The sequence below is a fragment of the Mustelus asterias genome, chromosome 1 (assembly GCF_964213995.1).
Source record: "Mustelus asterias chromosome 1, sMusAst1.hap1.1, whole genome shotgun sequence".
Classification (NCBI taxonomy): Eukaryota; Metazoa; Chordata; class Chondrichthyes; order Carcharhiniformes; family Triakidae; genus Mustelus; species Mustelus asterias.
In genome coordinates, this window is record NC_135801.1 from 68,363,098 (window position 1) to 68,507,276 (window position 144,179).

General features: G+C 44.0%; 1 protein-coding gene across 2 annotated transcripts; it reads left to right on the forward strand.

Annotated features, from left to right (window-relative positions):
* The first annotated feature begins 4,787 nt into the window (after window positions 1-4,787).
* On the forward strand, window positions 4,788-86,851 carry enpep (glutamyl aminopeptidase). 2 transcript variants are annotated; one of them, XM_078213336.1, is made up of 20 exons: window positions 4,788-5,042; window positions 48,395-48,536; window positions 50,116-50,247; window positions 51,478-51,598; window positions 53,234-53,388; window positions 56,637-56,750; window positions 57,541-57,675; window positions 62,777-62,842; window positions 63,193-63,258; window positions 63,372-63,523; window positions 73,616-73,692; window positions 76,828-76,958; window positions 77,082-77,137; window positions 78,682-78,832; window positions 78,941-79,014; window positions 79,106-79,207; window positions 79,854-80,024; window positions 81,562-81,702; window positions 82,531-82,612; window positions 86,315-86,851. In XM_078213336.1, the coding sequence occupies exons 1-20, from the start codon at window positions 4,822-4,824 to the stop codon at window positions 86,456-86,458; spliced, it is 2,433 nt and encodes an 810-aa protein (XP_078069462.1). In that variant the 5' UTR covers window positions 4,788-4,821; the 3' UTR covers window positions 86,459-86,851. The 2 variants fall into 2 exon arrangements, with proteins under 2 accessions (XP_078069462.1, XP_078069370.1); XM_078213244.1 differs by lacking the exon at window positions 4,788-5,042 and adding an exon at window positions 25,183-25,907.
* Window positions 86,852-144,179: the final 57,328 nt, after the last annotated feature.

A 144,179-nucleotide genomic window follows, 5' to 3' on the forward strand; every position in this document is an offset into this window, starting at 1 on the left:
TCTATCTGTACCTTCTATGGAATGTGCCTTTGCAAAGAAAGTCTGCAGAGAGATACAGTGATATTTGTTGAGGTTCATCCAAAGCAGCTCTGTGACAGAGGACTCTGCTCTATGGGCTGTTTCCAGGGATGCACACCCAGACAAACACCCACTACTGCTGGAGGATCATCGACTCTGAAAGATGTTCTTTGGTTTACCTGAAGCTTGTTGGTCTTCCAGTGCACAGAATTGCCCTTGACCAAGTGTTGCAATTTGGCACATTCCAAGGTCCTGGACTATGTGCTGAGAGCAGCCTCTGCCAAGGTGCAATGGGGAAAGGCTACTGTCTAAGACCTTTCAGTCAATGTACATTGAGGGGCTGGTAACTCTGCAAACTGCTTTGATTGTGTGCTTAATTCTAACTGTATTGAGGTGGGGAGTCAGTGGTGCAGTGTATTGTCACTAGACTAGTAATCCAGAGACCCAGGGCAAGTTCTGGGGACCTGGGTTTGAATACCGCCATAGCAGTTGGTGAAATTTGAATTCAATAAAAATCTGGAATTAAAAATCTGATGACTATTAGACCATTGTTAATTGTTGTAAAAACATATCTGGTTCACTAATGTCCTTTAGGGAAGGAAATCTGCCATCCTTACCTGTTCTGGTCTACATGTGACTCCAGATCCCCAGTAATGCTCAAATGCTTTCTGGAATGGAGGACAGTTAGAGATGGGGAATACATGCCTGTCTGGTGATGCTCATGCATGAAAGCACTTCAGAGTGCAAAACACCAATGTATAAAGGTTGAACAGAATTGTACTCTAATGAAAATATTGAAATGTTTGTAATGTTGATCTCTGGAGAAAATGGAAATATCACAATTTGAAATGTTTTGTCATGTTTCTTTCAGATACTTTATGAATAAAGTATATTTTTGCAACCAAAAAGACTTGAAGATAAAAGAAAAGCTTCTGTATTGTTCCTCCACCATAAGCTAGTACTGAACTTAACATGGAGATGCGTGGGTTGGTGCATGGGTTGAAACCTAAGTGTCAATCCCTATTGTTCCTGTGCTAAAAACAAAATTGGCACATAACAGAGCCCTTATGTAGGGTGTGGTGAGGAAAGGTGGAAATTTCGCTTTTGGTAATAGTGTAAAATGGATGAAACCAGATTGACCATCCATTCCCCAATATTCTTTCAGAAAAGATTGTGGCCCAAATGATGTAAAAAAAATGAAACAGCAATCTTTGGTAATGAATATTATTTTGTGCCATTGGAAATCCTCAGTAGACAATTAAAAGCTTGCTTGATTCATCTCGCTTTAAAATCAATGATGTCAAGATGATCTTTAGGGACCCTTGGTCTGACGCTGCAATGGATCAGTAATGGATGGCAGTGCGAATGTCAGTAGTATCCACTGCTTTGGAGAACCAAAGTCCATGAATCGGAGAGGTTCAGGTGAAGTAATGGACTGCTGGGCACATAAAATAATAACATTCGTACAAAGTACTTTAAAAGCACAGCTTTTTGTATTTCTATGTTGATCTATAGTATGCAAATTTTAACCATTCCATGTTGAATGTTGCAATGCTGCATTATTACTGTTGTTTAGTTGGCAGCTGGAGTCACATTAACCTTCAACTGTTAAAATAGTGTCACAGTGGAAAAAAGCCCAGGAACTACAGTCTTAAGCAGTCGATTGCATGTACAACAATAATAAGTGCCAAGATAATGAACATTTACGCATGGAAAAATCAAAGTCAACTAGTTATTTTGGTAGAAATGGAAAAAGAAAATACAATGTGTTGCTAGGCAGGGCTGAATAATATGTAATAAAAGCATCCTGAAGGTCCCCATGCACATTAACACATGACCACTTGCAAACATTGATGGAAATTGTTTAGATTAGTAACGTCAAACAGCCACTGCAGAACAAAATAAACACCAAATCAGCATCTTGTTCAGATCTGTGTAGATGAAGAAGGTTTAATGGTACTATTGGATTGAAAATATATACAAGAGAACTTGGGAAGAAAAAGCAAGATTTATATTGATAAAGCATTTCTCATGATCATCGTATGTCTCAAAGCACTTTCCAGCCAAAGGAGTACTTTTTGAAGTGTAGCCATTGCTGTAACATAGGAAATATGGCAACTAATTTGCATTCAACAAACACCCACAAGCAGCAATGTGATAATGACTGGATGGTTTTTGGGATGTTGTATGAAGGATAAATATTGGTCAGTACACTGGGGATAACTCCCCTGCTCTTCTTTTAAATAGTGCCCTGGGATCTTTCACTTCTCCAGCTTCCACCCTAAGCACGTTAATGAAGCCATCCCCTCCAACTTCACAATGCTCCACTTCTCCAGCTTCCACCCTAAACGCGTTGAAGAAGCCATCCCTTACGGACAAGCCCTCCGTATACACAGGATCTGCTCGGATGAGGAGGATCGCAACAGACACCTCCAGATGCTGAAAGATGCCCTCATAAGAACAGGATATGGCGCTCGACTCATCGATCGACAGTTCCGACGCGCCACAGCGAAAAACCACACCGACCTCCTCAGAAGACAAACACGGGACACGGTGGACAGAGTACCCTTCGTCATCCAGTACTTCCCCGGAGCGGAGAAGCTACGGCATCTCCTCCGGAGCCTTCAACATGTCATTGATGAAGACGAACATCTCGCCAAGGCCATCCCCACACCCCCACTTCTTGCCTTCAAACAACCGCACAACCTCAAACAGACCATTGTCCGCAGCAAACTACCCAGCCTTCAGGAGAACAGTGACCACAACACCACACAACCCTGCCACAGCAACCTCTGCAAGATGTGCCGGATCATCGACACAGATGCCATCATCTCACGTGAGAACACCATCCACCAGGTACATGGTACATACTCTTGCAACTCGGCCAACGTTGTCTACCTGATACGCTGCAGGAAAGGATGTTCCGAAGCAGGGTACACTGGGAAAACCATGCAGATGCTGCAACAATGAATGAATGAACACCGCTCGACAATCACCAGGCAAGACTGTTCTCTTCCTGTTGGGGAGCATTTCAGCGGTAACGGGCATTCGGCCTCTGATATTCGGGTAAGCGTTCTCCAAGATGGCCTTCACGACACACGACGGCGCAGAGTCGCTGAGCAGAAACTGATAGCCAAGTTCCGCACACATGAGGACGGCCTCAACCGGGATATTGGGTTCATGTCACACTATCTGCAATCCCCACAGCTTGCCTGGACTTGCAGAATTTCACTGGCTGGAGACAATACACACCTCTCTAACCTGTCTTAATGCTCTCTCCACTCACATTGTTTGTACCTTTAAGACTTGATTAGCTGTAAGTATTCGCATTCCAACCATTATTCTGTTATTTGAGTTTGTGTCTTTATATGCCCTGTTTGTGAACAGAATTCCCACTCACCTGAAGAAGGAGCTTAAGGCTCCGAAAGCTTGTGGCTTTTGCTACCAAATAAACCTGTTGGACTTTAACCTGGTGTTGTTAAACTTCTTACTGTGTTTACCCCAGTTCAACGCCGGCATCTCCACATCTTTCACAACCACCCTAGTAGGTTGATGGGGCCTTGGTTTAATGTATGATCTGAAACACGGCACTTCTGACAGTGTAGTGCTCCCTCAGTACTGCACTGTTACCAACTGAGCCATGGCTGACACTCGAACACTCGGGCTAGATTATCATTTCCACTGTGGTTGGTAATACGGTTGAGTGGATTACCCATCCCCTATAAGAGCTGATCAATTTTCACTCAATTTTAATCAATCAAGTCACATATACATTACAAAGTGCAATCTGCTCTGCCCAATTACCACACAGACAGTGAAGGTGAAAATGTACTCCCTTATTTCTTTACAAGTTACTTCATTTGCAATTAAGAGCTTTTGATGAAAAAAAGTATGCCATCCAAGCTTGCACTTGTCAGAGTCGCTCGCAAGAAATTACCAACAGTAACGGAGGAGCAACAATTTATACTGCATAAGAAGAGAATGTTGATTGGTTGGCAAGTGGACCCTGATTGGTGGTGGTGGAACAGTTATTTAAGTGCCCAGCTTTTTAAAAATTCAAATTGGGTAAGTTTACCCTGATTGGTCAAGGCCCTGGTAAAGAATCAAACACTTTCAATAATGCTTTTTATAAAGAGCTTTTCTTTAATGAGATACAGGTCACATTCTGACAATAACACATTAGCAACAATATTACCTGTGTATATATTGTCTTCAATGTAGAAAGGCTGCTCCTCTCAAAGAGGCAGCCAGTGTCCTTTGGCCACTCGCAGTGGATCCAAGTCACTGTAGCACCAAATCCTGCAGCAGGTGGCAGATGTGACCAACCAGTTCCCTGGACAGTCTTTGGCAATACTGGTTCTCGAACATCCACATGTATGTCAGGCGCTGTCTATAGACCCTGGGTCGAGTGAGATGCATATGAGCGACAGTCTCTGTGGGACATCCTCTGCGTGAGGAACAGACCTTGCCACTCCTTCCTCTTGACGGTTCTGCTCCTGCCTTTGGCAAGCCAGGTGCCGCCATTGGTGAGAAATGCTGGCCAGGGTTGTCGACTCCCATTCGTGTTGGACAGGTTTGGCAGCAAGAGCTGAAATATCGATGTGAAACGCAACTAAGGACTTCTCACGACATTTCCGCTCTCGCCGCCAAAGATGAACTTTATGAAGGATGGAAATTGGAAAACTCAAATTGAGAGGGTCAAAAATGTAAATAAATGTGGAAGAGTGCTGAGGCAGGAGCAGAGGTGAGCAATGTCACAATGAGGAAGTGTGCACTTTTGATGATGGAAAGTGTGCACTCTTGATGAGGGCAGCATGGTGGTTAGCACTGCTGCCTCACAACGCCACAGACCTGTGCTGCGATTCTCCCATTGCAACCCGCAACATTTCTGTCCGGTCGCGTTGGGAGACGCGTGCCTCCGGCCTTGAACAAGGATTCACGCATGTGCCGGGAATGCATGCGCATCTCCCAGAGCTGGTGAACTGTCGCCGGTCAGACCACGCTGGAAACCGGCAGGTAGGCAGGTAAGTAATTTAAATCTTTTTTGCATTTTTGAAATATGTTTATTAGCTCATTATCAGCACCTGAAATATCCCACCCCGCCAGGAGTACTTTATTCCGGTGGGGTTCAGACTAGTTCCCCATGTTCGGGGAACTAGCGGGAGATCCCACCGGAATGAAGGGGGGCAATTGGGGCCCCCCAGGGGGTCTGGTGGCGGGGGAGTGGTGCCCCCTGGGCATGGGCACCCTGGCAGTGCCAGCCTGTGCCCTCTGGCACTGCCCAAGGGACAAAGTGCCCATGCCCAGGGGGCACCTTGGCACTGCCCACCAGGCATCGGGCATTGCCAAGGGGATGGGGCCTACTGTGGGCGGGCCCAAGGGGCAATTGGTGGGGGTGGGAGGTCCCGCTACCACTCTGCAGACAGGATTGGTCTGGGATGGAAGGAGGGCAGTTATTGGGGTGGGCTGGGGGAGTGGGTGGTCTGCCGGGGTGGTTGCCTCCGGGGGGGGTCTGACCCCGGAGGGGGGGGTCAGCAGTGGGGGGGAGGGTTCTGCCAGGGTGAGGGGGCTGGGGGGATCACTACTGCTGTGGGGGGGGGTGGGGAGCGGTTGTGCATCGGGGTGCTCCAGGATTTCAGGTCTGGCCCGGGAATTGTTGTGGGGGCCACGATCGGGCCGTGGGGGGGTGGGGGGGGGGGAGTGCTGGAGGGGCAGCGCTGCGAGGGTCCCAAGCTGGCCAGCAAATGGGGAGTCTTACAGATCAGGGCCACTGCGCATGCGCAGAGTTCCGGAACTGTCAGATTCTGGCGTCAATAGGCCCCGCCCCCTTGGTTTTTAATGAGATTCACGATTGGGACCTCTGCACTGCACAGAGTGCAGAGATTCAGGTGAGAATCTGAACAGAGAAAACAGTCGGGATTTAGAACAGTTCTCCCACCAATTCAGCACTTTTGGAAGAATCGCGGCCCGGGTTCAATTCCTAGCTTGGGTCACTGTCTCTGCGGAGTTTACACGTTCTCCCCATATCTGAATGGGTTTCTTTTGGGTGCTCCAGTTTCCTCCCACAGTCCAAAGATGTGAGGGTTAGGTTCATTGGCCATGCTAAACTGACCCTTAGTGTCAGGGGATTAGGAGGATAAGTATGTGGGTTACGGGAATAGGGCCTGGGTGGGATTGTGGTTGGTGCAGATTCAATGGGCTGAATGGCCTCCTTCTGCACTGTAGGGATTCGATGAATTCTATGAAACAATGTGAAGTTGAGGCTCAGCCTGATCTAGAGCAAACCATGGTTTTGTACAGACTGCTTCAGCCTGAGTGAATGGGGAGGGAGACAATGTAATCGAGAACAGTTCTTTTTCAGTGGTATTTGGTGAGGATCAGCGTACTTTTACTATAATGTTTGTTGCATAAGATTCATGAGAAATAGTTTAGATTTTAACATGCGTACTCTAGTGAGAGATACATAATTCAATGATGTGTCTCAAATTCAACATTTATCTTGACATAAGACTCAGAAGTTGCGAACATGTTAGAGCTGAAATGTTTGGCCCTTCTGATGCACTTCCTGCCACATCCCTGAAGTAAGTGAGCTGGAAAGACAAGAAAGAAATCCAAGATGCATGGAGTCCTGAACTAAAACTGTAGTTTTTCTAACTGCTGATGCCTCTGGCTTATAATTTTGTGAACCTTAGGCACCAGTACATCACAAGCAGCAAACCCAATGCCCCATATACCTGCTGGAGGCAGTCCACTCAGCCTTCCTATTTCTGACCCTGTGGACTTTTCTGCCAGATTATCTCTTATTAGTCCTCTTCACATCTCCCTCCAGAATGCCCATTCAATTATGGACAGGATGCTTTCCATCCATGAAGGTATTACAGACAATTGCATTGACATCATGGCCTTAATGGAATCATGGCTGACAGCAATGACATCTTGGCCCGAGCCTGTACTCGTCTGGCACGTTCTCCTCCTTTGGGCATCTCACCTGTTCCATCCCTCTCACCTTCCTTTCAAAAGCTTCATTCCATACTGCCAACCCAAGTACAATAGATGCTTTCCTACTGAGATATCTTCACTGCTTTCCTCCTTCAGTCTCCGCACTGAACGACGTCTCATTCTTGGTGATTGCAAACTTCATCTCAAACTAATCATGTTCATTCTCCTCTGAGTTCACTGTCCTCTTATCCTCATTAAATTTCTCCCTCCATGTAAATGCCCCAACCCATTTTTAATGTTATGGCGTGCCAAGTATTCATCCAGGTACTTTTTAAAGGATGTGAGACATCCCGCCTCCACCACCCTCCCAGGCAGCGCATTCCAGACCGTCACCACCCTCTGGGTAAAAAGGTTTTTCCTCAAATCCCCCTAAACCTTCCACCTCTCACTTTTAACTTGTGTACTCTCGTAACTGACCCTTCAACTAAGGGGGACAGCTGCTCCCTATCCACCCTATCCATGCCCCTCATAATCTTGAACACTTCAAACAGGTCGCCCCTCAGTCTTCTCTGCTTCAGAGAAAACAACCTAAGCCTACCCAACCTCTTTTTATAACTTAAATGTTCCATCCCAGGCAATATCCTGGTGAATTTCCTCTGCACTCCCTCCAGTGCGTTCACATCCTTCCTATAATGTGACAACCAGAACTGCGCACAGCACTCCAGCTGTGGCCTCACCAAAGTTCTACACAACTCCATCACGACTTCTCTCTGCTTTTGTAATCTATACCCAACTGATAAAGGCAAGTGTGCCATCTGCCTTTTTCACCACCCTATTAACCTGCCTTTCCACTTTCAGAGATCTATGAACAAACATGTCAAGGTCCCTTTGTTCTTCAGAACTTCCCAGTGTCAGATCTTTCATAGTATACTTCCTTGTCAAATTACTGCTTCCAAAGTGTATCATCTCACACTTTTCAGGGTTAAATTCCATCTGCCACTTATCTGCCCATTTGACCATCTCGTCTATGTCTTCCTGTAACCCAAGACACTCAACCTCACTGTTAACCACCCGGCCAATCTTTGAGTCATCGGCAAACTTACTGATTCTACCCCCCACATAGTCATCAATGTCATTGATATAAATGATGAGCAAAAGGGCCCAGCACGGATCCCTGTGGTACACCACTGTTCACTGGTCTCCAGTCACTAAAGCAGCCACCTGTCACCACCCTCTGTCTCCTACCGCTAAGACAATTATGAATCCACCTTATCAGATCACCCTGTATCCCATGTGCATTCTTAATAAAGTCTCTCATGTGGGACTTTGTCAAAGGCTTTGCTGAAATCCATGGAAACTACATCAACTGCACTACCCTCATCCACACACTTCGTTACATGCTCAAAAAATTTAATCAAATTTGTTAAGCATGACCTCCCTCTGACAAGAACATGCTTTCCCTAATCAAACCTTGCCTCTCCAAATGGAGATAGATTGTCTCCTTCAGAATCTTCTCCAGTAGTTTCCCAACCACAGACGTGAGACTCATTGGTCTGTAGTTCCGAGGCTTGTTTCTACAACCTTTCTTAAATAGTGGGACCATGTTAGCTGTTCTCCAGTTCTCTTGCACCTCCCCGGTGACCAGGGAGGAATTAAAAATTTGGATCAGACCCCCTGCAATTTCCTCCCTTGCCTCCCACAACAGCCTGGGACACAATTCATCTGGACCTGGAGATTTGTCCACTTTTAAGTCTGCCAATAGCCCCAATACCTTGTCACTCTCTATAATAATTTTTTCTAGAGCCTTACAGTCTCTCTCCCTGAGTTCCCTAACTACCTCCTCATTCTCATGGGTGAAGATAGATGTGAAATATTTGTTTAACACCCTACCAATATCCTCTGCCTCCACCTACAGATTTCCCCCTTGGTCCCTAATGGACCCTACTCTTTCCCTGATTATCCTCTTCCCATTGGTAACCTATAGAATATCTTAGGATTTTCTCTACTTTTATCAGCCAGAGCTTTCTCACATCCCCTCTTTGCTTTCCTAATTGATTTCTTAAGCTCCATCCTGCACTTTCTGTACTCCACTAATGTCTCTGCAGACTTATTCCTCTTATATTTGTTAAAAGCCTCTCTTTTCCTTCCAGCTCTATCTTTCCAATTAAATGCATTTTTATATGGAGTATATACCTGTCTTTTTGTAGCTTCGACACTAACTCTTCTCCCCATCTAATTGTGTACTGCAATCTCCCAACGACTAACAAAATCTTCCTCATACCAGTGTAGTAACAGAGGAATATATATATATATATTATATATCAAGGGTCTGACAGAATTGCAATAAATGTCTACTCTCAGCTCCAACTAAGGTTCGATCCCATCACAGGACATGTGCCCTTGCTCCTGATTGGCTCAGTTTCCCATGTGGCCTTTTCATAGCGTCCGGCCCATTCACATGGCCCTTAAAGGATCACCCCCTTAAAGGGGTCACTTTACCACAGTAAGCTTTTCCTCCTCATCCTTCTTGACTTGTCTGCAGCTTTTAACATGGTTGATCACACCAACTTCCTCCAACATCCCTCCACAGCTGCCCAGCTGATTCAAATGGCTTAGCCCTTTGTTTCCTTTACTGATGGGAAGCCTTTAGTTTCAGAAATGTTTATTTTCTTCACTTCCCAGCTGTTAAGCTGCTGTTTTCAAGTTGTTTGTCTTTGACTAGATTTGTACATTAGCAACCATTCCAATTCTGATTTGCTGCTGGTCTCCTCAAAGTCAGGCAACAAAATGTGATGGGAAAAATGTGATGGAGGGGTTAGCACAAGAATTAAGTGTGACACTTGAATGAAGGGACTTAACAATGTTGAGACCACATCAAGGAAAAACTACCATAAAAACTAGACAGGAACTTTCCACTTGATTACGATTCACATCATCCTTCTATAAGTATTAAGTTACACAAATAAAATCTAACTTTGTTGATTTTTCCCCCTCATTATCGCAGATGCAAATGCATTCTATCCCTAAACCAGTACATTATACATAAACACATTGAAGTTTATCTCATGCCTAATGTATGTGACTGCTTATCTGCGTGATCCGTCCCTACTTGACTTGTCCCCATTGTGATATAAACAGATTATTCTCCATGATTATACAGTCATTTTCTCATAGCATCAAGCTTGCTAAACAAAAGAAAGGGCAAATCTGAACCAAAAACAAGAAGCATTAAATGTCGGAAGCCCACGGCAAAATGATTACAGAAAATTCAGCAGCTCCCTATCCCAGATTTCAAAGATACATTTCAGAAAAAGGAGAAATGGTGGAAAGAATGGGTCCACATTGCAAATCCAGCAAACAGATGGAATACACGGGGAAAGGAAAGAGCATGACATGGGGAATAACTTAGTCAGCGGTAGTAAAGACCCAAGCAAATCCTAGACATGCTTCATCGCAGAAAGTAAATCAATGTGCTTGGAAAAATTACGGCCGAAAATTTGCAGCCCAAATCAGGTAGATGTTTTGACAAATAAACAGAAGGATAAATGTAAAGGAAATTATTGAATAGGTCTGCATTTTCCCTGGACTGTTTCCTTCCAATGTGCACACCAACATTCAGACTGAACAGTTTTCATTTTATTTTTTCTTAAATCTTGAAGCTTCAGTCTGTTGGTTATCACTCACCCAACATCACTAAAACAGGGCAGCTGGCCATTGTCACATGCAGCACACTATTAAAAAGAAGTGGAATGAACCTCTATGATGCCGTATCATGGATAGAAACCACAAAATTCCAACTCTGGCTCAGACCATGTGTCAAAATAATTCTCCTAGCTATATTCTATATTTATCTTATATTCTGCTTCATTATATGTTTCTGCTTAAAACCACAGACTCTGCATCTGGCGTTATCTGTGAAGTTAAAAGGGAATTATTTCAATAGAAGAAAGTTCAACAAATATTTCTTTGTTTGAGCTGCACTCAAGAGTTCTGAGAACCAGTTTCTTTCAATTGTTGTTGAACATAAGCAACTCATGAATCCATGACAAAAACTATTTATGTGGGCCAACAGTGCCTTTCTTTGTTAAGTTTTAAAGCGACACTATCTTTATTAGAAAAAATGTCAAAACCCATACAATGTACTGATATAAATCATTTAGATGCACTACCATGTCACCTACATGTGATCCATTTGTGAAACGAATGCATGGTTTTCCTGCCTAGCTGATCTCCTCAAACGAAGGTCTGTAAAGCCTTACTTTAAGGATAACCCAAATGTAACAACAGAGCCTCCTGACCTAGAAAAGCATATTGGAAATTCAAGCTGTGCCTACTTTGCGAGGCTCCAGTTTTCTGTCCATTAACATTTGTCTTCACGTGCTAATTATATTTCAACAACTATACCAGTTCTTGACAACAAAGTCTAATTTCCTGATAGCGTGTTTTTAAAAATAATTTCTAAGAGAAAAATCTTTGATTGTAAAAATTTACAGCAGTGACTAAGATAAAAATGCACAGCAGAAAGAAGCAATATTTGCCAACTCAATCATCAGCCACTAGCTTCACTGCAATTAATGTTTCCAACTTTTTAATGTAGGTGATTTATTGAAAATCTGCATCACTAAGGTAAAGTTGACGGTGTTTTTACAGGCAATTAGAAATCAGATTGTTTAAGAAAATTCCGAATGTTACAGTTTCTAACAACCAGAATAAGGTATCATAGAAGGCGGCATCAGAATGGTTTCAGAAATAATGGTTAATGTCTTATCAATCTATTGGTACAGTTGAAGAGGAAACAAAGCCAATGATTGACAATAATCTAGAAAAATGTAGTTTATTTTCAAAATTTTCAAAAGGCACTAAAAAGATTCCACTGCCGCCAGTAAGAATAGTTGAAGATTATGGAATAAATGGCAAACTATTAATGTGGAATAAAGTCCCCAGAGTCCCAGATGACCATAGGCTGTTCTCCCCTTTGAGAGGAGAGCTGACTGGTGGTGATTTAACCTGAAGAACACCATACCTCAGGCGAGGGGCAAGGTTGAGAAGGCAGGCCTTAATGAATAACCTCAGCTGATACAGGAATTGAACCCACGCTGTTGCCATTGCTCTGCATCACTAACCAGCTGTCCAGGCAACTGAGCTCAACTGAGTTAACTAGGGAAAGAGTAGGGCTCATTAGAGACCAAGGGGGCAATCTGTGTGTGAAGCCGCAAGACATTGGAAGGGTGTAAAATGAACACTTCTCATCTGTCTTCACTCAGGAGGAGGACGTAGGTACAGAGTTCAGGAAACTGAGCTGTGAGGACCTTGAGCAGTTTGACACAGGAAGTGAGAAGGTATTGAAGGCATTGACAGGCTTAAAAATGGACAATTTCCCAGGCCTGGATGAATTGCATCCCAGGCTGCTCTGGGAGGCAAGGCAGGATATTGCAGGGTTTCTGATGCAAAATTTTAATTCCATTCTGTCCACAGGGAAAGTGTCAGAGGATTGGAGAATGGTTAATGTTGTTTCACCTTTCAGGAAGGGTGGTAGAGACGAACCAGGAAATTACAGACAAGTGTGTCTCACGTCAGTGGTAGGAAAACTACAGGAAATAGCAACAGGCATAGTAGTAACCCTAATCAGCACCCTAGAAGACAAAGATAGGGATGATCATCACTGAACCTAGAAAACAGGTGGAAAGATGGGTGGAGCATTATCTTAAACTCCATAAGATGGAGGATGTTCTCACTAAAGCAGCACTTTTCTAGACTTTCCCCTCATGGGGGAGCTGGTCACCGAGTTCACCATAGTATTTCACCATTATTGATGGTCTATGACCATCTTGTCAGAGATAAAGCTCCAGAAAATGATAACATTCCACCTAAAAACAGCTAAAATGCAAAATCAGCATTGATGCAGCATCTTCATGGACTTTAGTGTCTCTGGTAGAAGGAAAGATTCGTACCTCTAGACATGTGTGGTGCAAAAATAGTCATTTTGTACAAAAACAAAGGGGATCTCAACAATTACTGAGGCATCTCCTTGTTAAGTATTGTAGGGAAGTTCTTTGCTCGCATTGCTCTGATTAGATTGCAGACCTTAGCATCATGTATCTACCTGAGGCTCAGTGCACCTTCATGGCTGGCAGATTGACAGTTAACATGATTTTCTCACTTCAATTACAGAAGAAGTGATGTGAGCAGTGCAGCACATTCTACTTTGCCTTCATAGACCTCACCAATGTCTTTAATCTTGTTAACTGCGGAAAATAGTCTGCCTGCCTGGGCTTTTGGGCAACATTTCATCTTTCTGTGAGAACATGCACGGTCTTGTCAGTTAAAATGGAGCATCATTGGAGTCTTTCAACATCAGTAGTGAGGTGAAGCAGGATTGTGTCCTGGTGCCAACTCTCTTTGGCATAGTTTTCTCCATGCTGCTGCTTAGGTAGTGGAAACATTGATGTAAAAAATACATTGATGTTGTTGATGAAACCACAGAGTGAAGAAAAACTTGGTAACTCAGATTTGGGATTTAATGGAAGGAGGAGGCAAACTGGATAGTGGTGACAATGACTGAACTGCCCCTGACTGTCTCAGTGACTTGCTGAAAGGACAGAAGTGGGAGTTATGGAATATCAATTCCTTCAAGCAGCAGCAGCAAGCCTTCAGTCAAAAGAGTAAAAGCATCAATAAGGTCTCTGTAGGTCCAGCATCAGATGATATTCTCCTGAAACAGGGAGTAAAAGAGTCCATTGCAGACTTTGAGACTATTCTCAAAGCCTTTTTCATGCATTTAGCCCAAAATGAAACTGAGTAATGGAACAAACACATTTTAAATATGGGTCCCAATGACCTGGGAAATCAATTGAATTACTTCTCACTGACGTATATCACTTAGCTAATTCTTGTGGATATGATGTGTTGAAGGATAAGCTAATCCATGATTGCATAGCTGTTGGTGTCCAAGATGTCTGTCATTCTGAAGACCAAAGATGACCTTTCTATCAATTCTGAAAGTCGTGGCAGAAAGGGCCTTTGGCAGTGGCAGTGCACTAGAGCAAAGGTTGATGCAGCAACAAAGTGCCTCGCATTGATCCAAACAATCTTTTGACAATAAGAATGATCATCTGGTATCCCATCAGGAACATGTACCTGATGTGATTAACTATTTAGAAGATGACAATATGCACAAGATGAAGAGCAATGAACATATGTTTCACACCATCAAACCTTTAGTAAACCTAGGTACCATCACATTATCTGAAGTATTTGCCAGGATTCATATGATTTGCCTAAAGAATGTTGGTAACTATTCCATATTGGTTAAGATTGACACAGGGGCAAGTGCCAACATACTACCTCTGTAGATTCTAAAATACATGATTCCACAGACATGGTAAGTCATGGCAAAACTTATGACACATCAACATTCAGCATTCAAAAGTTTGCTTATTCCAAGTGGGGGCTTCATAATCCAGGAGTGCAAGTACATCAATCCTGGGTTTCACAGATGTTCTACATCATGCAGACTAAAGGCTCAGTGATTGTAGGTCTATCAGTATGCTGTGACCTCACATTAGTTACAATCCATGGAATCGGTCAAACCTCATATGGCAGATCAATCTCAAACTACTACTATCACCTCAGTTGGAGGTCATTGAGGTTTACAGCATGGAAACAGGCCCTTCGGTCCAACTTGTTCATGTTGCCCTTTTTTTTTAAACCTCTAAGCTAGTCCCAATTGCCTGCATTTGGCCCACATCCCTCTATACCCATTTTACCCATGTAACTGTCTAAATGCTTTTTAAAAAACAAAATTGTACCCACCTCTACTGCTACCTCTAGCAGCTTGTTACAGACACTCACCACCCTCTGTGAAATAATTGCCCCTCTAGACACTTTTGTATCTCTCCCCTCTCACCTTAAACCTATACCCTCTAGTTTTAGATTCCCTTACCTTTGGGAAAAGATATTGACTATCTGGCTCATCTATGCTCCTCATTATTTTATAGACCTCTATAAGATCACCCCTCAGCCTTTTGCACTCCAGAGGAAAAAGTCCCAGTCTATCCAGCCTTTCCTTATAACTCAAACCATCAAGTCCCGGTAGCATCCTAGTAAATCTTTTCTGCACTCTTTCTAGTTTAATAATATCCTTTCTATAATAGGGTGACCAGAACTGTACACAGTATTCCAAGTGTGGCCTTACCAATGTCTTGTACAACTTCAACAAGAGTCCCAACTCCTGTATTCAATGTTCTGAGCAATGAAACCAAGCATGCTAAATGCCTTCTTCACCACTCTGTCCACCTGTGACTCCACTTTCAAGGAGCAATGAACATGTACCCCTCGATCTTTTTGCTCTGTAACTCTCCCCAATGCTCTACCATTAACTGAGTAAGTCCTGCCCTAGTTCAATCTATCAAAATGTATCACCTCGCATTTATCTAAATTAAACTCCATCTGCCATTTGTCAACCCACAGGCCCAATTGGTCAAGATCCTGTTGCAATCTGAGATAACTTTCTTCACTGTCCAGTATGCCACCAATTTTGGTGTCATTTGCAAACTAACCATGCCTCCTATATTCTCATCCAAATCATTAATATAAATGACAAATAACAGTGGACCCAGCACCGATCCCTGAGGTATACCACTAGTCACAGGCCTCCAGTTTGAAAAACAACTCTCTCCAACCACCTTCTGTCATCAAGCCAATTTTATATCCATTTAGCTACCTCACCCTGGATCCCGTGAGATTTAACCTGATGCAACAACCTACCATGCAGTAACTTGTCAAAGGCCTTGCTAAAGTCCATGTAGATAACATCAACTGCACTGCCCTCATCTACCTTCTTAGTTACCCCTTCAAAAAACTCAATCAAATTTGTGAGACATGATTTTCCACTCACAAAGACATGCTGACTATCCCTAATCAGTCCTTGCGTCTCTAAATGCCTGTAGATCCTGTCTCTCAAAATACCTTCCAACAACTTACCCACCACAGATGTGAGGCTCACTGGCCTGCAGTTCCCAGGCTTTTCCCTGCAGCCCTTTTTAAACAAAGGCACAACATTTGCCACCCTCCAATCTTCAGGCACCTCACCTGTGACTATCGATGATTCAAATATCTCTGTTAGGGGACCCGCAATTTCCTCCCTAACCTCCCACAACGTCCTGGGATACACTTCATCAGGTCCCGGGGATTTATCTATCTTGATGCGCTTTAAGATTTCCAGCACCTCCTTCTCTGTAATATGTACACTCCTCAAGACATCACTATTTATTATTTCCCCAAGTTCCCTATTCATGCTTTTCTCAACAGTAAATACTGATGAGAAATATGTTCATGACCTAAAATTGAAATATCCAGAATGTGTAGATAAAATTAGCAGTTTCAAGTGGGCTGCAACATTATGCTTGCAGAAGAATGTGGTTCCGTCAACTGGCCTAGCACATTTTGCACAACACAATATCAGCAGCAATAAAAAGAAAAGGAGAAAGGTTCTACACTACAGAAACTGTGGGATACCATTATTGAAAGATGGCCTAATTCAATTCAGCTTGTCCATTTGTGAGACCATTTAGGCCTTCCCGGATGAGTTAGGCATTGAATTGACTTAATTTGATTTATTATTGTCACATTTATTGGTATACAGTGAAAAGCATTGTTTCTTGCATGCTCTACAGACAAAGGATACCGTACATAAAGAAGGAAAGAAGAGGGTGCAGAATGTAGTATTACAGTCATAGCTAGGGTGTAGAGAAAAATCAACTTAATATAAGGAAGGTTCATTCAAAAGTTTGATGGCTCTTTTTCGCGACAGAAGAAGGTGGAAGAGAGTATGTCCGGGGTACATGGGGCCCTTGATTATGCTGGCTGTTTTTCTGAGGCAGTGGGAAGTGTAGACGGAGCCAATGGATGGGAGGTTGGTTTGCATGATTGACTGGGCTTCATTCACGACTCTTTGTAGCATCTCCCAGGAAATCATTTTTAAAGGCAGCCTCATCATCATACCAAACTCTTTGTGACCTGATACTCTCCAATAACTTCATCACTCACACATGGGTATAGATTGGACAAGAAGACTTGCAAGAGAGACAGTCCATTGGCTGGCATGAACAATAACACTGAAGTCAGACAAAGACTCAAGGCAGAAACCAATGACCCTGAATAGATAGACATAATCCTTGAATTGAATGAAAGCTGCCACCGATGCTTTCGATGAAAGATTAAACAGGCTGGAACTTGCTTCTTTAGAAATAGAGACTTAGAGGTGACCTGACAGAGTTACGAATGGGTTAGACTGGGTAGATGTCATGGGAATGATTCCACTTGTAAGAGATTCCAAAACGAGGTACCAGGATAAATGGTAGTTGCTAAAAAATTAAATAGGAATTGAGGAGAAATGTTTTCATTCAGAGAATGGTTAGAACATGGAACTCAATCCTACAGGAAGTGGTGGAGGTAAAGCCCTTATATGCTTTCAAAAAGGAACTAGATTAGTAGAGTAAAGGGAATAGAAAGGTAAACTGAAAGGCTGAGATGAGATAAATGGAATCAGTGGTGCATGTGGACCATAAATACCATCATAGAGCAGTTGGGTGGAAGGACCTGTTTCCATGCTATATATTCTACAATTCCATGTACTAACTTTGGAGGCTTATAATATATTAGTTCTACTGGAGTTCAGACTTAGATTTGAAGAAGGCTGTGAACAATAGGATTAACAGTCAAACATTTGTGGGAGATTAAAAGAAAACAAAACTGGTGGGTGGTAGTGTTTGCAAAGAACTCAGTCACATTGTTAGCAAACACGCGTGTCCTTGGGATTGTGTCATGCATGCAATTAAAAAATAGGAAGAACAATGATACAATTTCATGTGCTTCAGAGCAGCAAACAGTGGAAATGAGACTTAATGGCCTGGATTTTATTGACACAGCTGCCCAAGGCTCCTAAGATCACACCTGAGGCCAATGGGCAATGCCGGTCTGCGGGCCTCATCTGCCCGTTTCGGGGTGGCCGTGCCGGTAAAATCAGGGCCAATGGGTGGAATTTTCTGATTTTTTTAACATGCCTCTGGCCTGTGGAGATGCTGGTGCTCCAAAGGTAGAGTAAGAAACATCAGTAAGGCATGTCTGCATCACTCCTTGGATTGCAAGGCTGACCGGAGGAGGCCCAATGTCTTCATTCTGAGGAGATTGTGCTGACCCTCTGAGGCAACCAGGTCAACATTGCGAGGGTGGCGGCTGCAGTGGAAACCTTGGTGCAAGATGTCTGCCCTGCACTGATGGAGGGCACAAACTGCATGCTGTAGGGCATGAACTCCATGGTGGAGAGTGTGAACTCCATGGTGCAGACACTTGTGTGCATCCACAAGTGTCAGCAGCGAAGGATGGTGGGGCTTCTGGATCTCACTCCAGCTGCCCCGCTATCCTAAGGAGGACTATCCTAAGAAGCCCTCTAGAACCCATCGGGAGGAGGAAAGGCTGGTCCATAGCCTGGAGCCTTTCACTTAGGAGACTCTGGGAATGTTCAGTCCATCTGACTCCCCTCCTTCTGTGACTGTTCCAGCTCCAGTTTCACACAGCAGGAGGGTGGCACTACCACACTGCAGCACCCTGAAAGCATGCTGAGGGCCTTCATTTCCCAGTGCTCCAGAGAATGCCAGCGAAGGTCATCACAGACAACAGGGCATTACAAAGAGAGGGATTCCTCCATCTCTGCTGTGGATTCTGGGAGGATACCAAGACGTAACGGTAAGGTTAGAAAGAAGAAAGTTTAGTTGTATGGAGTGAGCGCCACAGTTGTGATGAGAGGCAACCGCTGCTCTCCCATGATACAAGCTATGTCAGCTTTCAGTGAGCAGTGCCAGCAAACAACTCAGCAGGGGCCATCTCTTTTGATTGGCTCTAGTGGTCAACCTGATCCTGGGCATCTGTGAAATGTTAGACTATCAGGGCATCCCAAGTTCTCTTCCCCCCTTTAGCTCTCTCCACTGGATGATGGCCTTTCATTGCCTCCTCCAGGGCTACCTCATCAGAGGAGATATGCCGCTCATCCATCTCCTCCTAGGTCAGCTCACTGCCCCGTTGAAGCGCCAGATTGTGGAGGGAGCAGTATTCAAGGATGTGCACGACCCTTTGGGGACTATATTGCAGGGCCCCAACTGACCGGTCCAGGAACCAGAATTACACCATTAACATCCCAATAGCATGCTCAACCAACAGGGCGACAAACAATGTGTGCCCACCTAGTTTATGAGGTGGCAATTCCTGGAGCAGATGGCACAGATAAGTTACCATGCCCTTTATATGTGGAGTCTCCTCAAACACTGGTTCTAACTCAGCTCCAAGAAAGTTAGGCACCGTTTGTAAACTCTGGCCCAGGCAAATGCTCTCGGTCACTTCCATTCTTGCTGCAGAGTCCTGACGCTGTCGTTGGAAATCCAGATATCAATACCTTCATTGTCTTTGTTGCCTCATGTCAAGAAGGATCATAGCCAGTTCTACTGGCTCCATCTCTCTCTTGCTGTACTCACTGCTTGGGAAGAAAGAGAAAGAGTGAAAACTGTGCAATCTGACCCTTTGCCCAGCCAAACCCAGGAGAATCCTTCCCATGATTTACAACCTCAGGGTGGATGAGCTTCAGAGGTGGTTTCCCTCCCCTCTCAGATTCCTTCCACTCTTAGGGGGCAAAAACATTCCCTTTATGAGATAAGCCACTTTCCTGCCACCCATCCCTGCCCACCCACACTCTCACTGGTTCTCTCCCCCCCACCCCCTTCATTAATCCCAGTGCCAATCTGTCTTCCCCACCCTTCACTGACCCAGTGGTACCTGGTTTCTAAAGCCCCCTGCAATACACCTCCCTCCCCCTCCCCCCACCCACCCCATGGACCTGTGACACCCATCACCAGCGCCCTCACCAACAGAAGGCTGGCTCCCCCTCCCAATGCCCCCATGCTGCCAAGTATCCTCTCTCCCCTTGGAGTCTTTGGTTGTCAGTGCCAAGCTGCGGTTACCTCTGAAGTCCCTTTCTGAAGTGAGGTTGCCAGGTTCCTGTTTTTAACACATAAAACAGAAAATGCTGGAAAATCTCAGCAGATCTGACGGCATCTGTGGGGAAAGAATAGAGCCTCATTTCAAGTCTAGATGACCCTTCATCAGAACCCTAATGAACCATAGACTCCAAGTGAGGCTCTATACTCTCCCCATAAATGCTGTCAGACCGACTGTGATTTTCCAGCATTTTCTGTTTTTGTTTCAGATTCCAGCATCCGCAGTATTTTGCTTTTATCCTATTTTTAACAAACTGTTGTAAAACCTACCGGCGTGATGTCACGATGCTGGGGGCAGATTGTCGAGTATCAGAGAGGTTACAGCAGGACTGCCCACTAATGATATATAATAATGATTTCAAATATGTTTGTTGACCTATCTGAGTGGGAACCTCATTCTGTCAATGGCAGGGGGTGGGGGACAATCATTATGGGAAATCTCACATTCCTAAATCTCTTTTTTTTGACTGCGCCAATAGTTTGCGTCCCCGACTCCATTTCCGCCCACAGCCAACGGAAGGGTAAAATCCCAGCCATTGAGATGTGCAGACAGTTACATCAGAAAAACAATGCAATAGGACGCTATAAGTAATGTCAACTTTCTCTCTTGGCATACTGGAATCATGGTCAGAGTAGAGAACACTTTTTAGAATTCATGAACGTCTCTGGCTCAAAAAGGAAAGAAATATTGCATGAATTAATTCTAATAACTAAAGTGAGAGTTCTGAAACAATGGAGGGATAGTGATTACCATTACAGACAGGAGCGACGGGCAAACAGAACTTCTTTCCTCTCATCAACTATCCATGAGCAGAAGGTGTTTTGAATTATTTTTATAGCATGTTGTGGTGTGTTTTCCCAAACTCTCAAGTTAGTGTGATCCAAGTTACTAATAACCTGCAGCAAACACATGTTCTGCTCAACTCAAAATGTTAGTGCGTTCACATTCAAAACATTGCAGACTGGGTGGGGGGGGGGGGGGGGGGGGGCGAGTGTGGCTGGGGGCTAGTATTTGCAATGTCCCATTTCACTATACATACACACTGTAAGGGGGATTAGAAAAAAAAAAGTTTTACAATTTGGGATACTAACCATACAAAATCACAGGATTGTATAATAGAATCATAGAATACCTACAGAAGGAGGCCATTTGGCCCATTGAGTCTGCACCAACTGTCCGACAGAGCATTTTACCCAGGGCCTATCCCCGTAATCCCATGCATTTACCCCGCTAATCCCCCTAACCTACACATCTTTGGACACCAAGGGACAATTTAGTGTGGCCAATCCACCTAACCTGCACATCTCTGGAGTAGTTCACATGATGATCAAAGTCCAGAGACAAAAGCCTATGAGGAGTTCTTTTATGTAGGACTAGCTACAATTTCAGCTAGCTAAAGACAGGAGTTGCAGAGTTTACCTTATAGTTGGAGCTGATAGCGCAAGATGAAGCAGATACACAGAGACTGGGTCGGTTCTGCAGGCAATGATAGGAAATCATCCAGCAGAGGCAGGCTTCAGGGTTTACAGCTCCAGGGACCTGGGTTCCATTCTGACCTTGGGTGGAGTTTTCACATTCTCACCATGTCTGCGTGGGTTCCTCCGGGTGCTATGGTTTCCTCCTACAATCCAAAGATGTGCAGGTTAGGTAGATTGGCCATGGTAAATTGCCCCTTAGTGTCCCAAGGTGTGTAGCTTAAATGGGTTAGCCATGGTAAATGTGTGGGATTACAGGGTTAAGGCAGGGGAGAGGGCCTGGGCAAAATACTCTGTCAGAGTCAGTGCACACTTGATGGGCCAAATGGCGTCTTCTACACTGTAGGGATTCTTTAATTCTAAGAAAGAGCAGGCTGTTGTTTAGCCTGGAGTTCTGCTTCTTGATGGTTCACCTGTTGAATGTTGAACAGCAGACTGAGAATTTCTCCATTCTCAAAGAAGAGGTAGACTAATCAAGATGTAAATGAGATCCATTGTTCCCTCAATGGTCTCCTTTTGAAATGAACCTAGACAATCACACTGGTAAAATGAGCTTTTTAATGGCTCTGCAGACATAATGGTTGGAATTTTCCAGCCGTTCGCACCCCGCCACTGCTGCAAGTAAGGTCAGAGAATTTGGCACTCAGCAAAATCCCCATTCACTGCAGTAGGACCAGAGAATCCCGCAAGTGTGAATGGCCAGAAAATTCCGGCCAGCGAGTTTTGATCTGTGTGTCCCCTGGTCTCATGATTGTAATATGCTTACAATTGGATATGAAAGTCCACGATGATGAGTGAATTCTTTTGTTCTTAAGACTTTGTTGGTCATGTGACTTGTCACAGCTGTTTTTTGGTTCAGCAGACAGTCCATTGTAAAAATAGCATAAAGAATACACAGTTCTGGATTTCTTTTCATGTTATATCAGCACAATACTACACAGTTATCTCCAACATCAGAAGATATGAAGATAATAAGGAAATGATTGCTTGAATGGAAAAAAGAGAAAGTTTGCTGAGATAATCTGGCTCAAAATGACTGTGATGTGGAGATGCCGGCGTTGGACTGGGGTAAACACAGTAAGAAGTCTCACAACACCAGGTTAAAGTCCAACAGGTTTATTTGGTAGCACGAGCCACTAGCTTTCGGAGCACTGCCCCTTCATCAGGTGAGTGGGAGTTCTGTTCACAAACAGGGCATATAACAAACTCAATTTACAAAATAATGGTTGGAATGCGAGTCTTTACAGGTAATCAAGTCTTAAAGGTACAGAAAATGTGAGTGGAAAGAGGGTTAAGCACAGGTTAAAGAGATGTGTATTGTCTCCAGCCAGGACAGTAAGTGAGATTTTGCAAGCCCAGGCAAGTCATGGGGGTTACAGATAGTGTGACATGAACCCAAGATCCCGGTTGAGGCCGTCCTCATGTGTACGGAACTTGGCTATCAGTCTCTGCTCAGCGACTCTGCATTGTTGCGTGTCGTGAAGGCCGCCTTGGAGAACGCTTACCCGAAGATCAGAGGCCGAATGCCCGTGACCGCTGAAGTGTTCCCCAACAGGAAGAGAACACTCTTGCCTGGTGGTTGTCGAGCGGTGTTCATTCATCTGTTGTCATAGAGTCTGCATGGTCTCCCCAATGTACCATGCCTCAGGACATCCTTTCCTGCTTACCTGTAAAGACTCGCATTCCAACCATTATTTTGTAAATTGAGTTTGTGTCTTTATATGCCCTGTTTGTGAACAGAACTCCCACACACCTGATGAAGGGGCAGTGCTCCGAAAGCTAGTGGCTTGTGCTACCAAATAAACCTGTTGGACTTTAACCTGGTGTTGTGAGACTTCTTACCAAAATAACTGAGCAGTAAATTTGGCAAGCGCGTCCAAAGTTTTATTTCAGGGAGATCTTCAGAGTATCAGATAGATAAAGTTCAAAACAAACCAAAGAATAGTGCCCCCAATTAATTAAGTTCCCTGCATAAGTAGTGATTAAAACTAAACTGCAACTCAAAAGATAAAGTTGGAGCTAATAATACCAAAGAAAATCATAAACAGTTGCATAAAAAAGATTAAAAGGAAACAAGAAAAAGTTCAACAGATAATTTTTAAGTGTATAAAGAGTAAAAAGGAAAGTATAGTGCTACTTGAGCACGATGGATAATGAAAGTCTGTGGAGATATTAAATATTTTGCCCTGATTCTTATAAATCATAGTAGAAGTAAGAATGGGGTATGGATTATTAGAGACAAGTGGAGAAAAAGAAAACGAGTCACAAGACACTGATGGAATGAACCTAAGTTCCAGCCACAAGGGTTCAAACCACCTTAAAAACTCAAAGCACACTAAAGCACTCGTAAGTAGCTAATGTAGCAGTTTCTTTATTATGCTTGAGGTGTCAATGTAGGACAGTATTTAATATCTCCACTATCTTTTAAAATCTTTTTTATGCAACTGTTTGTGATTTTCTTTGGTATTATTAGCTCTAACTTTATCTTTTAAGTTGCAGATTAGTTTTAATTACTACTTATGCCGGGAACTTAATTCACTGGGAGCACTATCCTTTGGTTTATTTCATACCCACTCTATCTCATACCTTGAAAATCTCCCTGCGATAATCTTTGGACGCGTTTGCCGGATTTACTGCTCAGTTATTTTGGGCCAGGTTATCTCAGCAAACTTTCCCTTTTTTCCATTCAAGCATAATTTCCTTATTATCTTCATATCTTCTGATGTTGGAGGTAACTATGCGGTATTGTGCCAACATAACGAAAAGAAATCAGAACTGTGTGTATCCACGCTTAATTCTTTATGCTATTTTTACAATGGACTCTGCTGAACCAAAAAGCGGCTGTTACAAGTCACATGACCAACCAGGAGTCTTGGAGAACTATAAACTTTTGAACTATAAACTGTAATTTTTTAACTTTGAATGATTCTACACCGATTTCAGTACGAGTTTTGGTATGACCTCTTCCAGGTTGTCTTTCAAAATCGGAAATGTTCCATTTGTTTAACATCAGTGCTCTGGATATGAGACACATTAGGAGAACTGGGCATTAATCAATATCTCATTTGGTTTAATTTGAGATGTTCCCTTTGATACCGAGGGATCAAGCAATTCCAATCAAACAGTAGATCATTGCTGAATTATCCATTTAAATTTCAGGGTTTTAAAACAGCAAATGCCAAATTCAGAGATGGTTTAAAAGATCCAATTTCCATCCTACTTGGATACACATCCCGTGCTGTTCTCAATTTCAGACCTGCTCCGTTAGTGAAAGGAACGGGGCTGTATTCAGAAACCAATGAATCCCGAGCAAAATAAAACAAACAAAAAATAAAACAAAACTTGAGTTGAATGTTCTTTTAACCTTCCTCAACACCCCCCCCCCCCCCCCCCATCCATCCCATCCCGCGGTAGAATTTGGGTTAAGGTCATATGTAGAAACGGTAACAAAAAAGTTTCTAACGTCCTGTCAACTCAAAATCCAAGATCAAATAATACTTGTGTCAGAACGGACACAATTCTTCAATTTGGATACCTGAAACCTCAAATCCTTCACTTTTGTTTTGGGGGGTGGGGGATAATCTGCATGTGTTATTCGTCCTCTGGGAGCTTCCCATTGCTCATTAACATTCTGCAGATTAATATTTAACCTGGGTGGGACATCCTGAGGCCAAGACAGTGTGCGCTGGACGCAGTTGCTTTCAGGGAGAGAACTTCTCTAGCCACATAACATTTTTTAGGGAGAGGGTGACAGATGCACCAAATGCAAAACATGGATGATGAGGAGAGGGCAAGGAAGAGGAGATGCCTGAGTGGCAAACATGTGGCTATCATCGTGGCCGGGGCGCTGGTGGCTGTGGGGCTGGCGGTGGGGCTGGGAGTGGGTCTCAGCAACAGTGGCGGCGGTGCGACGGAAGACTGTGAGACGGGGGACGGCGGGGGTGGGGGCGGCGGTGGCGGGACCAGCAGCCCGGGCACCCCGCCGCCCTCCACTCCGGCTCCGAGACACTGTCCTCCCAGCTTGAACTCGGCGGGGCCGTGGGATAACTTTCGCCTGCCCGACTACATCAACCCCATCCATTACGACCTGGAGCTGAAGCCCGATATGGATGGCGGGGTGTACACGGGCAAGAATGTGATTCACATCCGCACCAGCCGAGCCACCAGGTACCTGTGGCTGCACATCAGGGGGAGCAATGTGACCGCGCCGCCCCTCCTGCAGCAAGCGGACAACTCTTCCCGCCTCCTGCCGCTGCGCCGCTGCTTCGAGTACCAGCCTCAGGAGTACCTGGTGCTCGAAGCGGAGCAGGAACTGCCCGCCACCGGCCCCGGACAATCCTATCGCCTCACCTTGGAGTTTGAGGGCAGCCTCCTCGGCAGCTTGGTCGGCTTTTACAAAACCACTTATGTGGAGAGTGGAGTCATCAAGTAAGTTTATTTTTGTTTTTGAATCCTCCCCCCCCCCCCCCCCCCCGCAATTTAATGTGAGGCATCTCTGTGTCCCTCAGGCTTGTTTCTAGGATGGCATGTGGCGAGTTAGTTTTATGTGGAAAGACCTCCCTGCACAGCTTTTAGTGAATTTGGCGCTACGGGATGATGTGGTGGATTAAAGGGCAGTTTTGCAGCAAGTTTTGGTTGCGCCACTGAGGCGAGACGGTCAGTCTGCCCACTGACACCTACTAACGTTATTGTCATTATTAACATTAAACTCTGGACACCGAGAGCTTTCATCCAAGGATCGTGCGAAGATTGATTTGCAGTGGGACACTCAGACCCATTCTCAGGTTTATTTAGCTTTCACCTTATAACTTTCGCCTTATTTCCCTCATCGGCTGCATTATTTTCCTGTCAAAATAACTGAGGCCAATGGTGCTTGCCGCTATTTCAGTAACTGATGCAACACTTTCCGAGGCAGATTGAATGCCAGTACCCAAAAGTTGCTGTGTGAGTCACATTGCTCTGCCTTCAGCTTCTCAGAAACTGCAGCATTTCGCTGCCTGCTTCGCCGTTGAACGCTTTGCAGTTGCTGTACGCACCTTTGAACGAAACTCCCCTCAGATATTTGGCGCTGGGACATGTCTCACTTTGCCCCTTCCACCATGGTGGCCAGCTCTGCTCAGCGAGGGCTGTCGGAGAGCATGTCAGGGCAGCCACAAGATGTAGCTGAAAATGATGTGCCAACCTGGTGAAGTTACAACCAGGAGTATACAGCAGAAGCAGCGTGTTATATAGACAGCGTTAAGTGATCCAACAACCCGATGGATCAAAGTCGAAGTTTAGGCATTCTGCCACACTCAGTCATTTACGTTGAGCCCCCTCCACACGATGGTGTGCCATGGCGGCGTATTTCTTCCGCCAGAGGCACGGCCTGAATTATGAAGTGCAGCTCCTGCATATCAATCTGGGGCACGTTTCGACCGCCCTGCAGGAGTTGCCCCTCTTTTACCAGGACCTCCCCACTGTCTGGAACACGGTCGCCTCACGACGCAGCTCTCCGCCGTCAGGAGTAGCGGCTCTCGTGCCAGAGCCACTGCTCAGGAATCCGCTCCTCCAGCCATATGACTTCAGGTGGCTGGCGGCGAGGGGGGCTGTGGATGCCGGGGTGACCAGGATCAGGGACGTGCTGGATGGCAGAGGGGCGGGCTGGATGAGCCCCCGCGTGCTGGCTGAGTGCGCGGGGGTGTCTCCGGCGCGCGGCCAAAGCCATCCAAGACCTTAGGACGGTCGTGCTCGGCCCCGAAAGTGCACGCGATCTCGAGGCGACGCATGTGTGCGGTGGGATCCCGCCCGAGCGTTCCCCTGCTCGGACGGAATTCCACATTGGCCCAAAGCCTCAACCCCCCTCCTCGGGTCAGGTGCCCCACAGCATGAGCCGCCTCGCGGAAATGTCCTCTGTGCCTTTTTCTACCGCGTGGAGGCGTTTCCTGTACGGTCTGCTGCTGCACACCTTCCACTACTGCGTCCTCGCCTGTCGCCCGGATACACCTTGGCGGGCCTTGTTGCCATCGGGCGGTGGAGGTCCCCAGTGGAGGTCCCTCTACGGAGGGATCTCCCCCAATTACATCGGGGACCTGGGGTGGAGGGTGATGCTCGCAGCAGTTCCGCACAATCGTAAGATTCACTGGTTCACGGGCTCCGAAGCTTGCCCCTTCTGTGGCCTTGTGGAGTCCGTGGACCATGTCTCTGTTTTGTGTCTTAGGTTGCACTCCCTTTATGTTTTCCTCAAAAACCTTTTATTGCTGTTTTGTTTTCACTTCAGTCCCACGCTCCTGATCTACGGACACCTGGTGCGGAGAGGGGTGGGTCGGGATGGCGACCTCCTCCTGAACCTGCTCCTGGGCCTGGCAAAACACGCCATTTACAGGTCCAAGCAGCGGGCAATCGAGGGGGCTGTCCATCCTGACTGTCTGCCCCTCTACCGCGGCTACGTTCACGGTCAGGTGTCTCTGGAGAGGGAGCATGCGGTGTCCACGGGCACGGTTGATGCCTTCCACGCCCGTTGGGCACCGCAGGGGTTGGGGTGCATTATCGACCCTAATAATCACATTATGATTTGATGTTTTTAAGTTTCCTTTGTACTTTGATTTTTGTTCGGGCTGTTCCCCCTCCTTTTGGGGAGCTGCCCCTTTTACTTTGTCCTGATTTAATTTGAGTTTGTTTATTTGGTTTGACCTTAAAAGAGGCCACACTCAGTCATGAATGCGGGTTGGGGTTTAAGTAAGCAACTAATGTGCAGAGGAAGCTCCATGAATATCACCACCTCAGTGATGGTGCAGTGCAGGACATGAGTGCAAAAGATGAGATTGAAGTGTTTGGCAACTGTCTTTAACCAGAAGTGTCAAGTGGATGATCCATTATTTGGGGTCCCCACCATCAAAGGTACAAGTCACAGCCAGTTTGATTCAGACCAAGTGATATCAAGAAACAGTTGAGTGCACTGGATACAGCCATGGTGCCTGACAGTAACTCAGTTGTTGGCTGCTCCAGAATTAGCCACGCATCTTCATCCCTGGGTTTTGCCATTATTTAATTGTCAGCTTGGATTGAATGTGCTTTGTGGTCTGTTCATCAGAGGGACCAGCCATATTGAACCAGAGAGAGTATCTAGAGAAAATACTTAAAATGTAATGATGATATAATGGTATAAAGTTAAAATCGGTGTAAAAAGACTTGGGTCAATTGAAGACATGTCAGCATGGATTTGCAAAAGTGGATAAATTTTAATAGAATCTTTTGAGGAAAAAAACCCAATAATGATTAAGGAGCTGTGGATATTGTGCATATGGATAATCAAAACGCAGTTGATAAGATGCAAGTTAGAAAGATAAAGGACATGTAGCAGGAAGAGAAAGCCCAATAGATCTGACCATGTGCTGACCATCATGTCATGAAGCTTTTTTGAAGCTGCCAGGGTAATCTATTGACTAAAGTCAAATGGACCAAACTCCTCTTTGCTCACAGGGTGATGGTTCTCTTCTTAAGGATGAAAATGCAATACATCAAGGCTGGAAATAATACTTTGAAAAACTCCTCAACTGTGAATTACAATGGGAGCTGATACTCTCCAGGTCATTCCCCAGCATCCTGTGGTAGAATCCATGGGTGAACCAGAAATCTAACGGAATGAGAAGCAACAAAGTCTGTGGCCTCAATGGTGTTTCAGCCAAGGTCTTTAAAGCTGGCAGACTTTTGCTCTCATCCCGAGTCCATCAACCGACAGATTTTGGAAAAGCGCCAAGCACCCCATCCTCCCCTTCCCCGATTTTAGGAATGCAGCAATTGTAAGTTTCTTCAAGAAGGAAGTTAAATCATGCTGTGGAAGCTATCAGACTATCAGAGTATTTCCCTGTTCATAAGCAGGGAAAATCCTCACACGTTTTCTCCCGTATCTCCAGGAAATCCTCTTAGGGGCATGGTGTGACTTTAGAATTTCATGGGGAACCTCCGTACATGGTTCTTGTTGCCAGTCAAACCCAAGAGAAATGTTGAACAAAACCAGGAACTCCTCTTTGCATTCATTGATCTGACCAGAGCATTTGACTCAGTAAATTATGAGATGTTGTGAATTGTGCTTCAGAGATTTGGATGTCCAAGAAAATAGAAACATAGAAACCCTACAGTGCAGAAGGAGGCCATTCGGCCCATCGAGTCTGCACCGACCACAATCCCACCCAGGCCCTACCCCCACATATTTACCCACTAATCCCTCTAACCTACGCATCCCAGGACTCTAAGGGGCAATTTTTAACCTGGCCAATCAAGCTAACCCGCACATCTTTGGACTGTGGGAGGAAACCGGAGCACCCGGAGGAAACCCACGCAGACACGAGGAGAATGTGCAAACTCCACACAGACAGTGACCCGAGCCGGGAATCAAACCCGGGACCCTGGAGCTGTGAAGCAGCAGTGCTAACCACTGTGCTACCATGCCGCCCCTAACCACTGTGCTACCACCAAAATGCTTCTGCTTTCATTGTGTCAGAATCACAGACTAATATCTGTATTCTATCAACGTATATATGAATACAGCTAGCTAAACCAGGCACGTCCTGCTTAAATGGTTGTCCTGATGATGGAGACTTCTAAATGCAATTAATCTAAAGACGAATTTTGGAAGATTTCAAGTGGTGGGACTAGGACTATTTATTTTAGCAGCTTGTTCCATTGTGGGATTATTTTTGGGAAGAAACGTTGTTGATATGTCTTGGAAACAAATGGGGCGGGTTTTACATCCTCGCTTGAGCGAGACGGGAAATTTCCACCCGAGGTCAACAAACATTTCCGTTGTCTGCCCCTTGCCCACTCCAATTCTGTGGCGGGCAGGGCGGTAGGATTCTGGCGATGGTCTTTGTAGTTTGTGTGGATGGCCACCTCGTGTTTTGTCATTGCCGGAGGACACCAGGCAGAGGTCTATTTGAAGTTTGTGGGGCCCTGCTCTCACCTTCATTTCTGCCTCCCATCCCCTTTCCCACTCTCGCCCCACACAACACAAAGGCAGAAGACACAAAAATTCATAAATTGATTACTGCTTTTTAACTTGTAAAACACGCCCGTGTGAATAATTTCCCTATCACAAACTCTCCCTCCCTCCATAATGCAACCCAGACCTCACACACTCTCCCTCCCTGCAGGTCCGCAATCCTGGCTGACCCCCTCACACACTCTCCTCCCCCACACCCTCACACTCTTTCCCCCGACTCCTCGCATTCTCCCCATCTCACTATCTTGCTCACCTAGGTCTTCAAGGCAGCCTGCTGCCTCATTCCTCATCTCCTCATAGTTAAGGCTTGATTCGAGCCATCATGCCTCGCTGTTGTGGCCTAGGTCGAGTCGCAAATTTGTTTGCCTTACCTGCTCGTGGCTTCTTTCAGCGGTCACGCCTTGCTGTTGCTAGCCTGGCCTGCTAGTACCGGAGCCTGATACAAACCTGCTCAGCTGTTCATGGTGATTGCAAACATTAGCAGCTTCTCTTCGTTGTTAACCATTCGTACAGTTCATTACCAGTTTTTCAGCTCTTTCAGACTCACCAACCAGAGACTGAATTTGCTCTGCATTTGCTTCTGATAGGAGCCTATCAACAAATGCAGGTTCATCAGCCTCTGATTGTATGCCCAGTGCACCGGCTTGGCGCAGCGCCTCACTATTGGCTCAGGGCCCTGAGCCTAGGCACAGCGAGTTTCATTGTAAGTCTGCCTCTGGCACCAGGCACTTGTTTCTGTTGATACCCTCCAGTCCATTCCATGTTGTGTAATATGTGGTCAATCTGTTTTTCTCCTTCCTTTGCTGTCGTCATTCCAATTCCAAGTATTGATCAAGGATGTGACACTGGTGTATTTCCCATGCTGAATAGTGCAGAATTGTGCAGCACGCCTTTAGATCACGTCAATCTTATTTATAACTCTCGCCATACGAGGATCCCACACACAATTTACATACTCCAGGATTGGACAAACAAGTGCTTGGTGAGCAGTAACTCTGATATTTTTGTCACAATACTGAAGATTCCGCCTCTGAATATCAGGCCATGTTTGTTTTGGATGTTATCTGCTGAACATGGAATCCCCATTCAAATTATTTTTAAGATGAATGCCTAGGAATTATTGTATAAGCACCTGTTGAAGAATTTGATTACAAAACATAAAGCTATCTGTCGATGGATCCTTTGTGTTGACAATGCACATGACACATCAATTGTTGGTCTGAATGCCATTGGTCCTGCCATTTTGGCAATTCCAGACAATCCTCTTGTAGTCAATTGATGTGATTTTGTTTCTTTCCCCTTGATGCATAAACCATGCAGCCATCTTCAAATAGTCATACCCTTTTTAAACATTTGTTGGGAAGGCCATTTATGTATATTCAGAACAGTAAATGTCTCAACACAGTTCACTGGGACAGTCGAGAGAGTAATCAAATATCACTCCTTGTCTTAAGTTGGTAAGGAAGAAGTGGATCCAGTTTGATAAGGTTCCCCTGATTCCATAGTGGTGAAGTTTGGACAAGAGCATTTGATGAGGAACTTTGTCAAAGACTTTTGAGAGTTCTAATGTCACCCTGTGAGTAATTTAAGCTTTTTCAAGACTTGAAGCAGTGTCCAGAGTCCCAAGATGTGTAGGTTAGATAGCATTAGCCATGATAAATGTGTGGGGTTACAGGGATTGGGTGGGAGAAGGCAGAAGGCCTGGGTAAGATACTCTGTCAGAGAGTTGGTGCAGACTCAATGGGCCGAATGACCTCTTCTGCACTGTAGAGATTCTATGATTCTATGATCAACAATCTGGAAAAGTTATGTTTCTATAGGTCTTTTTGACTGAAACTGTGCTGACAATCTACCAGGATATTGTGAGCTTCAGAGTGCTTTATGACGTGAAAATAAATAAATATGTTCAATCAATTTGCATATCACACTGGTGAGAAATATCAGTATGTAGTTTTCTGGCCGACCTTTATCCTTTTTTTGAATATACCAGAGATAGTCTGATAAGTATCTGGTGTTGATTGCCTTCATGCAAAACTAAATTGGCCACCATAGATATAGATAAAGAGCTACAGCCTGCAGATGACTGCAGTATCGTTCCCAGTTTGCAGCAGATTTGCAAGCCACTCTCACTCTCTTCAATTCTGCCTATGAGAGATTTGGCCTGCCCTTGAATGTTGCCAAAGGTTGCTAACTTTCAAATGTGAACCCACACTTGGTCAGCCAAATATTCCCCCTCCCATATATGTTGAATGCACCCCTCATCACTAGGAAACCCACAGCGGGGTTGTGCCATCAGTGGAACTGGAAGATCCTGCCAGCATGAGCGGCCAGAAAATTCCAGACCATGTCTGGATGGCTAGAAAGCATCTTTCTGGCCAGGTCCTCTTTTCTCAACTTTGAAATGGCCAATATTCCAAGGAAGGACAAAAAAAATGCTTACGGTCACTCTGAACTTCTTCTTGAAGCGTGGCAACCTTGATATTAATGACTGGGTGAGCTTGCTGCTAATCATTCAAAATGGCAAAACTTGTTCAGCAATCTGACTCATGTTTGAGTTACAGCATCTTAATAAGGCAGAGAGGCAGCAGAGAAGGAAAGAAAAGGAAGCAAATCCTGCATGCCTGATCTCATTACTTCACCTTACGTCTTGCCTCATAAGCCCTGTGCGTTGAGACCACCCCTGACCCAAACCCAGCATCCCCTCTACCCCATTTTTGGCTGGTAAAACCAACCTAATACAGTTAACCTTTGGCCTGAATATGTTAGATGGTGGGGTTTTGCTTCCCACTATCTGAAGAGTTGCCCACCGACTGCAAGCGACTTGCAGCCATTTCATGCATGAGTGAGCGTTAAGTGGCTGCAGGTGTGACTACCACACCTCCCACTCAGGAGGAAGTCTTGCCTTAGAGAACTGCTGGCCAATCTGATTGGTTAGTAGTTCACCAGACCCTGCAGCGACATTGCTGCCCTGGAGAAGACCCAGAAGGATGCCTGAGGTTAAGTCTGGGGAGCCACCCATTGTCCTTGCTGCTGCACCCACTGGAAGATCTGTTTAATGCCTCTGAGGTACTTTGGTAGATTTTAAGAAACAAGTCGGTCATTCCACAGAAGACTATATCATGGACTTTAACTGATTGTATTGTCAAGTCTTTAAACAATTTTTGGATCCCTGGATCAGGACGAGCATTTGAATCACTGGACTGTGCTAAGATGTTTCCTATGGACAAGCTACTGGTGTTTGGCTCTCTAAAATGACTGTTGGATCCTGTTGGATCTGATGTTTGCTTCCTTGAAAGATATCCTGGAGAAAGTAATTTGCTTCAGATTTTCATAGAACAAATGGGAAATTCTGTGATGACCCAAGACCAGGGGGGTTGTGGGGGGAGTGAATGCTGACTTCAATCAGGGTTGGGGGGAGCCGCTGACCCCTCCGCCCTCCGTGCTGAGCTAGGGAGAGGATCATTCATGTTCTGATGGGGGCCCCATTTAAACATGATGCCCCGATCTGAGTGCAGCCTGGAATTGCTGGCGTATTAAGGCCTCACCACCCCTGCATGAAACTCACCCAACTGTTTATTTTTTGACAGAGTGTGTTAAGATCTGAGAGAAAATCAACCTGTTTCTCTAGAGAGAAATCCCCCCCACCTCCCCCAGTATTAATAAGACTTTTCTTATTTAGAGATCACTGTGGGAGTGCTTCATGAGACTCCCTATCAGTTGAGATTAGACAGGTAGCAATGGAGCAGCGAATGGATGGCAACCGCTGTTTGTTATACAGATTTTCCATGGGACTTTGCGCTGGAACTTGCGCTGGAACATGTGGATGAATGAGCCAGAACTCTCAGTGCCCTCTTCAGAGCACCAGCAAACAGGACAAGCAACTGAGACTCTCCTTCACCAAGCAGATTGAAGAATCTGAGCCAAGAAATGTAAATTGGAAAATTGAATTTTATTGCGAAACCATACACAAAGCAAAATGAAGAGAAGGAAAGATAAGTTAGATTAGGAGACAGAGAAAGCAAAAAAGAAGCAATATATTTTTGTTTTAAACCTCCAAAAAAAATTAAAACCTGATGGATTGAGACCCTTTATTTGTAAAAGTTCATTTGCAGTGGCAAAGTTTTTATTTGGTATTAATTAAGATTATACAATTAAAGGAGTATTTACACTGAACAGACAATCGCTAACATTTTCTGGTCAGTTTAGTCGTTAGCCAAGTTAGCTACAGCAACTTTGCACGCTCAGTGGATTTCAATAGTGAATCAGATATCAAGGTGCCTTTTCACAAATCTTTTGGAGAAGGCAGGCAATCTTGTCCAGCACTGGGGGCATGGCGGCACAGTGGTTAGCACTGCTGCTTCACAGCACCAGGGACCCGGGTTTGATTCCAGCCTCGAGTCACTGTCCGTGTGGAGTTTGCACATTCTTCCCGTGTCTGCATGGGTTTCCTCCAGTGCTCCAGTTTCCTCCCACAGTCTGAAGATGTGCGGGTTAGGTTGATTGGCCATGTGAAATTGCCCTTTAGTATCAGGGAGACTAGCAGAGTAAATATGTGGGATTACAGGGACAGGGTTCGAGTGGCATTGTTATCGGTGCAGGATCAATGGGCCGAATGGCCTCCTCCTGCATTATCGGGATTCTATGATTCTATGAATGTCCTGATTTCAGAATCTAACTGTACATATGCAACTGCTGTCTTGTTTCCACACAATAACAGCGATCACTGTTCAACTCAGCATTATTTCTGCACCAAAATATGCCCTATTATCTTCAGATAAGGTGCAGTTGGATAGGCAGATGTCAGGATCAACTTGCTGTGTTTGAACTGGTTAGATGATCTCCTGTCTAAAAATAAATGAAGGAAACAGTCTCCAGTAACAGAAACTCCCTTATCCTCTTGACCCCAGCTCCATTTTTCTGTTCATATAAAACATTTGCTACATTTAATGGAATCACCATATGTAGGGTAGTAATAGACTAACATGTTTTATGGTAACATTCTACTTAAGTTTTATACGTGATATGCCTCTCTGGGGAATGAGTACATTACTGGCTGTTAAAGTCAATGGGGCCCCGCTGTCTGTTTTGTACAAAAAAAATCAACAACAGATGGCACTGCAAGCTAACACAAGCTAACAAAGAGTGTCTCCTTCCTCGAACAAATACTGAGCCGTAGAATTTTTATATGATATGCATCTGAAAGCAATCAAATGTAATGACGAGTTCTTAGCGCAACACACTTGAGTGTAAACCACATTATCATCTTACACCAAGGTGTTCAGGAAAGATAGGAAAGAGGAAGGGGAGACAGTATTGATTAAGGATAATATTGGAGAGAGAAGATTGTCCCAGAGGAATCAAGGACAGAATCTATTCGTCTAGAGTTAAGGAGCAAAAAAATGTGCAATTGATGTTGTTCAGTGTAATCTACAGGCACAAGCAGTGGGAAAATGTAGAGGAACTTATGGAGATGCAAGAATTATAGAGTAGTTATTCTTGGAGAATTTAGTTTTCTGAATATAGACTGGCTAGTAATAATGAAAAAGGCAGAGAGGGCAAGAACTCCGTGAGGTGTTCAGGACAAAAGTTAAAGTTTATTTATTAGTCACAACTAGGCTTACATTAACACTGCAATGAAGTTAATTTTCTACAGAGGTAGAATGAGAAAGATGGCACTGCAGGACTGGATTCTTGGGAATGAGGTGGGCCAAGTGAATCAAGTGTCAGTGTGGGGGAACAATCAGGGCACAGTGATCGTTGTATCATAAGGTTAAGGTTGATTATGAAAAGGAACAAGGACCAATCCAGAGTAAGAATAGTTAACTGGGGGAAAGCCAACTTCAGTGGGATGAGAATGGATCTGACCCAGATCAACTGGAATCAAAGATTGGCAGGCAAAGCAGTATTGGAAAAATGAGCACAGACAAGGTATATTCCCACAAAGTGGAAAGGCAGGAGAAACAAATCCAGAGCTGGCTGGATGACAAAAGAGATAGATATTCAGATGAAGATAAAAATGTGTGCTTATGACAGATGTCAGGGGTTGACAATACAAATGAGAACCAGGCTGTATTTGGAAGGTTCAGAGGGGAATTGGAAAAACATACAAGAGAAGCAAAAAGAGAATAGGAAAAAGATCAGCAGCTAACATAAAAGGAAATTAAAAGTCTTCAATAGGCATATAAATGGGGGTTAGGAGGTGGCAGAAGGAGAAGTGGAGTTGATTAGGGGCCAAAAAGGGGATTTAAAGCACAAAGACAGGCTTGGCATCTGTCTTCACCAAGGAACAGGATGATGAAAGAAGAGATAGAGAGGGGTTTAAAGCTGATGAGGAGGAAGTGTTGACTAGGCTGTCTGTATTCAGAATTGATAAGGGACCAGAACCAGAGAGGATGCGATAAAGGATACAGGGGCAAGTGAGATTGGAAATTGTAGAGGCCTAGCCACCATTTTCCAGCCTTGCTCAGACTCAGGGACGGTGCTAGAGGCCTGGAGAAATGCAAATGTTACACCGTTATTCCAGAAAGGATGTAAAGGCCCAGCAACTATAGGTCAATCAGCTTAAAGTTGGTGGTGAGGAAGCATCTAGAAATGATAACTCAAGACAAATTAATTGTCACTTGGACAAATGTGGGCTAAGAGGAAAGTCAGCACAGATTTGTTAAGGTAAAATCATGTTTAACAAATTGCTGGGTTTTTTTGATGAGGTAACAGAAGGTTGATGAGATGATGGTGCCCATGGATTTACAGAAGGCATTTGATAAAATCCCATACAGCAGACCTATGGACAAAGTTATAGGACATGGGATAAAAGGGACAGTCGCAACACAGATACCATATTTGCTGAGTAATGATAAATGGATGTTTCTCGACTAGAAGAAGTTTTGTAGTGGACTTCCCCAGGGGTCAGTGTTGGGACCGTTGCTCTCTTCCCAATATATATTGAGAATCTAGACCTAGGTGTATTGGGCACAATTTCAAGGGTTGTTAGCTCAGTAGGCTGGTTGGCTGGTTCGTGAAGTGGAGCAATCCCAACAGCGTGAATTTAATTCTGTACTGGTTGAGGTTATTCATGAAAGCCCCGCCTTCCCAATCTTGCCCTTTGTCTAAGATGTGGTGACCCTCAGGTTAAATCACCACTAGTCAGTTCTCTCACAAAAAGGGGAAGAGCAGCCTATCGTCCTTCGGGCCTTTGGCGACTTTCACAATTTCAAAACTTGCAGATGATATAAAACCTTGGAAGCATTGTGAACTGTGAGGAGGATAGTGTGGAACTTCAAAAGGAAATAGACAGGTTGATGGAATGGGTGGACAAGTTTCAGATGAAATTTAGTTCAAAGAAGTGTTAAGTGATTCATATTCGTAGGAAGAATGTGGTGAGACAACATAAAATAAGGGGTACAGTTCTAAAGGGGGTGCAAGAGCAGAGGTACCTGTATGTAGTATGTGCCTAAACATTGAAAGTGGCAGGACTGATTGAGAGAACCTTTACTAAAGCATACAGCATCCTCAGCTTTTTTAATGGGGCATGGATTATAAAAGCAAGAAAGTTATGTTAAGCTTGTGTAAGACACTGGTTTGGCCTCAATTAGAATTATTGTGTCCAGTTCTGGGTGCCACACTCTAGGAAAGATGTGAAGGCAGTAGAGAGAGTGCAGAAACAATTAACAACGATGGTACCCATGATGAGGAACTTCAGTTATGAAGATAAATGAGAAAAGTTGCAACTATTTTCCTTGAAGAAGATTAGGAGAGGATTTCATTCAGGTATTCAAAATCATAAGGGATCAGAACAGAGTAGATAGAGAGAAACCATCCCTATTGGTAGAAGTATTGAGAACCAGAAATTGGACCAGGGATTGAGCTTGCACAATTCATGGTGGCAGCTGGCCATTTAAATCACCAACTGTCTCTGCTGAAGTGGTATTTTGGAAGAAGAGACGTGTGGATGGAATTTGAAGTGTGCAGATTAGAACAGGTAAGAGGAGGTCTGAACTTGATGAATTATTATGGAGCGATAAGGTACCCCTTTGGATAGGGTTCCGCGACACCTTTGGGAGAGTTAAGGCAATTCTTAATAGTGAACATGATCATGCATCATTAATGCACAGTCATTGGAACCTTCAAGCTGTAAAAGAGGTGTCCGGCTGTCCAGGAACTGTCCAGCTGTCAAGAGAATGTTATGATGTAGAGATGTCGGCGTTGGACTGGGGTAGGCACAGTGAGAAGTCTCATAACACCAGGTTAAAGTCCAACAGGTTTATTTGGTAGCACGAGGTTTCGGAGCACTGCCCCTTCATCAGGTGAGTCTCATCTGATGAAGGGGCAGCGCTCCGAAAGCTCGTGCTACCAAATAAACCTGTTGGACTATAATCTGGTGTTTGTGAGACTTCTTAAAGAGAATGTTAAGGAGATGTCCAGCTCTCAAATTTGTCAAAACTATCCAGGAAGTGTCAAAGCTGTGAAGAAACTCTCCAAAGATAATAAATGAGTTGGTGAGGCGGGGGTAAGAGCAAAGGGTGATGGTTGGTGCATGGGTTGATGTTGTAGGTAAAAAATACCTCTGAGACTAGTCTGAGTCAAAATGCAGTAAGGCTTTATTCTCACAAGCTTTTGGGAGAACCCGACCCCTGAAAGCGGAAGTCAAAGTTCTCCCTGAACACAGAAAAGTGGGGATATTTATACAGCACGGCTTCTAATACTATTCACGAAGCAAACTCCAGACTAGTCACGAATCAGAAGTACAATTTACAACTGCTGGTCACGAAACAAACTACAGACCAGTTACAAATCAAAAATACAATGTACACCTTCTGGTCACGAAGCAAACTCCGGTTTCCTGCTCTTCCACGGTTTCCCCTTTGAAGTTACTGGCGCAATTGCAGCTGTCCCAGCGGGGAGTCATCCTGTCAAACAGCCGTATCGCACTCCACATCATGTAATTGCTTTCTTTCCTCAAACCACACACAAACTTGTAGAAAAGGTCAGACTTTACAATTAACATTCACATTGACTGTCGTTATAAGAATAAGAGTTTAAAGAATGAATAACTTGTATTAATGTCAGGAGTAGTATCAACAAGGGGAGATTAGCCACAATGAAGGGTTATGTTGGTGATACATTCTAAGTACAAAATTCAACCTTTTAGGTACAAAATACATTAACCCTTTCCCTTTCGGTACAAAATACATTAACCCTTTCCCTTCTTCAGTTGACATTAGTTGGCACTAAGTTGGCATAGTATTTGCTCATTTATCTCAGTGCAGATTACGGGACCTGATGCAGAAATTGCCACCGTTCTTTGCATTAAGACTGTGACTGGACTTCAATAACTAATTCAAAGATCGTGAAAAGTTTTGGAATAGTCTGAGAACATGAAATGCAGCATATAGATGCACACTCTTTTTCTTTGGCTCTTGCTTTCTTTCTATGTTTCCATTAGCTGACACAGGCAGCTTCTTCTCAAAGCCCTTACTAGTGACAATAAACTGCTGATCGAACCAAAAGCAAGATGAAGTCTGTTGAATTGAAAAATATCTTTTTGCATCAGGATTAACCATGTAGTCAAGATGGGGGCAAGAGCCATGCGGCTCTTGCAGACAAATCTATAATAAAAGTTTTCATCATTCAATGAGATATAGCAGCAATTTAGAGGTGAGAAAACACTTATTAAATCATACTCTATTGTTTACATTTTGGCTAACTGCAACAACTCCATCACTATGACATATTCTCATCAATTTTAATAGCCTTTGCCAAAAATATGTTCTAATATTTATTATCCCATTGTAATAGACAATAAAAGGCCCTTATTAATTTGTAAAATATCTCACTGCAATCTTTGTAGAATTTGGTAGATATTGGCCAGAATTTCACGTTGTTGAAGCGGGTGCAGTTAGAAGACATTGGGCCCATATCCCGATGTCATCTTGCACTCCTGCGATATTTTGGTTGGCAGGTGCATGCGGAAGTCAACAATGTGCCCATTGACACTTAATCAGCCAGTTAAGCCAATTAAAAGGGCAATTGACTGGAATTTTACATTGCACCTGTGAATTTTGGTTGGTACATGGGCAACACGGGTAAGCGGCCATCCCGTTTTTTCACTTTTCTCATCCAAGGGCAGGGGTGACACAGTGGCATAATTGTTAGCACTGCTGCCTCACAGCGCCAAGGACCCGGGTTCAATTCCGGCCTTAGGTGTCTGTGTGGAGTTTACACATTCTCCCTGTGTCTGCATGGGTTTCTGCCAGGTGCTCTGGTTTCCTCCCACAGCTCAATGATGTGCAGGTTAGGTGGATTGGCAATGCTAAATTGCTCTTTAGTGTCCCAAAATGTATTGGTTAGATGGATTAGCCGTGGGTAATATGTGGGGTTACAGAGATAGGGCAGGGTAGAAGGCGTGTGTAAGATACTCTGACAGAGAGTTGGTGCAGTCGCTATGGGCCAAATGGCCTCTTCTGCACTGGAGGGATTCTATGATAAAAGGAAGCTGGAGCATTAGCTATATGAGTTGCTCTTGCTGTTGCTTTAGTCTTGAAATTTCAGACCTTTTCCTTTGTTTTCTTTGCATTTGCTTTGTTAGCCTTGTTCTGGGGACTCTTTCGTTTTGTCAACTCTGTTGGGGAATTTCTGCCCTTTGTAGCGTTCAGTGCATGAGGCAGTGCCATCTGCATTTCAGCAGATGGGGATTGTGTATTCCACTGGGGACATGTCTTCTGAGGATGAAGAGAGTGGCAGAATGGAGAGGAGGGAAAATGTCTGAAGGAAACATACAGGGAGAGATCTGTGGGAGGGGAGGCGCAGGCACAGGGTGCGGAGCCAGACGGGAGAAAAAGGTGCTGCAGAAGCCACCACATTCTTGTTGCCAGATGTTCAGGCAGTGACCCAGCTACCTCAACATATCCGAGGTCCAGTGCCGCAGGAGGCTCTGCCTCTCTAGGGACACTGTGTCATCATTATGTCACGTGATTGGGCCGGAGATTGCACCCAGTGCCAGTGGCTCTGAAGGTCACAGTTGCCTTCAATTTTTATGCATCTGGATGATTCCAGGAGTCAGTGAGGGATCTACGTGGAATGTCCCAATCAGCTGTCCACAGCTGGGTCAAAGTCATAACTGGCATTCTGTTCAGATAGGCCTGCGCATTAATTCATTATGGGACGGCCAAGCCAGCCAGGTTGAGTGAGTCAGAGACTTTGCAGCAATTGCTGTGTGTTCCCCTGCATCCAGGGTGTTATCGACTGCACTCATGTGGCCATCAAGGCTCCAGTGGGTCAGCCGGCTGCCTTTCTGAATAAGAAGGGTTATCACTCCATGAATGTGCAGAGAGTTTGTGAACACAGGATCCAAATTCTTCAAGTCTGTGCAAGGTACCCAAGCAGCTCAGATGATGCTTCCATGCTGTGGCAGGTGCGAAGACTGTATGTGGCTGGTTACTGGGTAACAAAGGCTATCCATTGAAAAGGTGGCTCATGGCAGCACCTTGGGACAAAGGCACAAGAGATGTATAATTTGTGTCCTGCCTCCTAAAGAGTGATAGGTGAGAGGACAATAGGGCATTCTTTGCCTCCGCCCATACCACATGTGAGTGTGCCATACCCTCCCCTCTGAGCCGACGAACCAATGCCCTCTAATGTGCTTGTATCTATTCTGGTGCCTGTTAGTGAGAAAAGGTGTGACGTGAGTAGTTTCTTCTCAGGTGTCGAGGGAAGGTCCTTGGGGTTCCAGCAGCCTCTGGAGAATGGCACATCTGAGGGAGGAAGACAATATGTCAGTAGTACCAATCATGACATTGTCAATGTGCATGCTAGACGGGTAGGTGAGACTGTGGAGAACTGCATCGTGGTGGCATTTTCATTACTGGATCACTGGGGACTCTTGCTCAGAATTTCTCATTTTAGATGAGATGGTCCTACATTGCATGATCCACCAGTTTCACTTCTGTCCACTGGACTCTTACCTTCCTCTGAGGCTCCTGCTACTCCATGACCTGAGGACTTTTCTCCACACTCACACTTTAATTCAAGGGTGTCCATCTCAAATTTGCTCAGTTTGAGCTGCTTGACCATCCCACAACCCATTTGTACGCACTCCACAACATTATGGCTTCTCATCTCCTGTAAGGGTAAACGTGCATTCATTAGTCCACCCTTTACCTGCAGCACAATACCAGCCTTGCACTCTCACCCCATCTCTCTGGAGAACCAGGATGAGGTGCCCATCAAGTTTGCATATCTCACCCTTTTATGCACCCAAGGCTAACAGGCAAAACTACCAAACCCGGCCTTTTGAAATTCTGAATCCTACATGGCTACCCTTGATGACATAGCCACACAGCACCGTGCCAACTTAGTACTCATGTTTGCTGAGCGTAGAAGATCATTAAGTCTTTTGCAGCACTAGATCGATGCACAACATCATGCCCATTAACCTGGATTACCAGGCCTTCTTTGTCTGGTGTGCTGGCCTCTTGTTGCCATCTCATTGCCTCCACTAGTGTGTGCAGGGGCAGAGTACCCACTGGCATTGCCCTCCCACCTGGCGTGCCCAGTGGGTGCTGAGGCCATAATTTTGATTTGATTTATTATTGTCACATCTATTAGTATACAGTGAAAAGTACTGTTTCTTGCACACTATACGGAAAGGAGAGGGTGCAGAATGTAATGTTAGAGTCATAGCTAGGGTGTAGAGAAAGATCAACTTGATGTGAGGTAGGTCCATTCAAAAGTCTAATGGCAGCAGGGAAGAAGCTGTTCTTGAGTCGGTTGGTACATGACCTCTTTTTCCTGATGGAAGAAGGTGGAAGAGAGTATATCTGGGGTGTGTGATCCTTGATTATACTGGCTGCCTTTCCATAGCAGCAGGCAATGTAGATGGAGTCAATGGATGGGAGGTTGGTTTGTGTGATGGACTGGGCTTCATTTATAACCCTTTGTAGCTTCTTGCGGTCTTGGGGAGAGCAGGAGCCATACCAAGCTGTGATCCATCTAGAAAGAATGCTTTCTATGGTGCATCTATATAAGTTGGTGAGTGTCATAGTGGACATGTCAAATTTCCTTAGCCTCCTGAGAAAGTAGAGATCATTTTTATAATCCCTCCTGGACAGCTTCCTGAGTTTCCTCAACAACGCCGGCAGCTTTCAGGGAGCTGTGTCTGCAGTGAATTTAAATCCCCCTTTGGAGATCCCATTGGACTCAACACCTGCCACACTCCCTCCCCTGCCAGTTCATAATTGGCTAGCCAGCATGAAGTTATGTTTGGGTTCCAATTATGGCTGGAAGCAGAAAACACAGCTGCTTCTGGGCCCACTGATCTTGCACGCACAACATGCACAAAATTCAAGCCACTGAAATTGTGCTCGGCACGCCTTATTTCAATAGAAACCTGAAAAAGTTGACTTTGTCTATCCATTGAGTCCCACAATCTTATGGTTTTAAAAGTTCTTTTAGTCAATCAAATACACAGAATGTGAAAACTGGTAATAATTGATTAGATATGGAAGGAACTCTGTTAAATGAGTTGTCCCATCATTGTCCCTGGAGTATCACAGCATATGGATGTATCAGCTCTTTGTAAAGGTCAATTCTGGCCTGTACGCACAGGATGTTTAATAAATCTGGTCAATTTCCGAGTAACAAATTGGAAATTGTAACTGAGCCAAATGGGTAATTTTTATTAGAATTGGCTGTTTTAACCTCAGTCTATGTCAAATTTTCACAAAAAAGTAAAATGCTTTTGTGTAATATTCACTGATATTGCAATGAGCACCAAAGTAACTATACACTTGTGTATTTCCAAGTATTAGGGCTTAAAATAATTAAATAATGGCATTGGATCTATTTGGTTAAAGCAAGCTTTCCTCATTCTCTGGCAACAGTTTGAGATTTACCCAGTCTGTTTGCAACCTTGGTGTCACATTTGACCCTGAGTTGAGCTTTCCATCTATTATTTGTGCCATCACTATGACTGCCTACTTCCATCTCCGTAACATTGTCCCTGTCTCAGCTCATCTGCTGAAACCATTACTTTAAAGGTGCTACATAAATGTAAGTTGTTACTGTGATATTTGTAAAGCTGTACAGACTAAGGGATTCAGATGTGTATAAAATGAGTACTCGAATGGATACTTGGATTTGTTATATTGAAGCTTGTTTCCATTTGTATCCAGCTTTATTAGAGATGTGTATAAACTTGTGAATTACCATTAGCAATTTAATCAGGTAACCATCTGCCACTGTTTCCCACTTAAATGGGAGTATTATGTAGTTTAAAATAAATTGTTTAATGACTGTTAAAATCATGTCACACAAATGCACTGCACGAGTATTACCAGTCATGATTTCTAAATATCTGTTCAAGTTAGAATAACTATTTTTTTTTAAATGGCATCTTTGGTGCCTGTTTTCCTATCCAGGCAGAAACCTGAAAAAGATTGAGCTTTCAGGTCAGGAGTTCATATAATCTGTCACAATGGAGCTTGGAAATTAAGTTAGCCTTACAGTGCTATTTGCACAATAATTCCAAATAGAATATTCAATTAAATCATTCATCTTTATGTCTTAATCATCCTTCCGTTTTTCCTTCCTTGGTAACAGTAGTCTAGTGACTGCAGGGGACATGGGAGACTTGCAAGCAATAACCTTAGAAGATTCAATAAAAATGCACATTAAAATAAAACAAATACGCACAATAAAAGGAAATGACAATTAATTTACTCTTTTGCTGCAAAAATCTTTTCCAAAATACTTGGAAAACACTTTTGGATTACAGATTCACATTTGAGCCTCCTTATGAGGTGATCTTGGCATTTATGTTAAAAGAGTTATTATTAAACTAACCTAGACCCTGAAGGATTACATTCACACTAGTGTATCATTTTTAGATTTAGATTCAAACAAATGAACTGTTCTCTGAACCAATGTGCTGTTAACAATGAAAGATAGTTTATCATTCCAGTGATTGCTCACACTTTTCTGTGACAACAATCATTCAATTCAACAAGTGGGCTCGTGGATTCTACTTTTGGGCAGAAGGCGGCAGGGATGGGGGGTGGTGGGTGGGTGGGGGTAGCGTGTGGGCATTGTGGGGTGGGGCAAAGATGGGGAAAGGTGAGTAGCCAATTTTAATAAAAGCTGACAGGTCAAGCTGAATGAATAAATAAAGACAAAAGATAGGATGACAGGGGAAGGAGATTCTTCCCTGGAATTTTTTAAATCGTTCATGGGAAGGGGGTTGCTGGCTGGGCCAGCATTTATTGCCCATTGCTGAGGGCATTTTAAGAGTTAACCACATTTCTGTGGGTCTGGAGCCACATGTAGGCCAGACCAGGTAAGGGCGACAGATTTCCTACCCTAAAGGACATTAGTGAACCAGGTGAGCTTTTACTACAATTGACAATGGTTTCCTGGTCATCATTAGACTTTTCATTCCAGATTTTTATTGAATTCAAATTTCACCAACTGCCGTGGTGGGATTCAAACCTGGATCCCCAGAGCATTACCATAGATTTCTGGATTAGTTGTCCAGACAGCTCACCAAGAGGGAGCCTGCTGTTGCAGAATGGGAATATTCTGCTGATGCCACAGCAGGAGTATCAGGAGAAGTGGGACCATGTTTGGAGGATCGGAACCTTGCAAGAAATTGTAAGGTTCCGATCCTGTCGCTGAAGGCCTCAGTCAAGAATGAGGTCTCAGCAGGCAACAGGTAGGAAATGGAGAAAGAGATTTGCTAAAAAACCCACCATCTTTGTGGGGTAACCTCTATGCCATTGCTGTCTCTTCCTGGGACACACCTCACCCTTCCCCAATGCTGGTCCTGGGACATAGTATTAACAAAGGTCGGCATATGAAAAGCTAATCAGCAACCTCTGCTATCATTCATATGATGGTGGAGGTGGAGTTACCAGTGATAGTCCTGATGGGCTAAGGAACTAAAATGCCATTCCATCAGCAAGGCAGCATTAAAATCTGCTGCATAAATTTTCAATCTTTATCTGCTACGATCTACATCCAGATCAGATGGGAACACAGAGTAAGAATTCAGCCCAAGTTGTGCTGATGGGAAGAAGTGAATCTGGCCATAATTCTACTTCTTAATGTTCACATGCTACTGAACAAAGCAGCGTAACAATTTCCATCAAGCTGCACTTCATCATACATAGCCTTAATCCACCTTCAGAGATTCTAAAGGAAAGAGTATGCACAAGATGCACATGTCCAGTTCTGGTTGCAAGGGGTGCGATTATTATGCCTCCATCTTGCAGAATTACAGAAGTCAATATCCGGTAGTATGAGTCAACCCCCATTAAAAAAAAATTCTGACTGCTTACATGAGTGATTGACTGAAGAGAGTGATTTGGAGGATTTGAGCAAATTAGATTTAAAGCATTGAATCTATGCTTTGCTTCTGTGGATTTCTACAACAGATGCTGAGAATAAAAACGAAAACTCCTGAAAATGATGAGCTGAGCAGAAATTGACTAGTGGAACCTCTGACTTAATGAGTACATATTATCAATAAAACAAACAAAATAACGGCAGCAATGTAGTTTCCTGACAAATAAAGCAATTGCTTGCAGTAGGAATATCCTGTTCCCAGCTTCGTTATTGCTTCCAGATAACTGGATAATAAGATGACTACATAATTTTCAGACACCAGTAAACTTGGTGCAGTGGTTGGCATCCACAATATTGGTCAACTGGACTAAAACATATAAATAAAAACAGCAAATGCTGGATAGACTCAGCAGGTCAGGCAGCATCCGGAGAGAAACAGTTTCAGATATAAATGATCCTTCTACAAAATTGTATTTATAAAGATTGTCTACAATAATAAGTGCTCTTTCGGGCATAATTTAGATTTTGAGTTTAATTAACTTTTAAACAAATATTCTTTCAAAGTGATCACATTATAGAATCATAGCGTAGAATTTTACAAGCACGTCTGCCTGAGGTTCGTATAATCTCGCCCAAGGCCAACAGAGAATGCCGTTCTCCGGGACTGGCCCACCCCCAGAATCAGGGCGGACGTGTTCGTAAAATTCCAGCCATAGATTCCATATGATGCTGAAGGAGGCCATTCGGTCCATTGAGCCTGCAGTGACAACCATCCCACCCAGGCCCGATCCCTATAACCCCACATATTTATTCCATTAACCCCCTGCCATTAAGGGGAAATTTGGCATGGCCAATTTACCTAACCTGCACATCTTTGGATTGTGGGAGGAAACTAGGGCACCCAGAGGAAACCAACGCGGACATGTGGAGAATGTGCAAACTCCACCTAGTCACCCGAGGCTGGAATTGGATCTGGGTTCCTGGCGCTGTGAGGCAGCAGTGCTAACCACTGTGGAAAATATGAGCACTAATCAATCAAATGTGCTCCATGTGTGAAAGTGAAAGATATGGAAAGCTCTCTGATTAAACGCCAATGCAAGTGGCATAAAGGTTTCATGAGTCAAAGGAAGGAATTAGTATAACCTGGCTTCTACGAAACTCTACAGAAATGTTTACATTGAAGTTATAATCTCTTGGCCAAAGTTTGGTTCTCTATCCCTTTGCTGATATTTACAATTGGGTCCATTCATATGCTAATTAAGCTGTATTTGCATAATTACCAAAAAAATATTGTTTTGTTCTTTTGGATGAGATTCGCGTTTTGAGTATATTGTTGGATCCATGTGCAGTGTATATAGAGGGAGATTAATCAACAATAGAGGCAATCATTTAAAAGATAGTGGAAATTTTACAAGAGGGTTTTGCTATATACTCTGTACTGCTTGTCATTTGCCCCACTACCTGTACTTTGTTATACAATAACTGATCATAAAATGTTGAAAAAGTATTTATCAGAGCAATTTTGTTGATTGGATTTTTCTGGTGACTTCCATTGTTTATTTTTAAATACCCACTTTAAAAAATGTTGTTTTACTAACAGGAGCATTGCAGCTACTGACCATGAACCAACAGATGCACGGAAATCTTTCCCTTGTTTTGATGAACCTAATAAGAAGGCAACATACACCATCTCTATAATATATAATGAGCCATATCAAGTGCTTTCAAACATGCCAGCCGAGGTAATTGTATAACATTTCAAAAATGAATTTGGTGTTGACATAGGTCTCAAATTTCTGAAACACATGGCCCAACTTGTTTATGGGGAATTTGAGAGCATGTTTAAGCAATGTTTCTTCCTATAGAGCTCCTCTGATGCTGATTGTGGATACTCTAGAATCTGGAGTTTGGCTATGATATTTAACTGTGTTATGGAGTTGTACTTAACCTTGCCCATACCTTTTAGGCCACTTTTCATCTATTTTTGATTGGAAAGTAATCTAAATGATATAGTACTGAGTGAAGTTTTTTTTGTAAATTAGCAGTAAATCATAAATTCTCCATATCCTGCTCTTGGGGATGAGAGCGGGATGCTTTTAAATTTGGGATCTCAATTGATAAGTTAAAATAAGTATTCTATTGCCTTTTATACTTTTGACACTTTAGGGGGGGAATTTTACCATTTTAAGTCTAAGTGCCGAATCTGGGCGTCAAATAGACCCGAGCCCAGAATCCTCTTTCCAGCGCGCCCATACGCGTTTTGCCGGCTCCGGCCCGATCCGCGCTGTGGGCGGGGCTTAGCCCTGGCGGACCGATTGGAGCTCTGAACTGCGCATGCGCAGTTCGAAAAAAATCTGACAGCGCGCCCGGGTGCGAAACAAAAGGCAGAAAGCAGAGAGAGCGGCTCTCTGACGTTCATCCTCTGGTCGGGGGGAGGTGGGGGGGTGGGTGGGAGGGGAGGGGGTATGACCCATCATCCCCTGGGGGGGAGGTGAGGGAGTGTGACGTCTCATCCTCTGGTCGGGGGGGTTCCGCTGCCTGTCTGTGGCCGATCCCTCCTGGCACCATCACTGGTACACTACCAGCCACAGCCATCTCTCCCGCTCTCTCACACCTGCAGGGAAGAGTAATCTGTGGCTGGTAGTGTACCAGTGATGGTGCCAGGAGGGATCGGCCGCAGACAGGCAGCGGAAACCCCCCCGACCAGAGAATGAGACGTCACACCCCCTCTCCTCCTCCCCTCCCCCCAGGGGATGATCGATCACACCCCCTCCCCTCCCACCCCCCCAGGGGATGATTGGTCACACCCCCTCTTCTCCTCCCACCCCCCTCACGCCCCAACCAGAGGATGACCTGGGTCAGAGAGCCGTTGCAGTCTCTGACCCCGCTCTTCGGAGGCTGCAGCGGCAACTTCAGACTTTTATTTTGCAGGTCGGTAACAGCGCGGACGTGGATCGGGCCAGAAGACGGTAACGTGGGATTTGGCGGTAGAGTTGGGCGCGCGGTTCATTAAGTCGATTTAAATGCATGCAAATGCATTTAAATCGCGGGCCGCCCGATTTGGGCGCGCGCCGGACCTGTGCCCGAATCGGGTATCGGTAAAGGCGCAATCTGCTCGGATTCGGGTGCAGATCGCGTTAAAGGCCCGCGCCCAACTTCGGGCGCAAAGTTTTGGTAAAATCAGGCCCTTTGAACTGTGACACCTGAAATATATAGATATATTAGTACAATGTCTGGCAAAAAGGTAATGGAAGAAAGCCAAAATACAGATATGCGAATGGTACATGGAGAGTGGATTTAATGAGTTTCTTTGTCTTCCAGCTTACAGTATCTCTGAGTGGTGGCCAGAAAAAAACAACATTTCAAAAATCTGTCGAAATGAGTACCTATTTGGTCTGTTTTGCTGTTCATCAGTTTACATATGTAGAAAGGAATTCATCAAGCAGAATCCCTGTGAGTTATTAAATCTCTTGGGAATAAGCTAGTGTTTCTATGCTGAAGTATTCCTTGTTTTGCAAAATTAAAATACTCAATGAACCTCCCGTGCTCCACAGATAAATTTGTTTCACTTAGCGGTGACTGTGAGGTATTTAAATGAAGAGCAAGTCATTGATAACACAACTGGTATAAGTGAATCACAATGGCAGTGATTGGGGGTAATTTTGACTTTGTGTGGTAATGCACTAATTCAAAATTGCTCCCATTGTGTGTTGTTTGCTCAGGATTGCCAATTGGTTAAGTGACATATTAAGTGGGTCTATGATATTCAAGGAGAATCAGCACCAAGATATAAATACGGTTGTTAGATCTTTGTAATTCTACTTTGTGGCTTTCATAACATAAGTGAAACTCAACCTACAGACCTCAAAATGGTCATTTTGTGCTGAGCTAGCTGGTCCTAGCAGTCAAGATGCTATGATTGATAAAGTAGCCAAGCATGTTTTTTTTATGCACTCATGTGACATGGGTGTCGCTGGCTGGCCAGCATTTATTGCCCATCCCTAGTTGCCCTTGGAGGGCAGTGGAGTGTCAACCACATTGCTGTGGCTCTGGTTGATGTCACATGTAGGCCAGACAAGGTAAGGACGGCAGATTTCTTTCCCTAAAGGACATTAGTGAACCTGATTGGTTTTTCTGGCTATCGACAATGGTTTCATGGTAATCAGCAGATTCTTAATTCCAGATTTTTATTTAATTGAATTCAAATTCCACCATTTGCCGTGTCCGGCTTCGAGCCCGGGTCCCCAGAACATTAGCTGAGTTTCTGGATTAATAGTCTAGTGATAATACCACTCGGCCATCGCTGCTCCTGGTCACTATCCAGAGACGGTGGAAATGTGCATGAGTGTTGACGTTGCTCTATGACAGAATCAAGTTCATCTATAATGTCCCCATGGTAGTACAATCTTTCCACACTCACTTTATAAGGGTTTATATGTGAAGGGTGACTTGCTGGGCACCTATGAAGCCCTGGTACAAGAAAGATACTTCAGGAGAGGAAGGGAAAAATTGAAGATTTAATAACAATTATGGCGTTCATAAGACAGCGATTGGATTGCTATGAGAAAACGGAATGTATCTGTGAAGAAATGTATAAGATCACAAAGGTTTTCTTACAGAATTAACTGAATTTAGGAAAACTATAATTGTTTAATTCTACTTTTCTTTGTGTTTATCTTTCAGCTGAGAATTTACGTCCAACCCGAGCAGATACATACAGCATTCTATGCAGCAGAAACTATGAAAAGAGTATTTGATGAATTTGAGCAATATTTTAACATAAGTTATTCACTTCCTAAATTAGGTACAGTTCCTATAATTTCCTTTTATGACAAATGGTTATAATATTGCAACATTGTAAGAAAGCAGAGTAGAAAAATGTAACACTGAAAACAAGCGACATGCTGGCAATGATTTTTGTTTTGCATTCATCAAGATAAATGCAACAATGCCAAATTTCAAAGGGAACAATAATTTATACTTCATGAGAAAAGGAGAGTTGATTGGCAATGACTGTTTAAGATAGAATCAAAGAATCCCTACAGTGCAGAAGGAGGCCATTCGGTCCATTGTGTCTGCACCCACCACAATCCCACCCAGGCCGTATTCCCAAAACTCCACATATTTACCCTGCTAATCCCCTGGACATTAAGGGGCAATTGAGCATGGCCAATCAACCTGACCCGCACATCTTTGGACTGTGGGAGGAAACCAGAGCATCCAGAGGAAACCCACACAGACACGGAGAGAATGTGCAAACTCCACACAGACAGTGACCCAAGGCCGGAATTGAACCCGGGTCCGTGGTGCTGTGAGGCAGCAGTGCTAACCACTGTGCCACCGTGCTGCCTACAATGCAGCAGGGAGCTATTGTCTCTTCTATGCTTTGGTTTATTCAAAAAAGGTGCAAGGTCTGGACATATTCCTTTAGCCTGCAGAGGGCCAGTCCCTGCATATGAATATATGTAGCTTCTAATACATGTAAGTGATTGCGAGCCCGACTGATAATCTTAAATTAGTTACAATTCTGCAGGCCAGGATTGGAGGCGCAAAGGGGTGGAGGTAACATCTTGGAAAGGGTGCCCCCAGTGGGTACTGGAAATTCCTTAAAAGAGGTATTCTCCCTTCTTTCTCACCTCATAGAACAGGCTCATGAAAGAGCTGGTTGACTTCCTTGATACCGCCCTCTCCAGCCACACACATTTTTGCAGTGGAAGCTGAAACATGCTCTTAACTGGCTATTAAGTGGCCAGTTAAGGGCCTCAATAAGCCTAAAGGTGGGTTGGCTAGCTGACACATTACCCGCTTACCGTATTATAGGGTACATCTTGGGGGTGGGCAGGAAGGTGGTGGGCTAGCCACCCATTCTATTTTACATGCCTTTCCCCCATCTGCAAATATGTCAGCAGGTTGGGGGTGGAATGTAAGATTCTCCCTGTTCATTTTGGTGAAGGAGCCACTTAAGCTCATTTCAGTACCCCTAACAAGGCTCTGGTGGGTGCTGCTGGGTATTTTCAGTTGGGGCCCAGTTTCCTGACCAACTCTTGGAGAGTCACTTTTCGTGCTGAGGTGGGGAGGCAGGTGTGGGTGGGGTGGGGGTTTGGGGGGGGGGGGTGGAATGGTGTTGCTGGCAAGAGTGCTGTTGGGGGGAGGGGTTTGGTGCATTAGGGCCTGTGAGGACAGGGCATGGTGCATGGCAAGAGGAGTGTGACAATGGGGGTGGGGGTGGATGCTGGTGTACCGTAATATTAATGATCATAATCATTAAATGCCAAATAGAGCATCTAGTGATCTGCAAATGACAAAAGAATATTGGGGTTGTGAACTATATGGGTTCTTGTGAATTGTTTTTTATTTTACAAATCTGGTATAAGAAAGTGAATACAATGTTCTTGTTTCTAAATTATATGTTTTATTGACTCTATTCCCCACATTGCAGATATGATTGCCATTCCAGACTTTGGTACCGGTGCAATGGAAAACTGGGGATTGGTCACCTACAGGGAGACTAACTTGCTGTTTGATCCAAAAGAATCCTCCTCGTATAATAAGCAACGGGTTGCGTCAGTTATCGCTCATGAACTTGTTCACCAGGTACTTTAAGGATGAACCATTCAATGTGCACCAATACCAAATCTTTACGCTGTTGTAGATTTATAATGAGCTGCAGATACTGCAAGCTCTGCTAGATCATAAATGTCTCCATTACCTCCCTAAAGATATATATTTTTTCAATCTTGTTTATTCAGTGATGAGTGGAATTGCTGTGTTCCCACTAACCAAACTAAAATAATTAGTAATAGTGACACTGACAATATTTTAAAATCGATCAACGAACTATAGAAAAGGCAGAGGGGTCCAACAAAATTAATACTCATTGGATAAAAATTTTAAGGAAGTAGTGATCCAGAATCTTTGGGCCCAATTTTACCATTTTCATTCTAAGTGCTGAATCTAGGTGCAATTCAGATCCGACTTGGAAATCTGCTTTCAGGCGCTCCCATCAGCACTCGGCTTGAAAAAACAATCCCGAGTCTGAATCGTGCTGTGGGCGGGGTTTAGCGCGCCCAAAACGATTGGAGCTCTGAATTGCGCATGCGCAGTTATAAAGAAATTTGTCAGATCACTCCCGGGCCGCAAAAAGCGGAGAAAGCAGCCCAGGAGCGAAAAGCGGGAGCGATGGCCCCCACAGACATCATTGTCCCCCTTATCCATCCCCCCCCCCCACCCTCCCGGCTACCCAGACCGATCGTGACCCCCTTGCCCCCTTTCCCCCCACCGATCGCCCGCAGAGTGGCAGTGGATCCCCCTGCCCCCCATCCCCCCGACCAGTGAGCGATCGGGCCTCCCCCCACCCCCAAGCAGAGATACATCTTATCCGCCTCCCCCCCCCCCCACCCCTGCCCGCAAACCAGGGAACGATCTGGTCTCCCTCCCCTTCCCCCCCCCAGAGGTACATCTGACCCGCCTCCCTCCTCCCACCCAACCAGACAACGATCTGCCCTCCTTCCCCCCCCAATCAGAAAATGATTGGGCCTCCCTCCTCCCTCACCCCCCTCACCAGAGAATGATCTGGCCCGCCTCCCTCCCCCCACCCCACCAGACAGCGATTGGGCCTCCCTCCTCCCTCCCCCCCTCACCAGAGAATGATCTGGCCCGCCTCCCCCCTCCCCCCACCCCCACCACCGATCTGTGTTCTAACAGATTGGAAGCTCTGAACTTACCTCTTCAGCAGCTGGAGTGCCCGAAATAGACTTTGATTTAGCATGTCCATTTCGGCCCGATTCTGGATTGGCGAACGCAGTGGTAAAGGGCGAAATGCTGATCAAGTTGGGCGGGCATTTCATTAATTCAATTTAAATGCATGCAAATGCATTTAAATCACCGTTGCGCCCGTTTCAGATCGCGGCGATTCCCGGGCCTCGGTTAAGTGGCCATCTCTGCGGGCGTGGATCGCGTTAATGGCATCACGCCCGACTTTACCATGTTTTCACACCCGAAACCGGTAAAATCAGGCCCTTTGTGTTAAAACGTGGGCCGGAAACTGGATATCTGAGAATAGGATCAGGAAATCATAAACAAATAGTTAGATTTTTGATCCACAAGGAAATCAAGGGTTATGCGGGGAGGCAGGGAGGTGGAATTAGGCCACAATCAGATCAGCTACCATTTTATTAAATGATAGAACATGCTCGAGGGACCAAATCGCCACCTCGTTCGATTTCTTATGTTCTAGAGAACAACTATTTACTATGTAGAATTGTTGATTTATTGAAATTTACCAATGTGATTAATATCAATTCTTGTGAAACATTAAAGAGGCACATTGAAAGATTCCTAATTCAATTAGAATTAAAGAATGCTGCACTACGGTAAAGGAGAGAAGGGAAAGGTCCTGAATTTGGCCTAAATTATGAGATGCTGTTAGTAGGCTGAGAGTGCTTGTTCGCATCTTATTTCATCTGGGGAGCATCTCATTGAAAGATTTATTAAATTGCAGACTTGATTTATTTTCATTATGTTTGTTTCACCATGGTTTAAATTGGTGCACAATGCATATAGCTAACATAGAAATATTGTAATCAAGTCTCATACATGTATTTCCTCAATGCAAACTCCCACATCTGTCTTTTGTTCTTAAAGTTGCTACATCCTTTTGCAATCTCTCGCAGCCACAGTTTATTGTCTAGCACACTCTCCCTCTCTTCAGTTCTGACAAAGAGCCAAAAGAAGTCGAAATATTAACTTTGTTTTCTCTTCTTACAGATGCCGCCAGACCTGCTGAGTTTTTCCAGCATTCTCTGTTCTTGCCCCAGTGGCATAAGATGGAGAGTAGTTAAGGGGGAAGGCCATTTAAAAAACAATTCTATCTTCAGGTTTCAGGGTTTTGAATGTGTAGCTTGGTTAAGAAACATTCTGCAAATGTTTTGGCTGGGATTCTCTGATCTTGTTCACTCCACCACCACTGCCAGCAAGAACCGAGAATTTGGCACTCAGCCAAAACGCCATTCACTGCAGTGGGACCAGAGAATGCAATCGCAGGCGAGACCGGAGAATTCCAGCCTTTGTTTTTATCCAACGTGATGTAAAATTGTTTTTTGATTTGATTTATTATTGTCACATGTATTAGTATACAGTGAAAAGTATTGTTTGTTACGCACTCTACAGACAAAGCATACCGTTCATCAGAGTAGGAAAAGAGAGTGTGCAGAGTGAAGTGTGATTGAACCCATTGCACAATGTACCTGTTTATGGGCTGGATTTTACACTGAGGGCACCCCAATGTAAAATCTGGGTATGAGTCTGCCTCTGCTTGACCTCCTCTCCCGGCTTCAGTTTTTTTGGGTGATGACCATTTAGTTAGTATGAAATGGGACTTCTGTCCACCTTCAGGATGCCAATCGGAGGCCAGAGCTCTGTGCACCAGTCGTGCCAAGATGTAGCCGTGGCCACTGCTACTACTGCAGGTATAGCAAGGAGGTGATGTTCAGTGACTGACCTGGACATTCAGGTATCCACACATTGTTCCTTTTTCCACTGAAGAAAAGTTTGGGGAAAGCCATTGCCTGGTTCATTCCATTGGAAATGCCTTGGCCGATCAGAGTCAACTTGCCCAGTTTGAATTTAAACAAAAGCTTGCAGTTAACTGTCCTCTGGTGCACTTGCCAACAAATCAGCACCTTCTTCTTGTGAAGTATAAATTGTTGTTGCTTTGCAATTTGGTATTAAGAGTTTCACTTCCAGATTCATTTCGTTATCTTTTTCGTTGAAGTCAAATGCACTGAAATCAAACCTACCAAGCTCACTAGCATGACAATATAGGGATGTACTTTTACTTGCAGTGGTTTGGAAATCTTGTGACCATGGATTGGTGGGACGACTTGTGGCTGAATGAAGGATTTGCCAGTTTCTTTGAGTACATTGGAGTAAATGCCACTGAACCTAAGTGGTTAATGGTAAGTGAATCTGTCACATAGGTTCTGAAATTGCACCGTTGATACCAGCATATAAACACTTGATTGTTTTTCTTCTGTGTAAGTGGAGGTATCAATGATGTATTAATGTGTTGAAGATAAGTGGCTTCACAATGAGTTAAGAAATTAGCAGCTCACTGTCCCCCTGAAAAGGAAAAGGATGATCAGCAGTGATTCGGATCAGGAAATAGGGACAATGGAGCAGACAAAAAACATTTAAAGTTGACAAGGCTATTTGTATCAAAGGGTGAAACAACTGATCAGTAGTCCAAAAAATATGGGGTGAGATTCTCTGGTCTCCAATGGAATTCCTATTGATGTCACCCACTGCTGGTGGGAAACTTGCGGGTGGGGGTGCGTTGCTGGTGGGACCGAAGAATCCCGCCGGCGTGAACGACCGGAGAACTCCAGCCATGGTTATTAAAAGCATTTAATTTAGTAATGATGGATGCTGTAATGAAACAACCATAACTCACTATCAATGCCATTAATCTAAACTTTAACATTTTACTGAATGAATGTAGTCAATACTTAACTACCACAGCTATCACAAATCTAAACATGTAATTAAAATGAATGAAAATTGGAATTATTTATTAGCTTTCCAGTGAAAGCAACTATTATCGGCCCTTATTTTTAAAATATTTCTCATCAAGTTTTATAAGTTAATACACTGTGCATCACCTAGTCTTCCTGCATTTTCATACAATTTTATTGTACAATTGTGCGTGATTGGTTTGGACACGAATAACTCTGATCTTACCTTTCACAGTTGGATCAAATTCTTACAGATGATGTTTTGTCTGTGATGGCCAGTGATGCTTTGTTATCATCTCATCCAATCATTGTTAATGTATCAACACCAGCAGAAATTACCTCTGTATTTGATGGCATATCGTACAGTAAGGTAAGAACTGCATTTAGTTATTATAACTGAGTTGCACATTTGACCTTCTTTGTAGCACTATAAGTACATTGGAGTATTTTACATGGGCTTTCAATTATTGAACAAGCTGAATTTTCCCACTCCTGTAGATGGGACCTGCGGGGGTGCGGGGAGGGGGATGCATTGCTGGAAAAGTAGTGCAATTTCTTCCATCAGCATCTCCCCTGTATGGCCATTGTCCACCAATTCGAACTCCAAATCGGCCTGCTCAATGGTCGCTCTTCTATTGAGATGGCTACAGTTGACATGCATGCAAGAAAATCTATAAAAATCTATAGAAATTCAGCTGCAATTTCCAAATGCTTCCTCTATAGCGGAATCATTTGCTTCCCTGTGGATGCCTGAATGACATTCGGTCGCACGCCATGACACTGTCACAGGTCCATGAGGATCACATGTCACCCATCATCCATCTTTGGTCTACTGTCACTGCCATCCGTTCGTAGGCTCCATCTCATAGAATCATAGCATCCCTACAGTGCAGAAGGCCATTCGGCTCATCGAATCCACACCGACAACAATCTCACCTTGGCCCTATCCCCACAACTCCACATATTTACCCTGCTAATCCCTTTAACCTACGCATCCCGGGACACTAAGGGGCAATTTAGCATAGCCAGTGCACCTAACCCATACATCTTTCAACTGTGGGAGGAAACCGGAGCACCTGGAGGAAACCTACGCAGACATGGGGAGAATGTGCAAACTCCACACAGACAGTGACCCAAGCCAGGAATCGAACCCAGGTCCCTGGAGCTGTGAGGCAGCAGTGCTAACCACTGTGCTACCGTGCCACCCCTCCATACCCTGCACCTGGACCTGGCCTCTTGAGAGAGTAAGAATCACACACACACACACACACACACACACACACACACACAGATACATTTAAATGAGGCATCAAACGCATGTTGAGGTTCACTAAGCGTACTGTGCCATACATGAAGTAAAGGTAATCCCATGAGATCTCTAACAAGGTGCATTAACAAGTTTGGCTCTGAGTGCTTCGACACAGTGCTGCTCCTGGAGCTGATGGAGAGCAGCCTAATGGCCTTATTGCTCCAGTCCATTTCATGCCCGTGGAAGATGACCTCTGGATTGCAGAGTTCTTGAGCGACCTGACACAGGTTGGACCACTTGCATCACTGCAAGGACAGTCTCTGCCATTGGTGCTGAAAGCAGAATTTGTGGCACGTCACAGAGGCCAATGGGCACTATCAAAGTTGCGTGTGATTTGCCAGAGCCCCATTGTCTTCATCTAACCATCACTCAACCCTTTCATGTTCCAGTTGCATTGCCCTCCTTATCAGGAACTCTTCACGATTTGCAGTGGGCCCATGAGTCTCTGGGCCTTCCCACCAACCCAGCACTCAACACCGCTCAAAGTTGACCTGATACCTTTGGTAGCTGAAACCCATCTACACGTACACATGGCCTGTTGCATGCAGTTCTCCATCATGGTCACCACTCTGTCAATGGATGGGGCCATGAACTCATTAACCAGAGACAGGTTGCCACTCATGGCATGGATTCATCCTTCCATCATGGGAGGTTAGGTGTGAACAGCCTCTGGGAACTCTGACAGATGTTCACACATTTCCTGCTGTTGCTCTGTTTCCCACTTTTCTGATGACCCCAATTATCTGCATCTACAGAAAGCTGAACATTGTTGGATCTGCCCTCAATCCTACAATGGGAACTGGCTGCAGTTGTAGCTGCCTCTGTCCCCTGCTCTTACATATGTGCAATGCTCATTAGCTGGTAACAAACATTCAAATTGCATTTCGTGCCTCACTAATGCAAGAGTATCTGCATTGGTGAAGAATGCACTGGACAGATGTGAAGTGCATCATATTGTGCCTCCTCCTTCTCTGAGATCACTGTTGAACCTGATGACTTCTGCTACACAGCCACTGCCCCAGCAGAAGAGTCAAGTGTGTTGTTAATGGCACCTCTCTGCAACTCATTTCTTCTGGAAGTAAGGATTCCTGAACTTCATTTGGTTATCATGTACCACAGAGATGCCACTGAAAAGACAATTGAAAAAGATTCAGATTCACTGTTCTCGCCATACATACCTGCTGGTACAACATGGTTTGGCATCCTGCCAATCTCCATCAGCTACTCCTCTATCTGCATAATCATGAATTGACTGCCATTATACATGAGGACCTGACATTTTACCATCATACATGCCACTCACTTTGCCAGCCCTAACCAGGTCATTGAAACACTTCTGCCACTGCACCCGCATTAATGCCATAATCCCGCAACTGCTCACTTCCTCAGCCTTCACTATGAGACCAGCTGGCTTCTTTCTCTTGTAGCACCTGCAAGAACATCTCCAGGCAGGCATCATTGAAGTGTGTAACCACCTTTCCTCACAATGCAACCATCCTCAATGCACTTCCTTCTACTGCACCCTTTCTGCAGCCTTCTCTATGTGCAGCCATTATGAAGGCTGCAGATTCTCCTTCAGAGATGACGCTTTCATGCCCCCACAAGGCAATAACTCTGCCCACCACCCATTATTGACAAGATTGGTCACCTTTCCTCACACCCCCTACCTCAATTGGCTGGATTTCGGAAGATCACTATAGAAGCCTTGCCATCCACACGACCTGAGAATGACCCTAGCATCGGGATCTCAAGGCCGTTGACAAATTTAGCCCAATCATTCAGAAACTAGGGGTGGAAGTAGTGCTGTGAGATAGTAGTATTAAGGAATGCATGAACACATTTGTATGAAATTCACTATTTTAAAAGGTAAATGTTTTCACTTCAGTCTTGAAGAAGAATAAATGTGTTTCTCAATTATATTGTGCAACATAAATTCAATGTCACCGTGGGCCCTAAAATCTGACACTGTAAATTGGGTTCACCATATTTGATAAATGTGCTGTAGTGAGCAATTAAAACTTGTTATTGCTCCATATTATTGAATTGCATCGCAGACATCTGTTAACAGTGAGATACGTGGGTAATGGTGGTGAAATGAAAGATATGGTGAATTGACTGTAAACAAAGTAATGTAAACAATCCCTACCTTGCAAACTATAATGTTTGAATGCAAACAGTGGCCTGTATGGAACATATTGATAATCTGTTACAGTCTTTGTCCAAAAACATTGCTAACCTTTATTTAGATCCTATTCATTTACTGGAATATTATGTGTATACCACAGTAAATTAATTGTTCAAATATTTCATCTCATGTGTCTTTATGACTCTTGTCCAATTTCACAAATGAATTGTAACTGTAAACAGCAAAGCACCGTCAATTAGTATGAGGTTGATTATATAACTATCATATGCTTGGATACCATGTGGACAATGCACATAATTTAACAATAATGGTCCATATAAGCCAGTGCTTTGACGTCAAAGCAACAATTTACTGTCTTCATGCTGCCAACAGGCAATTTTGCCCATCAGCAAGGTATATTAGCAATGCGGTCACATGCTGTGTGCTATTTTCCAGCCATTAACATATTGATCTGTTGCAATATTGTGAAACTGGTGCAGTGAGTTGGCAACCCATTCTAAATCACTCCCAATGATTATTTCCATTCCTTTCCCTTCCCTTTCACCATCACTTTTTACATCCTTCCTTTCCAATATTTATACAATTGCATTTTAAGTGAGAAGTTTTTTTTTGCCTCAGTAATCATTGATGGCAATGCATCCATGTTCTAATAAAATTCTGTGTGAAAATACTCCTAACTTGCCACTTGAGCTGCCAATGATAACTCTAATAACACTATTACTGTTTTACCAAAAGTAGAAAGAATATTTCACTTGCATTATTTTTTTCAATTTTTGCCAGGTTTCTGTAATGGCATTAGCATTGGGATTCCAGAGATAAATTTTCCTCTTCACTTTGCCTATAGAATCTGGCCCAGACTTTTTACAGCGCAGTGAAAATCATGTTGTCCAGGCCTTAATTCCACTGCATCCCCCAATCTGCTAGAGCAAGTTTATTGGAGCAGAATCTCTGGCCATCCAGGTATACCAGTGCAGTATGTCATCTACATAGTTGAGAACTCAGCTGCTCTAATGATGCATCAACAAGGGCCTGAAAGATCAAAGGGATTGCATGCCCAAGAGTAGAAGAAAAGTTCAGAAAGGGCATTACAACCTAATGAATATTCCTTTTCTTCAGCATCCATTGCAGCCAGTAGGTCTCTGCTGAAGGCAACCTCATATGAGTTGCCTGAGTTTTAACAAGCCTGTCCTCAGAGCAGCCCAAGAATTGCCCCAAACATGTCCTCTTGGAATATGGAGTGAAGTGGGGGGATTAGATAATGGTCTGTAGGTCCGTCACGTGGTCCCATGGGGTAGCACGGTAGCACAGTGGTTAGCATTGCTGCTTCACAGCGCCAGGGACCCGGGTTTGATTCCTGGCTTGGGTCACTGTCTGTGTGGAGTTTGCACATTCTCCCCATGTCTGCGTGAGTTTTCTCTGGGTGCTCCGGTTTCCTCCCATATTCTGAAAGACGTGCTGGTTAGGTGTGTTGGCCCGAACACACACTGGACTGTGGCGACTAGGGGAATTTCACAGTAACTTCATTGCAGTGTTAATGTGACTAATGACTAATTACTTGTGACTAATAAATAAACTTTAACTTTAACTGAATTGAATGGATGCAATGAATAAGGTATGATCCTGGTAGAATTAAGTTTCACCACAAATTCCATCCCAATTACCAATTCTTTTCTCCAGCTATTGCACATGAAGTTGAACTTTTTCTACATTTTGTTTTTTTCTGTTAACACAGTAATGCAGTACCAGTTTCATTCAGAATTCTTTCAACCTGTCAATCCTATTTGCTAACCAGAACCTGTCTTATTCTTTATTGAAACCTATTTACGTTTCTCATTCCACCACTGCACCGATAGTCTGCTCTACAGTTTTAAAATATTTTCACTTTTAAAAAAAAAGCTCTGCTTCATTGCCTTTTTCTTCTTTGTTTCGTCTAAGGGCACATTGTGTTTCGTAATCATAGACCAAATGCTGAAGGATTACTATGTTTTTGTTTATGATGTGTACTTATGGTTGCAGGGTGCATCAATTCTACGTATGCTGCGTGACTGGATGACTCCAGAAGCATTTCAAAAGGGCTGCCAGGTACAACATTTTTAGATTTTTGGTTTCATAAGGAGATATGGCAGTGCACCATGGCTTCATAATTGCCCGAAGACCATTTTCTGTGCTAATATTTCCCTAATGGTGAGCTCCCATTGTCAGCCATACTGTCATTGGGGACACCAACTGGAAGCTAGCTGGTTCACAACGGAAATGAGGGGAATGGCATTGGTAGGAGGATTAATCAATTGTCTACATGTTGCCTGTGAATGGTGAAAATTGTTGTGAGCCCAAGAAGGAGAAAGAAGGAAAATAATATTTACTTTGTCAGAAAGAAAAACTTTGTTCCAATAATTGAGGAAAATATTTTAATTGCTGAATTCTACCATCAGAAATATCTCTTGGATCATCAATTTAAAAATGCAAAGACTGATGACTTCTGGAAAGCCCTCACTGAGGTAAAGTCTAGTTGAAATGATCCATTTTGTTGCTTTTTGCTTGAGAATTTGCTGCTTGAGCTGATTCAAGTTTTCCACTGTTTTAGGAAACATTGATTTAATTTCTACCGTAGGTCAGTGGTAAGCCTATAAAGGAAGTGATGGATACTTGGACACGGCAGATGGGCTTTCCTGTACTGAATGTTGAATCAACCTCAACGCTCACACAGAAACGCTTCTTGTTAGACTCAAAAGCGAATGCAACTCAACCTCCTTCGCCTCTAAAGTAAGACATCTTGTCCAGTACATAACTAATTTGCTTTATTGTATTTTAAATGCACTTTAGTTTATAATTTCTTACAATTGGTTTCAGATACAATTTATATAACTAATTTGACCCACTGATTAAGCATGTTTAAGATCAACTGGGTCTGGATCAATTTTTATGTCTCTATCGATGATGTTTCCGGAGCAGAATAGCAAGGTCAAGAAACTGATGGTGATTAACTTACCTGATTCTTGGTCCATTCTAAGACACATGCACACACCTGGCTTTAAGACAGATTTTAGGGGCTCTCTCAAAAAATGAGTGCTTCAACTTATATATAAATCTATTTAGTTATGTATATATATAACCCACAAGCAAATTGCCTTAATTCTCATTGGAATGAGTTATGCAATAACTATGCCTGTTTAAAACAAGCAATGAGGCCCTATTTCCACATACTGAGCCATATGTGTACAGTGCAGTGGCCAATTGCACCCTCAACAATATTGTCCTTGGCGCTCATTCACTTACCATCAGATCCTGTGACTTTCACTGGTAAACTCTTATCATGGTTAAAGTAAGGTGCAACCATGTTTAATACTTTATAAGCAATGTATATAAGTACCTAATATTTGTTGCCCTAATACTGCCCTTTGGTGACAGTGTTGGGGGATGTTCTAGAGCCTATACTAATACCCCTTTTAAACTATTCTTATTTGTTTCTGGAATGTAACTGAATCTAGCAAGGCTGCATTTAATTCCCATCCCTAACTGCCCTGAGAAAAGGGTGATGGACTTTTCCCACCGCAGTCCTTGAGAAGTTCTCAACCAGCCCCCTGCAGCTGAGGAAGCACATGAGTTTACCTAATGTACCCACATCAAACTAATTATGTACATCACCAGGATTCAGCACACCTCAGCTGATGCTTGCTATGAATTGAACAGTTGAGTGACACTTGAGAGTTGTGATAATCTGTGCTCCCAGGCACCTGTGGCTTCTTTTGTAGACACATATAGAAAGATAAGATGGTGATACTGCAAAGAATAGTAATAAATCTGAGGATTGGGAGTGTTTTAGAAACCAGCAAAAGGTACCAAAATGTGAATAAAAAGGAAAAGAATAGAATATGAGAGTATTAAGGAAAGATTGTAAGAGATTTTGCAAGTATGCAAGAAGGAAGCAAGTAACTAAAGTAAACATTGCTCCTTTGGATGCAGAGACAGGAGAAATTATCATGACAAGTGAGGAAATGGAAGGGACAATTAACAAATATTTCATGTCCTCTTCACAGTAGAAGGCAGTCGTTACATAGCAGAAATAGAAGCTAACCTGGGAGCTAATAAGAGTGAGCAAATTAAAGAAATTAGTATCAGCAGAGTAAAAGTACCGGAGAAACTCAATTGGACTAAAATACAGCAGATGCCCATGGCCTGATGGCTTACATCCTAGGGTTCCAAAAGAGAAAGCTGCACAGATAGTGGATGCACTGGCTATGATTTTCCAAAATTACCTAGATTTTGCAATGGTTTCAGAAGATTGGAAGTTAGCAAATGTTTCATTGTTATTCAAGAAAGGAGGGGGAGAAAAAATAGGGAATGACAGGCCAGTTAGTCCATTGTTGGGATAATGCTGGATTCTATTATTGAGGAAGTCTTAACAATGCACTTAGAAAAACATAGCATGATGAGAACAAGTCAACATGGTTTCACAAAACTGAAGATGTAACTGGTGGAGTAGATAAAGGGAAACCAGTGGGTGTAGTATACTTTGATTTCAAAAAGGCATTCACTGAGATGCAACACAAAAGGTTAACACCAAAGATAAAACCTCATAGAGTGGAGGTGATATGTAGCATGCTGATAGACAGGAAGCATAGACAGGATTTCCAAAAGGCGTTTGATAAGGTGCCTCACAAAAGGTTGCTGAAGAAGATTGGGTCACACGGAGTTGGGGGTAGGGTGTTAGCGTGGATTGGGGATTTGCTATCCGACAGGAAGCAGAGAGTCGGAATAAATGGGTGCTTCTCTGGTTGGCGGATGGTAACTAGTGGCGTGCCGCAGGGATCGGTACTGGGGCCTCAACTATTTACCATTTATATAGACGATCTGGAGGAGGGGACTGAGTGTAGGGTAACAAAGTTTGCAGACGACACAAAGATAAGTGGAAAAATGAATCGTGTGGAGGGTGTAGAAGGTCTGCAGAGAGATTTGGACAGGCTGAGTGAGTGGGCGAGGATCTGGCAGATGGAGTATAACGTTGACAAATGCGAGGTTATTCACTTTGGAAGAAATAATAGCAACTTGGATTATTATCTAAATGGAAAGAAATTACAACATGCTGCTGTGCAGAGGGACCTGGGGGTCCTTGTGCATGAGACGCAAAAACCCAGTCTGCAGGTGCAACAGGTGATCAAGAAGGCAAATGGGATGTTGGCCTATATCGCAAGGGGGATAGAATATAAAAGCAGAGATGTCTTGCTGCATCTGTACAGGGCATTGGTGAGGCCGCAGCTGGAATACAGTGTGCAGTATTGGTCCCCTTATTTGCGGAAGGATATATTGGCCTTGGAGGGAGTGCAGAGAAGGTTCACCAGGTTGATACCAGAGATGAGGGGTGTTGATTATGAGGAGAGACTGAGCAGATTGGGTTTGTATTCGTTAGAATTTAGAAGGCTGAGGGGGGATCTTATAGAGACCTATAAGATAATGAAGGGGCTGGATAGGGTAGAGATGGAGAGATTCTTTCCACTTAGAAAGGAAACTAGAACTAGAGGGCACAGCCTCAAAATAAAGGGGGGTCAGTTTAGGACAGAGTTGAGGAGGAACATCTTCTCTCAGAGGGTGGTGAATCTCTGGAATTCTCTGCCCACTGAAGTGGTGGAGGCTACCTCGTTGAATATGTTTAAATCACGGATAGATGGATTCCTGATCGGTAAGGGAATTAGGGGTTATAGGGATCAGGCGGGTAAGTGCAACTGATCCACTTCAGATCAGCCATGATCTTATTGAATGGCGGGGCAGGCTCGAGGGGCTAGATGGCCTACTCCTGCTCCTATTTCTTATGTTCTTATGTAAGCAGAGAGTGGGGATAAATGGGTCATTTTCAAATTGGCACTTGCCACAAGTATTTGTGCTGGGATCTCAGCTATTTACAATCTGTATTAACCATGAAAAAACTGAATTATGTATCTGTTTGTTGACAATACAAAGCTAGGTGGGAGGCAAACTGTGAGGATGACACAAAGAGGCAACAAAGTGATAGGGACAGCTTAAGTGAGTGGACAGTAAGGCAGGCAGATAGGGTATAATGTGGCGGAAGTGTGAGGTTATTCATTTTGGTCATTAAAATAGAAAAGCAAATTTTTTAAATGTGTAACTTGCAAACGTTGATGGTCAGAGAAACTTGGGTGCACTCATACAAGGAATACAAGATTTGGCATGCTGCAACAGGAAGAAATTAGGAAATCAAATTACATATTGCAAAGGGATTGGAATACAAGAATAAAAAGGCTAGCTACAACATGGCTTTGCTGGGACCACACATGGAACAGTGTGTGCAGTTTTGGTCTCCTTATTTAAGGAAAGATATACTTGCATTGGAGACAGTACAGCCAAGGTTCTCCAGTTTGGATGCTGGGATGAAAAGCTTGTCCTATAATGAGAGGCTGAGAACATATTTCTCGGAGGGTCTATATTTTCTGGAGTTCAGAAGAATTAAGATATTATGAAGTGGCTTGATGGGGAAGATACTGAGATGTTCTTCGGGAAAGTAGAACAAGGTTGAGGGGCAGGATGTGGCGTTGCTGTTTCCAGTGCCTAGATTGATGCCAAGTTATTCATTCTGTTTTAATCTTTTTGATTTAATTTGATCTTGATTTGATTTATTATTGTCACAAGTATTGGTATACAGTGAAAAGTATTGATTATTGTGCGCTATACAGACAAAGCATTAATTACTAAGAGAAGGAAAGGAGAGGGTGCAAAATATAGGGCCTGATTTTACCATTTTGTGTCGAAGTGCCGAATCTGGGCGTCAAGTAGATCCGCGCCTGGAATCCTCTTTGCAGCGCGCCCATACACGTTTTGCCGGCTCCAGTCTGATCCGTGCTGTGGGCGGGGCTTAGCATTGCCGGGACGGTCGGAGCTCCAAACTGCGCATGCGCAGTTCGAAAAAAATCTGAAAAAGCATGCCCGTGTCAGATCGCAGATCTGAGGAGTAGAAATTATGCCTTGACTTAAAATCATACCTGCGAGTAAATTTCTCACTCAGAATGACAATTATTTGTTAGTTTAAAAATATAACCTGTTGCTGTGCAAGCCACTCAGAAGCAATAAACACAGCTGCATGTATTTAACTACATTTGCAATTTGCATCATTCTTGCTGATCAGAAGTAACTTTTAATATTTCCATGATGCCACAAATCTGTGTTGTTAAACACAGATAATGAGTGGGTGCCAAAAGGTTTCCATGGACTAGTCTGTCAGTCAGTGCTCCCACTGATCCATCCTGTACCAATATCTCTGTCCATCTGCCTGGAAATCGTCGAGTCTCATCTGGAACAACTGAATTTGGACAATAAATTATCTTTTTTGCCTTTGATGCTGAAATAAAAATCTCACCATTCACCGGACTCTGAACTGTCTTGCTGCACTTTACACTGGAGGCTGTCAGCTCTCTTCCAACTGGTCCTATGTTGGCCACTTCAGTCATAACTGCAGTTGAAGAAAAGTCTACGGTGACTGTATATTTCATCTAAAAGAATGCTGGCTTTTCACGCTGTGATATACGTGCGTTCAGTCTTTTGATTTATGCCCCCAATTCCAGACATTAGATCAACATCCCTTCTGAAGTTTTTGTGGAGAAGCAAGGTCACATGACCCAGGACACCTACCTTTTGGCCAGTTTAATAATACAGACCCCCCTGGGAGGCAGGCCCCCCCCGGCAGACCCCCCACAACCAGAGATCCAGCTGAGCCCTGTCCTTCTCCCCCCCCCCACCCCCCCCCCCCCCCCCCCGCCAACCAGAGATTGTGGTGATTAAAGCTATGAAGCTAGGCTAGCTCTAAATATAAAAAATGATAGTAAATGCTTTTACAAATATATAAAAAGGAATAGAGTGGCAAGAGCGAATGTTGGACCCTTGGAGGATGAGAGGGGGGATTTAATAGTGGGAAATGAGGAAATGGCTGAAACTTTAAACAAGTTTTTTGTGTCGGTCTTCACGGTGGAAGACACAAATAGTTTACCGAATATTAACGATAGAGGGTTGGTGGGAGGAGAGATACTCAATACAATTAATGTTACCAGGGAGGCAGTGCTTGGTAGACTAACAGGACTGAAGGTGGACAAGTCCCCGGGCCCGGATGGAATGCACCCCAGGGTACTGAAAGAAATGTCAGAGGTAATGGCGGATGCGTTAGTGGTTATTTATCAAAATTTGTTGGATTCTGGGGTAGTGCCGGCGGATTGGAAAATGGCTAATCTTACGCCGCTGTTTAAAAAAGGAAATAGACAAAAGGCGGGTAACTACAGGCCGGTTAGCTTAACGTCTGTAGTTGGGAAAATGCTGGAATCCATCATTAAAGAAGAAATAGCAGGCCATCTGGATAAGAATGGTTCGATTAAGCAGACGCAGCATGGATTCATGAGGGGAAAGTCGTGCTTGACGAACTTGTTGGATTTTTATGAAGATGTGACTAGTGCGGTTGACGGAGGGGAACCGGTGGATGCGGTGTTTTTGGATTTCCAAAAGGCGTTTGATAAGGTGCCTCACAGAAGATTGGGTCATACGGAGTTGGAGGTAGGGTGTTAGCGTGGATTGGGGATTGGCTATCTGACAGGAAGCAGAGAGTCGGAATAAACGGGTGCTTTTCTGATTGGCAGATGGTAACTAGTGGCGTGCCGCAGGGATCGGTACTGGGGCCTCAACTATTTACCATTTATATAGACGATCTGGAGGAGGGGACTGAGTGTAGGGTAACAAAGTTTGCAGACGACACAAAGGTAAGTGGAAAAGTGAATCGTGTGGAGGGCGTAGAAGGTCTGCAGAGAGATTTGGACAGGCTGAGTGAGTGGGCGAGGATCTGGCAGATGGAGTATAACGTTGACAAATGTGAGGTTATTCACTTTGGAGGAAATAACAGCAACTTGGATTCTTATCTAAATGGAAATAAATTACAACATGCTACTGTGCAGAGGGACCTGGGGGTCCTTGTGCATGAGATGCAAAAACCCAGTCTGCAGGTGCAACAGGTGATAGAACAAAAAAGAACAAAGAACAGTACAGCACAGGAAACAGGCCCTTCGGCCCTCCAAGCCTGTGCCGCTCCTTGGTCCAACTAGACCAATCGTTTGTATCCCTCCATTCCCAGGCTGCTCATGTGACTATCCAGGTAAGTCTTAAACGATGTCAGCGTGCCTGCCTCCACCACCCTACTTGGCAGCGCATTCCAGGCCCCCACCACCCTCTGTGTAAAAAACGTCCCTCTGATGTCTGAGTTATACTTCGCCCCTCTCAGCTTGAGCCCGTGACCCCTCGTGATCGTCACCTCCGACCTGGGAAAAAGCTTCCCACTGTTCACCCTATCTATACCCTTCATAATCTTGTATACCTCTATTAGATCTTCCCTCATTCTCCGTCTTTCCAAGGAGAACAACCCCAGTCTACCCAATCTCTCCTCATAGCTAAGACCCTCCATACCAGGCAACATCCTGGTAAACCTTCTCTGCACTCTCTCCAATGCCTCCACGTCCTTCTGGTAGTGCGGCGACCAGAACTGGACGCAGTACTCCAAATGCGGCCTAACCAGCGTTCTATACAGCTGCATCATCAGACTCCAGCTTTTATACTCTATACCCCGTCCTATAAAGGCAAGCATACCATATGCCTTCTTCACCACCTTCTCCACCTGTGTTGCCACCTTTAAGGATTTGTGGACTTGCACACCTAGGTCCCTCTGTGTCTCTATACTCCTGATGACTCTGCCATTTATTGCATAACTCCTCCCTACATTATTTCTTCCAAAATGCATCACTTCGCATTTATCCGGATTAAATTCCATCTGCCACCTCTCCGCCCAATTTTCCAGCCTATCTATATCCTGCTGTATTGCCCGACAATGCTCTTCGCTATCCGCAATTCCAGCCATCTTTGTGTCATCCGCAAACTTGCTGATTACACCAGTTACACCTTCTTCCAAATCATTTATATATCAAGAAGGCAAATGGGATGTTGGCCTATATCGCAAGGGGGATAGAATATAAAAGCAGAGATGTCTTGCTGCATCTGTACAGGGAATTGGTGAGGCCTCAGCTGGAATACTGTGTGCAGTATTGGTCCCCTTATTTGCGGAAGGATATATTGGCCTTGGAGGGAGTGCAGAGAAGGTTCACCAGGTTGATACCAGAGATGAGGGGTGTTGATTATGAGGAGAGACTGAGCAGATTGGGTTTGTACTTGTTGAAATTTAGAAGGCTAAGGGGGGATCTTATAGAGACCTATAAGATAATGAAGGGGCTGGATAGGGTAGAGGTGGAGAGATTCTTTCCACTTAGAAAGGAAACTAGAACTAGAGGGCACAGCCTCAAAATAAAGGGGGGTCAGTTTAGGACAGAGTTGAGGAGGAACTTCTCTCAGAGGGGGGTGAATCTCTGGAATTCTCTGCCCACTGAAGTGGTGGAGGCTACCTCGTTGAATATGTTTAAATCACGATAGATGGATTTCTGATCGGTAAGGGAATTAGGAGTTATAGGGATCAGGCGGGTAAGTGGAACTGATCCACTTCAGATCAGCCATGATCTTATTGAATGGCGGGGCAGGCTCAAGGGGCTAGAAGGCCTACTCCTGCTCCTATTTCTTATCTTCTTATGTTCTTAGATTCATCTGAGCCCCCTCCTCCCTCCCCAACCAGAGATCCATCTGAGCCCCCTCCTCCCCCGCCCCCCAACCAGTGATCCATCTGAGCCTGCCCCCCTCCTCCGGTGGACGCCAGCGGAACGGTGTGAAGCCCGGTCACTTTAGCCGTGGCTCCAAGTCTGTGGCCAGGAAGGTGCTGCAGGCTCTCAAAGGACTGAAGATGGTCGAGAAGGATGGTAGAGGGAGACCAGCGATCGAGGCAGGTTGTGGGTGTGGTCTGCCGAGGGGGGCCTGCCTCCCGGGGGGTCTGATCCGGGGGGGGGGGGGGGGAGAGTGGTCAGCATAGGGTGGGGTGCTCTGCCGGGGCGGGGTCTGCCCCTGGCGGGGGGATCTGCCTCCAGAGGAGGGGGGGTTGGTCTGCCAGGGTGGTTAGCGGGGGGGTCTGCCAGGGTGAGGGGGGTGGAGGGATTGCCACTGCTGGGGGGCGTGGGCTGGATATCAGGGCGCTCTGAGAAGGATGGTGGCCGCAGACTGACTTCACAAGGGCAGAGAGAGCTTCGGAGGTTCTCCTGCAGAATAGAAATCCGCTTCGGACTTTTATTTAGCAGGTCGCTAAAAGCGCGGATCCGGATCGGGCCGCGCGGTGGTAAAGTGGGATTTGTGAATTGAATATAAATTCTCCCGGGTGCTGTAGTGGATTTGAATGGATGTCACTGGAGCATTAGTCTGGGCTTCGGATATATTGCCACTATGCTACTATCCCAATCTAAGATGAGGAACAAGTTCCTCTGGTTCTGGTCTGTCACTGCCATTATGCATGATTCAGTTCTGCAAAACGGAAATGCATGCTAATGCATTTAAATCGTCGGGCCACCCGATTCGGGCATGGGCCGGACCCGCGTCCGAATCGGGTGTCGGTAAAGCCGCGATCTGCTTGGAATCGGGTGCAGATCGTGGTATAGGCCTGACGCCCAACTTTACCGTGATTTCGCGCCCGTTTTGGTAAAATCGGGCCCATAGTGTTACAGTCATAGATATGGTGTAGAGAAAGATCAACTTTATGTGAGGTAGGTCCATTCAAAAGTCTGATGGCAGCAGGGAAGAAGCTGTTCTTCAGTCAGTTGATACATGTCCTCAGACTTTTGTATCTTTTCCCAACGGATGAAGGTGGAAGAGAGTATGTCCGGGTGCGCGGGGCCCTTGATTATGCTGGCTGCTTTTCCGAGGCAGCGGGAAGTGTAGACACTGTCAGTGGATGGGAGGCTGATTTGAGTGATGGACTGGGCTTTGTTCACGACCTTTTGTAATTTGTTGCGGTCTTGGACAGAGCAGGAGCCATACCAAGCTGTTTGGCACAACTGAGTGGCTTGATAGGCCATTTCAGAGGGCTGTTAAAAACCAACCACATTGCTGTGGGTCAGGAGTTATGTGTAGCCTTGACCAGGTGAGGATGGCAGATTATCACCCTGAAGGATGTGAGTGAACCAGATGGGGTTTAATGACCATCTGATAGTTTCATGATTGCCATTACTGAGACAAGCTTTTTGTTTCAGATTTATGAATTGAATATAAATTCTCCCGGGTACTGTAGTGGATTTGAATGGATGTCACTGGAGCATTAGTCTGGGCTTCGGATATATTGCCACTATGCTACTATCCCAATCTAAGATGAGGAACAAGTTCCTCTGGTTCTGGTCTGTCACTGCCCATTATGCATGATTCAGTTCTGCAAAACGGAAAGGCAGTGCTGAAATGCTGGAATGTGAACAGCACATGGGCAAGTGACGGTGAGAAAAAACTGAATTCTTCTGAAACCTGTTAGAGCACTTGCAGGATTTGAAAAGGAATTTCCAGGAGTGTTATCCCTTTGAATGTCCTGCTTTCTCCCCCATCCCCACTTTTTTCCAGGAAATTCTATGTATGGCTGGAGACTAGATGGGGGTGGGGGAGGAGGAAGTGGTGTGGTGGATGCGGAGAACATGCTATGCATTAGTTGTTTGATGGACCAGCTGGTCTCTTCCTCTCTGTCACTAACGTTGTATATGGTTATAGTGCTATAGTGCTCAGAAAATGTCGGCTTTGATTTTTCACCATGCATGGGGTAACAAGGTGATGAGGAAAAAAGGGTATGAAAGTGTATTATAGCTCAGAACAACCAAGGCAGAAAAGATACACAAGCAAACACATGGTACCGTGGTAAAATAATACAGTAAACGTCGCAGAATTACTGAATGTTATACTTTTCAATTTCAGCTACCGATGGAATATCCCCATAAAATGGCACACAACGATTGGAAACAAAGAAGCCTTTTTCAACTCAAGTTCCTCCGGTATGTATGAGTTAAAAGAAAGGCGGGACTGCAAACTGTAGACTTTTGGTAAAACCAAAAATTACAAATGCTGGGAATCCAAAACAAAAGTAGAAAGTACATTGCGGATCATGGAAATTCTAATTTTGAGAATGGACAGCAACATCCAAGAGGGTAACGGAAAGCCCACTCATGCAGTGAGCCCAAGTTACCAACATAAGCTCTCAGCAACTGTGGCTCCCCATTTGGAGTGGAAACTCCAAAATGGACTGCCAGGTTGGAGTGTCATCATCAGAATTATTCTTATTTCTCTGAGCTTTTAAATAGAAAATTATCTGATACAAAGTGGTTTGCAGGGTAAGAAAGGAACAGTCATCCATTATGTTAATCAGCTGTTTGGTTAATTTATGTTGGAGCAAATGATTTCTAATGATTCGGCTAAGTAGTTCACAGTGCACGCAGTGGAAGATGGAATCACTAAAACCTGGCTGCACCCCTAGAAAATTGCAAAGTACCAGTGCATACCTATCCCCACAATGGAGCTGGCCAGGCCGGGAGAGCAGAATGTAGGCTTCTAACCCGAACCGGCCTTCACTTTTAAAAGGCACTCCCGAAAATCAGAAATTCTATTCAATTGACCCCAGAACTGGATCCTGGCATCCATTTTTAAAGGGTTCCTGAGAAGACAGAGGGTAGCAGTGGAAGAGTGCGTTTCTGAATGGAGGGCTGTGACAAGTGGTGTTCCTCAGGGATCAGTGCTGGGACCTTTGCTGTTTGTAATCTATATAAATGATTTGGAGGAAAATGTAACTGGATTGATTAGTAAGTTTGCGGACGACACAAAGGTTGGTGGATTTGCGGATAGCGATGAGGACCATCAGAGGATACAGCAGGATATAGATCAGTTGGAGACTTGGGCGGAAAGATGGCAGATGGAGTTTAATCCGGACAAATGTGAGGTAATGCATTTTGGAAGATCTAATACAGATAGGAAATACACAGTAAATGGCAGAACCCTTAGGAGTATTGATAGGCAGAGGGATCTGGGTGTACAGGGACACAGGTCACTGAATGTGGCAATGCAGGTGGAGAAAATAGTCAAGAAGGCATACGGCATGCTTGCCTTCAGCGGCCGGGGTATTGAGTTTAAAAATTGGCAAGTCATGTTGCAGCTTTATAGAACCTTAGTGAGGCTGCACTTGGACTATAGTGTTCAATTCTGGTCGCCACACTACCAGAAGGATGTGGAGGCTTTGGAGAGGGTACAGAAAAGATTTACCAGGATGTTGCCTGGTATGGAGGGCATTAGCTATGAGGAGAGGTTGGAGAAACTTGGTTTGTTCTCACTGGAACGACGGAGGTTGAAGGGAGACATGATAGAAGTCTACAAGATTATGAGAGGCATGGACAGAGTGGATAGTCAGAAGCTTTTTTCCCAGGGTGGAAGAGTCAATTACTAGGGGGCATAGGTTTAAGGTGTGAGGGGCAAGTTTTAAAAGAGATGTACGAGGCAGATTTTTTACACAGTGAGTGGTGGGTGCCTGGAACTCGTTGCCGGGGGAGGTAGTGGGAGCGGATACGATAGTGACTTTTAAGGGGCGTCTTGACAAGTACATGAATGAGATGGGAATAGAGGGATATGGTCCCCGGAAGCGTAGGGGGTTTTAGTTAAGTCAGGCAGCATGGTCAGTGCAGGCTTGGAGGGCCGAAGGGCCTGTTCTTGTGCTGTAATTTTCTTTGTTCTTTTGTTCTTTGTTCTTTATATGGCCTTCGTGAAAGTCCAGTCCAATATTTCAGGTTTGTTACCTTTCATCTGACCTTTGGGGAGGGATTTTATGGCATTGCTCAACCCGAGACTGTAAAAATCTCTTTCGAGGACAACAGGCATTTCCATTGTCTGCCCTTAACCACTCCGAATCCGTGGTGGGCGGAGCGGTAAAATTCCTGCTCTATTTCTCTCTCTTCACAGATGCTGCCAGATCAGTTGTAGTTTTAATTTCAAATTTCAAGCATCCACACTGCTTTACTTTTGTGTGGAAGATATACCTGCGGTCTCCTGGCCCATTCTCATTGACCGTAGTTTGAAAGTGTGTGCAGCATTGATGAAATGATGGGTTCCTTCTCCAAGTATGCAGATTGCGTCCCAAGGACATTAAGGGGACTAACTGCGTTTTTTGTGTTGGCCGAAATGACTAAGTTGCTGCAGTGTTCCTGATAACCTGCTATTTAAATGGAGGAGCAGCTGAAGAGGTCATTCCAGGCAAAGGCTGTTCCTCCAGCCGTATCAGAAAAGTATAGGCTTCCCCTGTGTGTATTTTCTCCAACACGTCCCCCCAATAACACCACCACCCTACCATTCCCACTTTCTCAAACTGCTGACCAGAACTTGCGTCCCTGCACTTACTTCAGATTGGCCTCTGAGCCAATCAATTTTAATGATCAAATTGACATTGTCTGATTATTTTGGTTGGAAAGCCAACCAGCAACACATGAATCAAGCCTGGGCGTTAAGGGCCTCCCTCTTTATCACAGATAGTTTAGTTGCTCCTTAGGCTTTCCTGCCTGGTAGTTAACATCCCCCTACATATCTCCAACCAGATCTGGAATCAACATTTTTTATGTCTGGCGATTAGAAAAATGCAGGCTTCTCCCTACTTATCCTTCATTGGAGACTGGATGCAAAGGTGCAGTATAGAGATGAATTGATGCTCCACTGGAAAACTATCATGAGAATAGCTCAGTGTCAAAGTTGTGCCAATATTGGGCTTTGCCAAGTGGTCCCTCCCTACAAGAGAGGAACGAAAATTAGAGGGAATGTTATCCCTAAGTTTCTTTCTTCATGATACCTGTTTCAGAAAACTGGAGAGTAAATCTGCAAATCTTAGCCATAGACAGTAAGAAGGAAGACCAAAACGAGGGAAGGAAATTCTTACAGGAGGCATTAATGTGTATTGATGAATAAAGACAGTTACCCATAAGGATAAAGACTGGAAAGATGCGAACTTGCTGATAGAAGAGGGGTAAACAAATAGGAAGTAAGAATTTTATAACCATCAAAAGAAGACTTTTACTCATGGCATTGGCCTACCTTACCTGTTTTGTTAGAATACAGGTAAAAAATAATTTATTTACTGTTCTTCTTTGATAAATGTTTAGCTATTAAATTAATCCATAAACCAGCCGATGGATTACTGAAAATAAACACAGACCATGTTGGGTTCTACCGTGTGCAATATGAAGCAACAATCTGGGATGAAATCATCAATAAGCTGACAATGGACAACACAGTAAGGATAGCTGTTTTTCCTTTAATTTTACGTTTCAAAATGCAAACACTAAAAATTGTACAGTTTATTTAAAAGAGAACTCTGTGCCAACAAAGTCTGTCTCACGTCTGCCTCTTCATTTAGTTCTTTTCAGTTGCTGACCGTACGGGATTAATTGATGACGCTTTTTCACTTGGAAGGTAAGTATTTTAATCATTTAATTCTTGAATTTTGAAGAGAATGTTTCCAGAGGAAGAACTTAGTGGTGCACTGGGTTGTGACACTGCCCTACCATCCTTAAGGCGTTGATCGAAACCCAAGTTGGATTGATAGTTACAAGAGTTGTAAAATTTCTACTCAGTTCCTAATGAGCAAAGGCTTACAACATAAGACTAAATTGGCCCGAATTGGGTGTCTCATTTCTTGTATCGTACTGGGAGATGTTCAGGATGGGTACTGAATGGGTACTGTATCATTGCTGCCTAACTAATGAAGCAGTTGGGAGGTCCAAACAATCTCCAGGTTTCAGCCCTTAACAGTTTCTCAGTAGCTGCAGGTTACTGGGAGAAAATTAGGCAGAAACAGCAGGTGGCCAGCCAGCAAGTAGGGCTTGTTTGGGGAGCACATGCTCGGGACATCGCAAGAACGAATCAAAAACGTTTTGTGGAGCCTGGAGAAATCCTCCTGGTCCCACAAAAATCTGTCTTTTAAAGTGTGCAATATTGATAGAAATTGCAAGCAAACATAGTGACCTGAATTTTACCATCCCACCCACCACAGGAAGCGGACTGGGCGAGGGGTGGACATGGAAAGCTCCATTGACCTCAGGCGGGATTTTAAAGTTTCGGGATGAGCAAGGCTGTAAAATCCCACCCAGTAACTTACCTTGCAATTTTGTTAATATAAGGAACTTTGTACTATCATTGCGGCACAGTTATGAGACCATGGCTCTGAAACTGCCTCTGCTACAGCTGAAGTGATATTGATGCTGACAGTGGGGGCCTGAAATCAGAAAGCAAATTCATGAAAGGGAAATCCAAACGAGGCATATAATAGGGATTATTCTTTGGACCCCCCCATTCTGTGATCGCACTGAAGTTGACTATCACCCCAAAGTTTCCGCCCCATCTCTCATCCTGGTGAACTTGTCATTCACCATTTTATTTTAAGGAGATTACTCCCATCCTAAAGTTTAAAGTTATTTATTAGTGTCACGAGTAGGCTTACATTAACACTGCAATGAATTTACTGTGAAAATCCCCTAGTCGCCATACTCCGGCACCTGTTCGGCCACACTGAGAGAGAATTTAGCATGGCCAACCCACCTAACCAGCACATCTTTCGACTGTGGCAGGAAACCGGAGCACCTGGAGGAAACCCACGCAGACACGGGGAGAACATGCAGACTGCACAGACAGTGACCCAAGCTGGGAAATGAACCCAGGTCCCTGGCGCTGTGAGGCAGCAATGCTAACCATTGTGCCACTGTGCACATGTCATTTATTTTCTACATTAATTGACAGCTAAACATTGGCTCAACTTTGACTTGTACTTGACACTTTACTTATTTATAATGTTAATAGACAGATATATGCCATCTCAACATTGACAGCTCCCAGCATTTTCTATGCATGTAACATCTCTACAGTACTGACAGTGACACTCAAAGTCAAACTTGAGTAAAATGTATCAGAGCCTGAACTCTTAATAACTAACCCTTTAATGGTTTACCTACTTGTTTCAGAGCAACTCTGTTAAACTACTCTGTAGCTTTGAATTTGACAAAATATCTGCAGAACGAAACAGAATATTTGCCTTGGTCGAAAGTGATTTCATCCAGTGCTTATATTAGGGACATGCTTCAGGATGATGAGAGTCTTTACACAAAGTTCCAGGTGAGCTGAAATGAATACCATGACAGATTTAAGTAAAAAGGCCTGAAATACTTGGCATGCACGTTTTCCTTGACAATGAAGATAAATTGACATTTTTACATTTTACAGAACTATTGGAAGAAGCAAGTTCACCCCATTACAACCAAACTTGGATGGAAGGATCAAGGCGACCATTTGGACAGGTTTGCAATTTTTTCGTGTAAAACAATTATGAACTACTGCATTTATTGAATTATATAAAGTAACTTGAGAATAACTTTGGTATATGCCCAGGTTGTTGAGGGAAGATGCTTTGGCACTTGCGTGTCGGATGGGAGATGAGCAAGCATTGGCAAACGCATCTGAATTATTTGAAAAATGGATAAATGGAACAAGGTGAGTATACTGGTTCTGATATTTATGGGGGGAGCAGGGAGGGAGCGTGGAGCACAGTGTGGGGATTGAGGTCAGGGCAGGAGCTGTGGTGGCAGGGGTGTAGCAGTTACTGTAGAAATCCTGGGCAGGATCTCATTCCTATATTTTTAAACTTTGCTTCTGACCATTGAGCTGGTTGGAAAAGCCTGTAGTATAAGGCCATTAGGATCCTTGGGATTTCGCAAAGATCATGGCAGAATGTTTGTTTGAGGGGCTGAGCAAAACAGCCTTGTTCCTTTTGACTAATGAGAAATGTTAGCATTTATTTGCTTGATTTGGCTGCTGCCATCTCGGTGTAGCTGCCGTGTTTTTGAGCTGAGGAATCTCACCAGCTCGAGTTAAGTTTAAGTCAGCCTCCCAGCTGTACTGTCAGAGCCTGATTTAGATATTATAGTAAAGTGTCTCACCTCTTGAGAACTGGACATGGATACTATGCAACCTTCTGACAGTGGGTTGGGATCACGTTACACAATTTTAAAATTTTAACCTCCAACCTCTCTCCCTCATCATGGGGGTCATAAAATATCCACCCCCCCATGACTTTTTGGATATCAACAAAATGAGGAGTGTCTTTTGGTAATAAATATAATTCTTTTAATTTAACTAGTGTAGAACCAAATCTACGTCTGATCGTGTACCGTTATGGGATGCAAACGCCAGGCAAGCAATCTTCATGGGAATTTATGCTTAAAAAGTACCAGGAAACACCGCTTGCTCAGGAGAAGGACAAGCTTCTGTATGGATTGGCTTCAGTGGAGGATGTTTGGCTTTTGGACAGGTAGTTACAATACTGCATTCAATCACGTAAATTGCTCGCTCTTCTATTTATAACAACTTACTTTATAAAATTTATTGCAATCCTTTTATCAGTTTACAAAACAGAAGGAATTACTCAACCAGTTAATGGTTTTTACCTAAATTCTACGTAATAGGAACCTGATGAGCTGTATCTTGTGACTAATGAGTTATGTTCAATCTGCAGAACTGTATCCAGCACTGGTTATCCTATTGTAGGAAGTATATACAGTGCTGGAGATGTTGAAGAGAAAGGCATCAAAAATATCCGGGAGCCAATTTGCGTTTGCTATGATGAGTTTAAAGTTTATTTAATAGTGTCACAAATAGACTTACATTAACACTGCAATGAAGTTATTGTGAAAATCCCCTAGTCATCAAACTCCAGCACCTGTTCAGGTACACTGAGGGAGAATTTAGCTTGGCCAATGCACCTAACCAGCGCGTCTTTCAGACTGCGGGAGGAAACCTGGAGGAAATCCACACAGATATGGGGAGAACATGCAGACTTTGCACAGACAGGGAATCGAACCCGGGTCCCTGGTGCTGTGAGGCAGCAGTGCCACCGTGCTGGGCTCTTCCAGGCCCCTCAAAATGAAATTTGTCTGTTTTTGGAGCAGCCTGCAGTTTGAAAGACAATTGATTACAGTGGCACAGTGGTTAGCACTGCTGCCTCACAGCGCCAGTGACCCGGGTTCAATTCTGGCCTCGGGTCACTGTCTGTGTGGAGTTTGTACATTCTCCCCATGTCTGTGTGGGGTTTCCTCTGGGTGCTCCAGTTTCCTCCCATAGTCCAAAGATGTGCAGATTAGGTTGATTGGCCATGCTAAATTGACCTTAGTGTCAGAGGGATTAGCAGGGTAGAGGGTGACAGGAATAGGACCTGGGTGGGATTGTGGCCAGTGCAGACTCGATGGGCTGAATGGCCTCCATCTGCACTGTAGGGTTCTATGATTCTATGATTAGGCCAATTCATGTCATGGACCAATGGGCCGATGTGCACCATCTAAACTCATGCCTATTTGGTGCTTGAAAATCGGGACAGGGTCCTACAATAGGCGTGGCACTTTGATTGAAATATATAAAGGAGAGAATTGCTTGTTCTGGGTGACAGCACCAATTAACTGTTTTCCAAGCCTGCACAAAAAGCAGACGGAAAGTGACTGAGTCTTTTTTTTCTTAATTTCCTTTGGCCTACTGCTTGGTTCTTCAGTCTGCGGCCAGTCAAACAGCACATTGTTTGGAGTCGGCTGAGGCCTCTGTCACATGTAGGTGTGGCCCACGTAAATACATGTAAATTGGGTCCCTTTCTGATATTGAGGATTGCAATGCCTATGAATCATGGAATTCATGCCCGGTGCCCAACCTTACCAGTGATACCTTTATAAGCTTCAAAAACATATCTGTACAAGTTTGTCAAGAATCAATCTTCTCAATGATATAATTCAGAAGAGTTATTTTCTTTGCATTGTGATTTCCTCTGATCAATTTGCAAATGTGTTTTTTGCTTTGTCATACAGATTCTTACAATATATTAAAAATGGAAGTCTCATTAAGAGTCAGGATGTGTTCACTGTTCTCCAGTACATTTCATACAACAAGTATGGGAAAACAATGGCTTGGGATTGGACACGGCTCAACTGGGACTATTTAGTGGACCGGTAGGATCAACTCTTCCTACTTTTCAGTTCAGATGTGATTGTAGGTGAATATATTGTGTAGATGTGATGATACCTGATTTGCAACATCATGCACGAACATTTGTTCCTATGTAGTTTTGTTTCTAATTTAAACAAATGTTTCTTCCAGTTATTAAGGTCGGTTCTACAGGTATCGTTAAATTGAATCTCAGTTTTTTTCTCACAATGCACAAAATATGCAGCAGAGTATCGAAAATGCACAATTTAGAATTTGAAATTCACAATTGGTAGGTGAATGTTGGGAGCCAGCACTGATCAAAGACATGTTGAAGAATGTCAGTTATATTGGGAATTTTTTTTAACTTACAATCGAACCTCTATTTATTTCGCTAACTTAAAAAAGTGAGGGTGGGATTTCACGGCCCCTCCCCCCGAACGCGGCATATGTTCTGGCAGCAGAGGCAGCCTGGCATTGGCCAGCGGTGGGGTCCTCCATTCCCGCCGATGTTCAGGGGGTTTTGTAAGCCCCACATCCTCTGCCGCTGGGGAATGCACCGCAGGCCGGAGCGATTGCTATCAGCAGAAGTGGAAGATCCGGCCAGCGGGAAGGGTGGAAGTTGGCCTAAGACATACATTTATGTAACGCAATTAATAATCTCATGGCATTCTAAGCACTTTACAGCCATATCATGCATTTTTAAACCATAGTTATGTAGGAAATGCAGGAGCCACTTTGCACACAGCAAACTGCAGCGAACAAATGAGGTAGTGGCCAGAACTGTGCAGCAGTAAGCTGGAATATTGTTTTGATTTGCAGCTTAGGTAACTTACTGTTTGTTCAAATTTCAGATACACAATTAATGATAGAAACCTAGGACGATTAGTTTCAAGAATAACAAGATCCTTTAACACTGAGCTCAGTTTGTGGCAGGTAAGCTCCAACAAGATTTTTTTTTGCCTCCAATGTTCCCAAATCATGAAGAGAGATGATACAAAGGATACAAGCACATAAACAGAGAGAGCTGCATACAGAGTAGTATCCATGTATTTAGCCAAGTACCCACTACTTGCAAGCATGGCCTGGATTAATGTTTAGAAAGTGTCACTGGATGAATGTGAAATGGGAGGAAGGAAAATAGGATCACAGTAGATTATTGAATACCAGGAGGAGATCGATTCTCTGGCCCTTTGCACTCATGTGCAAATCGTGCTGGGGCTGCGCAGGGTTGGAGAATAATGAGGAAGGGGCCAGCGAGGGCATGATCCAGATTAGCATATTTAAATTATCACTGAAATATTCTTTGTCGGTTTTAAGCTGGATTTTCCCTGCTCCCAGGATTCTCCGGCCCTCAGAGGCAATCACTACTACTTTCCAAAAACAGAGATCAGTCATGATGACCATGCCAGGGCTGAGAGGCCATTGAATCCCTGAAGTGGTGGGGAAATGGCTGGGTAGTGCCCTGACACCCTAGCAGTGCCAGATTGGCAGTGCCAAAAGAAAGAGGGGCCCAAAAAGGGAGGGTGTGGGGGATGCCTGAAGGTGGGGATGGGACCAGAAGAAGGGGGGCAACTAAAAGGAGGAGGGGGGGCCCTTGATTACCCCATAGCTTATTTGAGGGTGGGGGGATGGATGGTGCTGCTACTTCAGAACATACATAGGAGTTGGAGCAGAAGTAGGCAATTCAGCCGTTTGAGCCTGCTCCGCCATTCATTCAGATCATGGCTGATCTCTTCCTGGTCTCGCATCCACCTCCCCACCTGTTCCCCATATCCCTTTGACCCATTTTTTAATATCAGAAACATACCTCCTCCTTGAAGGCATTCAACGATTCAGACTCCACCGCACGATGGGGTAGTGAGTTCCACAAATTCCACCCTCTGTGAGAAGTAGTTCCTCCTCATCTCAGTTTTAAATCTACCGCCTCTCAACCTATACCTGTGACCTCTTGTTCTAGATTGCCTCACAAGGGGAAACATTTGGTTGATGTTTACTTTATCAATCCTTTTAGTATTTTATATATCTCAATCAGATTCCCTCTTACCCGTCTAAACTCCAGCGAGTACAAACCCAAACTGTTTAATCTCTCCTCATTTCATCTCTCATCTCTCCTTTCATCTTCAGAACCTCCTCTGAACTGCCTCCAATGCCACCACATCTTCCTCAAATAAGGAGATAAAAACTGGACACAATACTCCAGATGTGGTCTCACCAACACCTTATACAATTGCAACAACAATTCTCTACTTTTATACTCCAGTCCTTTTGTAATAAGTGCTAACATTCCATTTGCCATTTTTTATTACATGTTGCACCTGCATACTGACTTTCTGCAATTCATGAACATAGACACCCAGATCCCTCTGCCCAGACACATTTTCAATCTGCTTTCCATTTAGGTAATAATTTGCCTTTCTATTTCTTTGGCCAAAATGGATAACCTCACACTTAAACTCCATCTGCCAAATTTTGGGACATTCTCCTAGTCTATCTCTGTCAGTAACATCTTTATTTCCTCTTCACTGCCCGCTTTCCCACTTATTTCTGTATCATCCGAAAATGTTGTTATATTTCATTCTGTCCCTGCTTGCCGATCATTTATATAGATTGTAAACAGTTGCTGTCTGAGGACTGACCCCAGCAAGTGTGATAGGACCTGTTGCCAGTGAGTGGAAAGGGGAGTCTTAGCCAGCAAGTTTGGGGGGGGCGGGGGGGGGGGGGTGTAGGGGGTATGTATGACTGCCCCGATTTCTGAGGAGCTGTCCTTGCCGGCATCCTTAGGTCCCCATTCCAAAACAAATTCTAAGTGTGGTGGAGATCAGTGAGAATCCTTCCTAGGCTCCAAAAAAAATTATTAAGTGTGGGAGAATTGTAAACTGAATCCCAGCGGGAATCTTACAATTTTCCAGCTGGGGACAACACTTAGGGCAGGATTCCCCAGCCTCTTGATTGTGTGTTTTCAGTGGCAGGAGACGGCGGGAAGTATGTTTTTTGCTGACGGTGGGATTCTCTGGCCCCACCGCTGTCAATGGGATTTCCCATTACTCCATGCCACCAAGAAACCCATGGGTGGGGCCAGCAAATGGCTGGAGAACCCCGCCTTTGGGCTGGAATTCTCTGGCCATTCACGCCCCACTATCCCTGCCAGCGAGGACAGAGAATTTGGCGCTCAGCCAAATCACCATTCTCTGCAGCGGACCAGATAACCCTATTGGCGTGAACAGCTGGAGAATTCTGCCCTTTGAAATCTTTTGGGAGAATTCTGCCCCAGATGTGCAGCCAGGAGCTTTGGGTATTTGGCTGCAGAGGAGGGTGATGGGTAGGTAGCAACTTCAGACTTTGCCCTCAGCTGCCTTTATGATCTAATTGGCATAGCAAAGTCGGACCCAAAAGCAATTCAGGAAGGACATGCAAGAACTAGCTGTTTTCTAACTTGTTCCAACTGCCAATGATCCAGATGAATATGTAGAGCGTGTAACAGTCGAGCTGTGCATGTTTTCACTGGTAACAGAGATAACTATGAAGGGCCGCTTTTCATGCTGGTGGGATCTCCTGGAATTTCTGTTTTTATTTCAAATTTCAAGCATCTGCAGTAGCTTTAGCTTTTGTTAGAAGGTCAGTGATAGTGTGGAAGGCAGAAAAGATTAAAAGAGGCAAGGGATGACAGTGTAAGACAAAAGGGGCAGTAATAGTACAACAAAGATGCATTTCGAGGAGGTGGAAGTGCCAACAGGAAAGTCATTATCATGTCTGCTGTCTGACAAATGGGAGCGGTGGTAATGATCCGAAATAGTTGAAATTGGTGTTTACTCCAGAAGTTTGTAGAGTGCCCAACTGAAAGGTGCTGTTTCTCAAACTGCTTTTGAACTTCATTATATCATCTTCGGAGGTCAAGGGCAGAGAGCTTAGCGGGAGTGGAACAGAGAATTAAAGTGGTAAGTGACCAGAAACTCTAGGTCAAAAATATTCTGTTCACTGAATGGAGATCACCCAATCTCCTTTGGTCACCACAAACAGTGAATACAATCCATCAAATTGAACGAAGTACAAGGCACTCATTGTTTCACCTTGAAGAACTATTTAGGGTCCTGGACAATGGGAAGGTAGGAGGTTAAAGGTGTGGCATCTTCTTAACTTGCATGGAATGGTGTCCTGGGAAGGAAAATGGTTATTGGGAGTTATGGAAGAGGGTGTCATGAAGAGGACTGTCCCTTTGGAATGCTGAGAGGGAAGGGGAAGGGAAGATTTGTTCAGTGGCATTATGATGGATGTGCTGGAGGATGATCTATTGAACGTGTGGTCTGGTGTGTTTACTGTATGCAGGTAGAAAGCATTAACTGGGGTTGCACTTGTGCTGCTATATAAAGGAACAGACTGAAACCGTGATGGTTGGGTTAGGAGGCAAATGTTTGTAATTGGAATCTCTGTAAATAAATGCTTATAAAAGCATGTCAAAATTGGCTCCAGTTTTATCCGTGACTGACTGGCTTTCTGGAGTAGAACATGATGGGATGGAAGCTGAGGGGATAATTAAGGGGAAATATGGCGATTACTGGAGGTGGGCGAAGGGTCATTACTTTGGGAAACAAATTCTCCATTTGAGTAACCTAATTCATGTTTTTTTTTCTATTTAAGATGAAAGATTTCTTTGCAAAATATCCAAATGCTGGAGCAGGAGAGACTCCTCGTAAACAAGCCATTGAAACTGTGCAGACGAATATAGATTGGTTAAAAAGAAACAAGGTTGAAATACAACAATGGCTGCAGAGCAATGCCTAATATCGATAGGAGCGCAGTGCCCTCTGTGTAAACACAATACAAGTTTACGCCAACAGCTTTCATGGTGGCATTAAGGACCCTTGTCGATTGTATTTTTACTATTGTGCTTGAAAATTCAATATTATATGAAAATGGATGATGTTTCCTTTCCTAAAGACTGCCTTTTTAAAAATGTTTTAATTGTGGCCTGGTTTGCCAATATTGTTTATGAAGGAATTCAGGTGCCATCTTTTGTTTTTCTATTGTGCCTTATGATGACAGTGTTTACAATCCATGCAGTTTAACTGGAATAAGCCATACATTGTCACCTTTGTAGCACAAACAACAAAAAAGAAAACTACTGCTGTAAAGATGAATTTTAAATAAATGAGATGTGAACATTTTATATAATTGATCTTGATTGTAGCTGTTTTTATTTCATTGGTTGGTTATTTTCTTTGTTTAAATGTACAAAAATGTTAACACATTAACTAATTTTCATGGCTACTGTGGGTGTAATTTTAATTTTTTGATAATCGTGTAAAATGGCTAATATTGCTTCCAAAATTCTGTTCTATCAAACTGCATGGAACAGAAAACTGGGAGGCTTCAGAATCGAAAGAGAGCAACACAAGGGTCCACAGTTTCCAAGTTTGCAGATACTGAACTAGAGTCCTAATCAGAGGAATTGGAAAGATGTAGAGATGTCCTATATCAGCATAGGGCCATAGGGCCAGGCACCCTCCAGACACAGGCTCAGAAGGGAGTGGGAGCAGACAGCTTTGGGTATGTGTGTCAGGGGTCAAGCCATGAAGACTTGGATGCAGTACCAGAAGAAATTCAATTACTTCAGAAGAGTGGTCAAGGTTAGTTAATGCATCTTCAAATGCCATAACCTACCAACTGCACCTTTAATCTCAGACACTGTTTAGTTCACTCATCACACCCCCATCATTCACTGTCAACAATCTCAATCAATCAGGATTTATACCTTATATATATATATATATATGCTTCACCTCGCTCTCACCAATGCTGCCAGACCACTCACTATACAACTATGAAATCGTAAACAGCTCTTGAGTGCGTACAAACCTACATACTCTCTTTGTGTCCAAACTGTGAAGAACTCAACTGGGTGCAACACTGGTAGCTGCACTCCATTCGTCAGCAGTCCCATACCTTCCCTCCCCCGTCACTGCCCATGGTGGCATCCACTTGGCCGTAAAGCAAAGAACCACCATGAAGTAAACACTCCAAACCAAATTTATCATAACATGACGTCATGTTACATTTAAAAATCAAATAAATTATCCTTAGTGCCTAGCTTCTGTGTGCCTTTCCCTGTCCTAGGGCACCTATGAAGTGCTACTCCCCTGGCTGCAGAATAGCTGGTGGAATGTTGTTGGAAGTCATTGGAGGAAGGTGCAGATGGCTGTGGAGGACAACATCAAGCATCTATGTGCTTAGAAGCATGGGTTGCTGACAGGCACAGCAAGGGCACAGGCAGGGTGGGAGGGTGATCCCTGTCTTTATGATGGAAGGCAGCAGGTTAATGCACAATGAAGTAAATGCCACTCTCCGTGGGCGGTGTCTCAGTAATCCTTGTAGTCTTTTAGGAGAAGATCATTGGGCTCGCTGGGGCAACCTGCAAGCTTCTTTGAACACTGTGTTTAGCAGCAGTCTGAGTCTGCATGGCAGCAAGCTGACCTTGCACCACAGCAGTCAGAGATGTCATTGGGTGACTGTTGCTTGTGCTGCAATGGAAGCTGTGTAAGTTTTTCGGGCAACTCAGGCCTTTTTATGAGCTGGGTAAAGGACTTGAACCCTAAAGAACTGTGAAAGTGGCCACATTTGGCTGCAGGACTTGACCAAAAATTTCCCAGGGAGCTCAGCCAGCCTGTGTGTGTGTGTGAAGGGGCCCAGTCCAAAAATTGCAAGCAGCCAGAAACCAGACGGACTGCTGATTAGGTTATCAGCAGCACAAAAGTGAACTGACGGCATCACCAGACTAGGCCGGCAGCAAGACAATACACCTGGTCTGGACTCAATACAGGTGATAATGGCCTTGTCCCAGAGCGAGGAGAAGCCCATTTCCCTAATGGGAAAACGATTAAACGATCTCCGATGGAACAATAAAGGACAGCAAGAGACCTATTACCTGGGATGGGATAATCTGGTCTTTATGGACTGTAAGATTGCAGCTACAGATAACACTAGCAAGCCTTTGTCTGTGGAACTGCCGGTTGGAAGGGGGCGGAGTTGGCAGGAAAAATAATTCAAGTTTTACAATATAAAAGGATGGTCAGGCCGGCCATCTCTCTCTCCTCTCTCCACTCTCCTGTTCCTGGCTGCCTCTCGTTCGTCTCCAGCACGCAGCCCGAAGCCCACTGAGCAATTTAAACTAGGATTGTGAGTACCCTCCGGTAATTCGCCAAGTTCCCGAGATCATCATAGTAGATGAGGCTTTGGGGAAAGGAAGGGCTTTTGCATGCATCTTTCATAGTTTAAGACACTGGTAAACTTGTGTAAAGTAAGCATTCTTGTTGTGTCCATTTTAGTATTCCTTCCATAGCTATAGTCTTATAGAGCATAAGGCATGGTGTGTTGTTTTCCTGGTGTTTGGTGATCTTGACCTTGATGTTTTAACAAATATAGATATACCTTTGACTTCCATTGGAGTCCGTTTTGATCTTTTCAATTTCTCACCAACGATCTCTGACCAAGTCACAATATTAAATATCCCTTACTATAATTCCAGAGTCTAGAACTGAGGGTACCCTGGGCGCTTCGAAACCGCCCACTCAGGAAAGGCTGCCAGGTAATGGATAGGCAGCAGTTTCCTTTTCTCTCTCTTGGGAGCGCTACTCTTGTGAAGTAGACGCAAGGTGGCCGGTGTTCCATCGGCGAGAGAGAGAATCACTCGGGCATTGGTGGGGTTTGGGTAACGGAAAACCAAACCTGAAATAAGCCCAGTGGAGTTAAAAAGAGGGATCCCGCTACAGCTGTGATATCAGCAGGAGGCACTTCATCATCGAATCACTACAGTGCAGAAGGAGGTCACTTGTCCCATCGTGTCTGCACTGACTCCCCGATAGAGCACCCTCCCCAAGTCCTAACCACGTAACCCCCTAACCTGCACATCTTGGGACAGTAAGGGGCAATTAAGAATGGCCAATCCACCTAACCTGCACATCCTTGGATTGCAGGAGAAAACTGGAGCACGTGGAGGAAACCCACAAGGGTGTGAACAGAATTAGCCACTGGGCCGCATCATATTCAATGGTTTCAGCCCCACTACTGGCCTCAACAATTGCCGTCCAACTGAAGGCCAACACCATCTCCTCCCTGGGGTTAGAACACACAGGCACACCTCTCTTACTCCAGTTAGCTGCTGCTGTCTCTGGTCTTGCGTCACCTTATCCTGCACAAGAGAGGAAACGATATTAGTGTGGTGCAATTGTTTGGCTGATATGGTGGCATAGTGGTTAGCACTGCTGCCTCACAGCGCCAGGGACCCAGGTTCAATTCTGGCCTCAGGTCACTCTGTGTAGAGTTTCTATATTCTCCCCGTGTCTGCGTGCGTTTCCTCCGGGTGCTCCGCTTTCCTCCCACAGTCCAAAGATGTGCGGGTTAGGTTGATTGGCTATGCTAAGTTAACCCTAGTGTCAGGGGGATTAGCAAGGTAAATATGTGGGGAATAGGGCCTGGGTGGGATTGTGGTTGGTGCAGACTTGATGGGCTGAATGGCCTCCTTCTGCACTGTAGGGATTCTATGATAGCATTTTGTGCAACTTTTGAGATGTGTGTGAGAGACTTGAAGCAGTGCCAAGTATGTGAGAATGAGCTGAAGCTGGTGTGAAGCCTGATTAATAGAGATTAAGATGTAAGTGATAGGGGTGGGGAGGTAAGATTTGAGCAATGTCTGAGGCTAGAGGTGCAATTAGCAGGATCTGACATTTGAAGCTCACTAACTGCGACTGCTTACGTGAACCTCTTGCTGCAATGTATTCAGATGCTCAGAGTTCTTGATACTTATCTCTAGGTCATTTGCTGCAACTACTTTCTGAGCAGGAGGGCCATAAAATGTAGCACCAAGTTGCATTGCTGCTTGCATTGCAATTTAGCACCCAGCATGTTTAAGAAAATACCATTGTGGAAGTGTTTCCAATTATTAATTCAAATTGTTTTGATGGAGCTTTGGGCAATTGGCCTGAAAGATTGAGGTGATTTGAGCATAGCATTAAAATGGGGCAAAGTGACATTTACCCCAATTTCAGCATCATTTTCTGTTGTAAATTGGCATAGGAAGATATGAATTAGGAGCAGAAGTAGGCAAATTCATTCCTTCGAGCCTGCTCTGCCATTCAATCCGACCATGGCTGGTCTCTCCCTGGTCTCAAATCCATCTCCCTACTTATTCCCCATATCCCTTTATCCCTTTTTTATTAGAAATATATCTATCTCCTTCCTGAAATCATTTAATGATTCAGACTCCACCGTGTTATGGGGTAGCGAATTCCACAAATTCACCACCCTCTGCGAGAAGTAGTTCCGTCTCATCTCAATTTTAAATCTACCACCTCTCGACCCATACCTGTGACCTCTTGTTCTAGATATCCTCAAAAGAGGAAACATTTGGTTTACATTTACTCTATTCTATCAATCACTTTTAAAATTTTATATACCTCGATCAGATCCCATCTCATCCTTCTAAACTCCAGCGAGTATAAGCCCAAACTGTTTAATCTCTCCTCATATGTCAACCCCTTCACCCCCGGAATCAATCTGGTGAACCTCCTCTGAACTGCCTCCAATGCCACCACATCCTTCCTCAAATAAGGAGACCAAAACTGGACACAATACTCCAGATGTGGTCTCACCAACACCCCAATTACAACATCACTTCTCTACTTTTATACTCCAGTCCTTTTGCAATAAATGCTAACATTTCATTTGCCATTTTTATTACATGCTGTACCTGCGTATCGACTTTCTGTGATTCATGAACATAGACACCCAGATCCTTCTGCCTGGATACATTTTAAAGCTGCTTTCCATTTAGGTAATAATTTGCCTTTCTATTTTTTCATGCCAAAATGGATAACCTCACACTTATCCACATTAAACTCCATTCTGCCTAATTTTGGCCCATTCTCCTAGCCTACCTGTGACCATCTGTAGAAGCTTTATATCCTCTTCACTGCCTGTTTTCCCACCTATTTTAGTATCATCTATAAATTTTGCTATGTTACACTCTGTCCCTGCTTGCAGATCATTTCCATGGTACTTGTGCCATTTTTTTGGCGCAAAGTTTTAGGAAATTCCAGACCTCAGCATATCAATGACACGTGAGTGTTCTGAGCACATGCAGTCTTCAGCATTTGGCAACAAAATCGTTGCATCAGTAATTACTAAAGGATTTGAAAGTTCCTTTGCCTTTTCCAAAAGAATTTGAAAGGAAATGGAAATTGGATTTTGAAAGTGTTATTTCAGACAAGTGACTTACAGGTTTTTATTTCCTATTATAAGCTTCTCAAAGATTATGCCAGAAAGCAGCAACACTTAATGGGCCCAATTTTACCAGTGCATTATGCCCGTTTTCAGGCGCGAAAACCTGGTAAAGTCGGTTATGAGGCAATTAGCACAATCCACGTCCACACAGATGCCCACTTTACCAAGGCCCGAAAATGGCCACGATCTGAACCGTGCCCAAAACAGGCGCAACGTCAATTTAAATGCATTTGCACACATTTAAATTGACTTAGTGAGCTGGACACCCAATCTTACCTGCACTTCCCCCTTTATCATCGTGTTCGCCTGTCCAGATTCGGCGCGAAACAGGCAAGATCTGTTTCGGGCGCTCCAACTTCTGAAGAAGTAAGTTCAGAGATTCCAATGGCCCTCTGACTCAGATCAGTGGTGTGGAGTGGCGGGGGAGGGCGAGGGGTGGAGGGAGGCAGGCCAGATTGTTCTCTGGTGGTGGGGTGGGGGGGGAGGTGGGTCAGATGCACCTCTGGTGGGGGGGGAGGGAGGAGGGAGGACAGATCATTCTCTGTTGGGGGTTGGAGGAGGGAGGCCAGATCGCTCTCTGGTGAGGGGGGGGTGCGGGGACAGGGGAGTCCGCTGCCACTCTGCGTGCGATCGGTGGGGGGGGGAAGGGGACAGGGGGGTCGCGATTGGTCTGGGTAGGGGGGGGTGGGTGAATAAGGGGGACAACTATGTTGTGGGGGGTGGGGTAACGTCTGCGGGGGCCATTGCTCCCGATTTTTGCTCCCGGGCCGCTTTATCCACTTTTTGCAGCCCTGGAGCGATGTGACAGGGTCGCGTTTTTCAAATTTTTTTTCATTGCGCATGCACAGTTGAAGGTGCCAATTGGAGCTGCAGCGTTTCAGGTGTGATACCGCCCCGCCCGCAGTGCGATTCAGACTCACAATTTTTTTTCAGGCTAAGTGCGTATGGGGGCACCTGAGAGCAGGTTTCCAAATCGGATCTGAATTGCGCCCAGGTTCAGCACTTCAAAACAAAATGGTAAAATAGGGCCCAACATGTGTCTTTTGTCCGAGGTTAAACAAAGTCACATTTACCTCCGTAGCATTACAGTTATTCATTCTGTTAAGAAAATCTCCTTTATTTGAAACAGTTTGTACGTTAAAGTAAGTTTGGGGTCTATGAGCATGTCAATATCATTGAAGTGAAACATAAGAACTGGGTTGTAATGGACAACCCAAACTTTAGCGTAGGGTTTTGACATTGAACAGTGGTAGAAAACTTGTGTAGCAAATTACTCACCTGTTATATACCGGCCACCCAATTTCCCTTTCCATTGATATAGTTTGCTTAAATGGCCTGTTTCCATGCTATGAATTCTATGTAATTATACAGTTGTGAGTCTCAGAACCAAAGTTAAGCCAAAACAAATAGATGTAAAAAAATCATGGTTGTGATTCTCCCATTATTACCCACAACTTCTCTGTCAGGTCACGGTGGGAGACACCAGGAAAGCATGCATATCTCCCAGAGCCGGAGAACAGTCACTGGCCAGACCACGCTGGAAACCGGCGGGAAGACATGTAAGTCATTTAAATCTTTTCTGCATGTATTTTAAATATGTTTATTAGTTAATTATAGGGGCTTTTAGGTCCCGATTGAATTTCCCACCCCGCCAGGAGTACTTCATTCCAGCGGGGTTCAGACTAGCTCCCCACATTCGGGGAACTAGTGGGAGACCCCACTGGAATGAAAGGGGGGCAATTGGGGCCCCCCCAGGGGTCAGGTGGTGGGTGGTGGTGCCCCCTGAGCATGGGCACCGGCAGTGCCAGCCTGTGCCCCCTGGCACTGCCCAAGGGGCAAAATGCCCATGCCCGAGAGTACCTTGGCACTGCCAACTTGGCATCGGGCAGTGCCAAGGGGGTGGGACCTATTGTGGGCGGGGTGATTGGTGGGGGTGGGGGGTCCCGTTGCTACTCTGCATTGTGATCGGTCTGGGATGGAGGGAAGGCAGTGATTGGGGTGGGCTGGGGTGGGGGTGGTCTGCCTCTGCAGGGGTCTGACCCTGGGGGGAGGAATCAGTGTGGGGGGTTCTGCCTGGGTGAGGGGGGTGGGGGGATTGCGACTGCTGGAGGGTGGGGCCTGGACATCGGGGCGCTCTGGGACAGGGGGGTGTCAGGGCTGGCCCAGGAATTGCTGTGGGGGCTGCGGTCTGGCCATGGGGTGGGGCTGGAGGGGCAGCACTGTGGGAGTCCCGGGCTGGCCAGCGATCGGACTGGCCAACAAATGGGAGGTTGGCAGCTTGGGGCCATTGCACACGCACAGAGTTCCAGAACTGTCAGATTCTGGCGCGAATAGGCCCTGCAGCCCCTGGGTTTTTAATGAGATTCACGATTGGGACCTCTTCAGTGCACAGAGTGCGGAGATTCAGGTGAGAATCTCAACATAGAAAACAGTCGGGATTTAGAACAGTTCTCCCACCAATTCAGCACTTTTGGTAGAATCGCGACCATTCATGTTTCTAATATTTCTATAATTTCTGTAAATTACTGGTGCTCAAAGATCCATTCCATGCTTTCTGCTTTGAATCAAACCAGTGCATATCTTGGATTTTAAAAGAAAAGTATAAATGATAAAATTAATATGGTCACATTCCACAGAATATTGTTCATCTTGGGTGAGAATATTAAAAAGTGATTGCCTTGTGGAATACTGAAATGATATATGACATCTTTTGATATCTAAATGATCAGATACTGCTTTGTGAGTTTTTATTTTAAAATTTTGCTAATGAGGAAAACAATTTCCGGCCCTCATATATATATATAAGTATTGAAAAGAATCCAAGATCATGAGCAATAGGAGCTGGTGCCAGCTTTCTGATCCAGAGATTTTGATGGGGATTGGAGATTCATGAAAAAATGTGCAATCATAATTGCTTCCATTCTTGGAGCAACCACCACGCAGTCCTTGGGGAGGTTAAATTCCCATCTTTAAGGGTGGCATGATGGCACAATGGTTAACACTGCTGCCTCTGCGCCAGAGACCTGGGTTGTCAAATCAGGCCTTGGGAAACTATTTGTGTGGGGTTTCCTCTGGGTGCTCTGTTTTCTTCCCGTAGCCCATGTTAAATTGTCCCTTAGTCCCGGGTTGTGTCGTTTGGGTGGATTAGGGGAGTAAAAGCTCTAATATTATAGGAATAAAAGCCTATTTCAAAATGCTGCACTATAAAATTGGCAGAGATCACAAGTTTTCGATGCAGTAGAGAGGGTTTCAAAGGTTTCAGCTTGCTGAAAAGGCTCAGAAAGTCAAATAAAAGCTGTGTGACTACATTAGGGCTGAGGGAACAGCTATGGAGGGGTCTGATTGGCAATGGGGGGGGGCTGAGGGAGGTGCTGAGTGGGGGCCTGACGGGAGAAGGGTTGAGTGGAGGGATTGAGGGAGGAGAGGTGCTGAGTGGGGGGGCTGAGTGCGGGAAGGGGAGTGGTGAGAGGGGCTGACTGGGGGGGCTGAGTGGGGAAGGGGGCTGAGTGGGAGGATTGAGTGGGGAGGGGGGTTGGGTGGGGGGGCTGAGTGGGGAGGGCGGCTGAGTGGGGGGACTGAATGGGGAGGGGGGCTGAGTGGGAGGGGCTGAGTGGGGGGGGGCTGAGTGGGGGTGCTAAGTGGGGAGGGGGGCTGAATGGGGGCTCTGAGGGGGGGAGGGGGCTGAAAGGTTCTGAGGGGAGCTGAGTGAATGTCTGATGGGGGGGGGGGCTTGGGGGTTCCGGGGTGTCAGATCAGGCACTCTCATGCCAGTGTGGTGTGTAGGGAGTGTTGGGGGGGGTGATCACCCATTATTTGAGTGGTGGGAAAGGATATCCCTCTTTGCTGAGGGTGATGGTCCCCTGGTCAGCGGTAGGGGTCACCATATTACTTTTTGTGGGGAGAGGACCTGAGCATGGGGCATCCTGATCTCTGAAAAGCTGTGGAAGCTGGCAGGTTGCTCGGGATGCAAGAATTACATCCGTCAGGTAAGTGAATCCTACCTGACAGACGCTCCCAGTGCCAGCGGAAAACACTCTGGTTTCCCCGCTGATGTAGGCACTTAGTCCCGACTTGGGGGAATCACGGCCCATGACAGTACTGGCGAATGTGGCACCAAGTGGGTTGAGTAAAGTTCAATTCAATGGAAGTCAGGGGAATCTCTCCACTGGCTGGAGTCATATCGAAACAAAGGGAGATGGTTTGGTTGTGTTTATTGGAAGGCAGTCAGCTCAGCACATCGCTGCAGGAGTTCCTCAGGGCCAATCACCTTCAGCTGCTTCATCAATGGCCTTCCCTCCATGGTAAGGTCAGCAGTGGGGATGATCACACAGTGTTCAATTCCATTCACATCTCCTCAGATAATAAAGCAGTCCATGCATGAATGCCGCAAGACCTGGACAACATTTAGTTTTGGGCTGCTAAGCGACCAATAAACTTCACACCACCCAAGTATCAAGCAATGACAATCTCCAATGAAAGAGTGTTTAACCACATCCACTTTACATTCGATGGCATTGCCATCACACACCACCAACATCCTGAGAATCATCGTTGACCAGAAACTGTACTGGACTAAGCATATAAATATTGGTGCCCAAGAGTCGGTCAGAGATTGAGTATTCTGTGGCTACACCTCACCCCTTGCTCTACAAAGCCTGTTCACCAATTTCAAGCACTAGTAAAGGGTGTGATCGAATTCTCCCCACCTGCTGGAAAGTGTATAGCTCCTAAATGAATCCAAAAATCAACTAGTTCTAAGCAGACCCCTTGATTGACACCCCATCCATCACCTAAAATCTTCAATCCTTCCGCCACTGGCTCACAGTGGCAGCAGTGTGTACCATCTACCAAATGCACTGCAACAATTCATCAATACTTTGTCAATAGCACTGTCCAAACCTGCAACCTCTACCATCTCGGGTTTTGTGTGTGGACTGCCCCTTTAAGAGTACAGGCTAGGTGAGCCCCTCGGTTATTAACTCCGCCCAGTGTGGGACCCTGTTGGGCAGTCTTAGACTTGACTGTGAATGAGTGGACTCCTTCAATAAACAGCTCCAAGTATTGAAGTATTCAAGCCTACCTCGTAATTCTTTATGCCCCTTAGTCCACAGGGGCACACATAATAACCACCACCTGCTCATGGTCCTGACTTGGAAACATATCACCATTCCTTCATCAATGCTGGCTCAAAATCTTGGAACTCCCTAAAGTGGGACTACGTTTTACATGGAGTGCAGCGGTTCAAGAAGGCAGCTCGGCTATACCTTCTCAAGGGCAAACAGAGATGGGTAATGAATTCTGACTTTGCTAGTCATGCCTGCATCCTATGAATGAATAGAAAAGCCTCAAAAAACACAAAAATCCAGGTGAAAAATACAAGTAAATTTAGTGAAAATGGTTTACATCTGCTGTATACATTTAGCCAATGAGGCAAGAGGCCTTTACAAGTGAGGCTGACTGGCGAACTCATGAGCAATATGGTTGGTGAATGGCTCGTCTCATGAGGAATGAGATTTATCATTTCTTTCTGATGGCCAAGTCATATTTCATTGACACCACATGTTTAAACTGAATTTGTGAACAAATTTATTATTTTTATGTCTTCGCAAATTGAAATCGCCCTCCAGTTCCCAGAATTTTAATGTGGTCACTTTAAGTAGGAAACCAGAACAGAGGAGCATTATGTGAAGAAGGCGGTGTTGTAAGACTGAAAAATGGATAGAAAGATAAACGAGTGGTTATGGATGAGCTTGCCAAATGTATAAAGTGTGACACTATCCCTGTTTTGGTGCTAAAATAGTTGGAAGACAGAGCCCAGAGTGGAATATTATATCTAAAAGATTAACAAATCCAGACTCAAAACAAACAAGAGCTTAAAGGGATCTATATAAATTTAAGGAGCAGTAGTAATGTGTATCAAAACATAAATTGTACATTAAAATATGAGTGAAAGACTGAACTGGAGTGAACAGATAAAGGAAATGAACAGCAAATTACAAGTCAATAAATGACCATAAAATAAACTTGATAAGAATTAATATTATCAGTTGATTAGTAGAGTTGTGTTGAAATAAACACATCACAGTGGTTAGCACTGCTGCCTCAGAGGGCCAGGGAACCGGGTTCAATTCCCTACTTGAGTCACTGCCTGTGCAGCGTCTCCCTGTGTCTGCGTGAGTTTCCTCCAGGTGCTCTGGTTTCCTCCCACAGTCCAAAGACGTGCTGGTTAGGTGCATTGGTCATGCTAAATTCTCCCTTGTTGTACCCAAACAGGCGCTGGAGTGTGGCGACTTGGGGATTTTCACAGTAACTTTGTTGCAGTGTTAATGTAAGCCTACTTGTGACACTAATAAATAAACTTAAAACTTAAACATAAACAGTTACAGGTTGAGCATCTGAGGAGCAGGAAGAGGAAGAAGAACAGGAGGAAGGGAAGAGGCAGCTAACCCATTTGCCATCTTTCTGAGCACCCTATCCTCTGAGCATCACCTGAAATCCCCATTCTACAGCAGTCACTCATCTCATCACTGAGCACCACAACACCTTCTTCACCACACTTCTGGAATAAAAACCACAACCACTCCAAACCAAGTTTATCCAAGAAACCAATCAATATTCCATTTAAGTATCAACCCATCACCCTTGTTCATTCCCTTAATACAGGTCTTGCCTTGTGTCCTTGCGGCACATTCTCTAACCTGTTGTGCCATTGCTGTTGCCTCCCTCCTGACCTTCCATTCTTCGTCAAGCAGTTTCAGCTCCCCTCCCCTACAAGAGGTGCAGCCTGGCTTTAAGTGGTGCAGGCTGGGTTTAAATGGTGCGAGCTAGAAGGCTTGAGCCCATGCTGAGACATGCAGCCATTCAGTAGGCTGGTTAGTGCTAGGGTGCACGCCACAGCCATTAGAAAGGGAGGTGCTGCAGCATTTGCATGCTGCCTGTAACACTTTGAATGAGCTTGGGATAATGCTACATCATTATCCCCATACCCAATTTTGGGAGCTGACCAATTTAAGCTTTGTGGTGAACCATAGATGGTTACCACTATGGGTACTGAACCATAGATGGTCAGCACTATGGGTACTTGTACATATGTTACTGTTGTCACTGTTGGGGTTAGGGTTGGGGTGTTCTACCTGTTGATATTGTTCTGTGGTACACTCCAGTTGGCTCCGCCTACCTGGAGGAGTATAAAGGTCACTGCACTGCCTGGTGACCCTTTAGTCTGGGATTGTATTGTTATATAGTATGCTCCATTCTTGTTACTAATAAAAGCCTTTATTTCCCGGGTACAATCTAGCCTCCCGAGTGATTTAATCGCGCATCAAGCTTCCAAGCTTTCAACAGCTGACCTAGGCTTGAATGGTCTTGACGTCAACTCTAACAGTCCTGTGCATACCTAGACTTAATAGTTTAACATGTGAGCCAGTCAGATTTTAATCTTTCTTATCTGTTTTATAAATGTGCTAAAAACATTGAGGTGAAACATGACTCTTGAGGTATATTGTCACTTTTGCAACGTTGTGTATCTGCAGTCACATGGTATCAATGTAAAAATAACAAAGAATTTGTAGCTTTTGGGGGAAAATATAGGGTTGATTTTTTCACTGGGTGGAGGGCTGTCTGGTGAGCATCTGGGCATGGTAGAATGGACGTTAACTGATTAAACAACCAACCCTTATTAGCATGCCACACTGCCTGGCCAAAATAGCCATGGCTTCAGGCAGAGCCTCTCACCTTCCACAATTAAGACCATAAGACCATAAGACATAGCAGTAGAATTAGGCCACTCAGCCCATTGAGTCTGCTCCGCCATTCAATCATGATTGATATTTTTCTCATTCCCATTCTCCTGCCTTTTCCCCATAACCCCTGATCCTGTTATTAATCAAGAACCTATCTATCTCTGTCTTAAAGACACTCAGTGACCTGGCCTCCAAAGCCATCTGCAGCAAAGAGTTCCACAGATTCACCACTCTCTGGCTGAAGAAATTCCTCCTCATCTTTGTTTTAAAGGATTGTCCCTTTAGCCTGAGGTTGTACCCTCTGATTCTAGATTTTCCTACTAGTGGAAACATTCTCTCCACCTCCACTCTATCCAGGCCTCGCAGAATCCTGTAAGTTTCAATAAGATCCCCCCTCATCCTTCTAAACTCCAACGAGTACAGAATCAGAGTCCTCAACCGTTCCTCATACAACAAGCTCTTCATTCCAGGGATCATTCTTGTGAACCTCCTCTGGACCCTTTCCAAGACTAGCACATCCTTCCTCAGATATGGGGCCCAAAACTGCTCACAATACTCCAAATGAGGTCTGACCAGAGCCTTATGTAGCCTCAGAAGTAGATCCCTGCTCTTGTATTCTAGCCCTCTCGACATGAATGCTAACATTGCATTTGCCTTCCTAACTCCCGACTGAACCTACACGTTAACCTTAAGAGAATCTTGAACAATGACCCCCAGGTCCCTTTGTGCTTCTGATTTCCTAAGTATTTTCCCATTTAGAAAATAGTCAATGCCCCCATTCCTCCTTCCAAAGTGCATAACCTCTCACTTTTCCACATTAAAAATTTCATTTGGCCACAATGGGGGTTGGAACAGAAAGGTTAAGTCCCCCACTCTGATGGAACTGCACACCCTTCCTCTCCCTCCCTGTTCCCACAGTACTGGAATTCAAGATCAACCACCGTGTGTGTGTGTGTGTGTGATCTAAAAGCGAAAAGAAATACTTCCTTACTCAAAACGCTTTCTGTAATTCTGACAGATTGGAGGAAATTTTACCATTTTGAGTCTAAGTGCCGAATCCGGGCATCAAATAGATCCGAGCCTGGAATCCTCTTTCCAGCGCGCCCATACGCGTTTTGCCGGCTCCGGCCCGATCCGCGCTGTGGGCGGGGCTTAGCGCTGGCGGAACGATCGGAGCTCTGAACTGCGCATGCGCAGTTTGAAAAAAATCTGACAGAGCGCAAAAGAAAAAAAAAGCAGAAAGCAGAGAGAGCGGCTCTCTGACGGTCATCCTCTGGCCGGGGGGTCGGGGGGGGGGGGGGGGGGGGGGGGCGGGGGCGTGGTGGGAGGAGGAGGGGAGGCGGGAGCCAGATCATCCTCTGGTCGGGGAGGGGGTGTGACCGATCATCCCCTGGGGGGTTGGGGGGGAGGAGAGGGGGGTGTGACGTCTCATCATCTGGGGGGTGGGGGCGGGTGGGAGGGGAGGGGGTGTGACGTATCATCCTCTGGTCGGGGGGGTTCCGCTGCCTGTCTGCGGCCAATCCCTTCTCCCGGAGTGGACGTGCGGCCATACCATCCCACAAAACCTTCAGGATGAAGCAATTCCTCGCTAAGAAGATGAAGCAGAACCGGCCGATTCCACAGTGGATCCGCATGAAAACTGGCAACAAGATCAGTACAAGTCCAAGAGGAGACACTGGAGAAGGACCAAGCTGGGCCTGTAAAGGGATACACCATCACTGGTACACTACCAGCCACAGATTACTCTTCTCTGCAGGGGCAAGAGAGCAGGAGAGATGGCTGTGGCTGGTAGTGTACGCCGGACCCGTGCCCGAATCGGGTGTCGGTAAAGCCACGATCTGCTCGGATTCGGGTGCAGATCGCTTTAAAGGCCCGACGTCCAACTTTACCGCGATTTCGCGCCTGTTTTGGTAAAATCAGGCCCATTGATTCAAACATTGCAGCCAAGTACTTGGAATGTACATCCATATCAATGAAATGTAATTTGAAATTAAGCCACTGCTGTTGCAGACTTTGCTGTGCACTGCAAGATATAATTGTGACAGGAAATGCCAGTCCTCAGTTACATCATCTCCTTTCAACAGAGAGGTACAGAGGTAAACACACAGTGTAAGGAACCCTGGGTGGGTCATTAAGCTCCCCCCTTGACAAAGTCAATATTTGGTCGTAATGTTAAGTGCCTTTTCAGCTTAGACACTTTTATTTCGCTTGCTTCACCCTTACACATGTGGAACTGATCAAACATCTGGAATTTGTTCACTGCCAGAGAAGGAAACCCAGTATCTGGTCAAATGCACAAGGGTATAATGTTTCTCACGCAGAATAAAATTAGTTCAATAATATTATAGCTGTAATTTTACCTTCGTTTGTTGCATTTTTATGCTGAGAATTTATGTCAAGCCTGAACAGAAACACATGGCAATCCGTGAAGGAAATGTCAGAGTTTAACTATGTTTAACTACATTAAACAGCATGTTAATGTTCTGTCCCTACATGAGCTGACATTAGCATGGCTTTGTCTTAATCATTTTTTCCCTCAGTATTTTTACTTCCCCTCCTGAAATAGTCAATGATTTATAATGTCCAAGGGATCTACTATATGAAGGCAATGCCACTGTAGGGTGCATTACTGCTGAGCCTGAGCCCATCCTCACTCACTGTCCACACATATGAATTGCCAGCAGGGGTCAGGGTTATTGATCTGGAATGGATTTCTGACCCATTATGGTGCTGCTACTGCTACCCCAGCTCAGCTTGGCTGACTCATCCTAAAGTCAGAGGTGATTACCTGATTACTTGATTACCTGTAAAGACTCGCATTCCAACCATTATTTTGTAAATTGAGTTTGTGTCTTTATATGCCCTGTTTGTGAACAGAACTCCCACTCACCTGACGAAGGAGCAGCGCTCCGAAAGCTAGTGGCTTGTGCTACCAAATAAACCTGTTGGACTTTAACCTGGTGTTGTGAGACTTCTTACTGTGACTCATCACAAAACCAGGGAACAAACCTGGGATTCTTGGGCTTGGTATCATTCTTTCTGTTGTATTTACCTACTGAATCACCCAGTAAGCCTTGTCTCTATTATTGATTACTGCCTCACACTTGAAGAAGAGGAGTGAGTTTTCCTGGGCAGCTACTTCCTTTCAACCAACACCATCAAAAAGTAAACTTATCTTTTCTCCTGTGGGATCACGCAATGACCAAACCAGTTCCTCTACATAACAGTGGTCACTGCGCTTTAAAGTAATATATTTTATGTAAGGTACTTTGAGATATTTCTCAGACGCATGTGGCAGCCTGTCACCTCGTAAGATGATTGTTTGAGCCATGGAGATCTGGATCCTGAACTTCCTAACCCACAGACGGCAATCGGTAAGGATAGGCAACAACGCCTCCTCCACAATCATCCTCAACATCGGTGCCCCACAAGGCTGTGTTCTCAGCCCTTGTACTCCTTGTACACCTCTGACTGTGCGGCCAAATTCACCTCCAACTCGATTTTCAAGTTTGCTCATGAGCATAGTGGGTCGGATCTCAAGCAATGACGAGACAGAGTATAGGAATGGGACCGAGAATCTGGTGAACTGGTGCAGCAATAATAATCTCTCCTTCAATGTCAAGAAAACGAAGGAGATAGTCATCGACTTCAGGAGCGTAAATGAGAACATGCCCTTGTCTACATCAATGGGGGCGAAGTAGAAATGTTCAAGAACTTCAAGTTTTTAGGTGCCCAGATCACCAACAACCTGCCCTGGTCCCCCCATGCCGACACTATAGTTAAGAAAGCTCACCAACACCGTTATTTTCTCAGAAGACTAAGGAAATTTGGCAAATCAGCTACAACTCTCACCAGGTTTTACAGATGCACCATAGAAAGCATTCTTTCTGATTGTATGACAACTTGGATTGAGTCCTGCTCTGCCCAAGACCATAAGAAACTACAAAGGTCGTGAATGTAGCCCAATCCATCACACAGACCAACCTCCCATCCACTGGCTCTGTCTACACTTCCCGTTGCCTCAGAAAAGCAGCCAACATAACTAAGGACCCCAAGCACCCTGGACATTCTCTCTTTCACCTTCTTCTGTCGGGAAAAGATACAAAAGTCTGAAGACACGTACCAATCGACTCAAGAACAGCTTCTTCCCTGCTGCCATCAGACTTTTGAATGGACCTACCTTACATTAAGTTGATCTTTCTCTACACCCTACCTATGACTGTAACACTACATTCCGCACCCTCCCCTTTCCTTCTCTATTAACAGTATGTTTTGTCTGTATAGTGCACAAGAAACAATGCTTTTCACTGTATGCTAATACATGTGACAACAATAAATCAAATCAAATCAAATCAGAAACAAATCATCTCTGTGTTGAGCATTGTCTGATGTAGCTCAGAAACCCCATTCTGCCATGACGGTCTCTGCTACATTCACCACTGAGGAGGGCAGTGGGCTGAGAAGCTGTATGATTCTCTGGCTTCTGTTTTACTGTTGGCTCTCGTTTCAGCCAGCTGTCCTTTCCATTTCTGTCCGCCTTTTCCAATGCTCTTCCAAACAGTCAGTCGCCAGATGTTTTGGACATTAGCGACTGTCTCCCAGTTGTCAGTGTCAATGTGCACCATCTTCACATCTGGCTTGCAGGTTTCCTTGTGATGGAGCTATGGATACCCATAAGGTCATGTCCCAGTGGCCAATTCAATGTACTGAAGGTATACAACTGATGGACATGGTCGAGCAAGTGCAGACATTGTTAACTTAGTAATGAGTGTGTGCTGATGGAATTAGCACATTCCAGGACCTCTAATTGGTGACCTTGTCCTGTCAAGAGATATCGAGAACATCTAAATTAGCAAAAGTAAAAACTGTTTAGCCTTTTCCCCTTCCTAGCATATGTTGTCCAGGTCTCACCACTGTAGAGGAGTGCGCTGAAGATGCAGGGTAGGTTGACTCACAGTTTGTTGTTCTCACTCAAGTTGCTGTTGTTCCACACTGTCTTCCTCAGCTTAGACAGAAACACTACTGTTTCTGTGGAGCACATGTTGATTTCGGTGACAGAGTGCTGGATTACGTGGGGAAAGCAGGAGAATGGTACTAAGAGAATTGGTGAAGACATGATGGGCCAAATGGACGCCTGTGCCTTCACTATTCTGTAATCCTCCTGGTAAGTGTGGAGCCTCGAAATATGAAGCTTTTAATAAGCTCCAGTGTCACATTGTCGATGCTGATTGGTGCGGTGTGGCAATATCATGACCCTGACATTTATTTTCCTGATATTGATGGTCAAAGCAAACACTTTATAGATGTGAGAGAGTCTGTCCATTTGTCACTTCAGGTGATTCTCAGTATGGATTGTTAGTGTGGCATCGTCGGTGCAGAGTCTCCTGCCCAGTGAGGGCTTGATGGACATTTGTCTTGGCTCTCAGATGAACAAGGCGGAACAGCTTTCTGCCAGTTCTGGAGTATGCGTAGTCATCCTCTGTAGATGACAGAGAAAACAATATGCCAATGAGTGTGAGTGCCAGAATACAACCCTGGCTGACGCCACTACAGATCTCAAAGTGTTCCGATGTTGCCCCGTCATTTCTGACCTTACCCAATATTATCAATGAAAGAGAAGATCATAATACAGTGATCAGCAGGCAACCAATTCTCTCCAGCAGCTTGAATAGACCACCTCTGCTCACAAAGGCAAAAGCCTTGGTGAGACCATCTTTATATTCCAGGGGCGGCACGGTGCACAGGGGCCCTGATTCAATACCGGCCTTGGGTCACTGTCTGTGTAGAGTTTGCACATTCTCCCCTGTGTCTGCATGGGTTTCCTCTGGCTGCTATGGTTTCCCCCCCAATCCAAAGATGTGAGGGTTAGGTTGATTGGCTATGATAAATAGCCCCTTAGTGTCAGGGGGATTAGTAGGGTAAGTATGTGGAGTTACGGGGATAAGGTCTGGGTGGAATTGTTGTCGTTGCAGGCTCGATGGGCCGAATGCCGTCCTTCTGCACTGTCGGGTTTCTCTGATACTTCTATAATTTATTTAAATTTCACCAGCTGCAGTGGCGGGCTTGGAATCCATGTCCCCAGGGCATTAGTTGGTCCTCTGGATTACTGATTCAATGATCGCTAGATCGTTACCACTATGCCACCATTTCCCTGGTTTCCTGTGCTTGATGGGTTCAGGTGGTATAGCACCAGCACCTGGATCTTTGTCCATGGCAGGTGAGTCAATAGATTTGCTAAGCTCTTCCAATATAGGCTCAATGTCTAGCTCTGCCATGACAGGCAGACTTTCTATTGTGTCTAGATCTGCCTTGGTGAGAGTATTGCCTTTAGAATACAACTTAAAATAATGCTCCACCCATCTCTCCAACTGTTTATTGCAGTTGGCGGTGACATTCCCTGCCTTTTTTTTTCATGGAGTTGTTTTATTTGTTGATTTACCTGTTGCCTTTTTGATCGCTTCACGGGTGTCCCTGACACTCCCTGTGTCGAAGGACATTTATATGAAATACTTTGAGACATTTCTCCGACGCGAAATAAATGCAAGTCTTTAATTTTATCCCCGTTTGCTCTGTGTTGGTGCAAACAATCTGAGCAAAGCAGTGCAAAGGCCTGGCTGATTGCTTTGCCTTTAAATGAGTCTTCGCTCATTGTTTGTTAGAGAGCTTATTTTCATTTATCACCTAAAGATTGAGTGTCAGTTACACTTCAGTTGTGCCATTTATCAAAAAAAGGTTAATGGCGTATCATTCAAAAGTACAGATGAAACAATATATCTATTGAAAGCAAAAATGGGAAACAGCAGCATCTCCAGATTTAGAGGACCCCTGACACCCCTTAGGATTTAACAATGTGACAACCATTAATATTCTTCCAAAGAGGTCCAGAGTAAAATAATTATCAATATCTTAGCCTGAACCACAAGCATTAATCTCAACAGAACCTTTCCAAAATCAAATCCCGCCCAGTCCGGGATCATAATCCATAGCACATGTATGGTGAAACCAAATATTGAGGTTAACCATTGAAAATTAACACCTCATCAGACAGGAATGCATAAACAAAGTGGAAAATGAATAAATAAGTATCTCAGCCTGGAATTTTTTATAGGAAATAAGTGAAAGCCAAAGAGGAGACGAGGGAGCGAGTTGGACACAAAGGAAATAACGAGATAGAAATGCAATTAATACTTCCAGGGTAAGGGACAAACGAGTTATTTTGTATACTGGATAGCAGTGGGAGCTTGGCCAAGAGCTTAAGCTTCTCTCAATGCAGGCTATGGTATTATTTCAATAGGCCAAGTCCCATAAGTGGTCTCTTAAGTAGAAATGGCTATACCAGTGCTGACAATTTAAGTCATGAACAAATTGGCCAGAATAAACAAGGAGCAGTTGGCTTCAGTGAAGACTCCGCATGGCTCAATGGCTTTGCTTTATTTGCTCCAGTGATATAAAAGATTGAAGACTTGAGAACAGTTCAAGCCATTATATCGAACCATCATCAGTCATTGAAAACTCCCAGTCTCCAAGACCGATACATCCTGCGGGTCATTTTAAATGCAGGGTTTACATTGGTTGCAATGATTAGCACACGTCAGCAATATGGCACCCAAATCATTTCGATGGTCGGGCCTTATTTAACTGTGACGGGTGAGCTGCCCATGTATTTCCGATGCTGAAGCAGGTGATGAAAAATCCAGCAATCTACCTGCGGAACCAAACGAGCAATGTGTAAATAAGCAAGGGAAGCAAATTTGTGTCGATGCAGGGAGAACCACTGTACAGCACCCCTGTGGTCCCGTTAAAAGCCGCTAGTTTAGTCACGCTCCCCAATGTAGTTGTGCACATAGCCTACACATTTGCCAACCAAAATTGCACGTTGCTCCTAAGACATAGGATCCTGATCTGCAGTGGGGCTCCCATCTGGTTCTGGCAAGACTTTAGTCTGTTTGTTTTAAGGCCAGCTCCAAAATGAGAGCTGGAGGAAAGAGAAATTGATCTCATTGCTGATCGTTTCCCTGAAAGATGAGTCTGCAGGGAAATTAAAATCTCCCCTCTCCAGGCAGAAAAAGTTATTCTTCCTCGAGATATCTGAATTTCACTGACTGATTTTTATGCAGGATTCTGGAAGGACAGCTAAGCAGCTCGCTAAGAACCCCCTTGCAACATTTTTAAAAAGACTTTGGATCATGATCCAATGCAATTTTAACTCCGACCTGAGCAGGAAAACCGCTGTTACTTTTCTGTAGGTCAGAAGAAGATCCAGGCATGCAGAGGAACTGAAAGATAGGTTTTCTCTCCTGATTTTGATCTGATTTGATTTGATTTATTATTGTCACATGTATTAGCGTACAGTGAAAAGTATTGTTTCTTGCGCGCTAAACAAAGCATACCGTTCATAGAGAAGGAAAGGAGACAGTGCAGAATGTAGTGTTATAGCCATAGCTAGGGCGTAGAGAAAGATCGACTTAATGCAAGGTAGGTCCATTCAAAAGACTGATGGCAGCGGGGAAGAAGCTGTTCTTGAGTCGGTTGGTATATGACCTCAGAATTTTGTATCTTTTTCCCGCAAGGAAATTTGAAGTCTTCCTTGTTCTAATTATCCATCCCCTCCCCTTTCCCTTGCCTAAGTCCCTCCCAAAATTGCTTTACTCGCAGTCACCAGGGAGGTGGCTATGACTCTGATGATTTTGTGCAGGGTAGCAGGGGCCTGCCACCCACTTTGTGCCATTGCAGTGAGATCTGAGAGTTAAAATAGCTGTTATTTCTGCAGGAGTGAGTTTTCGACTCACCTCTGCCCACCGAAACGCATCTGTTGCTAAAGCTGAGCCAAAAAAAAGCATCTGAAATTCCATAGATATAGTTCTTTCCCAAATCTATCATTTTGCAATAAAATGACAATTGAACTTTGAACTTTGCTGCTTGTAGTGACAGCTTCTATGACTGACATGTAGCAGCGCATTTAAAGGATTAGGGTTCCAGCTTCATAAACAAGGACTTGTTGCATCTTTCTAATTTGACAATCCTGCAATATAATGAAATAGACCTCACTGAAATGGATTGAAGCACCATGTGAATAATACAGCATTGTGATAAAGGGGGCAAATAATGGAACCAGAAATTCAAGTGTGCCCGTTTTTGGGTGTGTGGGTGGGGAGAGCACAGGGATTTGTCCTTAGGCACAAGGCCTCATTTTCATCAGGGTGGAGAATTGTGGGAAAATACAATTGAAGAATGGGCTGCTGCAGGCCTCAAATACATCAGATGGTGGTTGGTGTAGGTGGCAAGGGAAAGAGTGTCATTGGGCCAGAAAAATTTCAGGCCACTATTTTGGGCTTTACCAATATATCCAAAATAGTCTATCCAACTTGTATTGAATGTGTGCTTTGTGCCGGCCACCTTAGGGGGTCCAGATAAAAGCAAAATGCAGATGCTGGAATCTGAAACAAAAACAGAAAATGCGAGAAAGTCTCAGCAGGTCTGACAGTGTCTGTGGAGAGAGAATAGAGTAAGAAGTTTAACAACACCAGGTTAAAGTCCAACAGGTTTATTTGGTAGCAAAAGCCACACAAGCTTTCGAGGCTCTGAGCCCCTTCTTCAGGAGCCAACTTTCAAGTCTGGATGACCCTTTGTCAGAGTTGCAGACAAATAAAATAGGACAATAGGCAGGGGGAGGTGTAATTGACCAAGATGTCACTAACAAAAATACAAAGCGAATGTAAATAGTGGTGATAAAAGTTGAGAATGGTGCTAATCGCGTCCATTAAGATATTGGAATGTGTAAATGGCAGATCAGAGGTGCTGAGTGTCAAAGGACAATATGTGACAGGTGGCCTTAGTGGGAAGGAGGAGGAGGGTTGGGGGGGACGAGATGGAAAGCAAGAGTTAGAAGTATAAATCTCAATCTATTGTCTTTGTCTTCAGCTCTGCTGAAAGATCATCTAAACTTCAAACGTTGGCTCAACTCTCTCTCCACAGATGCTGTCAGACCTGCTGAGATTTTCCAGCATTTTCAGCTTTAGTTAGAGGGTTAGGGGTTTATTGAGTGGGTGAAAAATGGTAACTGTGCTATAGCAGATCTCGGGCATCATTTATTTTACCTTGTCTAAAGAAAACAATTGCCCATCTAAGTTACAACTATGCAACATAACAACACATATATAGGCATACATCTGACTTCCATACATTCCTTAGAAATTGAGACAGCAGAGTAAATATACTCAGAAAATAAACGGAACCAGACGTGTTATTTAAACTGTACGATGTGCCTGTTCCAAATTTCAAAACGATATGAAACTTAAACTCAATGGGCAGCATTTTCCAGCCGCGCTCACCCCGAAACCAGAAAATGCCACCCAAGGTCAACAGACCTTTCCATGGTCCGCCCCTCGCCCGCTACGATTCTCGTGGTGGCAGAATGGGAAAATTCGCCACAATATTTTGTTCTTGTTTATCATGCAAGGCTTTTCTTGCTGAGACCTCACTCTCCAAGGAGGTGTGTGGATCCTCATTCATCGAGTTAGTTTATCCAACGCATTACCATTTAAGGAGAACATCAGTTAAACATATTGAATATCACATTGCTTCTTTTTGTTATTTAAAATCAAGTTACTGTAGTTATACTGCAGTTATACAGTGTAAAATGCTGAACTTATATCTACAATATAATATCTGTCAGAAACACACATGTCCAAAGATATGTCATGTCTTGTGTGCCACCTGCTGGATTTCAACAGCAATCTTTGGAGCATTGCTCACTTACCTCATGTACAGTAAGCTGTAAGTTGGAATGAATCTGGTATTTCTGCCAAATATGATGTTTTATTTATTTGCTTTTGGATAGCGTATTTAGATTTTCTCCCCCTTCCTATTTATCAGTCCCTTTAATGAGTACACAGTATATGTGTGGAATGATTTATATTTATTTCAAAGACCATTAGAAAGCAACTTGAGTTGGTTTGGTCCCTAAATTGTTTTTCCCATGTGCTTTTTCAGTAAAAATCCCATGCTATTATTACAAATTTTAAAACAAATCAATAAACATAAAACACACAAATTCTACTTTCTATTTTAAAATTCACATGGATCTAAGAATAAGTTGGTTGCACCATTTCTCCAACTGCACCATCTCGTCTCTCTATTTATGTCATTGGTGCTGATATCCCGGATGGAAGAAAGCAGTAAAATGGGGAAATGCTGGTCTGAAATTGTCTTGTATACTTTAAAATGAAAAGCAGTAAAATGGGGAAATAAGAATACAGGTCCAAACTGTTTTTTTCATTCTGGGATGGACCATAATGTCCCTTGTTCACCCTCCCCCTCAGAATGATCTGCAGTTGCTCAGTGATATCCCTGGCATCAGGGAAGACACAGTAAGAAGTTTAACAACACCAGGTTAAAGTCCAACAGGTTTATTTGGTAGCAAAAGCCACACAAGCTTTCGGAGCTGCAGCTCCGAAAGCTTGTGTGGCTTTTGCTACCAAATAAACCTGTTGGACTTTAACCTGGTGTTGTTAAACTTCTTACTGTGTTTACCCCAGTCCAACGCCGGCATCTCCACATCATCAGGGAAGACAGCATACCATCATGGAGACACATCTACAGCTGCAGAAATGCCTGTCTGTTCCTCTAATGATCTGATTGAATAGTGCAACAGACTCAAGATGCCAGTCCTATGTTCTGTCAAATGAGATAACTGACCAGTCAATCTCTTAGAGTGATGATTGAGCCAGGAAGCTTTAGCAGGGTGTCTCCCTGCGACACCTTTAATACTGCCATTAGACTTTTTACATCCAATTAGAGAAATGGGTAAGACGTCTGGTTAACATCTCACCTGGAGACAGCACCTCCAACAACGCAGTTACCTCTCTCCACTCTCCACTGCAGGTTCATTCAGGAGTGGCTTGAATCCATTACCCTCTATCTCAGACATTAGAGAACTGAGCCAAACTGACAAGTAGGAAGTCAACTTTATTACAAAATAATACATACTATGTTACATGGTAATTGTTAGTTACACTGTGATGCAAGAGCCATTAGGATGTAAAGAAAGATTTTCCCAGGACCTCACTGTAGGCATGGGCTCATAAAAATCAACTTTAAAAGGTTCTCCAAAATGCACCCTGATTAGATAACTTAAACTTCTTTCAGATGTGATGCTTTAAGAGCTGAACATTCCAGATTTTAAGATCTGGTGCAGATAGAGACCAGAGGTTCAAATTTGTTTCTGTGTTATGATATTATCTGGGTGATATTTAATGGAGTTAGGGATATCTCTCACTCGCCAGCTGAAGAGCCAGTTCCAAAGAAAGACTTCCAAGTCGGAAAGTGAGCCCCTTTGTTGTCAACTTGTGCTAATTCAGAATTAAGAAGCCATTAAACATTTGGAAGAAGTTGGGAAATATATTCCTTTTTAATAAATCTATTACTTTCCCCTAACTTTCTACCTCTCCCCTGAAGGTGCTGGCAACATATTTATGTTCATTGTGAAAATAGAAAAGGATGATGAGAGCCCTGGACTGGAGGAAGTCAAAGTTCAGGGGGACAAGAAGGTATCTTGTCAAAAATAACTGGCAGAAAAGTTAATGAACAAGGTCATTGGGTCAGCAATGGGAAATCTTCAAATATAAGAAACAGTAAAGAGTCTTTCAGATACTCTGTTAACTCTGTTTCTCAAACAGAGCAATGCCGTGCAGTCTCAGCAGTGCCTAGCAAACAAAAGGCGCTTTGAAGTCAATGGAACAGAGAATCGGTCAGGATGTACGGTGGTAGGTGGGCGGCATGGATAAGTTGGGCCGAAGGGCCTGTTTCCATGCTGTAAACCTCTATGACTCTATCTGCTAGCACCCCTTTTTTGACCCGGCTGACATTAAGTTTCACACCATATGGCTCTGACTAGTACAGCTCCTGATGTGGAGATGCCGGCGTTGGACTGGGGTGAACACAGTAAGAGTTTTAACAACACCAGGTTAAAGTCCAACAGGTTTATTTGGTAGCAAATACCATTAGCTTTCGGAGCCCTTCTCCTTCGTCAGATGGAGTGGAAATGAAAGCTAATGGTATTTGCTACCAAATAAACCTGTTGGACTTTAACCTGGTGTTGTTAAAACTCTTACTAGTACAGCTCCCACAGTATTGAGTAATACAAGAAGAAAATAAATATTATGCATGTAAAGAAATTTATAAATGAATACCAACATTTAAATTGACCTTTTGAGGTGCTATATGGAAGGACTTCTGGAAGGTGTCGAGATTGTTTTTTTTGACATGAGGCAGATGCAAGTATTAAAAGAAGAAACAAGATGGTATGTATTGCTGTTGGTATACAATTTGACCTAACGGTGTTGAAGTTTTGAACACATGCAGAGAGAAGCTTTGGTGGTTAAAAAAAAACTTAATTAAAAATGTGACCAATGAGAGCCTGCCTGAAGGCTGCAGTCTGGCTGAACAACTCATTGAATAACCATTGCGTTTCAACCCATTAGACTTCCAGGAAATAGGGAATTTGGGGATCGAGTGGACAGATGGCATTAAAATGGAAGAGCGGTCATGATAGTACTGAACATCTGGCAAGTTGCCATCCGTGGCGTTGCCGGAAACAGTCGGAATGTCTTAGATTGCAGACCTCCCGCTGTTCAGGGTGTCATTGATTGCACATGTAAGCTTCCACTGTCCAATGGTTTTTGCTGGGTCCTCTGATAAAGCCATGCCTTCTTTTTTTTAGGACCTTTAAAACCCCGGGGGATGTCATGACCTCCAAGGGGACAATCAGAAATACAGGCCAGAATTCTCCGACCGGTCATGCCCCACCACCGCTGCCAGCGAGGACGAAGAATTTGGCGCTCTCAGGCAAATCTCCATTTACTGCAGCGGGATCAGGGAATTCCACTGGCATGAATGGCCCGAGAATCCCGCCCACAACAACCCACTTGTGGTGCAAATGAATGCTGCCTTTTATCCCCTGTATATGTCTCCCTATTTATCAGGCATGTCCTGTGATTTGAAATGTTAGTTCTTATTATTATTCTGATTTGGATTTAAACTCAGTGAAATGAAAGTAAAGGCAAAAGCTAAAAGCAGTCGCTATTCTGTCCCGCATCGGAGTGTGAGTCTGACAAAAGTTCCCAATTGTAGAGAACAGAACCACCAAGAGCACAAAGATTATGGATTCATCAAAGTATTTTTTGATGTGAAAATCTGGAGCTTTGAAAGCACTAGTATAAAATATATAGGTTTTCTTTCTGCATTTCTTTTGTCAATCATGCAACACTCAATTCTGAATTGAGTGTGTGAGTCAGGATGCACACATCAATACCAGCCTGTGGGATAAATCCCTGGAATGTTGTTATAGCATAATGTAACTTCAAAATCATGAAGTGGTTGCAATATGATCAGAATTTGTTTTCCTGGCCCATATTAAGCTACTCAAATATACAAGATCTAAGAGCTTATTCCTGTCAACTCTGATAATTAAAATGTTACTCTATAGTCTGCCTTGGGGCAGGGACACTAGGGAGAAGTGGACAGAGAGTGGAAGAGAAAGTTAAGGGTTAAGGATGACAATAAACCAGAAAGAATCAATCTCACGGAGATCCAGAATTTGGCTTTTTGCACATTTCTTAATGACACTTGATGACTGAAACCCACAGCTCTCAAAATTTGGATCAAGTATTCAAAAATGCCATTCTGCTGGCATTGAGCCTCAAAAAATTTGGATCTTTGCATTTCAGAAAGATATATAACTCACCGCAGCAACTTTATTTAATGATTGGCAAATGAAACAGCTTTTAATTGGAGTGGGAGAGTGAGAATGTTTAACATCAGAAAAAAACAAGCTACCTGGTTTTCAAACATGTTACAGTATGAGTGTGCTGCGCAATGCATTTCAATGGGAGGGTATTTTTCTGGATAGTATTACAGTTCCTAATATTATTCTAATTGTAATCATATATCTCCATTTTAGAACTATTTGTCTGCAAAGGTGACTTCAGTTTTCAGAATTTTTGGCCAATTTTCCACAGAAAAGATTTGCTTTTATTGTTGGACTTCTTAATAAAGGTAAGTTCTAGTAGGTTTTCTAAAAACCAGGATGAAAGGTAGTTAATATTCGAATTAGAAGTGATTCTATTGAGACTAAACAATAAATAAATAAGGGTGGCACAGTGGTTAGCACTGCTGCCTCACAGTGCCAGGGACCTGCGTTCGATTCCCGGTTTGGGAGTTTGTGTGGAGTTTGTACATTCTCCCTGTGTCTGCATGGGTTTCCTCTGGGTGCTCCAGTTTCCTATCACAGTCCAAGCAAAATGTGCAGTTTAGGTGGATTGGCCATGCTAAATTGCCCCTTAGTGTCAGGGACTAGCTAGGGTAAATGCATGGGGTTATGGGGATAGGGCGGGATTGTGGTTGGTGCAGACTCGATGGGCTGACTGGCCTCATTCTGCACTGTAGGATTCTATCTATGATCATTATAATTCATCTGGATAAATGCAACATAATGCAGATGCTGGAATCTGAAACAAAAGCAAAAAAATGCTGGAAAATCTCAGCAGGTCTGACAGCATCTGTGCAGAGAGAATAGAGCCATTGTTTTGAGTTTAGATGGCCCTTTATCATGCTGTTAGACCTGCTGAGATTTTCCAGCATTTTTCTGTTTTTGTTGTTGAAATAATCCATCTGCTTGTCTAGGTAATTCAGAAATACGTACACTGTGTTTAAAAATTGTTTATCTCCAAACAGCTGGAGATAAAATAGTACAGGTTAGGCCACAAACCTGTGACAGGTATAAAAGCAGAGAGTTGTGAAAACTTTAGGCAGGCTCAGAAAGTCAAAAATGCTGGCAGAATTGTTCACCCGCTGAAGACGGGGGAACCTGTGGAGATTCTCTTGCTTGTCTGCCTTATCTCCATGGAAAAGCCATGGAAACTCTGAAAAAACAATGCAGGCAACATGGCTTGTTGATTATTTTCCAGCATTACATGGAGTTAAGCGGCACTGCATGAATTAACTGATTCTGATCAAAACTTCTGTTCTGAATGTTCAGCTTAGAGTGAAATAATGCAGATTGTGGATTTGTATCAGGCATCTTGCCAGTCGAAAAACAGAATATTGCAGATGTTGGCAATCTCATAAAAACAAAAACTGATGGAGCTTCTCAATAAATCCGGCAGCATCGATGTAGAAAGAAACAGAGTTAATGACACAGATTTAGGCTATGACAGCGTCTGTCCATTGTGGTGAAAATGGTGGAAGTGCCTGATAAAGTTAAAAGTTAAAGTTTATTTATTAGTGTCACAAGTAAGCTTACATTAACACTGCAATGAAGTTATTGTGAAAATCCCCCAGTCGCCACACTCAGGCACCTGTTCGGGTACACTGAGGGAGAATTTAGCGTGGCCAATGCACCTAACCAGCACATCTCTCAGATTGTGGGAGGAAACCGGAGCATCCGGAAGAAACCCACGCAGACACGGAGAGAACATGCAGACTCCGCACAGACAGTGACACAAGCCGGGAATCAAACCCGGGTCCCCTGGTGCTGTGAAGCAGCAGTGCCAACCCACTGTGCCACCGTGATATTTGGAATTCCTGCCCCCTCCCGAACACAGCACTTGGCCAGTTTTCCAGGGGTGTTTCATGCAGTTTAGGGATTTGGTGGGTCACTTCAATTAGCAGCTGCCTCCACTGGAGTTGGAGTTTGGTTGGCCAGGAGTGTGAAATCCAGAGGCATTCATTGGCTGAATTGCATCGTCCTGCTCATCTAGCTGGGCAATTTTTCACTTTCACACAGGTAGATTGTAACTGTACTGCAACACTTATCCCAACATCTCATTAGTCAGTGTTGCCTTTCTTCATTTTGATACTATCCACTTGCTGTGTGAAAATTTCTTTTGAATAGATTTGCAGACTTTTTGATGAATTGAGAATTCACATTTTGTTGTTGTTAGTTGCTATTGACAATTGTTTCCTGCAGTCAGTGAGGCACAAAAGCAATTTATTGCCTTTTGGAGACATTTTGATGTGATGGTGGCACAGTGGTTAGCACTGTGCATCACTGCGTCAGAGATCCAGGTTCAATGCCGGCCTCGGGTGACTGTGTATGTGGAGTTTGCATGTTCTCCCTGTGTCTGCGTGTGTTTCTTCCAGATGCTCCAGTTTCCTCCCACAGTCCAAAGATGCGGAGGTTAGACGGATTGACCATGATAAATTGCCGCTTAGTGTCCAAAGATGTGGAGGTTAGGTGGATTGGACATGCTAAATTGCTCCTTAATGTCTAAAGCTGTGAAGGTTAGGTGGATTAATGATTCAATGATATCAGGGTATGGTTCCACATTATTTCCTTAGCTCTTTTCCTTCCCCGTTTAGCATAATCCTTACAATAAATATATCTGGATGTGCTTATACTTCCAAAACACAGTACTCCTGCAAAATGGGAGAAAAATAGAAAGCCAATGGTTCCACACTCTGCCATTCGAACCAATGTTTGGATGAACAGTTTTGATTCTATAGACAGGGACATGTTCACATTTTGTATCTTGCTACCAGTTTCATGCGGAAATTGTGGTTTTCCAGCAAACTGCTGCTGGCCTGGCTGTGGGAGAGACACTACAGTGGCCGAGACTTTCTGGATCCATTGTGGCAGAGATTTGGTGGTCCAGTCAATAGTCCTTTGACTTTCAACAGGACTGGACAATCCTGGTGGTGGGCAGGGCGGGAAAATCCTGCCCAAATGTTCACCCTTTTTTTTGTTTTTCCTTTCTCTCCAGAAATTGGTATGACCCCCCCAGAAGTTGGCTTCCCTTATCCAGGTAGCAATTGTTCCCATGTAAGACAGGACAATGGGGAGAACTCTGAGTTTAGGTGAAACTGTAGAATGGACAATATTGATTCAGCTGCCTTTTATACATGGGAGGGATATTTAATGGGCAGATGAATCATTATATGAGTGGCTGAATTTATAGCTCCCACTTCATACTATCACCCGAAGTCAGACATACCCGCTAAGGATTTGAGGGGGTGATCTGACCATTGGGAATTACAGCAAAGTTTAATCTTATCCCTGTCCAATGCCCCTACACAGAACAGTTCAGCAGACATCACTGGATGGTTCTCTGGAATCCTATAGCCACTGTTTTTCTTCCTTGTAATCCAGAGGCATTGAGGCTAATTGTCCACCCCGGCTGAGATCTGCTTACTCAGCAGAGACCTGGGGCCAGATTTTCAGTGCAGGATCAGAAGCCTGACACCTGGATCAATTCTGGGTCTCAACCCAGCACTGAGCTGTGTCACTCTCATGATGTGGTTTTCGAATGTGAATGGTCTAATTGGCCTGGAGACAAGCTTGGTGCCCAATTAGAGATGCCGAGGAGGTAGGAGCTGCCTGCCTGGTTCCAGGAGCAAAGACAGACAGATGGCAGCCATATTGGAGGCTGCCTCTGCTTTGCCAAAGATAGCAGGCAGATCCTCAGGAGGCCATGATGGTGCACTAACAGGCTAAGGGCCAGTGCTCATGCCAGAGATAGTTGGTCACATAGATTTCTTTCCAAGACAACTGCAGAGAGCTTTATTTCTGCCCTGTGGCAAACCAGACAACGGTGCACTGATGTGTATGAGACTGTTCAGACTTGCTGGAAAAAATGGGAAAATATCATTCCGTTCGAAACAGGCCCCTCAACAAGCTCAAGAATTTTAAGCAGCTGTTAATAAGCAGTAAGCACTTTCCCTGCTCCCTCTTCCTTTGCTAACCTTTTGAAAATTGAAGACTCTCTTTGTGATAGTGGGATCCTGAGATAACCTCTGAGACCAGGATTTTCAAAGTCTGTCTGCACTGGGTCCAGACACTGAAGGTCTTCAAAAACCCTGACCTGGATGTCTAAAGCAGGTGGTCTTAAAGGGGAGAGTAGCATAAGTGTTGTCCATGATAAGTAGGTTTACTATATAGTTAGCATTCGCTCCTTTTATCCTAAATTTTACTTCCAAAATAATCTAACTTAGAGTGTTTGGTAACTCAAAAAAAACTCATGGGTTAGCATAAACATCCTCACAGAAATGTAATGAAAATACTCTTGAGTTATTGCATTTAAACATAAAAGAATTATTCAGGTAAGCATTAATCATACCAATCACACTTAAGAAACTATTTGAAAGCTTGTATGCTTGAAGGCTACATGTGAAATAGCACATTTTCATGTGCTACTCAGAATGAATCAGCCAAGGCATTCAAACAGTCTACAGAGAGGATGAAGCAACTCATTGTAGAAACTGAGCTTGGTTTATTTCCACCATATGGAAAGAAACAAATCTCAAAAAATCTAAAACATATTTGAAGATAATTTTCTTTTAAGATTCAAAGAATAGTGAATACTTTTGCTAACCACTGAATAAAACTTTGAGTTGACAGTGAAAGCATACACGCAATGGCACCAGCTTCTATCAGCATGTAGCATTCAAAAACACATGGGCTTCAGGGCAATGAAAAGCATTACCTTCATCCCACTGCATTATAGCATCAAATAACATACATTTGCACAATCAAGATTTTTAGCACAAAGTTTATTTCCTTAATCTGAAACAGGACTGAATTACCTTTGCAAGCACACCATGTACTGCAGAATAAATGGATCAAATGATCTATTAATCATAGAATCACTACAGTGTAGAATGAGACCATTCGGCCCATCCAGCCTGCACTGACAATAATCCCACCCAATAATCCCCGTAGCCCCATGCATTTACCCTGCTAGTCCCCCTGACACTAAGGGTCAACCTACCATGGCCAATCAACCCAATCTAATCTTTGGACTGTGGGAGGAAACCAGAGCACCCGGAGGAAACCCACACAGACAAGGGGAGACCGTACAAACTCCAATGATCCGAGGCTGGAATTGAACCTGGGTCCCTGGCGGTGTGAGGCAGCAGTGCTTACCATTGTGCCACCGTGCCGCCCTCGATAATGTCACATTATAGAAAATGCAGCAATCACGACATACAACTCATAACATGACAACTCTACTCTGAAATCTGGACAGTGTTACATCAGATTTTGAATATGTTTCCCAGTTCATTGCAATCCAGTCAAGATGTGCTCTTCAGTAATGCTTTTAACCTTTTTTTCCCACATTAATTGTTGACTAAAATGTTTATTTTTTCTGGCAATATTGGTGGGCTCTTTAGGGTGCAGTTTCTGCATCAGATCCCTTACAATGTGTTATAATCAGTTGCTGTGCCAATAGTCTCTGCAAGATTGTTTGCCTCTGAAACAAAAAGCTTCAGAATTATGCAAATCTGGTTGTTACATAGCATGCCCATGTCAACTGAAATCCAGTACTGAAGTAGAAACTGATATGGGTAATTAAGATCAGCTTCCTTGTGGTGTCTTTAGAACCTTTCTGTTTAATCTGGATGCATTTGCCATGTAAAAGCTGGCATTAAAATCTGGAGGTGGAAAATCACAGGCAGAGTGCCCAGTGTGCCCATGGTTTTCTGATATACAATGCCAACTGGCAAGGTTTCCCTGCCGCCAGCACATTTGAAAAATGATGTCTGATATGGGCTTAAAGGGAATTTTTTCAGAGCCTAATATCCACCACATAAGTAGAAAGATGTTTTGGTCTGATGGAACTTGAGCGGGGTATCTTGGTCTAACAAAGTTTCCTATTTATTTGCAGATCGGAGGACAATTTTTCCCAAATGATGGTATTATAAAGTGAGAGGAAGAGCATTAGGAGTTTGGGCAAAACTCTCCTTGTTGAACGACTAAAGACATTTCCCCAATGTAGCAAGAAGTCATACAGGCCAGAAAACTCCAGATTCAATTCTTGATTAATACTGAATTGGCTCACTTCAGTCACAGTGGTCTTTAGATGCTGCGAGTGGCTTTAACCCCCATAAATTAGTCTAGGGGAAAACTGGCAGGGTTCCTCCAGCTGATCACTAATTGCTGGGTGGGAAAGTGCTGGGTGTAAATCCTGCATGGCCGAGAACTGCACAAACAAATGTCCAGTTGGGTGTCAGACTTATTGGAACTACCTGGGAGATTTAATCCCAGTGCAGAACTTTACAGGCTGGGAGAATATACATAGAGAACTTGAATATATAGACAAACAAGCAGCGGTTCCCTGGGGGCAGCTAACCTCCATGGTCGTATGAAGTGTATTCCCTCAGAATGAATAGCTGCATTGGGAGAATGAATTTGGTTAAATCTAGCTTTGTACCTGTGTTGGGATCAGTACACTGGGCAAGAGAAAAGAGTATCGAAGAAGAGAAGTGGAGTTATCTCTGGCATCCTGGCTAACGTTTATCCCTCAATCAACATCGCAAAGTAAAATGTTTTGTTTTGGTCCGAATCTTCCGGCCTCTGGATTGTTGAAGACCGGACGTACTTCACAAGATGAACTTTGGGATCCCTCCAAATTCCCAATGCAGTGATTCCATGGCAGTGTCCATGAAGTTTGAACTGTTGATGGGCAATTCACCTGCTTCCCAGAACCCTCTGAAAATGTCTCAGTTTCTGAGTTAGAACCGGAGACTTTGGAGAGTTATGCGGTACTTATCTGAATAGTTGCCCAGGAAATATTAGACAGCAAACTCCTAGTCTAACTCCTGGATAACTATAGAACTGAACTGACATCCTGACCTCCCCCTGCCCCCTCCTCCCCCCCCACCCCTCCAGCCCCCTGAATATCCCTCTAACTCCTTGACTGCATCACAACCCGACCTGACTAGCCGCTACCTCCTGACTCCACCTGACTTCCCAATTCCACTGCCAATTAACCTGACCAACCCAACAATGCCACCCAACTGAACCAGACTAGCCCACAACTATCCCCGCATGTACCTGCCTACCTCACTAATGGCACCCAGCTGCCACCCTACCCATCTGCCATCCTGCCCACCTGGCACCCTAGCCATTTACCTCTCCACCCTCCCCACTTACACACCTACACATTTGCCCATTCACTCACCCATTCACGTACCCATTCACTCATACACTCATTCACTAACACCGGAATATGGCAGCTGGTGCTGTAAAATGGGGGCATGGCTGGTCTTCTGCTGAAAATCCAGTGCAGTGAGGAAGCAGTTCCATTGAAGGTACAAAGTGGGGATTGGAAGACCAGACCAGAAACGCAGACCTCTGGTCTGGCAAAGAAAAGTAGGAATGGAGCAGCAGTCCGATGTTGATTTCTATTCCTTGGAAGGTTTGAACCCTTGTCCTTATCATAGTGCTGTTTACGGGAGTTTGCTGTGCGCAAAATACCTACATTATGATGGTGATAACACTTCAAAAGAAAGTACTTAATTGAAGGTAAAATGTCTTGGACATTCGATGGTCTTGAAAGACGCAGGGCGGAATTCTCCCAAAGAAAAATTCAAAGTGTTGAATTCGCAGGGAAACTGGAGTAATTCATGCTGGTTTTTCAGTGGGAGTTCAGACTAGAATCTCCCACACTCTGTGCACTGCAGAGGTCAGCAACGCCAACATCATTAGCTTTCAGGTGACGAGGCCTGTTCCTGCCCGGGAGGCTGAAACCAGCGTGCTTCTGCGCATGCACAGTGGCCCCAAAATGTCATCCTCCCATTTGCTGACCAGCTCAATCCAGGACCTCCACTGTGCTGCCCCCCTAGCCATCCCCAAGGCCCAATCACACACCCCCAACCATTCCGGGGCCAGCCTCGACATCCTGCTGTCCTGGTCTGCACCGATCTCCACCCCTCCCCCCCACCCACAATGCCAATCACCCCCACGCAGTGCAGACACCCCTGCAGGCAGAACCCCACCCCCAGAAGACACCCCTGCCCCCACCCCGACCTGATTGCTGGCCTCCCTCCTGCCACAATTAATCCCAATGGCTGAATGGCAGTGGGACCCCCACCCCCATCGATCGCCCCCTTGGCTCTGCCCCCCCATATGCCCCACCCTCTTGATACTGCCCCATGCCCATACCAAGGTGCCCCCTGGGCATGGGTACTTTTCCCCTTGTGCACTGCTCGGGGGCACAGGCTGGCATTGCCAGGGTACCCACGCCCAGGGGCACCACCCCCCACTGCCAGACCCCCTGGGGTGCACCGATTGCCCCCCTTCACTCTAGTAGGATCGGGCCACGAGTTCCCCAAAAGTGGGGAGCTAGTCTGAACCCAACTGGAGTTAAACACTCTGGCGGGGTGGGAGATGGTAGTGGGCCCGGAGAATTCAGTCCCGGGCTTGCTCATTTTAAATATCATTTAAATGCTAACCCCATCGATTTCCGACATGGAGCAGACCGTGCCAAAAATCCGGCGCTGGGAGATGCTAATGGGGCACGAACCCCGCGAATCACCCCCCATGTGATTCTCCTGGCCCGCTGTGCTAAAAAATCAGCGCAGCAGGATGGGAGGATTGCCCCCACAATATAAACGCTAGACTTTTTTTTCTTACCATTATGCATTTACTTTGCAAGCATGTCTACAAAGCAATCTGACAGAGAGCTCATTGAATCCGATTGACAAAAGTAGCAGCCGAGAAGTGCATAGCAGACCATTTTTTACAATGATTATCAATATGAAGACAGACCGATGTAAGATAGATTATAAATGAAGTATTAGGTGATGGAAAACATCTCTGCTGCACCAAGTCAAAGTACAGATCAGTACTCAATAGGTTCTTTGTTGCTTTATTTCTTCCTGCTGGCATCCATATGTCTTCCAATCCTTTTGTATCAGTTCCTGGGATAAATGTGAGGGAACGCAAGGTATGATTTTACTGTTCTTTTAACAACCAGATGTGGTACCATCAGATATCCAGAAATCTATTTAGTTCTCCTCACATACGTTATGGAACAATGAGGTCTGGCATCCCATTGCCGCTGGCTAACATCATTTCTGTGTTACTTTTAGCCATGATGTGGAGATGCCGGCGTTGGGCTGGGGTGGGCACAGTAAGAAGTCTCACAACACCAGGTTAAAGTCCAACAGGTTTATTTGGTAGCAAAAGCCACAAGCTTTCGGAGCGCTGCTCCTTCATCAGGTGAGTGGGAGTTCTGTTCACAAACAGGGCATATAAAGACACAAACTCAATTTACAAAATAATGGTTGGAATGCGAATCTTTACAGGTAATCAAGTCTTAAAGGTGCAGACAATGTGAGTGGAGAGAGGGTTAAGCACAGGTTAAAGAGATGTGTATTGTCTCCAGCCAGGACAGTTAGTGAGATTTTGCAAGCCCAGGCAAGTTGTGAGGGTTACACGTGTAACATGAACCCAAGATCCCGGTTGAGGCCGTCCTCATGTGTGCGGAACTTGGTTATCAGTTTCTGCTCAGCGATTCTGCGTTGTCGTGTGTCGTGAAGGCCGCCTTGGAGAACATGCCTTCAACATGTCATCGATGAAGGTGAACATCTCGCCAAGGCCATCCCCACACCCCCACTTCTTGCCTTCAAACAACCGCACAACCTCAAACAGACCATTGTCCACAGCAAACTACCCAGCCTTCAGGAGAACAGTGACCACGACACCACACAACCCTGCCACAGCAACCTCTGCAAGACATGCCGGATCATCGACACGGATGCCATCATCTCACGTGTGAACACCATCCACCAGGTATACGGTACTTACTCTTGCAACTCGGCCAACGTTGTCTACCTGATACGCTGCAGGGAAGGATGTCCCGAGGCATGGTACATTGGGGAGACCATGCAGACGCTACGACAATGGATGAATGAACACCGCTTGACAATCACCAAGCAGGAGTGTTCTCTACCTGTTGGGAAACACTTCAGCAGTCACGGGCATTCAGCCTCTGATCTTCGGGTAAGCGTTCGGTCAGCCTAAACCCTAAATTTTTTGGCATTATGGTGAGCATAACGTTTTTCAATCCAGGTACGATTCTATTGACCAACTAAGTAGTTTTTAATAAAACAAACTTTATTTAAGAACAGTTAGAATATAACAAAGAGAATTAGTATAACTTTTAGCAATTAAAATACTTAAACGTGACACAACGTCCCATAGACATAAATCCTATTTCAGTACTAATTAGCACCAAAAACAGATCTGGTCATGTGGATCCTAGATTTCCAGCCTTTTAACCCCTCTGGACAGATACAAAAAGACACATATCTTCTGACTTCCATATAACAGTTTCCAGAAGAGGATATATCCTTAAACTGCAAAACTTCCGAGATTGAGACCATGGGCAGGATTTTCCGGCCGCACTCGTCCTGAAACTGGAAACCCCACCTGAGGTCAATGGACCTTTCCATGGTCTGCCCATTGCCTCCTATAATTCCCGTCTTGAACGGAACGGGAAAATTCACCCCCTAGTTCCAGGCAGGTCCCAGTCTCCAACCTTCAGAGAGAGAGAGAGTGAGAGCTACTTCTCTATCCAGCTCCCAAGCAGTAACTGAACTGCAGTTCTCTCTGTGATCCTAGTCCCGCCCAGTGACGTAACTTTTCCTGTCAAAACCTAATCATACTGCACTCTGAAAAACCCCAGTGTACACTGAAATAACAGCACTGCATTAGTCCAGACTAAAACAAACATTTTAGCAACTAAGATCAATTATGCTGCTGCTGTAACAACAGGGGCTGCCAGATCCAGACAAAATGGCCCTGATACATAGAACTGCCTGCACAAGATACATGACACAAAGGCACAGTGTTGTCACAGGTGAGAAGACTTTTTTTCTCTCAGAGGGTTGTGTGACTTTGAAGCTCCTTGCTTCAGAAGGTGGTGGCAGTATTTTTAAGGCCGAAGTAAATGTAGTCTTGTTAGGCAAGGGAATCAAAGGTTATCGCGGGTAGATGAGAATGTGGAACTCAACGCAAACAGATCAGCCATCAGCTTACTGAATGGCGGAGCAGGCTCAAGAAACTGAATGGCCTACTTCTGCTCTTATTTCGTGTAATCGTAAGCCTTACTCTTGGTTTTAAATGTGTTTTTCAAAATATAATGAACATGCATGTTAGTATTCCTCGCAATGAGCACCACAACAACTGGCAATGTTTCAGATTCCGCACCTGACTTAGTCAGGCTGGTATTATCTGCCCTGTTATCCATGCCAAACAATTCTGTTTTGCAAACTTTGAATAAAGCATTCAGTGAACATGGGCCTGAGGACACAGCTTAATCATGTGGACCATACATGTGGGCAGCACAGACACGGTCTGTCTGCATGCTTTAACTCTACCCTCACCGTTGATGATGAATATGATTGAAACCAAATATTGTCTTTCAAATAAATAAAACTGATATTCTGTCATCTGAGCAGCCTGAATATGGAGTTAATTTTTGGAACAGTAAAATATTTGATCCTTTTTCTTTTTTGTGGGTGAGATTTAGAACTCACTGTCAGTTATAGTCATGCACAGATGTATGGGGGAATGAAAGAAATCAGTCACTATAGCAGTGCTGTTAACAAAAGGACAATTTAACTGAAAAGGGGAAGACCTAGGAATAGTCAAGGGAAGCGGGAGAAAAGATCAAAACAAATAAACTATTATTTTTCCACAACATTGGCCCTTATTTTTACATCTCCTCTATTTTTTATATTCCAGGGTTATTTTATAACCTGAAAATGATTGTGGCCAATACTACTGAGCAAACATTTAATCCATATGGATTTATTCTTCCATCTGTTGTTTTAACAGAAGAATTATCTCACTTTGAATAAAATATGGACTTGGTTTTCCTGTCAAAGTAACAGTGCGGTTAATTGGGTTCCCTGCTATTTATGAGTAAATAGAACTTCAGATGAGGGATTGGTATGTGGTTAAAGGTGACTATCCAAAAGTTGTTGTCGGTGTTGCATCGTTGCACTGTTAGCTTCAGTAAAATAATGCCTGGCTCACCATTAAAATGCATTGAATGGTGTAACTTCATTGTATTTGTACAAACTGCAAACCGAACTTATTGCCAAAATTTAATATCTGGTGCGATGCTGGGTAGATAGGTCATGCATCCTAATGATTGGCTAATTAAATCAAACAGCATTTTCATTCCGCTGTTTGGATTAGGCAGGCCATACTCAGCCAACCCATGTTTGCAAAACCCAAAATGTCTATTGTTAGATGCGACTTTAGGAATGGACAACACTTGTTGAACAATCTTGAGTGTGCTAATAGCTACACTAACAACCAGCTAAATATAATCAGTCAAATTCATAACATGGTTAATTTAGTGTTGTGTATTTGTAGTGGTTTGTAGTGATTTCTTATCAGCAGCATTGAAGCTGAACTGAGCACTTTAAAATAACGCATGCATAACGTTACCAGAAATGACAACATCGAACCTTTGCCTGTGAAACCAGACAGAGTAGGTTTACAGTCTGTACTGAACACTTCTCCTTCATAAAGCTCCTTTGCTTGTTGGACCTCCATGGCCTGCTAGCATCAATCCTTCAAACACAATACAAAAACCTGGGACGAGGACATCAAACAGCTCTTGCTAGCCATTGGGGAGGAAAAGAAAATCATCGGAAAGTCAAGAAAAAGGACTTTTTAAAAAATCTCTCCACTTGCTCCAGACATTGGTGCAGTGGACTGGAGTGACAATTGCCAGAGCTGGGGGTGTTTAAAAACAGGCTGAAGCTTGGGTTGTGCATTGTTTTAAAAGGGAAAAGCAAGGAAGCTGCTGAAAACATGTTGCATGCTGTGTACACAGAGATCTTTCCATAGAAAGAAAATGGTGTGAGCCTTTGGTGCCATGGGACCCTTCAACAAACATGCGGAGCAGTGGTGTTCCTATATGGAATGGTTTGACTATTTTGTAGAGGCTAACAAAATTGCAGAAGATATAAGGGTTGTCATGTTCCTGAGCATAAAGGGAGGAAAAACATTGAATCTCCTCAGGAGGCTAGTGCAGCCAGCAAAACTGGGCACTAAGATATATGTGGAATAATCTGTGGAATTCCCCAACCCCAAAGTGCAGTGGATGCTGGGACAGTGAGTAAATTTAAGAAAGAGTTAGACAGGTTTTTAATTGGTAATGAGTTGAAGGATTATGGGGAGACGGCAGGAAAATGGGGATGAGGAGCACATCAGCCATGATCGAATGGCGGAGCAGACTCGATGGGCCGAATGGTCTAATTCTGCCCTTATATCTTATGAACTTATGAATTTATGATGAAATTGTGGAAATTCTACAACCTCACTATTCGTCACAGCCTTTAGTAATTGCAGAATGTTTCAGATTTCACAAATGTAATCAAGAAGAGGGGAAATCAGTTGCACCATTCGTGGCTATATTGCAAAGACTTGCAGAATGCCATGAGATTGGTGATGTATTAAATGATACAATCCGGGATAGGCTGGTCTGTAGTCTGAGAAGTGAAACAATACAGAAACGGTTGCTAAGCAAAAGTAAACTACTTTCAAAACGGCTATAGAAATTGCTATTTGAATGGAACGGCAGCGAAAGAGTTCGAAAAAGAGGATTCACAAAATGTCAGCTGAAATGACAATTAAGTGTTTCAAAACGTGAATTCAAGCACAGACTTGTACTTGCCACAGATGTGTGAAGATGGGCATTCAGCTGTGAAATGCTGGTGCAAGGATATTGTATGCAGAAGTTGTGGAAAAAGATGCCACATCGCGTGTGCATGCTGGAATAAAAAGCAAGCATCAAGCAAAAACTGTGGCATGGTGGTGCAATGGTTAGCACTGCTGCCTCACAGCGTCAGGGACCTGGGTTCGATTCCTGGCTTGGGTCACTGTCTGTGTGGAGTTTGCACATTCTCCCCGTGTCTGTGTGGGTTTCTTTCGGGTTCTTTGGTTTCCTCCCATAGTGCAAAAATATGTAGGTTAGGTGAATTGGCCATGGTAAACGCGCAAGGTTACATGATTAGGGTAAAGGGGAGGGTTTGGGTGGGATGCCTTTTTGAGAGTCGGTGCAGGCTTAATGGATCAATAGGCCTCTTTCTGCAATGTAGGGATTCTATGATTCTAAAAAGCAAGAGCAGCATGTCACAGACAAAGAAAAAATGTGTTCATGCAGTGCAGAAAGGACAAGAAAGCATTTCAAATTGCAGTCTGAAGACAAATTGTCACTGAATGTGCAAGCCACTGCTAGTGCTACACATAGATACTGGGTCACTCCACTGCTAGATGGACAGCCAGTAAAGATGGAGGTAGACACTGGGGCAGCTGTCTTGTTGGTGCCCAAAACTGTCTACAAAGTAAAATGCAGTTACATTCCTCTGAAACCTCCAAGAATAGTGTTGAAGACATACACTGCTGACGTGATCCCATTGAAGCGTCGCATTGGCATAGCTGTACAATTGAAGGCACAAACAGCTAATTTGCCCTTACACTTAACAAAAGGGAATCATCCAGCATTAATGGGTCGAACATGGTTAAAATAGATTCAACTAAATTGGGCTGAAGTCAACCTGATGACTAATGCAGAATCAGGCCTTACCAAAATCCTGAAGAAACATGCTGCTGTTTTTGACGATGAACTGGGAAATATGAAAGAATTCTCAGTGAACTTGAAGATCAAAGAAGGTAGTCAAGTGAAATGCTTAAAGGCAAGGTTGGTACCCTATGCTATCTAACCAAAGGTAGAGGCTGAGTTGGAACAACTGATGAAGACAGGAATCTTGGAACCTGTCAACACCAGTCGATGGGTACACCAATCATACCAGTTATTAAAAAGAATGGATTTGTATGGATTTGTGGAGGCTGCAAAGTCACTCTGAACCCAGTATTATGTGCCAAACAATACCCTCTACCCCATATTGATGACCTGTTCGCTGGGTTAGCAATAGACCAACATTTTAGCAAGATTGACCTAAGCCAGGCATACCTACAAATGAATATAGATCAGAAGTCGCAAGAGCTTCTGATGATTGTGACACATAAGGGTTATTCTGATTACCATTTGGCATCACATCAGCTCGAGCATTGTTCCAAAGAGCAACGGACCAAACCTTGACCGGGTTAATTGAAGTCCAGTGTTACCTGGATGGCATTCTGGTAACTGGAAAGGACGAAGAAGAATATCTTTGGAATCTGGATGCCACTCTTCAAAGATCGGAGAACTATGGACTGAGAATCCACAAGGACAAATATGAGTTCTCCCAGTTTTCTGCCGCGTATTTGGGACATGTGATTGATGCCGCAGGCTTTCACAAATTTCCTTTGAAGGTCAAAGCTATTACACAGGGGCCTGCACCTCAGAATGTTAACCAGCTGCGATCATTCCTAGTATCATTAAATGACTATGTAAGATTTGTTTCAAATTTGGCAACCATTTAAAAACCATTGCAAAGCCTGCAGTGTCAAAATAAAAAGTGGAAGTGACCTGATCAATGTGATAATGTGTTCATGCAAGTCAAGGAGGCATTGCGCAAATCTGAAATCCTAACACATTTTGATGCAAACGTACCCCTACAGTTAGCATGTGATGTATTTCCCTATGGTGTTGGAGCAGCGATATCCCACTTCACGTTTCATTCTCTTCATGGGTGAAGAGAAACCCATTACTTTTGCATCCAGAACATTGAGTAAAGCTGAAAGTAACTATGCACAAATCCTGAGAGTAATCATTCCGCCAACATTAAAAGATGAGTGTTGGACCAATTCATCAGAAGTAGAGCCTGCAGTGAGTTCAAATCCAATTGTGCCAAGAGATGACCAGAACCTTCCTGAAAACCTGACACCAATAGATTTGATAGGGGAAAACAACATCTCAACAGCAGATCAAGCACAGAGTCAACCTCTCATCACCACATCAACACCGGTCAGAACAACCACTGATGGCAATCATACAAAGCCAAAAACACCAGAGGTTACAAGTAGTGCCAAGAAGGAGATGCCTGAGGTTTGGTGGCAACCATTCAGAGAACAATAAAACCCAAACCATCTGACTTATTTGATTTGATTTATTATTGTCATGTGTATTAGCATAATGAAAAGTAATGTTTCTTGTGTGCTATACAGACAAAGCATACTGTTCATAGAGAAGGAAACAAGAGAGTGCAGAATGTGGTGTTACAGTTATAGCTAGGGTGTAGAGAAAGATCAATTTAATGCAAGGTAAGTCCATTTAAAAGTTTGACAGCAGCAGGGCAGAAGCTATTTTTGAGTCAGTTAGTACATCATCTCAAACTTTTGTATCTTTTTCCCCATGGAAAAAGGTGGAAGAGAGTCTGTCTGGGGTGCGTGGGATCCTTTATTATATTGGCTGCTTTTCCGAGGCAGCGGGAAGTGTACACAGAGTCAATGGATGGCAGGCTGGTTTGCATGATGGACTGGGCTTCATTCATGAACCTTTGTAGTTTCTTGTAGGCTTGGGCAGATCAGGAGCCATACCAAGCTGTGATACAACCAGAAAGAATGCTTTCTATGGTGCATCTGTAGAAGTTGGTCAGAGTTGTAGTGGACATGCCAAATTTCCCTAGTCTCCTGAGAAAGTGGAGGCGTTGGTGGGCTTTCTTAACTATTTATTGTTGTTTTATTGATTGTTGTTCAATGATTCTTCATGTTATACTTTTTAAATGTGTTGGGGATGTTTGATTTAAAGGGGAGATATTGTTGTATATTTATAGTGGTTTGTAGTGATTTCTTATCTATTGAAGCTGAACTGAGCACTTCAAGATAATGCATGCATAATGTTACCAGAAATGACAACACCGAACGTTCGCCTGTGCAACCAGGTAGAGTAGGTTTGCAGTCTGTACTGAACACATCTCCTTCATAAAGCTCCTTTGCTTGTTGGACCTCCATGATGCATGCATGACATTGCCAGAAGTGATATCACCGATTGTTCACGTGGGTAACTGGGCAGAGTAAGTGTGCAGTCTGGGCTGAGCACACCTCCTTAGCAAAACTTCCTACTTTGTTGAATCACCGTGGCCTCCTATCATCAATCCTGTGAACAATATAGATAGATAGACCACACATCCTAATGATTGGCTGACCAAATCAAACAGCATTTTCCTTCAGTTGTTCATATTAGGCAGACAGCAGGCTGTACACAACCAGCCCATGTTTGTAAAAACATCTATTGTTAGATGTGACTTCAGGATTGGGCAACACATGTTGATAATAGCTACATTAACAACCAGCTTAATACAATCAAATTCTTACGCGGGGACCTCGTCTCTACAATCAAAAGGAATGTGTTCAAACCTTATGCCTTTTTAAAATTACCCAGGAACTTGGGGAGTCTATAATTCCCTGATGCTGTGTCCATGGCAATCCATTGGCCAATCAAAATTGACTTGCCAACCAATCAACACCCTTTTCTCCTGTAGTATAAATTGTTGTGGTCGTTTGAAACCTGAAATTCTTGCAGTTATCCTGATGAGTGCACGACAAAAAGCTTTGATCATCAATAGAAATTTAAGTCTTGGTAAGTGTTAATGCTGTCAAGTAAACTCTCTGCAACTGAAAATTAATCATTGCAAATATTGAGCCCAATTCCTTCACGCTTCAATTGTTATTGGAGATTTTTTAAATGCTATATTTTACGGGGAGGCAATGGCCTAGTGGTATATTGCTAGACTTTTAATCTAGAAACTCAGCTAATATTTCAGGGATCCGGGTTCAAATCCCACCACGGCATATGGTGGAATTTGAATTCAATAAAAAATATCTGGAATTAAGAATCTACTGATGACCATGAAACCATTGTTGATTCTCAGAAAATCCCATCTGGTTCACTAACGTCCTTTAGGAAAGGAAATCTGCCGTCCTTACCTGGTCTGGCCTACATGTGACTCCAGAGCTACAGCAATGTGGCGGACTCTCAACTGCCCTCAGGCAACCAGGGATGGGCAATAAATGCTGGCCAGCCAGCGATGCCCAGGTCCCATGAATGAATAAAAAAGATCAGTTTCATTAACTTTTCTTCTTTTTTCTCTCTCCTTTATGTTCTCTCTTTATCTAGCTTGACATTGCATCCACCCATTCCAAGTTACACTTCCTTCTTGGTCATTGCATTGCTAATTTCTCAATCCTTTGATCGGATTGGTGAAGTAAAAACCCTATTGTTTGCCCACCTCACTCCGATCCCAAGTTGCCCCGTCTCTACAGCTGTGCCATTATCAGCTTGCACTTTCAGCAAATTAGTGGGCAAAAATGTTTTGAGCTGAAGAGTGCATGAGCAGGTTTAATGGCAGATAACATTAGATGCCCTGTTACAGCAATATCTGACCCAATACCTGATAAATTTGCTGTAGAACTTGTAGGATTGGAGCTGGTGTATAAGATCATGCACACACAACTTCACTGAATGTGAATGGTCTACTGCACTCAATTAATCGTACTAAAGCAAAGAAATTTTACCCTGGCATAATCCAGAATCATTATAGTCCTGTAAAACATTTCCAGATTGTCAGCAGACTAGAATTTAGTCTGCCAGTGTCCTGTTTTTTTGCTAAGCATTGCTCATCTGTTTTGCATTGCTTCATAGCAAGCTATTGCTACAGCATCAAACCTTAAAAGATTAATGAAGCCAGTTACTGGCTGACACTCAACTATGGCACAGCACTGAATATGGTGCTCATAATCACCAAAATCTGCTTTGCATATTTATATCATAATGCAGACACACTGTTCAAGGACCCTTCACCTTGTGTTTGGGAGCCTTATCATCCAATTCAGATTATAGCAGTAATAGAAATGAAACACGGATTGCTAGCTGGGTGCACATAGTTAGAAGCAATTGAGTTTGGTTGTTGAGTGGCTTTGTCCTCTACTGCCATTCAGTGCTGAAACAGCCAAATTGCAACCCAACGACTCAACTGTTAGAATATTCAAGAAAACCATTCCACAGTAGTCAAAAAATGTCTAAGTTATTCAGAGCAGCTGGATTCAAAATATTCTTAAAATTTGCTTGTGTTCTTTGCATCTGTTGCTTTCTAATTTCCATCAGTGTGATGGTTTTTTAATTTTGTTTGTTCTTTCTTTATGGAATTGTAACACACCCAACATGTAACATGACATAAAAAAGGATATGTGCATCAAGAAATGTAATATGACCCAAAATGTAATGTAAAACCTGACATAAAGTAAGGCTTGACGTGATGGGAAGTATGGCACAGCCCAAAACATGTTGCGATGGGAAACAAGAAGTGACCTAACCTGAAATGCGACACAACATAAAATGTGACATGAAATAAAATGTGACATATGTGACATGGTAAGAACATAACTTGTCCTAAAATGCAATGGAAAACACGAGATACAATTCATCAATGCATCATAACATGACATGTGTTAGAACTCTAAAAGGGGCTAAAGAATATGACAAATCCAAAACACAATGTGATGGGGAATGTAGCATGAATTAAAATGCAATATAACATGATCTGAAGCAAGGTGAAATATAAACGGTGTCACAAAATATAATGCAAATTATTCTAAAATACGACAGAAGGCAACATAAAACATGACTTAAGCTGCAAAGCAACCAGAAACAAAATTTTATGTAACCTAAAATATGATGCAGCCTAAAACATGGCAGGACATAGAACACGATGTGACCTAAAATTGTGTGCTAAAATGTGACATGGCCTAAAATCTGACGGGAAATTTTTTGCTGCACAAAATGCAACATGATCTAGGAGGTTTTACAGCATAAAATGCATTAGGACATAAAACACAACATGACCAAATGCAAAACATAATGTGGCATGAAAAGTAACACAACGTCAAAATACAACCTCAAATGCGACATGGCAGGAAATTTATCAAGACATAAAATGAAACCTGAAATATGGTGCAAGCTGAAATGCATCATGAGCTAAATTGCAATATCTAAAATTGCAAGGTGAACTAAAACAGATCACAACTTAAAATTTGTCATGATCTGACATGGCCTAAAATGCAGCATGACCTAAATCATGTTGTGATGTAAACCTATTGTCTGTGATGGTTCTGTGCCTTTAAGAAATATATTTTATTCATGTTCCATTGCAGGATCTTGTCAGCACCATGTTGTCTGCAGCCAGTGTCCTCTAATTGTCACTGAAGCAGTATCATTGATATCATTTTGATCTTATCTGGACTATTGCAGTGTTCTGGGGTTAAATAGTTCTTTGGGAATTACTGAGTGGAGCTTAATTGAGGATGATTGACAGGTCAAGTGACATGCCTGGGGACAGCTATTTTTTTATAGAACATTCCGAGTTTTTAGTTTCAGTTCAGTTGCTGTGAGAAGCTGGTGGAAGAAGGCAGTCTCTCTCTCTCTCTCTCTGTAAGTTCCAGGACTGGAAAGCCTCAGAGATTTGGTCCAACATTCAAAGGACCTATTCACAGCAAGTGTTAAAAAGCTGTGAATCCAGCTGCAAATCCACGTGAATACACTTGTTTCTGTGTATGTCTGTGGGATGGTGTATAACTTGGAACAACAGAGATAGCTAACTGTTAGGAGTATATTATGTTATGTTTAAATCTTGTAATTGGTAAAAGTTATACTAATTTCTTTTTGTTATTTTTTAACTGTTTTCTTAAATAAACTTTGTTTGATAGAAGCTTCCTAGTGGGCCACATGAATCATACCTGGAGTGATTTTGGGTTATGCTCACCCATGCCAAAATCAAATGTAAAACTTAGGGTCTCGGCTAACTTCACAATAAAACCTTGGAGTTTCAGGCCTGGGTCTTAACATGTCAAAAACCAGCAAGTGTGACATGAGATAAAATGTGGTGCGACATAAGATGAGAAACACCATGCAGCTAAAACATGTGAAGCGACCTGAAAAGGGGAGGTAATTGAGGTGTAACATGCACAGTGACATAAAACACAATGCAAGCTAAAATGCAACATGGCCCAAATGGTGATGAGAGAAGAAACATGATACAACCTAAAATGCGACATAAGCTAAAAGATGGTGCAATAGGAAATACGAACAAGCTACATGACCGAAAATGCAATGAAATGGGATACACACCAAAATCTAAAGCAAGAAACAAGATAAAATACAACATGACATGAAAAAATCATAATGGAAAAGCTGCTCTGGCCTAAAATGTACTGCAACATAAAACACGACACACCATAAAACAACTATATGACCCAAACCGTGATTCAACGTTAAACACAAAAGAGAAGAGTAACACAATAGGAAATGTGACACAACCTAAAATCACAACACAAACTCAACGCATTACAATGTAAAGCACAATGTTTAATAAACCTGTTGCAGCATGGAACAGTACAATGTAAAATGTACTGGGGTAATGCAGATTGATAACAATATGACTGAAATGCATCCTAAAACCGAAAGCAGAGGAAAACGTGACACAATCTGTAATGTGGTGGTGACCTAAAGTGCAACATAACATAAAAGAAAACATGACTTGAAATGTGATGCAAGCTAAAACATAACATAGTACGACGACAGGAAGTGCAATATGATCTAAAATGTGTTGTGACCTGAATTCCAAAAGGCAGTGTGACATAAAATGAGAAAATACCTAAAATACAAGAGCCATAAGTGTAATAATATGAAATCCATCACGATCTCAAATGTAATGTGACCTAAATCATGCCAAGCCCTAGAAGATGAAGCCTCTTTGAATGTGACATGATCTAAAATCCAACATGACCAAAAATAAAATTTTAATTTTAATTTATTAGTGTCACAAGTAGGCTTACATTAACACTGCAATGAAGTTACTGTGAAAATCCTGCAGTCGCCACACTCCGGCGCCTGTTCGGTACAGTGAGGGAGAATTTAGCACCCAACCAGCATGTCTTTCAGACTGTGGAGGAAACCCACACAGACACGGGAAGAAGGTGCAGACTCCGCACAGACAGTGACCCAAGCTGGGAATTGAACCCGGGTCCCTGGCGCTGTGAGGCAGCAGTGCTAATCACTGTGCCACCATGCCACCCTGGTGGCATGACCTAACACATGTCATAAAAGAATAGCCAGATTTACATCAGAAAGGTGAAATTCACTGTTGGGGTAAAATCTTGACCTGCGGTGGTGGGCAGTGAGGTGGTGACAGTTATTTTACTTGCAGCAGCCAATTAAGAGACCATTCCAAGCCTGATGTCCAAAGATGACTGGCAGGCCTTCTATGCTCCCAACCCAAGCAGAGGGCCAGTTGTGATGAAACTTCAGCAATGAATTGGCTGCTGCTGAAGCTGCAAGGAGGGCATGGTGGCACAGTGGTTAGCACTGCTGCTTCACAGCGCCAGGGACCTGGGTTCGATTCCCGGCTTAGGTAGAGTCTGCATGTCCTCTCCGTGTCTGCGTGGGTTTCTTCCGGGTGCTCCGGTTTGGCAGCACAGTGACACAGTGGTTAGCACTGCTGCCTCACAGTGCCAGGGATCTGGGTTCAATTCCTGGCTTGGGTCACTGTCTGTGTGGAGTTTGCACGTTCTTCCCATGTCGGCGTGGGTTTCCTCCGGGTGCTCCGGTTTCCTTCCACAGTCCAAAGATGCGCAGGTGAGGTAAATTGCCCCTGAATGTCAGGAGGACTAGCTAGGGTAAATACATGGGGATAGGGCCTGCGTGGGATTGTGGTCGGTGCAGACTCGATGGGCTGAATGGCCTCCTTCTGCACTGTAGGGATTCCATGATTCTAAGTGAAGGTGCCTCCATCTTGAGGTGTATGCAAGGTTTTTGTTGTGTCAGGGCTAGTTAGACGAGCCCTCGCACAGGGGTAAACTTCCAATGTTTGCACAGGGTCAGGTATTAGCCATTGCTTACAGGCACCCACTCTTTCAGGTAACGGGAGTAAAGATTAGTTTTTCAGATCAGAGGAAGATAGAAAGCAGTGGGCCACAAGGAGTGGTGTTGATACCACTTTTCTATGATTTAGATTGATAGTTGAGTTTAGAATCAAAATAACAAAATTTACAGATAATGCCAAGCTGGGGTATAGCTAGCACTGAGGAAGAATGCAATGCGTCACAAGAAGATATTAGTAAATTTGCAAACTGGACAGTCAAGCAACAAATGAACTTTAGCATGCATGAAAGTAAGAAAAATTAGAAACATCACATACAATTTAGAAAGAGAATAGCAAAGAGATCCAATGATACAGGCGAACAAATCATTAGATAATAAATTAAAATGCTAGTTTCCTCATTCAGGAAATGTGGGCATTACTGGCTAGGCCAGCAATTTATTGTCCACCCCTAATTTCCCTTCAGAGGGTGGGTGGTGAGCTTCCTTCCTGAACCGCTGCAGTCCCTGAGGTGTAGGTACATCCACAGTGCTATTAGGGAGGGAGTTCCAGGATTTTGACCCAGCGATAATGAAAGACAGTGATTTATTTCCAAGTCAGGATGATGAGTGACTTGGAGGGAATCTTACAGCCGGCATTGTTCCCATATGTGTGCTGCCCTCGTCCTTCTAGATGGTATTGGTTGTAGGTTTGAAAGGTGCTCTCTAAGGAGCCTTGGTGAGTTCCTGCAGTGCATCCTATAGATGGTACACACTGCTGCTACTGTGAGTGACTTTTTGTGGATTGAATGCCAATCTTTGTCCTAGATGGTTGTTGGAGCTGCACTCATCCAGGCAAGTGGAGAGTACTCCTGACTTGTGCCTTGTGGATGGTGGACAGGCTTTGGGGAGTCACTTGGTGAGTTACTTGTTCAGGATTCCTAGCCTATGACCGCTCATGTAACCATGATATTTATATGGTTAATTGAGTCTCTGGTCAATAATAACCCCCAGGATATTAGTAGTGGGGGACACAGCAATGGTAATGTTATAGAATGTCAAGGGCAATGGTTAGAATCTCTTGGCTAGAAGTGGTCATTGTCTGGCATTTGTGTGGTGCCATTGTCACTTCCCCCTTGTCAGCCCAAGCCTGGATATTGTCCAGGTCTTGATGCATTTGGACATGGATTGTTTCAGTGTCTGAGGAGTTGCGAATAGTGCTGAACATTGTGCAATCATCAGTCAACATCCCCACTTCTGACCTTATGATGCAAGGAAGGTCATTGATGAAGCAGCTGAAGATGGTTGGGCCTAAGATTTAGTTCTCGGCATATAAAATTCAAAAGTAGTGAAATTATGTTAAACTTGGATCCTGCTCAGCCACACTTGGATTGCTGTGCACAACTTTCTCCCCACATTATAAAAAAGAGACTGAAGCACTGGAGAAAGTATGAAGAAGAATTTACATGGATGGGATAAGAACTGAGACATTAGAGTTATCAGCAAAGGTTGAACAGGTTTTTCTTTAAAACAAAGACCTAGCAATGACCTAATAAAGGTCTTGAAATGTATGAACGGGTTGGAAAGACTGGATATGAAGGAAATAGGCCAAATCTAATGGATTCCTGTCCAGCATCTCGCTGAGTCAGCGGGGTACGCATCCCTGCTGATGTTGGCTGCCCTTCAGCCATTTAAAGATCTATGGAGTTTCCTTCCCACCCCCCTCACTCAGGATTAAATCCCATCTCAGAGAACTGTTCACTAATCAGATTGGCCATCAGCTCTGTGGTCCCAACAGTGCCATTGGGACCAGTGGCCACTACTGGAACTACAAGCAGTCCCCAGGATGAAGGTATGTGCCAGAGTGTGACACGGCAGGATGGGAGGTGAGGCTGGAGGAAGGAAGAGGTTTGTGGGGGATCTTGTAGAAGCTGGGGAGGGGAATGGGGAGTGGGAGGAAGCACCTGTGGAAGCGGATGTTGTGGTGAGGTGGGGAGAGGGGGCGCTGTTCAATTGAAGGGGATCGGATGGGCAACTTAGAATTCGCATCCTACACCCCCCCCTCCCCCCCCCCCCCGCACTCCCCCCCCCCCCCCCCCCCCCCAGTAAAACAGAAGACAGGTCCAGGGTGAATTGGAGACCACCCGTATAATTTTCCACCCCCACTCCACCTGCAAACCCACTAGTGAGGGCTGGTTAAACTCTGCCTAATGTTTCTGTTCGTAAGAGAATCCAAAACAAAAAGCGGCCAAAAATACAAATAGTACTAAATCCAGTGACTCGGTAATCAAGAGAAATTCCTTCACTGAGTGGTCAGAATGTGGAACTCAACATTACAGGAATTGGTTGAGGCAAATAGCTTAGATGCTTTCAAAAGGAAACTAGATAAATACATGAGCAGAAAAGAAATAGAAAAATATGGTGAAATATGGCAGCGACCCATGTGAAATATAGACACCAGTATAGATGATGCGGACCAATGGCCTGTTTCTGTGTTGCATTGACTATGCAATGTCAGAATTACAGAGCAATTCCAAATCCCTATATAATCTCATTCAGAGCACACCCAAGGGTGTAGGTTTTAGTGCTGTGCTCGTGAAAACTACCATTCTGCGAATATATGAAGGACGAATAAATTTTAACACCAGACTTTGTACTGAACATTATTTGTGGAAAAGCATAGCAATGCTTTCATCTGATAGAGCTGAGAAATTTCATCGTGCCTTGAGGTATTTTATCTTGAAATATGTTTGCTAAGGTTTGAGCAGAAACATAAAAGGTGAGCAGAAAAAGCAAAACGTTATTTTCCTGTTGACAGTGGGCACCAGTGAAAATGCAAAGTGTGTGGTACGAACATATTTGAATCTTAGGTGTGTATTCTTAGTGTTAAGAAATCAACCTTAATCTGATCATTTAGACAGATTAATTAGACCACAATGTTAGAATGTAACCGGCGATAACATTGGATCTGATGTGATGTGACCAATGGGAAGAAGCTGTAAGGGTCAGCTGACCCAGTAAACCATGTAACCAATGACAGAATGATGTGATGATCAGCTGACCAGCTGACTCAGTATAAATAAGAACCTGTTGGGAATTGTGGGGTATTTGGAATGGCCCAGGGTGAGACTTCAAGGTTGGAGTAATGGAGTTTCTTTATTAAACCTTTTCTTTGATTTATAAGTTGGAGTAAATTTTGTTATATTTTTATTGTCTACACTGGCAGAGTTCATTCTGGATCAACACACGAGAGTAAGGCAGTATGTTATTGCGACTTTTGAATATTCATGTCTAGCTCCAGGGCATTGAATGCACTTTGATGGCCAGAGCAGTGACTTATCTGCGGTTTCAGATTTTTTTTAATATTTAGAAACATAGAAACATAGAAAAACGACAGCATAAAACAGGCCCTTCAGCCCCACAAGTTGTGCCGAACATATCCCTACCTTTTAGACCTACCTATAACCCTCCATCCTATTAAGTCCCATGTACTCATCCAGGAGTCTCGTAAAGGACCCTATTGAGTTCGCCTCCACCACCACTGATGGCAGCCGATTCCACTCGCCCACCACCCTCTGTGTGAAAAACTTCCCCCTAACATTTCCCCTGTACCTAACCCCCAGCACCTTAAACCTGTGTCCTCTCATAGCAGACATTTCCACCCTGGGAAAAAGCCTCTGAGAGTCCACCCGACCTATGCCTCTCAACATCTTATATACCTCTATTAGGTCTCCTCTCATCCTACGTCTCTCCAAGGAGATAAGACCGAGCTCCCTCAGCCTATCCTCATAAGGCATGCCACTCAATCCAGGCAACATCCTTGTAAATCACTTCTGCACCCTTTCAATCTTTTCCACATCCTTCCTGTAATGAGGCGACCAGAACTGAGCACAGTACTCCAAGTGGCGTCTGACGAGGGTCTTATATAGCTGCATCATTATCCCCGGACTCCTAAACTCAATCCCTCGATTGATAAAGGCCAGCACACCATATGCTTCTTAACCACCTCCTCCACCTGCGGGGCTGATTTTAGAGTCCTATGGACCCGGACCCCAAGGTCCTTCTGATCCTCTACAGTACTAAGAGTCTTTCCCTTTATATTATACTCCTTCATCCCATTTGACCTGCCAAAATGGACCACTACGCATTTATCTGGGTTGAAGTCCATCTGCCACTTCTCCGCCCAGTCTTGCATCCCATCTATGTCTCTTTGTAACTTCTGACATCCCTCCAGACTATCCATTACCCCACCAACCTTCGTGTCGTCGGCAAACTTACCAACCCATCCCTCCACTTCCTCATCCAGGTCATTTATGAAAATGACAAACAGCAAGGGTCCCAGAACAGATCCCTGGAGCACACCACTGGTGACCGACCTCCATTTAGAAAAAGACCCATCTATACACACTCTCTGCCTCCTTTGGGCAAGCCAGTTCTGGATCCACAGGGCAGCAGCCCCTTGGATCCCATGCCCTCTCACTTTTTCTAGAAGCCATGCATGGGGGACCTTATCGAATGCCTTGCTAAAATCCATATAAACCATGTGTTCATGGGAAGTGGGCAATGCTGGCTGGGCCAGCATTTATTACCCATCCCTGAGGGCATTTAATTGTCAACCACATTACTGTGTGTCTGGAGTCACACGTTGGCCAGATCAGGTAAGGACCACAGATTTCCTTCCCTAAAGAACGTTAGTGAACCAAATAAGTTTTAATTACAATTGACAACCGTTTCACGGTCACTTTTAATTCTGGATTTTTACTGAGTTCAAATTTCACCATCTGCCATGATGGGTTTCAAACCCAGTTCCCCAGAGCATTACACTGGGTCTCCGGATTACCCGTCCAGCAACAATACCACTATGCTACTGCCTCTCCTTAAATGAGATAATGCAGCTGTTGGGGCCAGCCTGAGAGTTGAAGTTCTCTCCAATATTTTCTTCCTGTGAGAAAATACTTGTCCTCCATTCAGCATCCAACACAGCAGCAAGTCTGTGAAACTCAGCAGAGTGGAGGAATGGATCCTTTGTGTTATAATTCTGCTGTACCCCATGTTTCTGTTCCAATGGTTCCACTGTACTGCCCTACTGTCATATATTTATGTCAATGTGACAGGATTACTTGGATTTATATGGTTAATTGCGATATGGCCATCCACCATCCCCCAGGCTTCCAGTCTAATAGCTCCACCAGTTGTCTCGAAGCTGTTCTGCAGATTGACATCCACATAGCAAGACAAACAAGTAGTAACAGCAGTCAAACACACTTTGGTCCCAAGCCAACAGCAACTTTTTCTCAGAGGAGGAAGAGCCCAGGAACAACACCCAACACATGTACCTGCCTCGACCGTGCAATAATTGTACTTACAGATCTATCTCTGTCCCCAAAAGCTATTTTAACTGCACAAACCCAGAGGCTCATCGAGATGAATTGGAAGAAATGTTAGAACAAGCACATACTTATGCAGTAATTATACTTCAATGCTAAGCTCTTATCTATCCTGTTTAATGTTACCATTCAGGGGAGCCCAGTCGAAATAACAGCACAAAGGGAAAAAGCAAAAAGAATTTGGCAGAAATTAATAGTGGCAAAGATAACAAAGTAATAATTAGCAGAGTTATCCATTGCCAGCTCCTGATAAATCGGAAAAGAAGAAGTTCTTTAGGCAACTAAGAGAGACCACAGAAAACTACTATTACATAATAATGGGGTATTTCAATTTCCCAAAGGGCAGTTGGATCAGGGACATCTGGAAAGGAGCAGAAGTGGAACACATTCCATAAAAGCAATAGGGTAATACGTGACTGTTTCTAACATAGCATATAAACCAGGATAAAATACGTTTCTCATTATTACTTGTCTCCATTAATGTGTAGATACACATGCACACACACACACACACACGTGTCGCAAATTAGATTCACACCATGATGAAGAAAACTTCAAACTAACAACTTATGAAACATATCAAATACTGGCATGTGACTTGTAACAAGTAGGTTTCAATACGTATGCTGAAGGCAACAAATACACTTTATAATCATATACAGTACATATGCGCATGTAACTTAGACCATATGAGAGTGTGGCATGAATCACATTATTCAAATAACACAATAAAAGATCATGGTGCAAAAATATAAAAGCCTCAGCCTTCACTCTACAGAAAGGAGTAATTCAGATAAGTGTTACTACTGTTATCAATAAAAAACCAAGGGCCAAGTTTTTGACTGCACACCAGAGAGTCTCATCCACCAAGATCCCTTTCAGAGAATCAATAAGACTCTCTCTATGATTCCCTGCCTTTTAGAATTCATAGAATCCTACAGTGCAGGAAGAGGCCATTCGGCCCATCGAGTCTGCATCGACCACAATCGCACCCAACCCCTATCCCCGTAGCCCCACATATTTACCCTGTTAGTCCCCCTGACACGAAGGGACAATTTAGTACGGCCAATCCACCTAACCCACACATCTTTGGACTGTGAGAGGAAACCAGTGCACCTGGAGGAAACCCATGCAGACATGGGAAGAACATGCAAACTCCACACAGACAGTGACCCAAGTCGAGAATTGAACCCAGGTTCCTGACGCTGTGAGGTAGCGGTGCTAACTATTGTGCCACCATACCACTGTGGAGAGACGAAAAAGGGGGATCTGCCCATAATTCTCTAATAGGTGTGAAGGGCAAGGTTTAAAGGAGATGTACGAGGCAAGTTTTTACATAGAGGGTGGTGGAACTAGCAGCCGGGGGAGGTAGTGGAAGCAGATATGATAGTGACTTTTAAGGGGCATCTTGACAAATACATGAATAGGATAGAAATACAGGGATATGGCTCCCAGAAGAGTAGGGGGTTTTAGTTCAGTTGGGCTGCATGGATGGTGCAGGCTT

Coding starts and splice junctions, on each gene's coding strand:
- enpep (XM_078213244.1), top strand. CDS start 25,234: ATGCACCAAATGCAAAACATGGATGATGAGGAGAGGGCAAGGAAGAGG. Junction 50,248..51,477: donor ATTCATCAAGCAGAATCCCT/GTGAGTTATTAA, acceptor TTTATCTTTCAG/CTGAGAATTTACGTCCAACC. Junction 53,389..56,636: donor CTCATGAACTTGTTCACCAG/GTACTTTAAGGA, acceptor TTTTACTTGCAG/TGGTTTGGAAATCTTGTGAC.